This window comes from Sminthopsis crassicaudata, chromosome 1, assembly GCF_048593235.1.
Source record: "Sminthopsis crassicaudata isolate SCR6 chromosome 1, ASM4859323v1, whole genome shotgun sequence".
NCBI lineage: Eukaryota > Metazoa > Chordata > Mammalia > Dasyuromorphia > Dasyuridae > Sminthopsis > Sminthopsis crassicaudata.
The window spans coordinates 197,030,969-197,175,147 of NC_133617.1; the positions used below are offsets into that span (position 1 = coordinate 197,030,969).

Consider the following 144,179-nt stretch of genomic DNA (forward strand, 5'->3'; position numbering starts at 1 on the left):
TGTCAAGTGATTGTCTCTCTGGTGCATTGTTCAGCCTGGAAAGTCAATATAGCCCAGTCACTACTGGAAAAGATTTAGTTATATCTCAGTGACTGAATGGATTACTTTGTCTCTGGGATTGAAAAATTGTTTGATAAGTATTCAAAGTGCTGTCCATCTTAGAAAAATACTTTTTTATATAAAGGTACTTTCTAATTATTCAAGAGATGATCAGTTTTCTAATTGATTTTAAGTCATACTGACCAACAAAAGCCATTGACCAAAGTGTAGAGCCACTGGGGACACACCCAAATTAAAATCTCCACTATGATAGTTTCTTCTAACAATTTATAAAGGAAGGGGTCTGTGTGAGAAAAGCAATTCATCCAAGCTTTTCTTTTCTTTCTTTCTTTTTTGAAAAGCACCTTCGATGTAAACTTAGTTCTCCAGAGGACCAGCCCTTTGGGACCACTAAATAACTTCTACCAACTGTATTTCAGTTTGTTCTAACTTTAGTTGTCAGATTCAACCAGGGGTGATCTTTGAAAAGTTCAGATTTTATTCTGAACCATTACCTCGGATAAGCGCTGCCCATGTTTGTCACACATTTTTTCCCACCCACCCCTTTGTGATCCCACTTTTTATTTTCTCCTTATTTCCATTTTCCTTCAGGTTTCCTTTAATACTCCTCTGAGATCTGACTCAGAGAAATGTTTGATTCTGTTTGTCAGCTTGCCAGTCAAATGATTGGAGGAAGAACAAGAAGGGGATTTTTTTTTTATAATTACTGCACAAAAATAGAAATACTGTATGCTGTGCAAAGACTCTGCTCTTACAAGAAAGCACTAATGCATTAACTACAATTTTTTTCTTAGCTCAATTCCTGCTTATCTTCTGATTTTTAGTACCATATCCTATACTGAAAAATAAACTAAAATAAAGAATCTGAGGTGTGGCTCAACTTCCAAAATTATTCTTATAAAGATTATTCATAGTATTGCACAAGGTAGAACCTCCAAAAATATGGTATTCGTTTGGTATTATCCCATGGCAACATACATGTGATTCCTTTATGGATGATGTACAGCTTGGTTTGAAATTTGGATTTGGGAAAAATGCAACTGCCATTATAACAACTTTTTGGGGATCTTTCCCCAAAGGATTTTAAACATTTTGGTGTCCTAGACCCCTTGGATAATTTGATGAATTCTATGGATCTCTTCTCAGAATAAAATTTTTAAATATCCCAAATAAAATGACAAAAAGGCATCCTATTAAATCATTACATTGAAAATATTATCAAAAAGTTAAATTAAAAAAAAAAAAAAGTTCATACACTCCAGGTTAAGACCTTCTGCATTTCAATACAACTTAAGAAAGCAAAGGTCTGTCCTCTGTTGTCTATATTGAATCAATGTATTCTTTTTATCCCCATGAGCCTATGAAGAATAATCATGTCATTTCAAGTTGTGGAGAATAATGGGAAGCTTGGATCTATGGTCTCAATTTTGTGTGGGAGAGGGCTGTGTTGGTATGAACAGGAGGAATGAGTTTGCAGAAGTCATTGCCTCCATTGTTGGCTGTGGAAGGGGATGCCCAATGAAATCTATAGATCTTTCATCATGGTAAATGTTAGGCTTGCTTCCAACAATGGGACAGATTGAGTTTTGCTGCTTTACTAAGAGCTGATAATATGTGGCCCCAGGGCTACGGGCATTGTCACTCTAATGACTTTTCTTCCACTTCATGTGTTCTGAGAACTCTGGTCTCTTCTGCTTCAAGAGATATACTTTGCCTGGGGGAATTAGGGAAAGAGATGAGGGGAAGAGGAGGCATATAATGGCATGGCCTCTGGCATTTTGTTTATGACTGTATCCTTCCAGGGATCAGTGCCTGCATGGGCCAAAAGCATGGTTTCAAATTCTGCCCTTGAAACATGGATTAAGCAATGTTGCTAATACATATTTGTCCCTGTGGCTGTCAAACATTTCACTGATTCTAGAGTCTGTAGACAGCTTAATAGCTAGGTCTTCTGTCAATGTTACTGCGCAGTGTCTCTTTTGCTTTAAGACGCCGTTTAGATTTATTTGAGCAATAGGTGTAGAATGATACCTAGTTAAGAGCAGCACCTGGTTATGTATATATCATCAGAACTCACTGACACCCAAAGTGACCAAATGAAATGGGCAGAATCTTGTCTCCAACTGGCTGTCAGAATATATATTGGAGTGAGAGCAGTTCTGTTTCAACTACTAGGGTATTCACATTGTACACCTAGAGCCTACAGATAAATAAGTTGTATTTTGGTAAGTAGAAATATATGATCTGCTCAATTTTAGAATGAAGGTTCATTACTACATTTGGATTTAACTTTTTCTTCCCTTTAGCTCAAATGAAAAGTTATAAAGCCCCTCTTTCCACTATTCTAGTGTATTTTATGATATTTGTTTATCTGGCTCTCTCTCAATTCTTTCTTTCTACCTCTACCTTTTTTCTTTTTTGGTCCATTTCTGTCTTTCTCTTTCTGATCTTTTCTCTTTCTGATTTCATTCAACAAATATTAACCTGATTTTTTGGGGAGGACAAGACAATTGGGGTTAAGTGACTTGCCCAGAGTCACACAGCTAGTAGTTGAATTTGATCTCAGATTCTTCTGTCTTCAGGGTTGGTGCTCTATCCACTGTGCTATCTACCTACCCCTCATTCAACAAGTATTAACTTTCTTTATTAGATACTAATCTAACAGGATATTAATCTAGTGGGAGAAAAAAAAACAATAATCCTTTAAAAACTTTCTATTTCTAACATTGACAGATAAATGCAAAATAGTCTGAGGACAGCAAGCAGCTGTAACTCAGGGAAAACAAAACAAAACAAAACAAAAAACTTCCTAGAAGAACAGTCCTTAGCAGTTCCTCTTCTCTTTTTTGTCCAACTCATCCATCCTCTTTTCTCCCTATTCCATGACCATTTTCCTTCTGTCTCTATCCTTCTCCAATCACCTACCACTGTTTGTTCCTTTATTCTCCAGCATTGTAAAAATGTCCTTTTTGATTCTTTAGTTAGATAGAAAAATGGAAGGGAAATGGCTCATTATACTTTGCTTTTCTCTAGTTATTTAGAGACATCATTTGGATTAGATGAATTAAGGAGGATCTACCATCTATTTTTCTATCTATGGTAAAAATAAGAGGGATATAGTTATGCAGACATGGTTATACAAATGTTTTAAAATTTAAGCTTTAGAAAAAAGAATATGAATCCTGACTCATGAACTTTGTACACTTTATTGCCCTCAGCTTAATGTTCTGTGCATAATAGGTATCTAGAAAATATTTGTTAAAAAAATAAATGAATGCAGATTTAGGAAGGAAAAATAACAAACCAACAATCTGAAGAAGTTCATGTTATCATTCATATGTCTCATTTCTTACTAACTCCTTTGTCACACAGCCTCTTTTTTTTTCCTTCTTCAGTTTCTATCATTAAAAATCCTGCCATAATTCTTCTTTGTGTAAAGTATCAGTAAGTATTGGAGCCAGATTCTGGAAAAAATTATGCCAGATCCAAAGAATGAATACTATAAGGAAGTAAACATTTTAATATCTTTCATGATGCTGCTGGTCACTGTCATCAAATGCTTTATTTCCATGGCATTCAAAAGGAAGGAGATGCTGGTGAAAATAGCATGGGCTGAAAGTATCTTTCAAACCTATCTGCTAGGCTAGTCATTCGATTTCCACAGTCCAAGTAGGTTTTTAATGAATCTGAAAGTCTGTCGTCAAATCTGCAGTGTTCTGTTCTGGATTTTCACCTGAGTCTGTGATGTATTCTCAATTGCTTCTCTTCCAAGGAAATTTCAGCTCATGTGATATTTCAAGATGCCCCTAGCTCAGCTGGGAAGCATAAAAAGAAAAATGGAGGAAAAAGTGATTTCAAGCAATTGGAATGTCAGATAAGCTTCAGGTAAGCAGCAAGATCTTTCAGTAACTTATCTGAATTGAGCTTTCCACTTTCAAGTCTGTTTTTAAAATAGTCTTTGTGTTTCCTAATTATGTTTCTGAATTATTTTATTTGTAAGAAGAGAAACAAGAACATTTTTCATAGCATCAGGAAAGCAGGGCAAAAGTCTAGAGTTCATTCCATTTCTACTGTTAAGTGACTCCTTGAGGCTTGCAGAATCTTCAAAGTAATTTATCTAATTTGGATATTAGCTGATGGGAGATAGTTTAAAATTAAGAGCTAAGGGATTTACGAGAATAGAAAGGAATTTGCTCATCTTAAACAAACTTAGAATGGAGACTGAGGTATTTTGTACTGAATGGATGTGAGTTGAGCAGAAAAGTCCTGAGTGACCCTTTTTCCTATCAGCTAGGAATAGTAAATCATTCTAATAACAGGACTGCAAATATGTTAATTAGACATTCGGCTATGAAAACTTTGGGAAGCCTCACAAAAGAGCAACAATAATTCCCTTTCCTTACTCCCTACCCCCAACCCCTAGAAAGAAGTTGTATTTAATATCTCAGAAAAGAAGCAGTGAATTGTAGCATCAGAGGTAGAGTATAGCAGATGGAGAGACAAAGTAAAGTGAAAATGAGGCACTACAAAATATTGAGAGGTTAGCTCCACTAGTGTTATAGCTATGAGGTAAATCCCAAGGGCGTGCTAGAGTCAGCTCCAGCCAACTTTTGAGAGCCATTTGTTCAGTTTTAAAGGTGAACATTTACACCTTGGAAATTGGCAACTGTGACAAATTAGGGCTTGATTTATTTTTTGTTGATTATCTAGGCTTAATAAAGTAATGAAGAAAATGTTAAAAATTATCAAACTTTGTATGTTTGGGTTTTTTTGTTTGTTTTTGAGAGTCAATTTGGAGTTGATCTTTCCTCATCTCGTTGTGTGAATTTTACAGAGAGTTCTACATTCTCTACTATTTTGGAAATCTGTGAGAGGCTGAACCTCTTTGTTTATGGGGACAGAAAATTATTCAATTATTTTATTTCATTGCTATTTACTTTCCCTCTGCCCCAATGGAATAATATTTGATTGAGACTGAAGGTAGCTGAGTGGTCTGTAGGTAGAAAATAAACTGGATAGGACCTCAATTTGGGTTGGCGTCTGCTTATTTTTCTTCCTCTAAGAGGTAATGGAGAAGTAAGTTTGTTGTCAAGAAGACAGATATAGGCTGTGTGATATTAGGAAGTTATTTAATTTCTCATTTTTAATAAGCAATTCTTAAAAACTATGACTTGCAGAATAGGCTCTCCCATAAATTGGTAAAGGGAGTTTCTGCCACCACTATCACCACTATCAACAATAACAATAGCAGCGGCAGCAGCAGCAGCAGCAGCAGCAGCAGCAACACATTTACTAAGTTCTTACAATGGATCAAAAATTGTGCTAAGTAATATTCATTAATGAAATAATAGGTATAGATGAAAGACAAGATTATCCTATGTATCCTACAACATATTTATATTTGTGCCCTATTGAATATTCCAATATATGTTCTTTAGAATAGATATATACTTTGCATAGGCTGCCTACTCTTGCTATTTACAAAATAAGTACTTCATGTTCCGTGAATGGGCAATGGAGAGCTACACTATGTGTGGTTGATTTTAGCAACAATGACCTGCAAGTAAAAAGTCATAAAACATATCTTGGAGGATATTTGATTCAGTTCTAATATTTCTTAAAATATTCCCTTTAGTATATGTAAGATATATGAAATAAAAAAGATGGAAGAGGAGAATGGAACTAAAATCACAGAGTACTAGGAAATAATGTAGTGAGACTCCTCCTCACAAACTTCTCCTAACAGAGTTGGAAAGTATACCAGACTGATTTCTGATAAGATAAATCCAGAAAAAAGTCATTTTGAGTCCTTTGTCCAGTTTAGCACAGACAGGCAGATATTGGAGATGTGGAGGGACAGGAGCATACTGAATTCAGGAAGGACTGTATATCTAGGCAAGAAGAGGTCTTAAACCCCTCTTAGGGCACCCTCACATCCACCCTGGGGTGCTGTGAAGGGGATAATTGTTATCTGGTAGCTTTGTCATCCATTATCCAGTTCTGGGCTGAGGATGTGAAAAGGGGACTGTGCAAGTCAGTATTTTTCCCAGTGAAGGAGTGCCTGGGCTGTGTTTGGAGAAAGGAGGATGTTCATAAATCTAAAAGGCTATAAAATTGAATACTCTTTGACCTAACAATACTACTATTGACTCTATCTGTAGGAGAACAAAGACAAGGGAAAAGGGCCTATTTGTACAAAAATATTTATGGCAGCTCTTTTTTTTTGTGCTGCCAAAGAACTGAAAATCAAGGAGATATACATCAGTTGATCAATGGTTGAACAATTTATGGCATATGATTATGATGTAATACTATTGGATTACAAGAAATAAAGAGCAAAAGGATTTCCGGGGAAGACTTATATGAACTGATGCAAAGTAAAATATGCAGAATCAGAGGAGCATTGTACATAGTGACAGCAACATTGTCAGTATGAACAATTGTGAAAGACTTAATTACTCTGATCAAGACAACAATCTGATTCAGTTCCAAAGGAATCACAATGACAAATGCTATCTACTTCCACAGGAAACTGATGAGCTCTGAAGCTTACTTTTACATTTTTTCTTGGGTTTGTGTGTGTGTGTGTGTGTGTGTGTGTGTGTGTGTGTGTGTGTGTGTGTGTGTTTGCAATGTGGCTAATGGGAAATATGTTTTGTATGACTTCATATGTATAATTGATATTATATTGCTTGAATTCTCATTGACTGGGGGAGGGACAGGAGGGCAAAAGAAAATTTGAAATTCAAAATTTGCAAAAATCAATGTTAAATCTTTTAAACATGTAATTGGGAAATCTTTAATGAAATAAAAATATATATAAAAAAAAGAAAGAAGAAACCAATAGCCGCAGCAGTAGTATGGCTCAGATCTTAGATGTAAAACAAGATCTCCATTAAGCTAGACCAGTTTGCATAGGAATAACCAAGATGAGAATTCCAGAACAAAGAGAAGCCTGTCACTTTGAGCCAACAGAGCTTTCCAGTTGGTTGAAAACAGTCCATTCTTGCTCACATCCTAACCTATAGTTATATAGTGCTCAGACAAGGGTAGGGTGGGGAGTAATCAGATTTTCCCCTAAATTAGACCACTTTGGGAGCACTAAATTCATAAAGGTCCCCATCTTGTTTGTGAGATCCAAGAATAACACAGAACTCAATGCTTCAGAAACTAGTGACAAAACCAATCCTTACAATTCCTCTAGAATGCCATAGAATTGAGAACATCAAATTCTTGGAAAGATGGGCAAACAACAAACAAACAAACAAAAAAAAAAGAATCCCATCATAATGAATAAGGTATGTTCAAGAAGTAAACAAAGAGGAGAAAGATGCTAAAACATGGCCAAGCATTTAGAGAATAACATTGTTTGAGCATAAAGTCAACTACCTTCCTGAAAGAGATAAAGCAAGAGTTTAAAAATGTTTTTATAAATGGAATGAGTATATTTGTGGGGAAAATGGAAAAGAAATGAGACTTATGGGGGAAAAGGAATTAGAAAGTGAATTATTAGCTTGGCACAAGAGAAATAAAAAACATTGCTCAAACAACAAACTCTCTGAAAATTAGAATGGACCAAATAGAAGCCAATGACTCTATGATGCAGTCATTCAAAGTCAAAAGGATGAGCAAAATAGAAGAAAATATAAGAACTCAGCAATATCAACTAACTTAGAAAACAGATTGGGGAGAAAAAATTAGGAATTATAGAACTATTTGAATACTCTGACCCCCATCCCCAAAAGGGCCTAGACATCATATTTTGTGAACTCTTAAAAAAATCTGCTCTGATACCTTAGAACCAAAGAACAAAATGGAAATAGAAAGAATATATCAGTCTTCCTGAAAGAAATCTCAAAATGAAAATTTCCAGCCACATCATAATCAAAATCCAAAGTTTCCAGTCAAAGAAAAAAACTATTGTGATGAGCCAGAAAGATAGAATTTAAATATTAAATATTCACAATCAGGATCACACACAGTTTAGCAGTCACCACTATAATGGGGTAGAAAACTTGGAGGATATTCCGGAAAGCAAAAGATATGGGCTTGCAGCCAAGAAGAGTTTGCACAGCAAAATTGAGTATAATTCTATAAGGGGAAATGATCCTTTAGGAAATAGAAGATTTCCAAGAATTCTTGATGAAAAGACAAGGACTGCAGAGTAACTTTGATGTTCAAACACAGAAATGAAGAGAAACATAAAAACATAACTAAGAATGAATAATGGTAAATGACTAAATAAGAAAAAAAAACTATTGAGATTCAAATATGGAGAAGTGATACTGTCACTTTTGAACAGTAATATCATGATGGGAATCAAATTAAACAATGCCTGGGGAGTGGTTCTGTAATGTCTTGATGATATTAAGAAAAAAAATGGAAAAAAGAAAAGAAGAACACACTGGATGGGAAAGAAAAAAGTAATGTTGGGAAAATTATCTTACATAATCAGGCTTTATAAGTAGACAGTTAGACAAATAAGAATCCTAGTTGAGAAAAAAGACTGAAAAAAATTTTTTTTAGACTTTACCTTTTCCACTTGCAGAATGAAATAGAAACCTAAACCTTTTCTTATTCTCTCAGCTGATCTCTTATTCTACCACAAGACCTTTCTGTTCACGTATAATTTCTAGGTTTACTTGTCAATTCTGGGACAATTGATCTGAAATTTCTAATGAAACCTAGACAAGATTGATAAATATAACATAAAGAATAATCTACAGAGCAACAGATTCCATATTAATATCTTTTTATTTTAGACAAGAAGTTAATCTTAAATCATTTTCTCCTATCTTTACTTTTTCTTACCTGAAGTGCTAGATGCTTCCATCTGCTACTGGAAGCTTTAACTGGGACTACTACATTGACATTACTATTGGTCATCTCTTCCTCTAGAACTAAAATTGAGGATTATTCAATAGGCTTTTGAGACGTGATAGCATTAAAAGCAGTAGCACATTACAATGAATGGATTGTTCAGACAAAGGTGCAAGGAAATGCGGGAGCAAAGATTGGCTTGTTCATATGGTGAGAGAGGATTAATCGATAGACAGTCCCAATTCTCCAATAACATTTTTATAATGTAAGGAGAAAAAAGGAAGACTCTTAAGACATTGGCTGGTCTTCTTGTGCAAATTTATGAGAGCATCCTATAGACCAAACAAATATATGTCACTAAAGAAATCACTTAAAGCAATGAAATTTGGCTACCTTTGGGTATTTGAGTATACATATATGAATCCCATACAATACAATTTGTTTGTACTGAACATGACTTTTTTCGTACTTGCTTTGCTCACAACCTTCATATAATGGTTAGAATGCTCTCTTTCTCTCTGTGCAAGTCATTGGCAAGTTCTAGCTCAAGAACTTCTATGCCATCTTTCTCAAGCAATCCAATGAGTTTTGCTTCTTTTACATACTTAATGATGCTATAAAACTGAAGATTATTAGGCTAATGTATTTTGGTGCTTTTCATCCCTAGTTGCAAAGGCGGAGATACTCACATTATTATTATGTTTCCAAGAAGTGTCTTCAGAGAGGCCATTATCTGGGATCCAAGAAGGCACAATAGCAGCTGAAAAGTACCTGAGATAGGTTGTCCTATTATGGCCAATTATATAACAGTATGCTGGTATCCACTTTGGATATTCCTCGATTTTTTTGTGTGTCTTTCCCAATCATGGCTCAGAGAAATGCTGGCAGCATGTTGGTTCATCTGTGACTAAATAAGCAATCACAGATTGCTGCCAATGACTTTGCCAGTATCTCTGCCATTGGAGAATAACTTTGGTCTGTGGTAACTTAAAATTGTTTTGAGGGGGAACCCTCAAAATTTCATAAAACTTAATTTTAGGTGATGTATAATTGAATACATTTTTGTTTTAATGATTAGTTGCCACAAACAATCAATCCATATCAGAGAACATTTATAGACTGCCCCACCCACTCATCCCATCTTTGTGCCTAGGGATACAAATAAATTCCTGTATTCTATGACAGAGATGATCTAAAAGGTCACTGCCTTTCTAGGAAGATTAAATGGCTTCCATGCCAGAATTTAATGATTCAGTTAGAAAGATGAGTTAGGCACTTTATAAAGGTTTATTCAAATACTAATACCCTGTGAGAACTCCTTAGACCACAAAATAAGCATTTAATAAATTATATTTTGCAAAATTATTTTGAGATCATTTCTAACAATTTTTAAATCTATCTTTTTTATTATAGCTTTTTATTTACAAGATATGTGAATGGGTAATTTTTTAGCATTGTCCCTTGCAAAACCTTCTGTTCCAACTTTTCCCCTCCTTTCCCTGACTCCCTCCCCCAAATGGCAGGTAGACCAATACGCCTTAAATATGTTAAAGTATATGTTAAATGCAATATATGTATACATATTTATACAGTTATCTTGCTACACAAGAAAAATCGGATTTAGAAATAAGGTAAAAATAACCTGAGAAGGAAAACAAAAATGCAGGCGGACAAAAACAGAGGGATTGGAAATGCTATGTTGTGGTCCACACTCATTTCCCAGAGTTCTTTAGCTGGGTGTAGCTGGTTCTCTTCATTATTAAACAATTGGAACTGATTTGGTTCATCTCATTGTTGAAAATGGCCATGTCCATTAGAATTGATCATCATATAGTATTGTTGTTGAAGTATATAATGATCTCCTGGTCCTGCTCATTTCACTCAGCATCAGTTTATGTAAGTCTCTCCAGGCCTCTCTGTATTCATCCTGCTGGTCATTTCTTACAGAACAATAATATTCCATAACATTCATATACCATAATTTACCCAACCATTCTCCAATTGATGGGCATCCATTCATTTTCCAGTTTCTGGCCACTACAAAAAGAGCTGCCACAAACATTTTGGCACATACAGGTCCCTTTCCCTTCTTTAAGATCTCTCTGGGATATAAGCCCAGTAGTAGCACTGCTGGATCAAAGGGCATGCACAGTTTGATAACTTTTTGAGCATAATTCCAGATTGCTCTCCATAATGGTTGAATGCATTCACAATTCAGTTTTTGACTTTCCAATAAATAGTCTGAATTAATGTTTTTCAGCATTGATTGATTTGATCTCTCCTTAATGTTTAAGGGAATTTAAAAGTCTTCTGAAACACTACAATTGGAAAAGGATCAATAAAAACATAGCTTTTATTATAAGAATCTTTGTAGAAATTTTAAAGAAGATAAAGGGACCTGTTTGTGCAAGAATGTTTTTGGCAGCCCTCTTTGTAGTGGCCAGAAACTGGAAACTGAGTGGATGCCCATTAATTGGAGAATGGGTGAATAAACTGTGGTATATGAATATTATGGAATATTATTGTTCTGTAAGAAATGACAAACAGGATGATTTCAGAAAGACCTGGAGAGACTTACATGAACTGATGCTGAGTGAAAAGAACAGAATCATTATATACTTCAACAAGACTATATTATGATCAATTCTGATGGACGTGGCCCTCTTCACAATGAGATGAACCAAATCAGTTCTAATAGAACAGTAATGAATTGAACTAGCTACACCCAACTAACAAACTCTGGGAGATGACTATGTACCACTACATAGAATTCCTAATCCCTCTATCTTGTCCGCCTGCATTTTTGATTTCCTTCACAGGCTAATTGTACACTATTTCAAAGTCCGATTCTTTTTGTGCAGCAAAATAACTGTTTGGACATGTATACACATGTATTTGACTTACACTTTAACATATTTAACATGCATTGGTCAACCTGTCATCTGGGGGGGAAGTAGGGGGAAGGCTGGAACAAAAGGTTTTCCAAATGTCAATGTTGAAAATTACCCATGCATATATCTTGTAAATTAAAAGCTATATAATAAAAAAATGAAATGATTGGACTAATGATTTCTAAGATTTCTTCAATCTCTAAATCTGTGATTGTATAATATTTTAAAAATGGTTTAGACTACCAAAATTGTGATTAAAAATATTAAGAATCTTTTAAGACAAGGTAATGTCTGTGCCTTTTAGTTTGCTTTCCAGATTTGCCATAGTTTTCCTTTCAAAGATCAAGTATCTTTTAATTTCATGACCGCTGTTGCCAACTGCAATGATCTTTGAACCCAGGGATATAAAATCTGACTCTGCTTCCATTTCTTCTCCATTTATTTGCCAGGACGTGATAGGTCCAGTAGTCAAGATCTTAATGCTTTTGATTTTAAACTTTGAGTCCTCTACTACACGCTCCTCTTTCATCCTTATCAAGAGATTTCTTAATTCTTCTTTACTTTCTGCTATCAGAATAGCTAATATTTGTTCTGCCAACTGTAATTCCAACTTTTGATTCATCCAGTCTGGCATTTTGCATGATGTTCTCTGCAAATAAGTTAAATAAATAAGGTATCAATATATAGCATAATCACACTCTATTTCCAATATTAAATCAATTTATTCCATTTTCAGTTCTGTTTTTCTTGATGTACATATAGGTTCCTCAGAATATAAATACTCAGGATCTAGTACTACCAATTCTTTGAGGATTTGCTACATTTTGATGTGATCCACAAAGTCTTAGTATAGTCAATGAAACAGAAGTAGATGTTTTCCTGAAAGCCTTTACTTTCTCCATAATCCAGCAGATGTTTGCAATTTGGTCTTAGTTCCTTTGCCTCTTCAATAATAAGCCTGTTCTGGCAAATCTAGCCCACATATTACTGAAGCTATTTTGCGGAATTTTACGTACAACTTTTGCTGGCTTGTGAAATGAGTACAATTATTAGGTAATGTTAATATTCTATGGCATTGTTCTTCTTTAGGATTGGGACGTAAACTGATTTTTTCCAATCTAGTGACTACTACTGAGTTTTCCAAATGTGCTGACATATTGAGTGCATTACTTTTACAGTATTATACTTTGGGATTTTAAATGACTCAGTTGGAATTCCATCACTTCCACTAGCCTTATTGTTAGAAATGTTTCCTAAGGTCCATTTGACTTTATTCTCCAGGATGTCTGACTTCAGATGTGTTGAGAACTTTTTTGTATAATTCTTCTGGGTATTCTAAATCTCTTCTACTTCTTTTAAATCCCTACCAACTTTTTTTTTTATCACGCCCATTTTTTTTTCATAAAACATTCCCTTGATATCTCTAATTTTCTTGAGAGATCTCTTGTTTCCCCCAATCTGTTGTTTTCTTTTATTTCTTTGCAATGCTTATTTAAGAAAATAATTTTTTTCTGGAATTCTGCCTTCAGCTGGGTATATCTTTCCCTTTTGTTTTCCTTTTCAGCTATTTGTAAAAGCTTACTAGAAAGTCATTTTGTTTCCTTGCTCTTCTTTTCCTTTGGGATGTTTTTTGTTGCTTCCTCCTGTACAATATTATTAATTTCTGTTCATGATGCTTCAGGCATTCTTTTATCAGATATAATCTGAGATTTATTTATCACTTTTACTTCACATTTATAAGGAATATTGTTCAGGTCACACCTATACAATTAGATGTTTTTCCCTATACTTTTTAAATTTAAGTATGATTTTCTTCAATAATAAGAATTAGAATTGTAATCTAAACCAAAGTCAGCTCCAGGCATTGATTCAACTGATTGGGTAAGGCTTTCTCACCTTTGAATGAAAAGTATATAATCAATCTAATTTCTATATTGACTTTTTTGGTGATGTCCATGAGTAGTCTTCTTTTGGGTTGGTGAAGAACTGTGGAAAAAAAGAAACAAAAAAAAAAAAAAAAGAAAAGAAAAACTGTGTTTGATATGACAAAAGTGTTATCTTGACAAAACTCTGTTACTCTCTGCCCTGCTTCATTTAGTACACCAAGACTTAATTTGCCTGTTATTGTAATTGTTTTTTGATTTCCTGTTTTAGCATTCTAAACTCCCATGATGTATGTGACATATTTTGGGGGATGTTAATTCTAACAAATGTAGATCTGCACAGAACTGCTCAACTTTTGCCTCTTCAACATCAGTGTTTGGGGCAAAAACTTGTATTACTATGATATTGAACAGTTTGCCTTTTCAAACACATATCATTTGATCATTTTTGAGATTATATCTCACTACTGCTTTTCTCACCCTTCCATGAGGGTTAATCCATTTCTTGTAAGGGATTCTTGCCTGAAGTAGTATATGTAATAGGGGAATTAAGCAGCACCATGGAGAGAGTGCTCAGTCTAGAGTGTGGAAGACTCATCTTCCTGAGTTCAAATCCATCCTCACACATCTAAACCACAATACCCTGAACAAGTCACTTAATACTGTTGTTTACCTCAGTTTCCTCATCTGTAAAATGAGCTGGAGAAAGAATGCAACCCACTTTAGTTTCTTTGACAGAAATAAAATAAAAACAAACACAAAAATCCAAAACCCAAATTGGGTCATGAAGAGTTGGATAGAATTGAAATGACTGAAGAACAAAAGTATATATAATGATCACCTGAATTAAATTCACCCTTTCCTGTCCATTTAAGCTCAGTGACATCCAAAGTATGAATTGTTTAATCTATTCATCTTCTGCTTGACCACATTCAGTTCATCTTAATTCAAAGATTTTACAGTCCTATACAATATTGATCTTTAAGCATCAACTTTCCTTTTGTCACCAGACATAATGCCCTACACTAGTTTATACTTGATCCTGATGATAATGGGAACTCATGGAGTAAATGAGTGAAGCTGATATCCATAGATGTACACTTTAAAAAATCACGTTGGCAGCTGAATTTTGGACAGATTGAAATGGAGAGAATGTAAATATGAAGAACATTTTGAAAGCAACTAAAACAGTACAGGTGAGAATTGATTAGCTGAACCTACAATGGAGTTTATGTGAGTGAAGAGAAGGTGTTGAGAAGGAAAATGCTTTTGAAGTAGAAAAGATAAGATTTGCTAAGAGATAAGATATATGAGGTGAGTGAGACACTGAGGATGATAGCAAGAATGTTTCAAACCTGGCTTGATGGAGTAATGGTGGTGCTTCAAAAATGTAATGGAAATAAGAGAAAGAAGGAATTTGTGAGGGGAGGTTGCAGGGAGAGAGATATTTTGAGTTCTGTTTTGGATACAATGAGTTTAGAATACTTATGAGACTTCCAGTTGCAGATTTCCAAAACATGCTTGTGATTTGTGAATACCTCAGAGCAGAGATTAGAGTTGGGTAGGATCCAAGACAGAGCATTGTGAGGTTAACAGATTTACTATGAGTGATAAGAAAGAGGAACCAGAAAAGGGACCTTTGAAGAAAGGTTTAGATAGGTAGGGAGAGAATAAGGAGAGATCATTGTTATGAAAACCTAGAGGTGAGAGAGTATCCAGGAGCTGAAGGGGATCAGCAGTAACATGCTGCAGGGAAGTCAAGAAAAATGAGGATTGACAAAAGACCATTCATTAGATTTGCCAGTTAAGAAATCATTGGTAACTTTGGATAAGAAAATTTCAGTTAAATAATTAGATGGAAGCTAGATTGCATAGCAATTTTCTTAATGTCTGTCTTATTCGAAGATAGCCATAATCTCATATCTGATCTTCTATTCAATCTATTGTGATATATTGCTTTGGTTGAAGTATATAAAGAAAAATTTTAAAGACAGGAAACTTGAAAAAGAGGGTATTTTATAGACTCTTATTTTACCTATTAGATTCAAAGCATGGTGCAAGGCACACAAAGATTTAAAAAATGACAGTACAGAATTGCTCCTCAAGGCTCTTGCTATCTAAAAGGGTGGTGGTGGGTATTTGATTGCGCAAAAAAATATTTTGCTAAGTAGAATGTAAGAAACGCAAAGAAGACATCTAGATAAAATAACAGTAATATGAAAAGGAAGAAACTGGTATAGTAAAAAGACTGCTGCATCTAGAATCAAAGCATTTATATAATAAACCTTGATAATTGCCAGTGGTTCTGGGGCCTTGGGATACTACCGATAAAATGAATACTGTTGTAAGGATTTGAGCTATTAAAAAGATTCTCTAGGAAAGGGACCAAATGAAGTTATTTATGGAATAGGGAAAAGCAAAGATCGATGCACTTTCTAAAAATTTTAAAAAAGTAATTATTTTTGTCTTTTCCAAAGTTGCCAAACAACTTTTTTTATATACCTGTGTACTTGGAAATAAAGAAACAATATAATAGATAATTCTAGAGTTCTAAGGTTAAAGGGGCCAAACTCTTGTTTTGAAAATTTATTTGTGACAATTATTCATTTCTATGGGCATTAAAATATATAGAATTTTTAATAGAGTAATCTGGAAGTAAAGGATAAAAATAAGAAAAAGAAACATTCTGCTTAATTCAATATTTGTAAATATGTAGTTAAAGCCAAAAAAGCTGTTTATAGATTTTTGTAGCAAGTTTACTGGTAATTGCCAAAAACTGGAAGCTATCTAAGGCTAAATACTAGTAGAATAGTTAAATAAACTCTAATACATTGATATAATGGAATACTATAATGCAATCAAGAATGATAAAAATGAAAAATGTTTAAAATTTTATAAAATTATACAGAGGCAGAAAAGAAGAAACATAAGAACAGCACACATATTAAGGCCATATAAGAGTAAATTAAATGGGAATGATTAGATAAAGAATATCGATGAAAATTTAAAGACAAAGTAACAGATAACTCGTGTATTTATTTTAAGTGTATGTTTTTATAAATCAAGGTTGATTATATGTACTGATTTTAAAAATTGGATTTGTAATAAGTCATTGGAAAGAAAATGCATTTGAGGGAGTGAGGTAGTATATAAAACCCTGGGCCTGAAGTCAGGAAGCACTGAGCTCAAATTCTAACTTAAATACTTACTAGCTTTTTGACATTGGTCAACTCACTTAATTTCTGTTTGCTTCAGTTTTATATTTGTCCTCAAATATAAAATTGGCTTAATTATAGCATCTATCTTCTTCTTGTGAGGATCAAATGAGATATTTGTAGTACACTTATCACACTGCATGGCACATAGTAGACGCTAACTATATAAATGTTAACTCCTATTATTATTATTTCTATGTTATTTTCTAAATACTTTTTCAAAGTTATTATTTTGTCTTTCCCAAAGTTTCCAAACAAGTCTATTTTGATATACCTGTCCATGCATGCCATTCCTAATTAGTGATGGAGGAAATAGCTGCCTACACAGCCAGATTAGCCAAATCAACCTGGGTGATTAATGAGGTTGTGAATGGTGCAATCATATCTCTTACTTTTTATTTTTAATAGGAGAAATGGAGAGTTTTATTAACTGAAGTCTTTGTCTGTTATGTTGGAACAAGTTAGCTGTGAAAAATTTATTTCTTTGGATATACCCTTCTATTAAATGTAGAACAAGGGAAATTTTTCAAAGTAATTTTTATTGAGATTCAAAAGGAAATCTAATGTCTCTCCATAATTTGTTCTTTTTTATTATTATTATTTAATTGTTTTTATTTACCAGATATATTGCATGGGCAATTTTACAACATTGAGAATTGTCAAATCTTTTCTTCTAATTTTTCCCCTTCTTCCCCTCCCCCCCAGATGGCAGGTTGACCAATACATGTTAAATACTGCAATTTGTTCATTAAATTGTTTGGATTATTTTTCCTAATAAGATGTTTCAGATTTTCTTCTATTTTTCATTATTTTTATTTTATTTTATTATTTCTTAGTGTCTTTTAATGTAATTTGATTCCTCTTACCCAAATCCAGTTTTTAAGAACTTATTTTCTTTTTTAAAATTTAAAACCAATTTCCAATTGGTTAACTTTCTTTTAAAAATTTTCTAATTTTATTTTCCCCTTAATTGTCCTCTATCTCTCTTTTTTGATTTTTGAATTTCCTTTTAACTTCTTCCTTGAACTCTTTCTGGGTTTGTGACCATTTGGTGTTACTCTTTGGGAGAGTAATGACTTTTTTTTCTAGCTTCATTTATATTTGTGGGGAGCCTAGTCTCTAAAAAAAGAGAAGCAATTTCCATGTTGTCTGGCTTATTAGATCATCATATTGGAATTCTGGAGGAATTTCTTAATTCTAAATTAAGTTGGTTCATAGCTAGTGTTTCCCTAAAGAGGATGAACAAAGTCCCTTTTAGGAAGGTACTCAATGTAGTTATTAATTTATTCCACCATAAAAGAAATACTTGAAAAAGAGACTTATAAACATACATTAATAAATACTTAAAACATGAAAGTTATCCATCAGACATTATACAACTAAGGGAAGTTGATAGTTAAAAAAACTAAAACATTAGAAAAAGAGGCAGAAAATTGAGGGAAAATCTTTGCAACAAGTTTTGTTGATAAAGATAAGATAGATAGGGAACTAAGTCAAATTTATAAGAATAAAAACTATTACCTAATTGATAAATTGTTAAAAAGATATGAATAGTCACTTTTCAGATGAAGAAATACAACCAACCAATAATAGTCTTATGGAAAATGCTCTAAATCATTAATAATTAGATAAATGCCTATTAAAACAACTTCAAAACATTATCTCATACCCACAACATTGGAAAAGTTGAAAGAAAAGTGACAAATGCTGGAGAGGTTGTAGGAAAACAGGTGTGTATTGTTTGGAATTGTGAATTAGTCCAGCCATTCTGGAAAGTATTTTGGAACTATGCACAAAAAGCTATTTCATGTACATATCCTTTGGCTCAGCAATACTTTCAGACCCATTCCCTAAAGAGATTAAAGAAAGAGAAAAAACGCCCTAATGTTCAAAAATATTCATAACAGTTCTTTTTCTGGTGACAAAGAATTGAAAATTAAGGAGGTATCTATCAATTGAGGAACCATTGAATAACATGGCATGTGAATAAGATTTATTACTCCCCTATAAGAAATGATCAATTGAATGATTTCAGAGAAATCTATGAAGATTTGAATGAACTAATATAAAGTGAAATGAGGTGAAACAGGAGACTGTACGGACCAGAACAGGCAATTATGGCACAGTGTATAAAGCTTTGGGCTTGGAATCAAAAAGACTGAACTTCATGAGTTCAAATCTAGCTTCAGACACAATTTGTATGAATCTGAGCAAGTCAGTTGACCCTTTTGCCTCAGTTTGCTCATATAGAAAAGGAAACAGCAAACCATTTTTGTATTCTTGCCATGAAAAATCAGGCATAATTGAAAGGACTCCACAAGAACACACCTACACAGCACACGCACACACACACAACACACACACACACAGAGAAGAATAATATGACTAATAAAGCAATACGTTTTTTTTTTTTTATTACACATGTTTGAAATAGGTTTTGCTTTTCTTTCTTTCTCAATGGGGAGAGGAAGGAGTGGAAGGGATATATTTTGGACAAGAGAAATGAAATAGAATTTTTAAAACTGCTAAAACATGAAACACATTGTGACTGCTAAATGGGCATTTTATTTTCTCCTTTGATCTGTCTTGTCTGAGAAATTCATTCAAAGTTCATCTCTTCTGACAAGTCAGGGCAATTATTAGGTTCATTGTCCTGCTAGTGGACATTTCCTCTGAGAAGTTATGCCAATGAGCCCACCAAGTCAGAAAACTGTGCTCAATTCCAGGAGTTCCCTAGCTAACTAAAGCTGGTAGCAAGGTTAAAAAACCGATGTGAAGATCACTGTTTGGTTACTTCTAGTCAAGGAAAGAAAACAAAACACAAGGGTTAGTTAGAATATTGGAGTCTAATCTCAGAATTATCTACACTAGTATATCTTTGCTTTCACATGTGGGTAGTCACCATTGCTACTGGTGGGAGATGGGAGGGGAAAGATCTCTCTCTCCTTTCCTCCAACCGATGTCCTAATGTCCCTAATGTAATGAATATCCCAGAGTTACACACTCAACAGATGATAAGAGAGTGAAAACAGAATTATTCATTTTAGAGTCTATTTAATTGGCAGCTCATCCTGCTCATCATATTTATCACACTCTTATCCAAACTCATGATGTGGAGGAGGGGCAATCACTTGAGGATCACTCAGAGGCTTTTGATTAGCTATGTCTTTTTTATCAAGAGGCTTATTGGAAATGGTCTAGGTCACATGTAGTTCCAGAGGCCCATACTCACCAGAAGTTAGCCATTGTTAATGAAGGAACATAATGAAAATTAAAGAAAAATTTCTGACCTAAATAAGCATTTAGATCAAACAATAGAATTCAATTAAAGTTAAAAAGATATCTTTGAAGGTTTCTCTAGCTGCCTGGTTAAGTGGAATTCGTTGCCCTTTAATTCTTTCCTATCTCCAATTATTTTATTCCAACAAGCAGGAGGGGGAGGGTGATTGATGATGCTTGTCCTTCATTTTTGAAGGGGATCAATGACATCATGGGTAGTGCTTTGACTTGCTCTTGAGATGAATTTAAGTGAGACAGAGTTGTCAGCCCCACTCTCTCTTACAGAATCGTTGAAGTTCAAATGAGAACAATTGGCCATGGCTCAGCAGGCAGCGGATGATCTTGATATCTTCAATGTCTGACCAAACTCTAAGCCCTGCACAGCCTTCTGCTATCTCCGTGGTTTCTCTTTCTGCTAGAAGGATGGGGGAGCTTTCTCATGTTAGGGATAGGTATCTCCCTAACTTACCTATATGTCTGAGGACTGGTGTTTATCCTCAACCTAGTTTAGCTCCTTTTCTGAGAGGGTTTGCTGTGTTGTGGTTATATATGAGAATTGGGTAAAGGTGAACACCAAAGGTGAATAAGTAGCCATGAAAAGGACCCAGCAAACCCTCCTATCAGAGGTATTATCCCTCCCTGAATACCTCATAAACCTGGTGGTGATGATGATGGAGCAGTAGATAGTGTTGGACTTAAGATGAACAGAGTTCAAATCCTTCATCAGACTTATTAGTTATGTAGCATTAGGCAAATCCCTTATTTTCTCTGATTCTCAGTATCCTTTTTTAATCAAATGGGAATAATAGGAACTATATCCCAGAATTATTGTGAAGATCATATATACATATATAAATTGCTTAATATCTATATATAAATTGCTTAGCAAATTTTAAAGTGTGATAAAATGATAATTATTGTTATGATTATGATGATTCTTATCTATCTATTAAATCCCTTTCAAATGCTATCTCTAGAATACATCCCTGTTCTCCTGCTTCCCTGGTAACAACATACAATAATGCACTTTGTTTTATATCTCAGGAATTTGTTATATTTTTATTAATTAAAATTATCTATATAGGACTTTTGCTCTACTGGATTGTAAGGTCCATGCAAGTATCTCCTTTTATGTATCCCTATCACCTACCACAGTGAACACAGTAGGTTTTTAGGAAATGTTTGTTGAAAAAGGCAAATGACAACTATTTTATATACATTAAAGTAGATGCTCCCAGCACCTAAACAACTTTCTGGGAAAAAGCTTTTGCTGTCATGTAGTGAGGCCTGATGGCCCAAGTTCAGTTTCCTAAAGGTCTACTTTTTTTTCCCCCAAGGCATTAGTTTACACTTTGGGAAACTCCCATTTGATGAACAAGGCAAAGTAAAAAAAAAAAAAAAAAAATTAGGATACAGTCACAGAGTCATTAGAATGGGCCAAAAGCTGCTTAGAAGAACTGTATGACTCTGCAAGCCAGTATCTCTCCTCAAAATGAGTGGTGGGGAATTTTAGTGTGAGATCACTGAAGAGGAAATGAGGGAATTTCAAAACAGTTTCATCAGTGTCACTTGCTTAAACCACATTTGAGTCTTACCACATCACAATGCTTTGCAAATGTTAAAATGTCTGATTTACATCCTAGTAATAACCCTGTAGAGATTGCTAGTGACTTGCACAGGATATGAACTTGGTCCAATAAAAGCAAATGTAATCATGTGCAATGTGTCCAGTGCACAGATAGCCACCTTGTAAGAAATCTCTGACAGCTGGAATACAAGCATTTCTGTTTTTTTTTTTTCTTTTAGTTGGGAGGGGTGCCTCCCTCATTTTTTCCTTCTTTCTTTCCATATTTCTCCCTTGTTCTCTCTTCCTGTCCTTTTCCCCTCTCTCTTCTCTTCTTTTATCTATTTCTATCTGTCCATCTGTTCTCATCTCAATCCATTATTTCTCCAGCCATTCTTCCAAACATTTCTCTCTCTTGCTCTTCCCTCCCCTCTCATTTGCCTATCTGTAGATATCATCTTTAGAATGAGGATAATAATAGCATCTACCTTCTAATGTATGCACCCCTTCTCAATCATATATTTATGCAGATTTCATATACTAAGATTAAGCCTTAGGCAAACTTATAAAGTTTACAAAATGTAAATCTATATTCCTTCCACTCTTCCTTTCAATAAACTAATCCTTCTCTCTTTAGAGAAGGCAGTCCTCCAATCCTCCTCCACCCCAACTGTCCTGTTAAATCTTCACTAAGCTTCTCTGCTTCACAAAAGTTTCCCAGTAAGAAAGATAGTATCTCAGTCAAGCTGTTTTTCAAACTGTGACATATGCATGGTAGTTACACTAACTCAAGACAACATATCTCCCAGGACTTCACATCACATTTGTTTTGCAGCTTTCCAGTGCCCTCATTATGTACTAGTATGACATCTAGGATTATAAATTATGGGTTGGAAGGAACCTTAGAGGATATTTACTTAATCAGTACTTTTTACTAATTTTTTTAGATAAACTAAGAGCCAATGATTTGGCCAAAGTCAAACACTTTTATATTAGAATTTTCTTTGTTTATATATTTTATTATTGTGTTAGATTGTAAACACCATGAGAGAAAGGAATATTTCTTGTTTAAACTTCATATCTCCCTCATGACTTGAAAGAATGCTCTGCATACTATAGAAAATAATGTCTTTTTATTGAATCAAATACCTATCCTCTGATGACTAATTATGCAGGACAACACAAAGCCTAGAGCTCACATTTATGCTATTCATCAAAAAATACAGACAAGACAATTCAGTACCTCAATAGGACATATTGAAGGAGAAGGAGTGGGAAAAGAAAGAGTAGTTCCCTCAGAACCACAAGTGTTTCAGGGGGATTTTATCATTTTGGCACAGATACATGAGGCAACAGGAACCTAGCCTCAGTGCTATGATACAGGAAAACTTGAGTGAGTGAGTTGGAAATATAGTGAGGATAAGCAGCAAGGAGTAACCCTGTTTACTACTCTGGATATATCCTTTGCCATATGGATGTTTTGGTGTTATTCTCCTTGATCTTTCTGAAATAAAGAGCCTGATTAAGTTTGGTGCTAACAATTGCTGCCATGGGGTGGCATGTGACAGTTTTGAAGAAAATAATGGTTTTAGCTAATTTGTAGTTTGAGGGAAATCAATACTTTCCTCAAACTACAGATTAGCTAAAATCATTATTTATAATTGCTTGTCCATACAATCTGTATTTGTATGTCCATAGAAAGTCACTTTATATATTTGAGTCTCAGTTTTCTCATCTTTAAAGTGAGGGTGTTGATTAGATTTATCTCTAAATTCCTTTCCACTGAGAGTAATATATATGAGAGTAATATATGTGTGTGTGTGTGTGATATAATATATTATAATAACTTTATACATTTGAGCCTCAGTTTCTTCATCTTTAAAGTGAGGGAGTTGATTGGATTATCTCTAGATTCCTTTCTACTGAGAGCAGTATATAGATCTTGATATATAGATGTAGATAAATAAATCTATGTCTATCTATATACTCACAGCAATTTGGTTGTTGACACTTTTTTTTTTCCCTCCTCTTCTGAACCCACCCAGTTTTCAAGTTTTCATATCACTTGAGTTGAATATGCAAGAGTTGTTTCTCTTTGGTTGGCTAGGAGCCCCAACATTTTTATACTGCTCTCTTTAAACTCTTCCTTTCTACTCTACACTTCATATCCATCTATAGTATCTACCGATATATATTCAACTCTCTGTTTAAGTGAAAATAAAAGGGAATAAATTGACTAAACAAGATAATTCTTGTTAATATACTAGCTTAAAAATCCTACAAAGTCAAATAGAAGTGAATAGTGATTAGTTATTTAGGAAAACTGGAAATTTCAACAACATTGAGATCAGTGAGGAGATACTGTTAATCAGGGGTACCTTTTAGTAGCTGATCATCAGTTTGATTCTGAACATCCCTTGAAGAGACCATTAGCCAAGACCAGCTCTGTTCTGTCAGTATTTTTAAACATCTCCCCATTTTTGTTCTCGGCTCCTCCTGCTTTAGGCATTGGTGATGCACTCTAAGTCTGTACCCATGGAGCTATTCCATCCCGATTACACCAGGTTTTGTTCCCTCTCAGCCTGTGATTTAATGTTCAGCCTGTGATTTAATGCTAATGCCACTAACGTCAAATGGGGCCATCCTCAAAATGAATGAGGGATTCTGAGAGCGGCTCCAAGATTTCCCTGGGTGGTGCCAGGACAAGCCCATTGGCTGCAATGCTGAACGCCTCCCTTTGTGTCACTCGGGAAAGAATGTCTGCTGACACTCTTCCTCCTCCACAAACCCTGAAAAGTCCCGCTTCTCTCCAAAGTATTGTGCAATATTTTAGAGTTCACCATGACTACCAGTCATAAGATTTGGGGAGGAGGGGGAAATATTGTTTATCTATTATCTTGAGACCAATGCTATGCCTTCAATGATTAGATTTTTTTTTTTTCCCCTTGAAAAGTGGACTTCAGATGGAGAAAATAAACATTGGCGAGCAATTGCTTAAGGTGAAATGGTTTCTCATCAGATTTCCTCTAATGTAGATACTATGTGGTGGATTGGGCTTGCCTATATGAATTAAGATTCGGATATGGATGCTAGACATTAACATAAACTCTGATTTAACTAGAGACTCATGTCAGACCAGTGTCGCAGTTGTTCTGACCAGCAGAAATATTTCATTTACATGCTTTTCAAAAGGTAGCAATATCAAATGATCGAAACATGTGCTGTATGTTTCTTACAATCCTGGTATAATATCTAAAAGATTGTGCTATTGGAAATGAATCAGGAGGTGGGAGTGCTGACAAAATGCTTGAATACATGATTCTATATTTACAGGACTGTATCTCATTTTTAATAGAACTTGTCCAGGGAAGTATTCCAAACAAGTTGCAAACGGCTGAGGGAGGGGGTGTTAATATTTCAAGCAGGTCTGTAATTTTACAATTTTAGTTTAAGTCAATTTTGTTACTACCTAGATAAGTCTGTCTATTCCGCCCCCCCCACAGATTCTTCTCTCTCACCTAAACAGAGATACAATTCTTCCTTTTCTTTCTCAGTACTCTCCTGTTTCCATTTAAATGATTTCTCACACCTAAGAGGATTATTAAGAATTTCTCCATAGGAGAGAGTCAAACCTTGGCTACCCACTTGAATTAAGAATTCATGGAAAGGTGAAGATACGTGTGTGTATCTTTCCCAGAACATCTTATCAACTTTAAGATTTTTTAAAAAAATGTTTAGAAAGATTTAAAAATTAGTTTGTGGAGGAATTGGAGTGGTCATAAGAGGGTACGAATTTCTAACTTGCAGATGGTAAATCTTTTCTGTAGTTAAAATAATGATAATAATGATGATAATGATGGTACAAATACTGACATCTTTCACTGGTAGAGAAATGCATAAAAATAAAGATAAACAAGGAAGGGGGAATGGAAACATAGGAGATATCAGGAACAAGGCACTGGAGAACTCCCTGATAAAATGGAGCAATTTACAAAACATTTATGGGTGCTTTTAAGAACTGTGAATTTGTCAAGTGTTATGAACCAGCAAGCAGTAGGCAATAGAGGGAATGTCTTGAGGAAAAAAAGTGCTCTCTAATGCTCACCAAAAATCTCTACAGGAGTTATTCCAATTGCTTTATCCTCCCTTTCCCATTCCTCACTCCCCTTACCCCCAGCAATATGAATGCTCTTTTGGAAGATTTTCCTCTTTTGGAAGGTGCAAAGTCATATAGTGAATTACCCCTGAAAATTCCAAATATTCTTTTCCTGAAAATAGAACAGCTAATAGTCCAGGCCTTCTTTTCTCTGTTCCTACTGTGTTACTATCTGTAGATATGATTTATATTTCCATTTGATCAAGGACTCTCCCAAACAGACAGTTGTCTGAAGAGATATAGATAGTACCATAACTAGTTTCCCAAGAAATTTCTCTGTCTAAAAATAACAAAAGAGTGACTTTTGTCACTTGAGCTACTCTTAATGATTGAAATATGTGCAAATGAGAAAGTATAAATTAATTGAAATAAATTTAGACCTTGGAAGAATGGTCATCTAGTTAACATTAATGACACATGAAATTGATCAGGGATTTATAAAATCCAAGATGTATTTTTCAGATGAAATAATATATGTTAAAGGTATATGAGCCAAAAAAAGCTGTTATAAGAAGGCAATGGCAATGTGCAATAGAAATATACCATCATGACCACAATCTGACCTATTCAGAACCAGAATTTGGTTGTGGATCCAGAGAAAATAAATTCTGGTATGATTTCAAATTATTATTATTTTTTAATGAATAGGTTAATTTTTGAAAGAAAAAATTTCTATGTTTTCAGAGATTTAGAACATATGAACAAATATACTTCAAGGGACTGAATTCAATTAAACATTTATTAAGTATTGACTATGTACAAGACATTCTCTATGTACAAAATCAACAGAAATCTTTGCTCTGTTTGCCTTTTTGACTTCTCTAATGGTTAATTTATGGCAGATTTATTAGTGGAAACAGATTATGTCTCTAGCTTCTGATTCTTACTCTACCTCCCAAAATGATTCTATTATTATTATGCGATCATCATAATACTCACCATTATTATTGTTGAGGGTGTGCCCAGAAAAAACTTGATCAAGATTAACAAGGGTAAAGATGAAGATCTTATTCTATTAATCTATTAAACTCTTTCCTATAATGAGGTATAAACTTCATTGACAGAATGTTCAAGACTTTGTCTTGACATTGATCTGGTATCTTTGATCAAGTATTAGTTCTCCTTGCATATTCTGGATGAATGACTGATTCCTAGATAATTTTAAAGTACCTGGGCTTCAACATCCCTACGGATTAGGCCCTTGATATGGGAAATGGACAGAAACTGAGGGAAAGCATGGTTGAGAGATGAAGGTAGGTCTCGCTTTCCTAATGGTGCAAGTTCCACATCTCTGAGTTCTTCCTGGGAACTACCTAGCCCTAGAAATGGTAGCAAATAGGGTTAATAATAATAGTATTGAAGAGTTTCTGAGTAGTAAAGGAATGCTAGAACCTAGTAAGAATAGAAGCTGAAAAAAGTGATGGGGTGGAACTATAATGTTTAAGAAAAAAACCTGCTTTCTTCGACTAAACATTATGAGTCATGAGGATTGTGTAGGTCTCTGGGTTGAAGGGAAGGGACTTGACTTCACTGACCCAGTTTTTCCTATAGTTAGCAGGTCTTAATTTTAGAATAGCTTTATGTCTAGACTAGAGATACTGTATGGTTTTCTAGGGGAGGCAGGGCTTAACACAGGGATAGATTGCTCAACTCTTTGGTATTTCTAATTTTTCCCCCATTGGCTGAATAAGTTATGGTACATGCACGCAATGGAATATCATTGCTCTATAAAAATGGTAAACAGGCTGATTTTAGAAAAGCTTGAAAAGACTTACATGAACTGATGCTGAATGAAGTGAACAGAACCAACGCTAGCAACAAGATTATATGATCAACTGTGATGAACTTGGATCTTTTCAACAATGAGGTGATTCAAGGCAATTTCAATAGACTTGTGATGGCAAGAGCCATTAGCATCCAGAGAGAGAACCATGGTGACAGAATGTGGATGATAACTTTGTATTTTTACCTTTTTGTTGCTGCTATAGTTTATTTGCTTGGTTTTTTTTTTTCTTTCTTGTGATTTTTCTTTCTTTTTTTTTTTTTGATTTGATTTTTCTTTCACAGCACAATGAATATGGAAATATGTTTAGAAGAACTGAATATGTTTAGTCTGTATTGAATTACTTGCTGTAGAGAAGAGGGAGAAGAAAGTGAGGGGAAAATTTTGGAACATAAGGTTTTGCAAGGGTGAATGTTGAAAACTATCTTTGCATGTATTTGGAAAAATTAAAAGTTATTAAAATAAATAAATAAAATGTTATTGAAGTTTTTAAAAAATATTTTTCCCTTTTTGGGAAAAAAATGCAACAACCCTAGAATAGGTGCCTGGGATAGGTAAAAGCCAGTAGGAGGAGGAAGAAGAATTATCTATACCATTTATGAACTCAGGTGTAAATCTTGTTGTTTTTCTACCGTCTATTATGGTTAAGTAAAACCCATCTCAATGTATCATTAACCTATGCTTACATGACAACTTAGACACTTATAATTTTTATGTAGAGGCCAAGACATGGACTGTACTCAGGAATGACCTTCTCTGAGAGGAGAAACATGTCAAATACATCTTTTGTAAGAGGCCTCTAAGATTGAACTCAGTGTAGACTCAGAACTGTTGTTCTGCATCATGGATTACATTATGAAAGTCTATTTAGTGTTTTCCTATGAAATTGAGTTCCCATGTCTATCCTATTCTGCTTAATGCTCTTGAGATAATTTTCAGTAATTAAAAACATTTTAGACCTTCTGGAGGTAGTTTTATCCTTACAATTTTTAATCTTTCTCTGAAACTGTGTCAAGTCTGAACACAATTTTCTCGATTTTCTTGAATTACAAAATTCAAAAGCAAGTCTTAGTCAAAGTTTTGATAATATTTTACTCTCCTCTTTCTCCTCTTCTTCCTTCTCCTTCTCCTCTTTCTCCTCATTTTCCTTTTCCTTTTCCTTTTGCTCCTCTTTCTCCTCCTCCTCCTCTTCCTCCTCCTCCTTTCCCTTTTCTTCCTCCTCCTTTTCCTTTTCTTCCTCCTCCTCTTTTTCCTTTTCCTCCTCTTTCTTTTTTTTCTTCCTCTTCCCCCCCCTCCTGCTGCTGTTGCTAAGTTACACTCAATCTTATTTGGTCCCTTTGCCTAGATGATTTTCCTGAGCCATGGCTGTTGTGCATTTTACAACTTCTTAGAGCTGCAGATGAGAGCTGAATGTCAAAGATTGATGAGCAGTCCTAAAAAAGCTTCCACAAGCCTTCACACCAGAGGTGCTAGTCCCCTTTGAATACCTGATAGATCCCAACAGTGAGTTGGGGAGAAAGTGTTTACCCCAAGCATGAGAAGGCCTCTTCTCCTTCTGGAGAAAAATATGTAAAAGAAAGATGGAGGCTGATAACTTTTCTCTCTCCACTGTGCTGCCTCCCTTCTTATTCCCTTATTTGAACTTTGTTCCTCCTCAAACTTACTTTTAAAAATACTTATTTAGCTATATATACATTGCTTCCATGTGGCTCTTTCCATCCCAAAGTAGAATTCAGCTTCCTGAAGGCAGGAACTTTTTTGTACAAAGGCAACAACACTGAATTTGGAGTGAGGACAAAAGCTTTGTTTGAATCTTTGCTCTGCCATTGGTAGCTGTGTAACCTTGATCAAGTCACTTTAACTAACTTTCTAGGCCACATTTTCTCGTATTTAAATTGATTGGGTTGGATCCACCTTTTGTCTGGGTTTCCATGACTGTCATATTTATTTTTTTATATTCTTAGCATCAAATAATTCCTTGTATATAATAGATCTTTATGAAATAGCTATTAAAATGAATAGGGTTAAATTATTCCAAAAATGAATACCAGAGGGTGTTGTTGGTATCATATATTGATTTTGTAGGACTTGATTGGGATGACCTTTCAGAGTTTGGTTGTGAAACCCTTGAAAGTAAATGGAAAATAACAACAAAATTATATTGATGACATAAATAAAAGTAATATATTTTAAATACCTAAAATGGTATTAAAAATATTAAGAGGGATTTATAGGAAGAAGTATAATGAATTTATAATAACCAGAAAGAAATGGTTGTATTATATACATTATATTCTATTCTATTGTATTTATTACATAAATATTTTACATTTATGTAAATTCCATATCAGCATTTGGGGGAAAATGTGTGATACTTTATCAGTAATATTATTGAATTCAGTCTCTTATTCTTGGTTCTGTTGGCCACCTTAGATATAGACTAATGAAATAATTATTACATTTGAAAAACTGGAGCCTTATCAAGCTTGGAAAGGAAACCAATGAACACATTTGATGATAATTTAGCTTTTAGCTAACTAAAGCCTTAAAATATTGTGATGAAATATTAACATTGACTTTCCCTTAGAACCATCACTGTGATGAGGGCAAATAGTGACATTATGATAGTATAGTAGAAAAAGTCCATCTGTTGAGAGAATATTTGGGTTCTAATCTTGGCTCTGCCATGATCTTACTTCATGAGCTTTGGGGTAATTATTGCACCATTCCAGGCTTCAGTTTACTCAAGTATATAATGAAAGGGCTAGATTCCATCATCTCTAGAGTCCCTTTCAGTTCTCATTCCTATGATTATCATTCTTTTTATGGGGCTCCTGTGGGTAAAGCAAAAGAATATATCTGTGAAGTTACTTTCAGGAGGAAGAATTTCCCCCTTATTGTTAAACCTCATTCCTTTCCCTTTTATGTCAAGTTAACTGCTTCTGGGTATTGTTATCCATTTTTGGAAAACTGTTCACTGAAAATTACAGATGCACTCGGTCTTTCCCACACCTCTGTGTTTAATCTGAGTTGGTATCTCTGGCTTTCAGTGGGAACCCACCCACTCTAGCATTCACCTGAATACCTGCTTTCACAGAAATTATACAAGGAGATAAATAATTAGTCATGCTAATAACTGCAAAAAGTATTGCAGAGGTGGTTCAGACCCCTAATTGGAAGCCGGAACAGGAGACACGACTCTATAATTAGCACATCACACTATAACTTTAAGTCGGTCATGTTTAGATATCTCCTTGCTTTCACATAGCTGTCTATATCCCTAAGTAAAATGGTAAAGAACACATGACCTGCCAGGGGCTAACAGAATGGCACAGTGTAATATTTTGCAAGTACTATGTATGTGCACATTTCATTAATTAAAAATTAATTATAAAGGCAGGTGACGTTACTTTTAAACAGTCACAATTTACTTAATGACTTGCACATTTTAAAACATATGTTATTTTGGTGTTGACTTTTGTCAGCAGGAAGCTTTAATGCATAAGAGATACCACTGAGCAGTAATTGGTATAATGTACTCATTTGAGCAGGAATTAGGGGAATAGGCTAGGCTGAACTTGTGACTGGCACATAGTAGGGCTTTAAATATTGGTTGATTGGGTTTGCTGAATTTCTCATGGGACTCTGCATATATATGTATATATGTATGTATGTACATATGTATGTGTCTATCTATACACATATATAAATGTATATATACACAAACATACCATCAGGGTTTCCTGGAAATATATGTGATACATATAAATTATTACATATATAAACCACATATATGTGTATGTGTGTATAAATATATATATACATATACATGTATATTTCTATATATGTTTTACATTCTTTGGTCAACTGGTCAAAGGCATGTCTGACAAATCACTTCCAGGTTATTATATCTTAAAAAAAAAATCAACAATCCCCCAAACCATATAATCCTCTAGGAACAGTTGTGTCCTATTCTCCACTATGGAAAGCCATCAAAGTCTTTTTTGACAACTATGACATGAAATACTGGAGACAGTGCAGAAGGATGCAGTCTTGTACCTAATGACCTTGTGCTGATGGGAGAACAGAAACAGCTCATTAGAATGATTTAATGTGGTATTTTGTTAAAACTAAATCAAAATAATCTATGGAATGTGGCTCAGATTCATCTGAACTTGAAACACACAAGACTCTGTGTTATCTCTTTGTTTTCATTTGGAAGCTAAATGGAATTCTAAATTTGAAATACTACAGAACAGGACACTTGCCAATTTTTCTTTTCAAAAAATATTTCTAAATCATGCACAAAATCTTGGGATTGCTGGATAATAGGAAAATATACACACATATACCACAAGATATCTCTATGAACTGTAGAAGAAACAGAATGAACAAGAAAAACTAGAATATATATATATATATATATATATCCTAGAATTGGGAAGGGTTAATATGTGGGGGAGAAGGAAGATTAATTCAGGAGCAGTACTCCAAAAAATAGTTTATGTTCCCCCTAGGATCCAAAATTAGTACCATCTTTAATAACGATAACTCTGTTTACTTTGGGAGCATATTTTCATAAATGTTTCTCTCATCCCCTCCTCCCTTACCTCCATCTTTTTCACTTACAAATTACGAGGAGAGAAACCCATGATCTTTATCCCTTTTGAGATCATCAAAAATTTGCCAAGCCCATATCTGCTTTATGAAGTCCCATATTTTCAGGAAAATAAAAAAAATGCTAAAAACAATTTTCTTTCTTTTTTAAATTATTTACAGGAGTTTTTAGAGGGTCTTGAAACTATCTCTAGAAGAAGACTCTATCCAATTGACTTCTCTTAGCATTTTTCCCAGATCTTATACAAAAAGTTGAAAACAATTTAATCTGTCTATTTTGCCTTGGGGCTCTTTATATTTTGAGGGCAACCCCAAAAGACTGTAGGTCGTTAAGCTGTGAATTTCCCCAGTAGAGATGGAGGCATTTTTCATTTGCTTTCTTATATATATCAAAGTTCTAGGTTTTATTTTTTCTTTTATATAAATAAAAATGTGTTTAATAGGCAGTTTTAGAGAAATTTGGTGGGACACAAAGGATTTTGTGCTAAAGAGGCAGCAGATCTCACATCTACAATTTTTGGGTGCTTGAATTCTTAATTGAGCATTGTTAATATGACTTATTTTTACATTTAATAAGATATTGTAGTGATGATTCAAGCACCTTTTCAACCAGAAGGGAAGGAAGAAAACTTTATATGTATATATATACTTATATACATATATATATGCATATATATGTATGTATATATGTATGTATATATATGTATATATGTATATATATATGTATGTGTATATATGTATGTATATGTATATATATGTATATATGTATGTATATATGTGTGTATATATATATATATATATATATTTTTTTTTTTTTAAATCCCATATTTCATTTGGCATGCCTCACTCCCTCCCCCTACCTTTCTTTGGTGAGTTTAGGGTCTGAGAAAGATCAGAATGCCAAAAGAAGATCTCCTATCCCTCAGGAACTAAGGTTTTTTCATAATTCTGGGCAAAACAATGCAAAGGGCAGAAGGGTAAATGGATTGGTAGAAAACATGATGCAATATATATTTTTTAATAATCCACGTAAATAAAATCAGATTTGTGTCTTTTTTGTGCATAAATAGGTTGGGTGTACCTACACACATGTGAATAGACAAATAGTAAGTAATACATGCCTATTTTGTAAATATGCAGAATACAAAATTTCTGTATAGGTGACCAGAAAAAAAAAATCCATGTGCAGGAATGAGAAATTACTATCTTTGTGCCTTTAAGGAACATTCCAAGGTCATGCTTGTTGATGGATATTCCATTAATGTAGGTCTTGCTGATCACCTAGGGGGGAAGAAAAAGAATGTCTCAAAATTTCAGAAGGGTCACTGGCAATCACTCCCTCTGGGGGTTCAGATTGAATTAGCTATTTCTTCAATGAGCCAACTCCTGCATATTTAGCTTACAATTGTTAAACTGTGGTGGGCAACCTCGATCCCTACTGGAAGTCCTCTTTTAAAAAAGCATTGGCAAGGAGAAGGCTATTTTATTTCTTTGGCTACTGTTGTAAAAATGCAAAATTTTCTCATGACATTTTGCAAGTTCCAAATTATATCTGGTAAATATCATTGAATCATTTACCATCTGGAATCAATTCAATTGTGGAGGTGGGGAAAGCTATTAATTTGAGCCAATTGCTTAACATGCTACAATACAAAGAAAGATATGGAACCCAAGAAAAAAACATATCAACATTAAAACTTTACAATACCCTCTGCCCACCTTCCCCCCCCCATTCCTCAAACTGATGTTTTCTAATTCACGGAGGTTCAATTCAATTCAGCAAGGCTTGATCAAGCAGCAAAATATAGACACTGAATTAAGTGTTGGCTACACAAAGGCAAAAAACTTTTAGGAAGTTTATTTTTCTACTATGAGGAATCAATCTATGGACAGATAAATACAAGATATAAACAAATTAAAAATAATTTCTAGAAAGAAGTTGGAAGAGGGGCTAACAGCAGAAGGAAACGGAAGGGACTCTTTTTATAGGTATCATTTGAGCTGAGCTCTGAAGAGAATATAGATTACTAGACACAGAAGTGAGTAGAGTGAACATACCAGTAATGGGAGATAGTTCTGTGCTAAATCTCAGGAGTAAGAAAGAGAATGCTCTCTACCAACATTAGGTGCCCATTCAATCATCCAATTAATACAATGCATTTGTTTCTTTTGTCCATGGTGTCATTGGGTTAATTGATACATCTATCTTCTTTGTCCAATACTCAAAATGAAAGTGAAATTACTGCATATAAAAGTTCACGCCATACAATATTGAAATTATTCACTTTTTTTGTGTGTTTACAATGAATGAAAAAGTATGGGGAATTATGAGAGAGGAAAATGCTATTGTATATTATTATAACAATGATTTTTGAATAATAATAACCATCATATCAACATTTTTTCTGGTTTCTTCTATGTAATTTCATTTTTCTTAGAAACAATATAGTTCCTATCATATGCCTTCTTGGGTCCTCTAGTTTTAGATGCTCTTAGTTAGGTGATTAAAAAGGATAATTATTATAGTGGTCTCACTAGCTTTTTTCTCCTTTTGTCTTGGTTGATTTATAATTCTAAAAGTCCATGCCATGCAATATTGCCTTTACAGTTTTGCTTTTGTCATTTTGGTAACCTAGAATCCCTTCATTTCTCTTAGCTTAGAATCTTACCTATCTTCTAAGGCTCATATCACCTACCAGCTCTTCCATGAGATTTTTTCTTTGCCCTTCAATCCCCCAGTATTTGCCTTCTCCATGGGACTTGTTTAATGTGGAGTATTTATGTCATTCTTTTGATTTTCATTATACACTTTTTCATTGTTAGTGATCTTAGTACATTTTTTTATGTATTGTCTTCCCAACTAAAAAGAAAGAGCCATGAGGATAAGGTCCATTTCTAATATTTTTTTTTGCATTCTTCACATAGCATATATTGAATACATAATAAGTATTTGCCAAAAGAGTATCTTGTCTTGTTAGTCAATGATTTGTTTCCTAATTAATTTCTCCATTTGCTTTTCCCCTTTTTTTGCCTCTCAACCTCAAAATATTGTTTGTCCTCACCCCCCCAAATGAAAGTTATTTGAGAGAGAGAACAGCTTCATTTTTGTCCTTATTTCCCAAGTACCTCATACAGTGCCTAGCCCAGAGTTAATACTTAATGAGTTCTTGTTGAATAAATGAATGGATGAATGAATAATGTTGGTCCAAATTAAATGAGTGAATGAATAACATACATCTTCTCATCTTCTAACTCTCTGAACTGTCACCTCCCAGAATTATTGTGTTAAGATTTTTTTTAACATTGAATTACATAATTGAAATTGAGCCCTTTGTAGAAAATTCAGCATTACAAAATAGATCAGACCACAGGTACGTCAGCATTCTATTCCCTAGCCTCAGCAGAAACAAAACAGAATAGCATTATGAAGAAGAGGGAATGGAAGACAGAGGGCATCATACGATGAAAGTTGTCATATTTCTATCTTCTCTTGGAGGCACTGTAGTCATGAAAAGCTTGTTAAGAGAAAACCAATTGATGTGACACATGACTATGATGAACATGGAATAGGAAATAAATAGATTTTTCTTTTTCTTTTAAGAGATGAAAATGAAAGAATAATATTAAAAGTTATATTTTAGAGCTAATGAGCTAAAATTTGAAAAAGTATGAAAAGCTAAGTAGAAAAATAGACTAGAATAAAATATTTGAATATATTAGTGGAGATGATTTCATCAGAAGTATTTTTGAAAAGATAATGGAAAGAAGACTTAATACAACCAGTTTTTTTTTTAACCATCCCTAACTTAGAATGTTCTTTCTAATATATGAGTCTATTGGGATTCTCTGCGAGACCTCCAGATTCAGTATACAGTCCTTCTGAGTGACTGTTCTTGTAGACATAATATTTGTCTATTCAATAATATAAGAGTAACAGTTAGGTAAGGGGCTTGATAGAATATTAAAAGCAACAAATGGCTTTCCTGTTTGAACAAAAGTTCACATTAAGAACATTCTAGTTCTTTAATGGTACAGTAGAAAGGATATCTTATTTGTAGTTAGAAGAAATGGGTTTAAATCGTAGCTCTGATATATTTTTGTCTGAACTTAACAAGTCATTTAAAATTCCTTCATCTCAGTTTCCTTATGTATAATGAAAGGGCTGGCCTAGATGATTTTTAAGATATTGTGGTCTAATTTTATGATTTGATAATTCTATTGGCAGAACCCTTTCTGCTCTAGTTTCTGGTTTTGCCTTAGTTTCCATTATCTCTACTTAAAATTCAACTGAAGAAGCTGAAGGCAACAAGACTATTGAAACTATTGTAATAATCTAGAAGTGTGCTTATAATAACCTAGATTAGGATAAGAAAGGGTAGTTAAAATTAAAATGAATAGATAGAGGAAAGTAATGTAATTAAGACATATCAAGAGGTTTGATGACTAACTGGCTGAAGCTGGGGGAGGGGAGCAAGAAAGGAGAAATGACTGTCCATCTACACCTCTCTTAAGACTTCTATGTTAGGAAGTAAAGGATTTTTCCTCTATCTTGTATAAAATTGTGTTTGTCAAAACACTAAGATTCAAATATGAGCAAATTTTACTGACAAATAAATTCCTGGGATGCTATCATTAAAAGGAGAAATTCTGAAGTATGGTTTGAGGATAGAAGAATCTAAATTGCCATTGCTTTTGAATGCAACTGAACTTTCCTTGTTGATTAAAAAGTCTTTTAAATGGAATGACATCTTACAGAAAGTACTTGCTTCAGTAATCTGTAATTTTCCAAGTTTTATTGTCAACACCTTGGATAATCTTTTGGATTTATTTATCCAATTATTCAATATTCATCTAAAACATTTTTACTCAGCCAATAATATGGTTCTAATGTGCTTAGAATCCAACTGATAAGACACACAATATGAATTTAATGTGTACAAAGCATAGATATACAATCTTTCTTTAGTGATTTTTTTTACCTGAACTTGAGACTATTAACTTTTTTTTGTTTGTTTGTTTTCTGGGAGAAGATGACACAAATATTTGATGCTCCTCTTTTCTTCATCTTCATTTTCAAGTAGAAATGAACTAATGATAGTCAATATACAACTTTCCTAACTACATTATCTCTTTTAAAATCCCATTTCTAAATTGCAAGTCAGACAACTTCTGTAACTGCACCTGCTTGTATGTTTTCTGTAACTGAACTCTTTAAATGAAGACTATGGAGAACATTCCCTTCTCCCCAAATGCCAGTTAGGCATGGAATCCACCCGGATCTTAAATAAATTGAATGTTCACAGACTTCCCTGACATTTTTTCTTTCTGACTTGATGTGACTTTACTCTAGGAAAAAACAAATATGGCAGTGCTATCGTTTTCTTCAGATCCTGATACTTTTATTTACGTAGTGACTAGTGGGAGGTTGTTTGCAAACATAATGGTTTGACATGAAATTTGCACATTCTCATTGATGAGAGGATGTTTTTTAAGTGAGAAAATTTCCCCTGGAGGCATACTTCTGCTTACTTTAAATTCTATAATTGAAAATTGGTGCTTTAAAAACCTTAAAAATGAAGAATATCTTACTGCCTAGTTTTTTTTTATCTATGGAAATATTAGTCAGCAAAAGTCAAATACACTAGCTTTACCACAAGAAGATGAGTACATTGGCCTTGTGAAATGAGCTTTTTGCCCAACTAATTCTTCATCCCCATTGTGTTCCCATCATAAAATGTTCCTTTCTGCTCATAACTAATTACTTACCAGACTTTTCAGAGTTTAAAATCTTGTCTATGATCATAATTCTTAAGCCTTTGGCTAATTTTTCCTTTCCAGTTAATATCTTACCCAAAGAAGAACTATTTCTTAAATCTGTCTTTGGTTGACTAGCTACATGAAGCCAAATAAAGCCTGAGTTATGAATACTGAATTACTTTATGTTGTTACATAATAGAAGCTCTATGCTTTTATTTTTTATTTGGTTAGATATTTGGGTTGGTAAATTTACATTTAAAAATTGTATTTTTGCCTTACTCAAGACTACCAGATAGTTTAATTTTTATTGAAGATTCAGTTTCACTGGTTCAATGAATTAAAATAGCAAATTTTTTATAGACACCAGAAAGATTCTAGACATAAGAACTCAAGAAATTCTTGGTGAATCTGAAATATCAGGAATTTATCTCAAAGGTAAGAAGATTACTATGTTTCAAAATTTAAAGTTCATCTTGAATAACTATTTTTTTTCATAAATTACCACCCCCAAATTAGTTTAAATTACATGAACTACAAAATGAAATGAATTGAATTTTTATTAAATTCATGGTTAACAAGGAATGATTTACAAATATATATTTCAAAAGTTTCCTACAAGATACTCTTCAAATCACTTCAAATATCATAATGCTACTTTTGAATTCATATCACAATGTATCTGAAAGAACATGATTATGCTTAATCATGATTTTGTATAAACAAAATATAGATATAATTATCCACATTAACATAATGTTTAAAGGGTAGAATAATAGATTCAATAAACTGCATTAAAATTTTCAAAGAAGGTAGATTATGCAGTGGATAAAGTAGTGTACCTGAAGGCAGGAAGACTCATGTTCATGAGTTCAAATCTGTCCTCCAACACTTATTAGATCTATAATTCTGGGCAAGTCTCTTAACCCTGTGTTTGTTACAGCAAATCAAATTTATAAATATTCAGAGATATCTCAAATGAAGAATAGAAATATTTATTTTTAGAATCTTGCAAGAAGTGAACATCTCCAGATTAGCCTCCAAACCAGTCTAGAGAGGTTAATTTCCACAAAGATTGAAATGAGTTATATAGTCATGACCACAAGAATAATGCTTGGAAGTAATATGAACTTGTTAAATTTTGACCTGAATTTTATGATGGTTAGTTTTACTGCTTACAACTGTTTACTTTATTTAATTTCCCAGATAAACTAAATCTCAATCTACCTTAGTTAAAGATTTTATAAGAAACCATATAATCCCCTCACAAAGAGATTTGTTTAGAGGTAAACCTAGCCTCTTTGGTTATCCTAGTTTAATGTAATCCATTAAACTAGGATAACCAAAGAGGCTAGGTTTACCTCAGGCTTAGTTAGCTTCTTCTAAGAAGTTAAATAAAGGTCCAGGAGATCAGATATTTCTATTAGAGGAGCAGGTTTTTTTCTCCTTCCCAGAGCCTTAATGATTAATAGAATCTTGAAATTGGGTCTGGAATTATCAAGTGAGAGGTTTAAGTTTGGGGGTTCTCTTCAAATGATTATTCTTGGGAAGTCTTCAGTTTCCTGTTACACTCACCTATTGCCTCAGTTCCTCATTTGTAAAATGAGCTGGAGCGGAAAATGGCAAACCTTTTCAGTATCTTTGCCAAGAATACCCCAAATGGGGTCACAAAGAATTGTACATAACTAAAAAACAACTGAACAATAAAAGATTACTTATAAAGTACTTTCTTCTCAACATTGTGATGAGAGAGGTAGAGGGGTCATATTAATTAATCAGTAAAAATAATATTAATTAAAAAGTTTTTGTGCAAATAAAAAATGTAGTTAAATTCAGAACGAAAACAGAAAATTTTGGGGGAGACATGTATAGAGAGTTTATCAGATAAAGATCTAATGTCTAAAATGAATAAAAAACTCTGTCAAATCTGCAAATGGCCAATCTCTTCACTTCTTCACTTGATCTATCTTCCATTTATCTATCTACCTATCTATCTGCTTACTAACATCACAAATGAAGAATAGATTTATAGTATCATTCTCCCATCTATTAAAACTGAGCCTCCCTATTAATTTGGAATTTTTTTGACAAAAAATAATCACCTGACATATTAATTTCTCATTGGCTAGACTGGTGCTTTGTGGGATAATAATTTATCCTTCCTAGTCTTGACTTCAACCAAAATAATAGCCTAGGGAAGTGGGTTGCAGCAAGTCAGTTAACTGGATTACAGAGAAACTTTTTTGTTGCTTAATCCTTTAAATAGTGGGGGGGGGGAACACTGATGATTCTCAGATTTTGCATAATTCTTGGGACCTTTTTGGGTGCTAAAGAGTAAGCTTTAGCAAGGAAGAAGATGATAGGATATGACCTCATTAGATCCAAAGTAGTGGACAGGGTTTAAGACACAAATCTTTTGAGAGCTAAATCTTTTATCTTAGTTCCCTATCTGGAGGGCAAAGGAACAGAAGGATTTTTGTGAGCCACACTGTTGGTTCTTTTTTGGTGGCTGCATGAGCAGCCTGACTGGGACTAGAACAAACATCAATTAGTAATCCATTTCTATCCTCTTCACAGGAATGTGTGGTTACTTTTAATTATATTCACAATTTATAGAAGTCATTTTGATGGATCTGTATGTTTGTACTGAGGTAGAAATTTCCCTGAATGCCCATGTGTTTGCTAGACCTCATTAAATCTCTCTCTCTTCCTTTCTCTAGAACAAAATTGTCTGTTTATTCAGTAGGGTTCAGCCTGCCAAGCATCCTATTGATCATTGCCGAAAAGATCCCTAGTTAAAGAGAGCACTGGCCTCTAACAGACTTGGTTGAGAGATTCAGGCAGTTCTCACATAACAGCTTTCACAAAGAATGCAGGCATAGTGTTGTTGTTAGCATCCCCTTGTTTCCCTCTCCCATCAGTCAATCACCAAATTTTGGGCATTTTATTCCCAAGATGTCGTACACTTCTACTCCTTTCTTTTCTGTGTGTACTTTTAGGTCCTTATAACATCTCACCTGGAAGTTTGCACTAGCATCAGAACTGTTAGATTGCTCTCCTCCAATTCATCCATTCCATTCAACCTTGACACTTTAATCTTTTCTGATGCATATATCTCATCTCATTCTTCTCCTGCTCAAAAGTTTTTCATGGCCTCTCATTGCCAACTAAATAATTTCTGAATCCATTAACTTGGCATTCCAAAGCCTTCAATTATCTGACTGACTTGCTTTTCCAAAATTTTCTCAACTTAATTCTTTTTCATGAATTCCATGTCTCAGCCAAATCAGAGCACTAAACTATTCCTTCTAATTTCCCCCATCTCTACTATTAGAGCTCTCTAAATCAAGACTAGAGCAACACATTGGAAGTATTTTGTGGGAGTTTCATGTTTCAGGTAGTAGTTGGATTCTGTGATCCTAGGTCCCTTGCAATTTCCAAAAATTTATGAAATCCCAATTGAAACACTACCCTTCCTTTCAAGTTCAAATTAAATATGCTTTTTCTTATTAAACCGTTCTTTGTTATTCAGCTAAGAGAAAACCCTCTGTCCCACTGATAGAGCAAAAACATTTAAATTGCTGGTTATTCCGACAATTAACTTATAAACTCCTTGTGGGATGCATAGTATAATAGAAAGAGAACTAGAAAACTGGAATTAGAGATAAAAGGGCCTGTGTTCTAGTTCTGTTTCTCATATTTACCATCTGTGTGACCTTAAATCACTCAGTAAACATCTGGGCTCAAGTTTTCTCATCTTTAAAATGAAAGAGATAAAGTAGATCAGAGGTGTCAAACATGGGATCTCCCAGTAGTGTCTAACTCATAATATTCATGAGTCTAGCCCAATCCACATTAAAATGTAATTGGGAAATATTTAATAAAATAAAAATGTGATAAAACATAGATAACATGACAGTAAGGTTCTTACTAAGTGCTAATGAGATAATGAGATGATAGGTTCTTACTAAGTGCTAAGTCAGTACTTAACAATTCTCTAGTCCACACCTTTTGGTTCTGGCTTTTAAGGGGAGTTTTACCTCTTTGAACTTCTGGGGAGGAGCCTGCATGTTTAAAAGGAGCAAGTAGAAGTAATTTTTCCCACAAACCCTTGTGTTCTCACATGCCCATTCTCTGGGAGGATAAAAGAAGACTCCATTGAGCAAGGAGAAGTCTACTCTGCTTCAGAGTTGGGGCGGCACTCTGGAGGAAGAAGGGTCGAGTCTGGGATTGAGTTGAGACAGCAGCTCTCCTCCCAGAGAACGATTGGCAGTTTCTGGAGACAACAGAACATTACACATGACAATTTAAAATTAAGTCAATATGTGGCTCATAGGAATCCTCAGTTAAGGATTAGTAATTCCCATTTATATTTGATTCTGATACTACCACATTAAAAGCTTCTGTGATCTACCAACCTACCACAAACTCACCCATAACAGATCGTAACTCATTATTTGAGGGAGTGCATGAATTCTATAATTTTCATAGTTTAAAAAATTATCCCATGGATGTTATTAATTGAAATTAGGAATCAAAAGCTTCTATTAGGGATATTCTTTTTTGATGGACCTTGATCAATGCTTCTTGAAATTCCATAGTTTCTGCATTCTATTTCAAGCCTGGAAAAGCAGCGACCAAATTAGTCTATGATCTCTGAGTGTGGTCTAGGATATTTCAAAGTTTTTCTTTGATATTTTATGGTGAAATATTATTAATTAATGTTGATTTTTGGAAAATTTTCCAGTCTAGTTTTTGATGTCTTTATAATTGCATACTCTGTTATTTTTCCTTATTCCTTTTAAACATATATGCTATCTTCATTTAGAAGAGCATTCTTAACATTTTATCATATGTATTATTTGGTCAGGATTTGGAATTTTATTTAATAAAGAGCTCTCCTAGTATGGAAATTCCTTCCACTGTGGAAGATAAACATTTTTGTTTTTTGCAATTTATAGTATTAGATATGTTTATTAAACCAAGTGATTAATTGATTTGTTCACAGTAACATAGCTTATACATACACACAAATATATAATGTATGTTTTATATTCTTCACTTAAGATTGTAGATGTATGTGTATATGTGTATATATATATACATATAAATATATATGTATACATAAAATTTCAGACATATATGTGTGTATGTATATATACATGAAATCTTAGATGAGGAAAATGGACCCAGATCATTCTGATTCTGAAGCCAGTCCTCAATACATTAGACCATAGTTCCTTGCCCTTATTACTTCTTAGTATAATTTTTAATAAATATAAAGATGTAAATTCATTACTATTGTTCTGTAAGAAAAGATAAGCAGGATGATTTAAGAGATGCCTGGAGAGATTTACATGAACTGATGCTAAATGAAATGAAGAGAACTAGAGATCAATGTACATGCCAATGACAAGGTTATAGGAAGATCAATTCTGATGAATATGGCTCTTTTCAACAATGAGATGATTCCGACCAGTTCCAATGGTCTTGTGATAAAGAAAACCATCTACATCCAAAGAGAGAACTGTGGAAACTGAGTGTAGTTCACAGCATAGCATTTTCACTCTTTTTGTTGTTGTTTGCTTGCATTTTATTTTCTTTCTCATTTTTTCTGGTTTGATTTGATTTTTCTTTTGCAGCAAGCTAATTGTATAAATATGTATGCATATGCATATATTAGATTTAACATATGTTTATACCATGTTTAACATATATTGTACTTCTTGCTATCTGGGGGACAGGGTGGGAAAAGGGGGGGAATTGAAACACAAGGTTCTTCAAGGGTTAATGTTGAAAAATTATCCATGCATATGTTTTGAAAAATAAAAGTTTTAATAAAGAAAAAATCAAAAAAGGGCATTATAAGAGCAAGCTGGGTTGATTGAAAATAGCAATAAAGAGAGACTGCTTGATTAAAAAAAAAAAAGATGTAAATTCATACTACATTCCTTTCTCCACTGATGTTTTCTGGTGACATGAAGATGGCTTTAGGAACTCAAAGGTAATAACAGAGCACAATTATAAGCTTGTTTTGGCCAAAGTAAAGAAATCTGTTCAAGTATAGCGCCATTTATCAACTGTGTGAATGTGAGGACCAACACAACTTTTCTTTTCAGAAGGTCTGTCAAAAATTAATTGGGGATAGAGGAGTTGAAATCTTTTTTTTTTTTTTTTTGAGAGGGAATTCCTCTCAATAATGAAATTGCAGACTTTTAGTTATTTATTTTGATTTTAAAAAAGGGAAAAAATTCTGGAATAGAATATCGTGTTAATTTACAAACCAACAAAAACATGACTAATAAATAAACTTTCACTAGGATTTTTAACCCAGTTACAAAAGCTATGTTTCAGGATGAAGATTGGCTGTAGAATGCCCACTAGATATCTAATTCTCAACTAAACTGTTCTCTATCACACTCTTCTTACTGAGAAAAGGAAATGGGCTTAGTACACTGGGGTATATTTGTATCTGTTTTGATTTGTTGTTAATATTATTATTGCTTTGTTGGTATATATGATTTTATTGATGTAAATAAATTCTAGTTTGCAAATAGCTTTCATCAGTGCAGATTGGCTGCTAATTTGTGACATAGTTTTAGAGAATTGCCTAAGGAACTAAAGGACCAATGACTTATCTTTAGTTTCTAGTGTGTGTAGAGACAGTATTAGAACTGTTCTTCCTGAGTTCAAGGTTCACCTTTCTATTCAGTGGGTCTTGGTGACTAGTTAAGAGTGTAATTTGGAATGAATATCCATTCATTTCATGACTACACAAAACATAGAAATGAAACTAGCCAGTATCTCTGCTGAATTTGGATAATTCTATACATTTTAGAAAAAAAAATAGAATCCCAAATCTCTTTAACAAGTATGGGGTTGAGTTGTATAACTTAAATGATATAAGAAAGGTCTTGTACATTGTGTCAATACATATGTTCATTAGAAACTAAGACCTTTCTTCAAACATGACCATCTCTCTGAGTAAGGAAGGCAAAACTTCTTTATTGATAGACCTTCTCTATTCCCCATGTTCTGCTAACAAAATTGGACTTTTATCATACTCTAACTGAGAAAAAATTCATAACATATAATTCTATCAAGAGACATGAAAGGTGACAGAGAACTTACTTGTGAATACAGTGTTTGCTGTATCAACATTTCACACATAGAAATCATTATAATTAGAGAATTAGAATAGTTCTGAGACTTCTGTGGGGGGAAGGAATGAAAACACATTTAAAGTCTGTAATATACAGACAATGAAGAGGAATGAGATTGAAAAAGATTTTGTAGTTCAACAGTACATCTGTACAGAATTTATACCAGAAAAACTATTCAAATGTGTTTATTTTTTCTTTTCATCTCTGTAGATGACATATCACATTTCTGTGTCCTGGACAGTTCTCTAAGATTGCACATTGCAAAGAAAGTGTTTACCTGAATTGGCAGAGATTTCAATGATGGGAGTTCTCAATATCATTGAGAAATGGGCTCTTTAGAAAAGAATCTAGAGGCATCCTTACTCAAGAGGAGGCCATGTAGTACAGTGGAAAGAGTATAAATTTTGAGATTTTTGTGATCTACTGGTTCACTACCGGTAGAATTTTGGTCAAATCACTTAAACTTTGTTTCAGTTTCTTCATCTGTGAAATTAGATGATTTGGTTAGATGGTCTCTGAGGTATTTCAGCTCTAGATAGGTTCTATGATCCTGAATCTTTTGGGTTATGTGGCCAACAAGATAGATTTCCTCCTTTACTCACAACTTCTAAAATCTCTTCAAAATAGGAATTATTTGCAACAGACAAAATAATTTTAGTGTCTCCATGACCTAATAAACTTCCAGTTTATCCATATAATGTTTTCTACCTTTGAATCCTGAGACTCTTTGTTCTATTCCTTGGCAAATATCAACCTTGGTCGACTCTGCTTCACTATCCTACATTGAGTTACTAAATATATGTTCTTGAGTTACTATATAAATATATGAGTTATATAAATATATGTATTATATATAAATATATAAATAAGTTATATATAAATATAATATTAATATATAAATAAGTTATATAAATATATGTATTATATATAAATATATAAATATATGAGTTATATAAATATATGAGTTCTTGAGTTACTAAATATATGTGGGACAAATATTCAAGTGTGTACATTGATTATAGTATAATTTATTTTATTTAATCTCACTTATACAAAATAATTATATCAACACATATGCTTTACTGTCTATTTTTCTTCCAGAAATGCCTAATTCAAGTATTTTATTTTCTCTTCAAGGCCTTTTAAAGCACAACTTTAACCTCTCAGGAGAGAACTTTATCGAGAAAATTCTTTATTGAGAAAATTGAAATCATATTCTGTGTCCTTTCTGCCCTTATCATATGCCTCAAACATTCTTTCTATTATCCCCTATTCTCATTTTTCCTCCAGCTTTGAGGAAGATGGGGTCCTCCTCCTTTGTAAAGTCAACAATTTATCCCCTTTCATCCCATTCCATCCTATTTCTCTTTATCCCCTCCAAATAAATAATTGTTTAACCACTATTTCTCTCTTTATTTAGCTCTCAATGGATTTTTCCCATTTGCCTACAAACATTTTCTTATATTAAAATCAATCATCAAAGCAATAACTTTCACTTGGTCCTAACATCTCCCTCAAGCTAACATTCTGGTTGGTTTTGAAAGTCTTGAAAAAACTCCTGCTCTAAAAAACCTTACATTTTTCTGAGGGATGAGCTATGTCTCCAGATGAGTAAAAGGGAGAAAAGGTAGTAAGAACAGATGAAGAAGTATAGGACCCCATGTAGGAGCTTTGAAGGAAGTAAGAGATTCTATGAGGAAAAAGTGAGGAAATTTTCCACACATGATTGAGTACCTGTGGAAATGCTGTTAGCGTGACATAGACATGGAAAGGCAGGTGAAAATCAGATGGTGGCAGACTTTATGATAAGTGGAAAATTTCATATTTTATCCTAGAGGCAATAGAATAGAGATGTTTGATGACACGAATAACATGATCTGATCTGTATTTTAAAAATATCAATTTGCCTAAGGCCATTGAGTAAGTTAGTAGCACAATGGGACTTTTATTCTGTTTTTATGTCTTTGTTCACCCTCCTGTATAACATTTGTAGCTCTATAAATGTTGAAAATATAACCTTTTCATTTTCTTTTCCCTCAAATTTAAGGCCCTTATTTTTGGTCCAGTTTAATATATTTGGATTTTTCATCTAATCAGAAACATGCTGTTATCTAGTGTAATCATCTCCTTGATTTCTTGTTGCCTAGCTGTTTCATGAGTAATCCATCTATCACAAATAATGAATTACTGAAATTACCCTACCTGGCACTACAAGTGATACAAATAAATGAAAAAGAGAAGTATAGGCAAAAAGATGTGTGGAAAGAGGAAGGAAGAAAAAAGAAAAGAAAAAATAGTAAAGGGAAAAAAAGAATGAAAAGAAAACACAATTGGTTTAAAGAAGAACAGTTTTGTAGAAGATACAGTTTAAAGAACAGTTTTGTAGAAGATATCCATTAACTATCCTTGGAATTAAAAGACCTGAATTTAAATCTTATCTCTGCTGTTTACTTGATGAATAATCTTGGAGAAGTAACTAATCCTTTTTGATGTCAAGCTTCCTATCAGTAAAATCACTGACATAATGTCCACCTTAGTTATCTCACAAGGAGGTTGGTGGTTCTGAATACTAAATAAAACAATTATTATTGATATGAACAATATTTTATATATATATATGCATATATATATATATATTAGTGTGTATGCATGTGCATATACAAATAAACATCATTAGATATGATTTTATCCATGTAGGAATCTTCCCTAAGAGGAATGTCCTCCATCAAAATATTTTACATATTAAAATTCTTTACATATTAAAGAGTTGTCTAGTAACACTTAGAATTTAAGGAGGAGGGGGCAGCTAGGTGGCGCAGTGGATAGAGCACCAACCCTGAATTCAGGAGGACATGAGTTCAAATCTGATCTCAGACACTTAACACTTCCTAGCTGTGTGACCCTGTGCAAGTCACTTAACTCTAATTGCCTCAGCAAGAAAAGAAAAGAAGTTAAGAAGGAGGGAAAGTTCTGGAGAGCCAAGATGACAGAGTGAAGTGAGGAAGCTGGCTTCTTTTCCCAATTTCTTTCAAAAACTACATGAAACCAAGCCTCTGAATAGAGTCTAACAGAATAAAAACCCTCTCTAGGTCAAGACAGATTGAAAGGACTTAAGAAAGGTCAGTCTCACTGGACTGAAAGTTCAGATGATATCCAGGAAAGCCAGTGAGAGGGTCTTAATCACAGCAGATCACCTGAGACTCAGACCTGGCTCAGTAGCATAGCAGATCAGTATGGCAGCCTCCAGAATAGAAGGCAAATCACCAGTTTGGGAAACCAGGTTACTTCCTGGAGAGAACAGGTAGGGCTACTCGAGTACTTACTGTGGGAAGACACCAAACTGGAGGGGACCCTGTGCTCAGTAGAGTATAGAAATTTATTTTACCTTATAAGGTAGGAAGTAGGAAGAGAAAGGGGAAAGAAAATGGAGGGGCTGAATAGAAGAGAGGGCAGAAACACTAGAAAAAAGGAGAGGAAAAAGAAGTGATGATAGAGGGGAGGGCAGATTGATGGCAGGGTAGTTAGAAACAGGACATTAGTAAGGAGGGGCAGAGTGAAAAGAGAGAACAAAAGTATATACACGGTAGAAAACAGGAGAGCAGAAAACACAGAACTAGAAATCAAACTGAGAATGTGAACAGGATAAAATGATAAAATCTTGCATAAAACAGAAGCAAATAACAGAGTGGATTAAAAAGCAGAATACCACAATATGTTATTTACAAAAAACACATTTGAAACAGATATATACAGAGTAAAAGTAAAAGGCTGGAGAAGAATTTATTGTGCTTTAGCTGAAGCAAAAAAAAAAAAATCTGATCTCAGATAAAGCAAAAGTTAAAATGGATTTAATTAAAAGAGATAGGGAAAGAAATTATATCTTGTGAAAGGATAACATAGACAATGAATGAATGAATTTAGCAATGCTAAATGTATATACACCAAATGGTTCAGCATACAAATCCTTAGAGAAGTTAAGCCAGTTATAGGAAGAAATAGAGAGCAAAACTATATTACTGGGGGATCTGAACCTTCTCCTCTCAGAATTAGGTAAACTTAACCACAAAATAAACAAGAAAGAAACTAGAGAAGTTAATCGAATTTTAGAAAACTTAGATATGATAGATCTCTGGAGAAAACTGAATAGGGATAGAAAGGAATATACCTTTTTTTTTCCCTCAGCAGTACATGGCACCTCCACAAAAAAAATTAACTGTGTATTAGAGCATAAAAATCTTACTATCAAATGCAGAAAGGCAAAAATAATAAATGCTTCCTTTTCAAACATCACTAGGCAATGAGAATTATATTATTATTTTTCTTTTTTTTTTATTAATTTTATAATTATAACATTTTTTGACAGTACATATGTATAGGTATTTTTTTTTTACAACATTATCCCTTGTACTCCTTCTGTTCTGAATTTTTCCCCTCCTTCCCTCCACCCCCTCCCCTAGATGGCATTCCCATACATATTAAATATGTTATAGTATATCCTAGGTACAATATATATGTGCAGAACCGAATTTTGTTGTAGTTGCTGTTATTGTTGTTGCAAAGGAAGAATTGGATTCGTAAGGTAAAAATAACTTGGGGAGAAAAACAAACACCAAAAATGCTAACAGTTTACACTCATTTCTCAGTGTACCTTCTCTAGGTGTAGCTGATTCTGTCCATCATTGATCAATTGGAATTGGATTAGCTCTTTTCTATGTTGACGATATCCACTTCCATCAGAATATATCCTCATATAGTATAGTTGTTGAAGTGTATAATGATCTTCTAGTTCTGCTCATTTCACTCAGCATCAGTAGATGTCTCTCCAAGCCTCTCTGTATTCCTCCTGTTGGTCATTTCTTAAAGAACAATAATATTCAATAACACTCATATACCATAATTTACCCAACCATTCTCCAATTGATGGACATCCATTCATCTTCCAGTTTCTAGCCACTATAAAAAGGGCTGCCACAAACATTTTGGCACATACAGGTCCCTTTCCCTTCTTTAATATTTCCTTGGGATATAAGCCCAGTAGTAGTATGGCTGGGTCAAAGGGTATGCACATTTTGATAACTTTTTGGGCATAATTCCAGATTGCTCTCCAGAATGGTTGGATTCTTTCACAACTCCACCAACAATGCATCAGTGTCCCAGTTTTCCCACAGCCCCTCCAACATTCATAATTATTTGTTCCTGTCATCTTAGCCAATCTGACAGGTGTGTAGTGGTATCTCAGAGTTGTTTTAATTTGCATTTCTCTGATCAATAGTGATTTGGAACACTCTTTCATATGAGTGGAAATAGTTTCAATTTCATCATCTGAAAATTGTTCATCTCCTTTGACCATTTATCAATTGGACAATGGCTTGATTACTTATAAATTAGAGTCAATTTTCTGTATATTTTGGAGATGAGGCCTTTATCAGAACCTTTAACTATAAAAATGTTTTCCCAATTTGTTACTTCCCTTCTAATCTTGTTTGCATTAGTTTTGTTTGTACAAAAGCTTCTTAATTTGATGTAATCAAAATTTTCTATTTTGTGATCAATAATGATCTCTAGTGCTCCTTTGGTCACAAATTCCTTCCTCCTCCATAAGTCTGAGAGGAAAACTATCATATGTTCTTCTAATTTATTTATGATCTTGTTCTGTATGTCTAAATCATGGACCCATTTTGATCTTATCTTATTATGTGGTATTAAATGTGGGTCCATGCCTAGTTTCTGCAATATTAATTTCCAGTTTTCCCAGCAGTTTTTGTCAAATAATGAATACTTATCCCCAAAATTGGGATGTTTGGGTATGTCAAACACTAGATTGCTATTTTTATTCACTATCTTGTCCTGTGAACCTAACCTTTTCCACTGATCAACTAGTCTATTTCTTAGCCAATACCAAATGGTTTTTGGTGACTGCTGCTTTATGATATAGTTCTAGATCAGTTACAGCTAGGCCACCTTCATTTGATTTTTTATTTTCCATTACTTCCCTTGAAATTCTTGAGCTTTTGTTCTTCCATATGAATTTTGTTGTTATTTTTTCTAGGTCATTAAAATAGTTTCTTGGGAGTCTGATTGGTATAGCACTAAATAAATAGATTAGTTTAGGGAGTATTGTCATCTTGATTATATTCGCTCGGCCTATCCAAGAGCACTGAATGTCTTTCCAATTATTTAAATCTGACTTTATTTTTGTGGCAAGTGTTTTGTAATTTTGCTCATATAATTCCTGACTTTCCTTTGGTAGATATATTCCCAAATATTTTATACTATCAACAGTTATTTTGAATGGAATTTCTCTTTGTATCTCTTGCTGTTGGATTGTGTTGGTAATGTATAAAAATGCTGAGGATTTGTGTGGATTTATTTTGTATCCTGCAACTTTGCTAAAATTCTGAATTATTTCTAATAGCTTTTTTAGCAGAGTCTTTGGGGTTCTCTAAATATACCATCATGTCATCTGAAAGTTTGATTTCCTCATTACCTACTCTAATTCCTTGAATCTCTTTCTCGGCTCTTATTGCCGAGGCTAGCATTTCTAGTACAATATTGAATAGTGGGCAACCTTGTTTCACTCCTGATCTTAGGGAAAGGTTCCAGTTTATAGCCATTACATATGATGTTTACTGATGGTAAATATATGCTCCTTATTATTTTAAGGAATAGTCCATTTATTCCTATACTCTCAAGTGTTTTTAGTAGGAATGGATGTTGGATTTTATCAAATGCTTTTTCTGCATCTATTGAGATGATCATATGGTTTTTGTTAATTTGGTTATTGATATCATCGATTATGCTAATGAGAATTATATTAAATAAAAGACCAGAGAAAGATAGACTAAAATATAATTGGGAATTAAATAATCTAATTCTAAAGAATGATGGGTTAAGCAAGAAATCATAGAAATAATCAATAATTTTCATCCAAAAGAATGACAAAAATGAGATGGTATACAAAAACTTATGAGATGAAGCCAAAGCACTTCTTAGGAGAAATTTTATATCTTTAGATGGTTATATGAATAAAATAGGGAAAGAAAAGACCCATTAATTGGGCATGCAATTAAAAGAGCTAGAAAAAGAACAAATTAAAAATCCTCAATTAAATACCAAATTAGAAATTCTGAAAATCAAAGGAGAGATTAACAAAGTTGAAACTGAGAAAACCATTGAATTAATTAGAAAACTAAGAGTTAGTTCAATTAAAAAAACTAAAAAATTAGATAAATCTTTTGTTAATTTTTTTAAAAGGTAAAGAAAAAACAAATGATCTACATCAAAAATAGAAAAGGTTGAACATCACCAATAAAAAAGAAATTAAACAATAATTAGGAGCTATTTTACCCAGATTTATGCCAAGAAATCTGACAATCTAACTAAAATGGATGAATATTTTAAAAATATATAAACTTTTCAGATTAATATAAAAGGAAATGAATTACTTAAGTAATCCCATTTTAGGAAAATAAATTGAACAAGCCATCAATGAACTCCCTAAGAAAAAAAAATCTCCAGAGCCAGATGGATTTACAAGTGAATTATACCAAAATTTAAAGAACAATTTATTCCAATACATGTAAAGTATTTGGAAAAATAGGTAAAGAAGTCCTGCCAAATTCTTTTCATGGCACAAATATGGTACTGATAGCTAAGCCAATAAGAGCCAAAACAGAGAAAGAAATTACAGACAAATCTCTCTCATGAATATTGATGAAAACATTTAAAATGAAATATTAACAAAGAGACTGCAGCAACTGATCAGCAGGATAATGCAGTATGACCAAATGGGATTTATACTAGAAAAGCAGGACTGGTTTAATATAAGAAAAAATTTTGGCATAACTGACTATACCAGAAATCATATCATAATCTTAATAGATGCAGAATTTTTTTTACAAAATACAACACTTATTCTTATTAAAAACACTAGAGAGCATAGTAATAAAGGGATTTTTTTTAATGATAAGCAGCATCTATCAAAAACTGTCAGTAAATATTTTTTTTTACAATGGAGAGAAGGTAGTTGTGTTCCTCTAAGATCATGGGTGAACAAGGGATGTTAATTATCACCAGTACTCAATATTATACTAGAAATGTTGGCATTAGCAATAAGAAAAGAAAAAAAGAAATTGAAGAAATTAGAATATGCAATGAGGAGATAAAACTATCAATCTTTGCAGATAATATGATGTTAGAGAATCCTATAGAATCATCCCAAAAACAACTTGAAAAAATTAAGTACTTTAGCAAAGTTGGAAGATATAAAATAAACCCACAGAAGTCATCAGTGTTTCTATATGTTACTAACAAAGACTGAAAGCTAGAGATAAAAAGAGGTGTCTACCTGCAAAGACAAACTTAACAACTTCATGAACACTATTACAAAACACTTTTCAAATTTAAACAATTGGCAAAATAGTAATTGCTCAAGAATAGGCTGAGCTAACATAATAGAAATGACAATTCTACCTAAATTGGCCCACATACCAATTGAACTGTCAAAATTTTTTAAAAGAGTTAGAAAAAATAATAACAAAATTCATCTGGAAGAACAAAAGCTCAAGAATATTAAAGGAATTAATGAAAAAAACCACAAAATTTGGTGGCTTAGCATTACCAGACGTAAATTCTATTATAAAGCAATAGTCATCAAAATCATATGATACTGGAGAAGAACTAGAGAACATTATGAAAGGCAACGTGGACAATTTGGATTATATGAAATGAAAAAGTTTTTGCACAAACAAAACCAATACAACCAAGATTAGAAGGAAAGCACAAAGCTCAGGAAAAAAAAATTAAAACCAGTGTTTCTCATAAAAGTCTCATTTCTAAAACATATAAAGAATTGTGTCAAATTTACAAGAATACAAGTCATTTGCTAATTGATAAATGGTCAAATAATATGAATAATATGAATTTTCAGATGAATAAATTAAAGTCATATATAGTCATATGAAAATATGCTCTAAATCATTATTGATTAGAGAATTGCAATTAAAACAACTCTGAGGTAAGACTTTATATCTCTCAGGAAAGATTGTCTAAGATGTCAGGACAAGATAATGATAAATGTTGAAGGAGATGTGGGAAAACAGGGACACCAATGCACTGTGGTGAAGTTGTGAACTGATCCAACTATTCTGGAGAGCATTTTGGAACTATGTCCAAAGGGCTATCAAATTGTCCATACTCTTTGAACTATTATTGCCATTAATGGGGCTGTATCCCAATGAATCATAAAGGAGGGAAAAGGCCCTATATGAGCAAAAATTTTGTAGCAGCCATTTTTATGGTGGCAAAGAAATGAAAAATGGATATATTTCCATCAATTGGTGAATGACTGAATAAGTTGTTATATATGAAAGTAATGGAATATTTTTTAATTCTATAAAAAATGATGAGCAGGCTGATTTTAAAGAACTGATGCTGAGCAAAATCAACAGAACTAGGCAAACATTATACATAGTCCCAGCAAGATTATGGGATGACCAACTATGACAGACTTGGTTCTTCTTAGCAGTACCAATAAATTTTGCATGGAAAATGCCATTCATCTGCAGAGAGAGAATTATGGAGACTGAATGTCAATACATGTTCATTTTTTTCTTTCTTTTCCTTCTGTTTTATTTTTATTTCATGGTTTTTCCTTTTGTTCTATTTTTTTCTCCCAATATAATTCATAAAATATGTAAAAATTATATTTATAACCCCAAAAATAATTAATTAACTTTTAAAAAAGAAATTAAGGAAGCTGTTGGAGTTGCACATAATCCATACATTCCAATAGTGCCACTTGAACTCATCCTTACTGACTGTGAGAATATTTTCCTATCTTATTCCTTCTTCTCTTCTTTTCCACTTTCTCTTTCCTCCTCCTCTTTCTCCTCTTTCTCCTCTCTCCTTTTCCTTCTCTCTCCTACCTTCCCTCCTATTCCTTCTCTTTCTTCTGCTTTTTCTCCTCCAGTTCCTTCTCCTTTTCTCCCTCTCCCTATCGTCCTCCTCCTCCCTCTCTCTTTCTCTCCCCCCTCTTTCTTTCTCTCTCTCCCTCTCTCTCTGTCTCTCCCTCTTTCTGTCTTTGTCTCTCTCTGTCTGTCTCTCTCTGTCTGTCTCTCTCTCTTTCTCTCCCCCCTCTTTCTTTCTCTCTCTCCCTCTCTCTCTGTCTCTCCCTCTCTCTGTCTCTCTGTCTGTCTCTCTCTCTGTCTCTCTTTTTCTCTCTCCCCCTCCACTACCTTCTTCTCTCCCTGACTTAGTATCTATCTCTATCTCTGTTTGTTTTTCTCCCTGTAAACACTTGTGTATGTATATCCATGTACACACAGACACACAAGCAGACACTCACACAGACACATACATATATCTTTGGGTTTTCAGAATATTAAAACTATTTGCAATAAATGAAATTTTATTTTTATTATATATCTTTAATTCTTCTTTTTCTTCTCCCCCAATATAATGTTTTGATTAAACTAGTGAAGTAGATTTCATCATCTTCTAATTTCTAAAGTCCTTGAGATGTTAAAGAAAATACCTCATATAAAATGCATGGGCAAGCAGAATAGGTTTACATAATGTTAATATAGACAAATGGCACGTGCAACATTATATCTAGTTGCAATTTAATTAGATTAATTAGATCAATAGAATTAGTAGTGCTATATTATCTTATCTAGACTAAGGATGGCAAAAAAAAATACTGCTTAAAAATGGTTTACAACCCTAAAACATTATAGCACATATAGTGTCAGTACCATCACACATCAATATCACCACGAACACACCATTAAAAGGGAGAGTTTATAGGACACTCAAGAGACGCATAAAATGCTACCCTTACAGGGGAAAAATTTTGATAATGCAGACTACAAAATTATTCCAACTGTCTAAAAAGAGCTTACTTGAAAATAATTCCAAATTTAGTGTGGTCATGATTACATAGCAAATGAATTTAACAAACAGGTTCCGGAGGTAACATAATGGATAAAACAGAATGCATATACCTTATGCCTTGCCTAAAAATCCTGCAGAAATTTCAAACACTCTATAAATCATAGATGGTGACTGAATTCTTGGGCCATCCACTTGAACACACACCAGATGGCACGTTCCATAAAAGCATCCTGTAACATTAAGAAATTGTGTCTAGAGTGAGGGCTGATTCCTTGAAAAAAACTGACAGCAAGAATACCTTGAATCCTCAAAGATCAGGAGGTCAATAGGAATAGAGAAGAAACTATTCCATGATAAACTCTTAATTTTCACTTAGGGAATTTTCCATTCTGCTGATACTGTCACTAATTTAATTTTGATAGACTCTTTTTTGGCTTTGCTGTCAGACCAACATGGATATAAGGCCATAGATTGAGTAGAATTGCAAATAATAGATCAAATTTGATATTTCTTTATTTGGTAATCCTTAAGACCTATTACACCTCATGAGAGCTGCCTTTTGGTTTTTACAAGTTCATGATATATTTATATATGCATGTACATATATATATATGTTTGCATGAATCCATGTAGTAATCCCCCACTATGATACAATATGAAATTGAGAATTAATGAAAACTATTGAAAAAGAAACTTACTTTTTTGCCTTTTGCTCAAAGAATATTTTTTATGAATTTTTATTTTTTAAGTGTGACCAACTAGGCCCAAATTTTAAAAAGACAAGCAAAACATATGCATTTTATTTTCATAGATCAAATCATAGGTATCTATTACATATTTATTGAAGTGAATTGCTTTGAAAATTGGCCATGATTTGTCATGTAGGAAGGGTAAGGGAAACTTAAAAACAGCTAATATGCCCTTTTGGCAACCTAGTAATATTAAGAAAGAGCAATATATAATGTTGGGTGGACTCTGAAAAACTTATAGGAAGAAATGGACTTAAATTAGGATAGGTCAACATGGACAGGTTAGGATAGATATTGAAGACAATATGTTTATTGTTAAAATTTCAGATCTATTAGAGTATGTGAGCAGCTATTTAAGACCACCTCCTGTTTCTTTTCTTTGCTTTTCCCTTGAACTCCTTACTCATTTCCCAGAGACTTGCAAACAGTATTTCCAAATACAAGCAGCAGACATATGCTTTGACGAATACTGACACCTGTTTCAAAGAGAATGCAAAGACTTGGTGTTCTTCTGTATTTTGTCTTCATCTTTTCATCATGCCGTATAAATTAGAATATTTTGCTAAGTGTTAGCTTCTGCAGTTTAATTATACTAAATATACTGTGGCTGATAGTGTTTACATACTGCGAACTATTTAACATTTTATATATAGCAAGAAAGATGTGCCTAAATCTGTTTGCATAGTTTGCATTGGTATATCTCTAAAATAGTCTTGAATAATTATCATTGCTATAGTTATGCTATGCTTTTCAAAATTATAATTAATTAAAATGTCTCATTTCATTGTGCTTCCAATTGTTGCACTAGATCCAATTTGAATTTTAACTGCAGATGCAATTGTCCATCATTGTTTCCCTGAGATTCAGTTTGAGCCTACCACTAACTAGTAATAGTTGTTTCTTTTCTTTTTTTTTTTTTAAACCCCAGAGTGTGGCAGAGGAAATCAAAGAAGGTGGAGGATTTGTATTTTCTTTTCATTATAGTGCTCCTAAAATGGTTGTTATTAAGCTTTAAGTATTCAATTGGCAACTTTATCTCATGTTACTCAGAAATGGTAATAAACATTGTATTTTGTGGCAGCTTTTAGTTGGCGAGTCCAAGACTGAACAGCAGGATTGGCTAACTCAAATGAATCCTCCACCAAATGGCTTCCTTCTCATGAATTCATCTATCTAACTCATTGATATGACAGTAATTTTATTCATATTTGATACTGGCTTTTTTTCCTTGGTGTGTTTTCTTCCTTCAGAAAAGTCACATTAATCCTTTGGTGTGAGGGAAAGACTGGCTATAGGACAGAAAGATCAGAAAAGATTGTTATTGATTATGTAAAAGTTTTAGAAGAGGGGAACTCAACAACCTGCAGTGAGAATGATGGGTTCTCTTGTAGAAGATCTTTTGACTCTAGGGAAGTGGACAATACTTTGGAAATCACTTGCAGTTTCTTTCTAAACCAGAAGTTCAATATAAGAATCTTGACAATAGATAGATGGACAGATAGATTTGTTGGCACAGATGGACAAATAAATAGATAGATCAAAAATTTTGTTCTGCATTTACTAACTTTCTAAGAACTCTACTAAATGGTGGGAGTAGAAATACAAGGACAGTTTTACCTTCAAGGAGATGACATTCTAATGAAAGAAAAAAAAATGTTATCTGGAAAGGGAAGGGAGGGGGATAGAAGTTGCTCTGTAAGGTGGTCATATCATGACAGTCTAAATAAGGGTAAAATAAAGCCAAAGTTGGCTTATCATGGCTCATCAAAATCCAAAGAAGTATCAAGAATGGAGTTCATTTTGGGGGTTTGCAAAATAGGTCAAATTAATTATATTAAAGATTGAATTGAAATAGCATAGTGTGAAGATAGTCAAAGATAGCTGTTTTTTAAACATATTACAGAAAACATAAGAACTAACCAAAAAAAAGCATCTAAATGAAACTCTGATAATGATACTCAGAGCATAGTGTTGAGGCAAAATCAAATTAAAGTGCTTTTTCTTACTCCTGTGCTGCTTGCTTGAATACATTCCTGTCTAATTCATTCATATTATGTTTATTTCAATTTTTTTTATTTCATGTTGGCTCTTCTGTGATGGAAATGGGATTTATTTCAGGAAGAAAGAAATGCTTCTAGAAAAGGGAGAAGGTGGGGGAAATAACCTCTTGATAGAAGGCATATTTATATCAGTTATGTTTTAGATATTGGCTGATGTAAAGGAGTATGAAAGACACCATGCTATACTCCTATCCATTTTATTTAAAATCTAAAAGAAATAGTAATAATAACTCATTTTTATAACACTTTAAAGTTTACACATTTTAAAAATAATACTCTATAAAGGAAATAATACAAGTATTATAATCTCCATTTTCTAATTGAGGAAACTAAGGTTTGGAGGAATTAGTAACTTGCCTAGAATCAATATTGAAGTCAGATGACTTAACTCCAAACTTTTCAGAACACAGTTGTGTCTCTCAGGACATTGTTGCCTTTCAGAAAGGGAAGAAATGGCAACACTTAGAGAAGAAGCAATAAATCAGACTAAGGAACTCAATGCCAGAATCCATGGATCAATCACCTATTACAGCAAGGTTGAGATTAATGAGAGAAATTTGATTTAGCATGGATTATCAAGTGACATCAAGTTACACTTAATGTGAGCCAAAATTCTACTAATGTTACATGTGAGAGTTAGTCAACAGTTTTAAAACAATCCTACATCATTAGTCTGCATTTGACCATCATCTTGTGCTTATATACCATGCTGCTAAGTATCATATTACCAACAATTGTGCTACTATTTTATAAATGGTGCTTAAGGAAATGGATAAAAGGAAAAATAATTCACATGGAATCATGGTCAACACACAAAAAAAGAAGAATCCTATTATTACATTAGAACAAAATTTTGATAAAATTTAATGTTATAAATAATAGTTATAATAACTTTAAAATAATAAATCTATAGGTGTAACAAAATATGCAGGTAAAATTTTTAAAAAAGAAAAGATATGGACAAAATTTTCTGAGTTTATGGTTATGAAGATTTGAAGAAAAAGAAGAAAATCTATTGTGCTAAAATAATTTAGATGACATATCTATCATATAATCATTATAAGGTTTATCTGTAGTTATAAGCTATAATTTTAATTCTTTAAAACTTACTTTCTATATGTACTTTATTACTTTGTAATTAGTTTGAATCAGAACTGCAATTTTCTTACCTTTTGTTCTAATACATAAATAAATATGAAAATTGTTTTTAAACATTTTCATTATATAATTTTATTGGGCTGGTACCAATTATTTCAAATAGTGTAAACTTGAAAAGTGACACCATCTAACAGAATTCATTATTCACACTAATTGGAACCTAACTGTGTATTTTTATAAGGAAATTAGCAAGGGTACCATTGAAATTTGAGCTTTATAAATCAACATTTCTTTCCATTATGCTTCATTAAATTGGTTAAAAATATAGTTGCCAAGTTCTAAGTAGCTTGATTTACTAATGTGTCATGAAAGGCATTATACGTAGGTATTCTGGGTATGCCAAAGTCATAGTAGTATTTTATATTACTATATACAAACAAGAAAATATACGGTTTTTTCTTCCTAAAACCTTAAAGTATCTTTAAAGTGCAAAGTATTCTTTATTTGTTAGATCATGGACTTTAGAAGTAGAAGATTTTAGATATTATTTAGCCTGACAACTTCATTTTGTATGAAAGGAAACTCATCAAAGGGGTAGAGAAACTTTCTCAACATTATATAAGAATTATTTGTGTCAGAATCAAGAGACAAACTCAGGACTTCTGATCTAAAACTTAAATGTATCAATTCAACTCAATAAATATTTATTAATTACATTGAAAATTTGATGCATCTGTAATTTCTAATGGTACATTCATTCATCTTCATCATCTATGAATCTTGATCATGTCCTCCCCAAAATCTTTCATATAAGGTCTACTTAATGGCTTAACTTAATCATTTTTCTAGGTCTCTTGATATTACATGGTAAATAATAGAGCCCCACACTTATGCTATGTGAACAACCTACTTCCCTTTCTGGTAACATATATTTCCAGTAATTATCTTTATAATACGCACAATTTTTCAGTGGAAAGAGTAAATGAATTAAAAACGTTTATTAAACTCCATTGGGAAATGCTGTATCATACTCATATTTATTATGTTCCTCTTCATTGCCCTTTGGTTACCCTTAACATTATTTCTAGATGACTCTGTATTCTTTGGTTCTTAGACATGCAGAATTAATGGAAGGATATAGTATTAAAAATAAGGGCCTTTGTTTCAGGGAAAAGTTCATATTTTTTCTAAATCATTCTTGCCAAAGAGACCAAACAATTATAGGTTTGAAATAGTTTCTAGGGATTCTGGTTTCATTGTAGCAATTATCTTAGGTTATGGTATCTTAGGTAATGGTGATAGCTTTTGATTTATTCTTCCATTTTTTCCCATTTTTTTCATCAAGAACTTCTTTAGATAGTTTAATTTGAAAACTGCCAAACTAAACCTTCAGCTATATATCTTCTCATATTTCCAAGTTTTCTAACTTGGCATGAATTTTATTTTTTAAAAGAAATTTAATTGTTAATAAGATTCATGGTTAAATAATTTAGAAAACATTTTTGAAGAATAATTTTAAATGCTAAATTGATAATGCTAGTTGTCCCAGGTCTAGTTAAATAAAACAAAAAACAAAACATCAGAAAGATACTGATTAAAGCATAAATAAGAAGAAACATTGGATTATTTTTTCTTTGCCCTAATATTCATGACCAGAAATATTTCATTGTTCTGTACATTTGTTTCCATGTGGGTTTTAACAGGCATATCATTTGTAGAAATGTGTTTCTGGAGGCTTATCTCATCATCATCATCATCATCATCATCAATACAAAAAAATCAAAAAGATTTTATACATTCAATATATATATTTAGAAAAAATGATATCTACAGAAAATTTGAAAATACACATAGTTCATTAATTAACTGGTATTATTAAACTGTGAGAATGTTTGATGCGTATGATTATTTATGCTAATGCAAAAGCTCTATCATACACTTGATCACTGATCAAGTGCATATAGTGTTGCAAGGCTTTCCTCTCCCCTTTAAATTGAAAAAAAGAAATGGCAATAATTTGAATTTCTATCATTTCAACACAAATCTTACATATAATAAGTAGTGTCTGATTCTTACATTATAGACTGAATTTCATTCAAGTTGTGGTTGATGTATAATGAAAAACTGAGAATGAATTTAAAAGAGAAAATACACGATGGATATGTATTCAAGTATGTGAACACACCCATGAACCTGCAAGATCAGTGTATAAAATCATTGAAGGTATTTGTTGAGAGTGCTATGGTTCATGATAATGAAGTTGATGTAACTATTGTTCATATTACTTGTGAATTTGTCTGAGCCAAATGGTTAGGATTATCTCATCAAATCATAACAATCAGAATATCCGTTTTAGGACATAATATACTGTATTTGGTTCTAGATTATTCCGGCCTTGCCATATGATTTCTTTCTGTCATATGTGGATATGAGGATATATGTGTGCATGGGTCTGCACTGGTTAAGAGCTGGGATAGCAGTCATTCTTTCTAATAAACCTTTGATCTGTTGAAAGGTAACTACAAAGCTTATAGCCTAGGTACCAGGGCAAAGTGAGTTTCAATATGTGTGTGTGTAAGAAAAGATTGGTCCCAGGGGCTGCCTTGCTGAGCTTGTAACAGCTAATTGGGCCTGTTAGGGTCAGCAATTAGCTCTGAGCTATTCAGAACTTCTGACAGTACTACCTTTATCTGTAAACCAGTTCTTCATTGAACAATAATGCAGCAGACAATCAAGGAGCTCACCTAGCAGAGTACAAAAGCAAGCTGAGCCTCTCAGGGTAGATGGAGACTTTTTTGGGCTGTGGAATTATTATGTCATTCCTACCCGTCAAACGAAGGTACATCCTGAGTCTTCACCAGAAAGATATGTAACCATTACTCAGTGACTGAAAGAAACATTCTTTTCTTTAGACTCATTAACTACTAGAGATACCAAGTATTTCCTATTGGAAATAAGTCCCAAGGGGCTGGGAGAGGAAGAAAAGCCCTGCTATTTTTCTTTCCTATTGATGTGAAATATATAAGGAGGAATGCTGCTTTTTGATTATTAATTATACTTACTAGAAACCTTTGTAAAGAAATTTAGAAAAGTGAATTTGTCCTAGATCTGGTAACATCTGGTCCCATGATAAGCCAGAGGCAAATCACCCAGCTTTGTCATTTTCCCTTTTTGCTCCCAACATGATTTTCATCTTCTACATTTGGGGCTCCAGGAAGAAAGTCAAAACACTTGTGTTCCTGTGGAATAACCTTACTCAGGCTTTTCTGAATGAAGATGATACAGTGTACTTCATATAACTTAGGGTCAATAGATCAATCTGTGCTAATAGGGCTAAACCCCGTCACTCTATGGTATTTGTAATGTTTGGCAAATACTGGTCCCTGGGGTCAACCTATTTGATAGAGAGGCCCATATCACCCATGAAGGAACAAAGTGGGGCCCCCCAAGAGGATTTTATGTCTAGTTCTGCCCAGTGACTCTCATGTCAAAATTACTTCATCCTTCCAAGAGAAGCATTGAATCACATCGTGGAAGGAAAAGCACCCCCGACAGGTCTGCGAATGACAGGTCTATAATTTCAGCATTATTTTAATACAATGTGGAAGTGCCTTATATATTTAAGCAGCTTCATTTTATATCTGCTTTTTAGGATAATTGATTCGTACTTGTCTCTGCTAGCTTTCAGTAATTTGCTTTCTTTTCTTTTTTCCCTCATCTCTTTGCCATCACCTCCCCTTTATTTTGCCCCCCTCACTTGATTTATAAATACTCCCATCATGCTTTCTGTTTTCTGAAGCTTTTATTTTGCAAGGAAGCCTTGTCTTGCAAGGGAGGGTCAGATTGATGAGATTCTGCTGGGCTTTGTAAGTAGAGCTGATTCTACTGAGTTGAATGCATGATAGGGAAACCACGGTTAATTGAGTTAACTGAGATATCCACATTGCTGAGATAGGCCACGAATCAGACCTAGATCATATACACATACATATAAATGTATATATACATTATTTGCTTTTATATATATATATATATATATATATATATATATATATATATATATATATATATATATATATATATACATATTTATGCATTATTTACTTTGACAGGTTGGTAGAGAATTGTTATATATAATACTGTGGGAGAAGGAAGGGACATGTTTAATCATTGGAATCCCTTTAAAAAAAATCTCAGAAAGTGTTTGATTCAACTTTTTCATTAGTAGACAGTCGGTGGCTCCAAATCCTACTAAAAAAGTTTATATTCTCCCATTTTTGCCATTGTATTTCTGTCCTGCTAAGCTGACAGCTGAAATCTTGCCCTACACATCCCAAATCGGATGTCAGCCACAAGCTAGCCTGGCCATCAGTAAAAGAAAAAAGAGGAGTCTAACCTGGGGGAAAATGAAATGTTTTACAACTGAGCCCAACCCTGCTGAAGCTGGGTGCTGCATTTCAACAGCCTGGGAGTCCTGGCAGATCTCAGGAGAGTCAGCCCAGCTCCTCATGACATATCCAGAACTTGTGCCTCGTCGGTTCAGTTCCAGATTGCAACCGTGACTTTCATAGCTGACATGTTCTCAGGCGTGCACTAGGAATAAGGGGCTGCTTTTTCTGAGACTGAATCTAGGATGACACCATAAAAGTGGGGTGGCCATGTACTGGGGTCCACTCAGAGTCACTTCTAAAACCCGGAGCAGTTGTGAAGCCTGATGCAAATTGACAGGCACACTGACTTCCCTCCCACCCTGCGTGTTTCCAGTTCCTTTATTAGCTTTGCCTCAGCAGGCTCTATGGGAAGCTCTCCAAAGACATGCTGTCCTATTTCTTATAGAGCCACGTTGACACACTTTTCCAGTGTCATTTCTTAAGGGCAGGGAGGTGAAAGAAAGGGAGTGAGTTAGATAAAGACAGTCAAAGGAAGAAAAGTATTTTGGAAGTTACACAACTTTTTTTGAGTGAAAGGAAGTGTCCTGAAATTTGTCTGAAAAAATAATACTATTTCAGGAATTAAGTTTTAAGAAAATAATATAAAACAATGCCTTGGGAGAAATTGACATATGAAAAAGAATTCTCTTATCCCTTGATTCCTTCACTTTCATCTTTCTTTCATTAAAGACAAACAGTGAGGACAAGATTTAAGAGCTACTAATGATTCCCAAATTTAGATCCATTTTGAGTCATATTCATTGGTTAAAGAGAAATTTGGAGGTGGGAAACTGACTTTTTATCTAGAGAAAATGATTAGAGGAATGTTTGTACTTCCTAGCAGTCAAATTAAAATTAAACAGTAAATATGAAGAAAAGCAGAGGATGGCTTGGGGGAAGAAGTTAAAGAGAAATGTCATATACTTTGAAACTTTCATATAAGAATGGGTAGTAGTTGGGAAGGTATACTAGGACTGTATCATGAAAATGTCCACATAGAACACTGATTCAGTGAAATAAGAAATATCACACTGGATTGACATTGTGGAGAGAAATGAAAATATTGATTTTCTAAACTGCAAGTTTGACCTCATAAAGTTCCAAGAAGTTAGACTTCTGTTCTCCGTATTCTACTAAAGACAAGTATGGATGCCTATCTACAAAATTATTAGAACAAAACTCAAGTAAGAAAAATACTAAAAATTCAGTAATTTTATAACAAAGTTAATGAAGGAATTTTTCTTAAATTGCTAATTTTCTGGGGACATTTATTTCTCTTTGATGATTCAAACCTTTTCCAGAATGCATCACTCTATTCTTAAGTATTACAATCTATGATTCCCTATTTTGTTTTAAAATGCTTTTATTTTAATATATATACAGGAATAAAAGTGAGTTAAAATTATTTTGAAAATTTTGCCAAATCTTTTTATTGCATTGAAGTTTTTGAGTTTTTAATAACATCAGGATTAGGAATCATGGGTATTTTTTCAACTCTTTTGTATGTTTACATGATAGTATTATCTAAAGAATTGATAGATATCAACAAAAGAAAAAAATCCTCATGCCTTTTATACTCAATCTAGAAAGTAATTTGCTTATTCCAAACATCACAAGTAGAAATATATATGTATCTATCCATTTCCAAATCTAATTCGTTATAAGACTTTAAAAAAACTTTTTTTTATCATCAATATAGTCTTAGATTCTAGGTACATAGGTAATTATTAGAAATGCAGAGATGCCTTAAATGCAACTTGTTAGGAGAAAGCTACTTTTATCTACATTTTTGAATATTCTGATTTATCACAATAAAAAATATGAAAGTGTGCTATTTAAACATAACTTTAAATTTCTTGGTCTTTGTTTAACTTCTCAAGGGATTTTTATGTGCATTATTCTGGTTCCTGTAATGCTGCTAAGGCAATTTAACCGTTTCTTTCTCTGACTTATCTTTCTTCCCCTTGTTTCTTGACCATCTGGAATTCTGATTTAATATTCTTTCCTAAAAAAATGATCTTACATATTTTTGGCTTCAACTTTTACCTTAGTATTTGGTAGCTTTTACACATTCTCATTTTAATCTTCTGTTCTTTTCAGTATCTCCAAATGCCTAATGGACATTCCACAGGATCAAAGAATCACAGATCCACAGTTGTAAGTAAGAGACTTCAAGGATCATCTGGCTGAAGGATCTCATTTTGCATTCTAGGACTGTTAATATCTTGTCCAAGGTAACACAAGGATTATCAGAAATGTTATGTTCCCTAATTCCCCTAATTTCAGAGACAGTACTCTTTTTATTGTACTACAATCTCAAAAACAGAAAATAGGAAAGGTATAAAGGACTCCAGGTGCACAAAATCTAAAAAACAAATACAAGACCCCAAATATTCTTAATTCCAGAAAGATAGTATGAAATGCTTAGCTATTCTTCAGGCTAAAAATAACAATACTCAATAACTTTCACTTTAATTAAGTTCCTTTTAAAATATTTTTCCTTTCCAACTTCTAAACCTCCAACAATAATATCCTTGTTGTCTCTTAGAAACTCAGAAACTATTTCATGGCAGGTAGGTAGCACAGTAAAAAGAACACAAGCTTTGGAGTCAAAAGGACTTGAATTAAAATCTTACCTCAAACAGTTGGCACTTACTAAATGTCAAATTACTCAGCTCTGATCACTTCACAAAAAAGAAAAGAAATTTTTTTTTCATGCTTCAATTCCTTGACTGACTGGAGTCGTTGTCATTCCCTTGATTAAAAATTAATCACCAAATCTTATTGGGTTTTTAATCAAAGTATTTTTAATCAAATATTTCTCATATGTAGCTTTTCTTCTCCATTCCTATTGACATTACTCTATTTCCAGCCTTTGTTGAAGAAGTTATTACACCTATATTATTGAAAAAGCCTCCTCTAAACTCCCTGAAACAGAATGACAGAATCTTAGAATCAGAAGGAATTTTAATGGGCATTTATTCCAAATCAAACTAGAACATGAATCTTATCTTTAGCATCCATGGCAAACAGTCATCTTAGATAGCATTCACTATTAGGAATATTTTTCTTTTATAGAGTCAAAAAATGTTTCACTCTGGGGTACCATTTCATGCCTCTCAGATTGGCTAAGATGATAGGAAAAGATAATGATAAATGTTAAAGAGAATGTGGGAAAATTAGAATATTAATGCATTTTTGGTGGAGTTGTGAATTGATCCAAGCATTCTGGAGAGCACTTTGGATGCTCAAAGGGCTATCGAATTGTGGATACTCTTTGATCCAGCAGTATACATACTATATCTGGTATCCCAAAGACATCATAAAAAAGGGAAAAGGCCTATATATGCAGAAATGTTTGTAGCAATCCTTTTTGTAGCAGCAAGGAACTAGAAATTGAGTGGATGTCCTTCAGTTGGGGAATGGCTGAATAAGTTATGAAATATGAATATAATGGGATATTATTGTTCTATAAGAAATGACAAGCAGGCTGATTCAAGAAAAGCCTACAAAGCCTTGCATGAACTGATGCTAAGTGAAGTGAGTTAAACCAAGAGAACAATTGTGCACAGGTACAATATGATAATGTGATGGTCAACTGTGAGGTTTCCAACAATGAGGTGATACAAGGCAATTCCATTAAACTTGTGATGGAAAGAGTTATTCCCATTAAGAGGGAAAAATATGGAGACTAAATGTGAATCAAAGCATAGCATTTTTACTTTTTAAATGCTATTTGTTTTTCTCTTGTTTTTTTCTTCTTTCACCTTTTGATTTTATTTTTCTTGTGCAGCATGATGAATATGGAAATACGTTTAGAAGAATTGCACGTTTGACCTATATTGGATTGCTTGTTCTTTATGGGAGAAGATAGAGGAGAATGAGGGAGGAAATTTTGGAACATGAAGTTTTGCAAAGGTGAATGTTGAAAATGATCTTTGCATGTATTTGAAAAATAAAAAAGCTATTTTTAAAGAGCCATTTCTTCTTTGTCTATTCATCACTCCTAATGCAGTCCTTTGGGGATAAGTCCAAGTGCCAACTCTCTTTCAAATGTTAGCCATTCAGATACACTAAAGAATTCCCCCTTGTGTCTTCTAACAGAATTTTCTAATTCTCTAAACTAATCTACAGATAGTATGAACTCAAGGACCTTCACCATCTTAATTCTTTCTCTTCAGAAATACTCTGGCTTAACACTACTCTTCCTAAAAATGTTTACCAATTTTACTTCTGTCTCATCAAATTTTATTTATCCTTCAAGATTTTGGTCAAGTGTAACTTCTTCCCTAGTAAATCCAGACCTCATCATTCTCTCTCACTTTCTTTTCTTTCTTCTTTTTTTCAGGTGACTTGAACTCTATCAGGAAAGGTCAAACTTTATAAGTATATAACATTTCCATTATTTGTGATGCCTGTGTGTGATCTGCCTTCTGTGTTAATGATCTATGATACCTAGATCTGTGAGCTTGCCTTGCAGTATATGTTTTAGTAGTATTTTTTTAAACCACTAACCTTTTTAACAGGTGGTTTATACATGCAAATAGAACCCACAAAACTACAAAAACTCTTTTTTAAAGATAGGAAACATTTCCTTCACTAAATCACAGGGTTGGTCATAATCCCTCCATAGAAATTGTCTACTTTTAATTTTTTTGGTACACATCTTCTCTTTTATATTTAGATAAGAATTAAGTTTCATGGAACACAAAATTTAGATTATGATGGTAAATGGGAGTCTCTCAAAATGTTAATATTTCAAAGAAATTTCTAAATTTTCCCATGCCTTTGATTAAATCTACTCTTTCATTTACAATATGACAGAATGTTTACTTTTACTAAGTATAGATTCATAGATTTATGAAGTCCAAGAGTTTTTTATCTAAATTCTTTTATAACCCAAATTCCCTAACTCCTTTTCTATTTCATCAAAATTTTCACATTACTATTTCCTTACTATTTATTCTATCATTATTTCTAACACTATTAGACACCAGTATTCTTTTCTCCCTGTTCAATGAAAAACTAAGAGATTCCTTTAATCTTTTATTACTAGCTAAGATTTGCTCCCATTAACTAATATGAACTAATTTAAGTCACAGCATTTCACTCTTCCTTTGTCCTCTTTTCTACAATAACCCAGCCCCCTACATTTTTTAGTTGTCAAGTTGCCATTCCCAATCTAGTTCACTAGAAAGTATTATTGAACAGACTTACTACAAGTATGAAGTGTAAAAATGTATTTCCCCACACCCCATATTAAGCCTTACAGAAGGACATTAATATGCCCCAATTCTCTATATCTGTTGAATTTTTCAGCGACTCAATCCCAAAACCATTTTTATATTTGGTCACAAAAGAGCTGAGCAAGGATAATTGACATTAACGATTTTCAGCTCATATTTATTTGCACTATTGTTTCATTCTGACACTGGTTTTCCTTTTCCATTTCTATTTTTTCTTGCTTTCTCTTCCCAGTTCCACAAAGAACTGACTCTCTTTGTTTCATGGAATTCTGCAACTTGGTAGCTAATCATATCCCAGAGCACTGATACAGGATGTCCTGTGGTGTTTGGAATTTACATTAGTTGTTTAGCCTCCCACTTTTTGTTAGGGATCATTTCACTGTGGATATCATACTCTGGAAAACACGTGATTACATAGGCGCACATATTCACAAACAGATCTTTCCAGTTAAATATTCATGATACTGAATGTTATCATAGGATTTTATATACAAAGAAATGACCAACATTGTCATTCAAGGCCTGTATTACCTTATGCAGAGAATACTAAATAGCATATTATCACATCTTTTGTGTGACAGATGAGCTTTTTGCTGAAGAAACTAATAACAATAAATTAATATATAGTGGGTTTGGGGGAGAAAATCAGAACAAAGGAGCTTTGAAAGAGGAGATAAATGTTATTGTACATTTTGATTTGGCTTCCCTTGGATTCCACTTGAATACTGTATTTTAAAACATGTTCATATGATTGTTCATTTCTAACAGAATAACACTGACCCAAGGGAAGATATTCAGTGACAATTGTGTTAGTTAAATCAAATGGAAAGAGGATTTTGTTAGGAAACAAATTTATGTTTCTACTTTTCTGGATTGTGCTTCTAAAAACTCAGAATGTTCATATTCTATCACATTGTGATCTTTTCAAACAATACACAACCTTTGAATTCAACCTTTTCCCTTCATTTCAACCCAGATAGGTACCTTTGCCTTGTAAGAATTAAATGTACTATGGCATATGCCAACGCAGGTATGGATAGGATACGATCTAGTGTGTGGCCATCACAGAGCAACTTGCCTAAAGGAAATGGATGATTTGAAGTAAAGGGATCAGATTGCATCAGACCTTATTTTTATTTCTGTGATGTGACCCACAAAAACTACAGAATCTAAAATGTAGTGCATTCCATTTCTATTTAAATCCTTTCCATTAAAATGGTGTTTTCTGGTACTATAGAGTCTGTAACAAATTTAATTGAAATTTTGAGTCATCTAATAAAGCTATATTAACATGAATTGTACTTAGCCAAAGGATCATACCTAGGCTTTAGGTAGAGTAGAGATTAATACAGAATGATTTATTAATGTGAAATAGGATCTATATTTGATTTGCTCGTAGAAAAACCACTACATTTTGAGCTAAATGACCTGAGTTCAAATTCTGGCTGTTACCACAACCTACATGATTAGGTAGTCATTTGAGTGGCAAGGAAGTCATTTGAATTTCTTAAATTCAACTTCTTCATTTATAAAACAAGAGAATTTTGTTCCTTATTTATTCCTTTTCCTCCTTCTAGCTCCAAATTCTATGATACATGAATGCCCTTTATTTTGAAAATGTAACAGTGAAAGCAAAAAAAAGTGAATGCCCTCAAAAATATTCAGGAAAGGCTTAGGAAAAAAATTAGAAAAAAAAAAGCTTTAAAAACAATCATTAACTCTTTCCTAAATATTAATGAATGAACCAAGCTGATTTAGTTTGAAATTAACAAGGTTTCAAATGATCAGGAAAACATTTTGGTAAATATGTATAATTGTTATGGAAATATCAAGCTATGTTATAGCATGATAAAATAATTTTCCTTTAAAACCTTGAAATGGTTTAGTCAGAGAATTTGTAGAGAGTGTGTTATTGTGAAGTTTAAGCAACCTCTTGCTCTAGGAGATTATCATTCAATCAATAAACAAGCATTCATATGTGGTCTACTATGTGCCAGATGTGTTTGGTACTGGGCATACAAAAAAACAAAATGAAATAGTTGCTGAACTTAAGGAACTTATATTTCATTTTTATTATAAGTGGAGGAATTTTTCAGAGGGATTCACTAGATTAGTAATTTTTAGCATGGTTCAGCAAACATTGAGTGCCTAAAGAAAAGATATAACTTTATCCTCTTTAAACAGTTTAGACTTTAACTGAAAGTTTAACCAGCTGTGTTTCCATTTTCTTACAACTTTGCTTTCTAGGATAGATTTCCCTATTCCCATCTCTACCCACTTTGTGGTTAAAATGGACAGCTGAACCCAATATATGGAGAAATATTGTCAATCAATCACTTTAAATTCACTGTCTCTTACAGTTCCTATTGTTATCAAGTCTCAAGCTTAAGATGAAGACATAGGCAATGTTGGTTTTGCCTCTCCCAACTTTTGTGAACCCTTTTAAAGGAAGCATGAACCACTTGAAATTTATATTATTGTAAAGACTGTATCTATAATGAAAACATGAATAACAGATGTTGGAATACACATATTCACTTCTTAAGAGACTGTCAAGATTTATGAGAGTTGGCACATGTTGAACTATATGTCTTAACATGAAATCTGTTAGCCTGTTTATTTCTCTGTTCAAGGCTCTGAGATTTGGTTTGTGTGGTTAGTACCCACTGCTAGCATGGCCCACAATCTCCCAAATCTGAATAAGTGGCCAAAAAGATTATCATCATGTGACTGACGAGAAAATGGATCTCTAACACAAGACCCAAACTTGAAACTTTCTGAGGTCAGCCAGTACCTGCCAAAACTGGTATTCCAGGGGCAGCTAGATGACACAGTGAATAGAGGATTGACTTTGGAGTCAGGAGAACCTGAGTTCACATTTGGTCTCAGACACTTAATACTTCCTAGCTGTGTGACCTTGAGCAGGTCACTTAATCCCAATTATCTTGCAAAAATAAAATAAAATTATAAGACTGGTGCTCCACTGGAATAACCTTTGAAAACCAAATCACCTCTATGGCCCAAAGAAGCATCAGGGTAGATTTTATTGGTGATTTGTATAATTAGTGATAATTAATCTTTTGGTATAAATCTTCTTCTCAAATGTAAAGTAAGATTCAGTAAATAATGCACAAAATAAATGCTATAAAAGTAATAAGGTATATGTATGTCATCATATGTATATATATATATCTAAACACAATAGGTTTCCTATAATAATGTATAAAAGAAAGAATAGTGCTTTAGTTACTGAAGATTTAGATTCAGATTCCATTCCATTATTTCTTAGCTTGGTAACCTTTGATAAACTATTAACTTCTCTGAAAGTTAGTTTCTTCTTTTGCAAAATAAGAATTGGGCCATATAATTTCTGAAGAGTTGGTAGTTCTTAAACCTTTTTGTATTTCTGTTATCCATTGATAATATTAGAAAGGACTGAGAATAGGAAGTGGACTTCTGCACTGGTCCAAGGAACTCCAGAGTGAGGAAACTGTCTACCAACATAAGTTAGAATTTTCTTTGCAACTTTTAGTTTTGGAGAGTTGCCTGGAGCTCTAAGAGGTGAAATGATTTGGCCAAGCTGTCACACACCAAGAGGGATCAGAGACAGCTCTTCCCAGCTCTGAAGCTGGCTCTCTAACCAGTATGTATATTGCCCCACATTTTGGAAGGGAATTTCAATATACTTACTTATATTGCTGATTAGGTTGTCCTAGAACAGTTAGAGAAACTTTATAAGCTTCCTAAGGGACCATTAGTGTTTCATCTTAATCTAAGAGTCATTTAAAATACATTTTCCCAAGGCCCTTGAACAAAATAGGAAGCACCTTTTCAATACCCCCAAAATAAAAGTCTTTTATGTAATTGGAGATATTAAAGTGGTAATTCTGAAAAAAATTTTGAAACTCCATTTATTCAGTTTTTCTGTTGTTGTTTTTCTAATCCTTTTAATTTAATTTTCATTATTCTTAATGGAACTACCTATTAACCTATTCCTAATCCTTACCTTTCTTGATGTCTATAAAGCATTTGATATCAGAGAACCTTTCTTACAGATATTCTCTTCTTTTTGTATTTTTCTGACATTAATTTCTCTTGTTTCTTCTATTTGTCAGACCACAACTTCTTAGCCTTTCCTAGATCTTCATTCATTACCTTTGGGTGGCCCTTTTCATTTTCCCCCTAAATTTTCTCACTTGATGATCTCATCATCTCTCGCCTTTATTCAGATGTTTACCAGCTCAATTTAACTAGCCATAATAGTCTTTTCCCAGAAATCCATGCTCCTCATCTTCAAGATATCTAAACCAGAAGTCAAGTATTGTTGCACTAAGTCCTCATGTGACTCAGCTACTGATATTAATTTTGGTATTAGATTACTAAAACTAGTTTTTACTAACTACTTACTGAGAGGGCTTTTGATTATACTCTTTATCTTTCAAAATACATAGTCTGTTCAGTCTTGATCCTAGATACTCATTTGTCTTTGATTGGAAAAGAATAAACTCAAAAATCGCAAAAAAACCCCAGAAGTCCTTTAAATTAATGGTCACGTGGAAGCCAAGTGGGAGATAGGGTTTGCTGAATCTCTCTTAGAGAGCTCTTCTCACTTAAAAGCCTCCAGAGAAGAAATCTTGAAGAGTAGAGAATGACCCATTAGTAGATTCACAGAGTCCTGGCTCAATAGCCATTTCTAAAGAATACCACATGGCATGCCATTAGAAAACAATCAAGATTCTCTGAAATGAAGGAGGTATCCTAATCACGATGTTCTAGAACTACATCGACTCCAAACATACCTGTGCTTGCTTGTAATGCTGACTAAGAATATCTATAAAGACTATAATATCTATAATATCTATAAAGACAAGGAATCTTACCTTTGTATATATGCAGTATGTTCCTTAATTATGTAAGCTCCCTGGGAACAAGAGTTTGCTTTTTCCTCAATATCCTTAATTGGGAAAATGGAGAACATAACATTTATAATATGTTATCTTCCTTGAAGCATATTATAAGTGAAGTACCATGAAATTATGAACTGTTGCTATTACTCTTCTTTCCAAATATGAAAACAGCAATCAATAACCATAAAGCCAAGTCCCTTTGATAATCTCTCTTGAAGTTGATATTTAGAACATTACTAACATAATTAGACCTTCTGTGAATATCTTCAGGTTCCCCACCTTTCTCCTTTATTGAAAAGTGTAACTTTTCTCTTTCAACCTTAATTCCATTTCCATCAGTTAAGGTGCAAAGGGAAACAAAAAGTGAAATGATTGTTATGAATAGATCAAAAAGATGTTATGTGTCTAAGCAGTCAGTGTGGCTTTAGACAGGCTATTAATTTGGGTTCTAATTCAATGCTATTCCTGAATTTGGATACTCGACCTGGAGTTGCTGTTTTTTTTTTTTCAAATGCTTTTTAAAAAATACTTTGATTTCAATGTTGTCTATAGTATATTTAAAAACAAACAAAGAGCAAAACAAAAGAAAGAAAGAAAGAAAGAAAGAAAGAAAGAAAGAAAGAAAGAAAGAAAGAAAGAAAGAAAGAAACAAGCAGAATAACTCCCAGCCATCTTCATTAAATGGAAATTTTTGGAAGTGAAATGGTTAATTATAGGGAGTTACAAATGTTTTTTACAGAGTAAGAAGTTGAGGTTAAGATGAACTTCCAGAGTAAAGAAGTTTCATGACATTGTAGAGCAGTGATATGAAATGCAAAAAGAAATGAACACTAAGCCATAAATAATCCATAATATTTATTCTATTATCTATTGACTTAGAAAGCCACATATTAAGATGATCAATGTTCTGTTGTATTTTATCTTATTTTGTTAAGTATGTTCCAATTACATTTTAGTCTAGGTGTTGCCATAATCAGGAGTATTAGTGCTATTTTTGATACCATTGTTGTAGAGAAAGTCCAAGAGACTCAGAAGTGCAGCTTAGAGCAGAATAAACACATGGCTAGACTGGATATATTCCTGAAAATGGAAGCTCTGGGAGGAAGAATAATTGAACTATAGTGTTTTACTTATTGAAATACTTGCAATATTAGGTATGGGGATAGATACTATTATTTGCTATTATTATCTATATTTTATATCTGTGGAAGTTGAGGCAGGCAGAGTTTAAGTAACTTGCTCTATGTCACATAGCTAGTATAAATTAGGTATTTCTGAATCCATATCTGTTACTTTATCAATTACATCAGATAATTACCATATTTTCTCAAAATAACATTACATTTCTTCTTGTAGAATAATCCCAAATCTTTATATTTTTCCCTTTTTTACCTCACTCCTATTTGGGATAATACCTCAAATAATCTTAACCCATTGGCTCGTTAAACTCTGTTGGGTAGGCAATGAAAGCAATACCTTTCAGAGGTGAATGAGATGAGATTAGAGTTATAAAAGTGTATTACCCAGTTAATTAAAGAGCAAGTTAGTATTAGAGCAAGAATGGTAATCCAAGTCTTTTGGCTTCAAATACAGTATTTTGTTTTTGTTTTTCTTTCTCCATTATATCAGACCATCTTACACTTAATTTTAGCCAAATGAGATCACTTCATTTTTAACTCCAAGTGTATAGTCCTTTGAAACTTTAGGTTGATAGAAAGTTATAGGATCCTAAGAGGAACTCTAAATTAGAACTTACTATTTTATAACTGTTTTATATACTTATAGGCCTGAAATCACATAAAAAAATTCTTGGACAAAAAGGAGTTGCGAGTGGAAAAAGTTTAAGCCTGTTGTTCACCAATGAAATTAGAGGGTGATTCATATTTCCACTCTGACAGTTATTTTTCCTGGTAATATTGGTCCTTTCTGTTTCAGAGGTGATCAAATCTCTGATCTTTGTTTTTCATCTGATCAGGTTTCTGGATTTTAAGAAGGGAAGGAGACATGGAATAGTGGATTAGTTCTCTAAGCAATCTGGGTAACATACATATGCAATTCTTCAGGTTGTGGTCTCTTACAGAATATTTTCCTCATTTTCTCTTAATAGGAAAATTCTTGTGATTGTTCTCAAACAAAACAGGACCATTGATATAAGATCCTACGATACCTAGATCCTAGTGTGACTTCCCTGCCCAAAAGGCGAGTTTATTATGCCTGTCTTTGAAGCTAGAAGGGATATAGACTTCTCCATGCTCTTCAGAGTTCTCTTGGTACTCTATCTTTTCTAGAAATAACAGGCAGACTTTCTAGGAGGTTAGCTAGTAATAATAATAATAATAATAATAATAATAATAATAATAATAATAATAATAATAATAATAAAGCTAGATATGAGATTTCTTGATGGAATCTCAGTTTCAGAAAGTAATTCATGTTTGGATATTTCATTCCAATTTGCAGGATTTAGAATGTACAACATGCCTCCTTCCCATTTTTCTTTATGAGAAGATCAAAACAGTCCTGGTACTGCAAAGATTTAAAAGGGAGGGAGAGAAAGGGAAGAGGAAAGAGTAATTCCTGTTTTTAAATTTATACATCAGAGCGACTAGGTGGTACAGTGTTGAGTCTGAAGTCAAAGAATAGGGAATGGGAAAAATGTGAATTATTATTTCCTTTCCTAGAGTTTCTCAGATGATGGCAATAATTGGAAGTTCTTCTGGCTCTTTTTTAAAAGGAAAGTTTTCAACTAAAGGATTGCTAAGGCCACTTCTAGATTTAAAAATGCTATAATCTGATGTGACCCTATTAATTGTTTTCTACTTGTTTGGATCCAATAGTAAAGCAGGTATTTTTATTTTATTTTTTTGTTTTTAATATGTAAACCATGCAAATGAGTATGGATTATATGTAAAGCATACATCTTTATTAATAATTTACATCAAGTCCACTGTAATTCTGTAAAGAAAAATTACTTTGAAAAGCATTAGAACTCTCTTCAAATCATGACTTCATAAGACTGATAAAACTTACTTTCAGGGGTATAAGGGAGTCATCTCTTATTGTTTTGAGAGTTTATTTTTAATTTTCAGTGTGAGCATTTAAAATTTGGAAATAGGCAAACACTATAAATCAGGACTTGATTTATAGTTCTGTTGATTTTCTAGACTTGAGAAAGTAATGGAGAAAATGTTAATGCAGATTAAACCTAATGTGTCAAATGTGTCTCTGTGTGTGTGTGTGCAAGTGTACATTTCACATAATATTGGTATATACATATACATATATCCATATACATTTGTGTATGTGTTTGCATATATATATATATATATATATATACATATATATGTATATATGTGTGTGTGTGTGTGTGTGTGTGTGTGTGTGTGTGTGTGTGTTACAAAAGAGGGCTTCCATTTGGGGTCAGAGTAGTGGGATATGGGTTAATAAATAGTGCTAGAAATGAAAAAAGTCAGTAACAGTAAAACATTTTATAAATATACAAATGACGAAAAAAGAACAGAAGGGACATAAGGAAATAGAACTCTTGTTACTACCTTGTTAAATTATGCTTTCTTTCTTTCTTTTTTTTTTTTAAAGAAATCAAATGCATAAAAGTTTATTTTCTTATATATTCCTATTCCAGTTGGCACAATGGACAGGATATTGGATTTGGATTCAGGTGAATTCAAATCTAGCCTCAGACAATTGCCATCTGTATGGCTCTGGGCAAATTGCTTAACATCTGTCTGCCTCAGTTTCCTCAGCTGTAAAATGAGGATTACAACAACATCTACTTCACTGGATAGTTGTGAGGGTTAAAGGAGATAATATTTCCCAAGTATTTTAATCACAGAGTCTGATACATTGTAAGTGCTTAATAAATAAATGCTTATTCCTTCCCTTTATTTATATTTATTGAGATGTTTGATGATGATTAAATTCATTATAAAATTAAATGAAAATTAACTAACCATTTAAAATTCACGATCAGATAAAATTATATTAACATATATTTTTCAAGTCAGTTTATGACTAGAACTGTTGTTTCTATTATTCTTGAATAAATAGTTTTATTGTCATTTATAGGGAGCTTTTTCTTTTTCTACTGATATTGGTGTTTCTCTTTTGCTATTGAATTTACTTCAGCTTTCCTTTAGATTCTAATATTAGTTATATACTGAATGGGTTTAATGCAATACAGGTAGGGGAAATAAAATATAGAAGAGAAAAATTCTGAGTTTTTTTGGGTAGGGATAATATCTAGAATTATATAATCTCTCAAATATGGCCAATTTCTTCTTTGAAGCAAATCAAATGTGTTCCTTTCATATTATTGTCTGAGTCTTGAATTATTCTGAGTTATATAATTATGCAAGAGATGACCACAATGAGATGTTGTCCTATTGCATAGAATTAACTGAAGAAGAGGTAAACCTTTGCCAAGTGCCCCTTAAAAGTATTTCAGACCAACAGGGCATTTTAGGGCAGGTAGAGAGAAGGTAGGAAACTATTCAAAAAGGTGGATAACAATATTGAAATGGTGAGTGAGAGAACCCTCAGAGAGCTTGTTTAGTTTGAAAAATCCTTATTGATCTCCACCAGCTTTTGCACTATATTAGGGTCTGGACACCAAACTAACTTTCTCTTTGTCCAATTATAGGAAAAGATAGAGGGAATGAGTACACATTTAGCACTTCAATACCATCAGCTATGCTACGAATTTCAGACTTATTACTGAAGTCATCACAGTTGCTGCATTCCCACTGAGTAGCTGAAAGTGTTTTACAAACATGAGTTAATTAATTCTAATGCCTTGCATTTATTTATGCATTGCCTTTCTTTGACTAACTCAACATTCCTTTAAAGGAATTTTCATTTACCCTCTATGGCTCTTGTATTAAGTAATAAAATACAGTATCAGACAAATTTTTAAAATTGGAAAAAACAACAAGTGTCTTGCTAATTTAATATCCAGTAATAAGTTTCTTTTCTTGATTTTTAACCCACTACGGATACTCTCATATTATTTACATCTCATTACTCCTTGACAACAATTCAAGCCAGAATAGAAGATAGGAATAAAATCGAATTCTTTCAATTTAATGATTTGCTCTTCAAAGGGCCATTTAAGTTTGCTTGAGCTAGTATTTGCAGACCCAGGTTAAATTCTGCAATTCTTCTACTTATTAACTGTGTGAACTTTGGCAAAAAAATTTAACTTCTCTGTGTCCCCTTTAAAAAAAAAACCTGGACCTTTGATTTTATAGCTTAGAGATTTCTGGTATGGAAGCTCTTTCCACTGATTGTTGTTTAGTTGTATCTGATTCTTCATGACCCTATTTGTGTTTTTGTTTGTTTTGTTATTGTTGTTGTTTGTTTGTTTTGGCAGAGATGCTGGAGTGCTTTGGCATTTCCTTTTCCAGCTCATTATAAGGAAACAGAGGCAAGCAGGGTTAAGTGACTTGCTTAAGGTTATGTGGCTATTAAGTGTATTAGGCTAAATTTAAACTCAGCTCTTCCTAATTCGAAATGCATTGCTCTATCAATTGCACCATCTAGTTTAGATTAGTACCTAATTTGCAAGAATGATTAGTTAAAATAAGAAGCTACCAAGTGTTGGAATAAAGTAAACTGAATGTTCATTACTCCTTCTGTTCTCCTACCCATCTCTTAAGGGTATATTTCATTCCATTTAGCCCAGACATGATTTGTGTTACTTGCCTCAGGTGCAGAATTTTCTAATCATGACTTTATTGGTATGGGAAGCCTTCAAGCAATCAATAGAACTAGGTAGAAAATATGGGTTCATCATTCTAATACTCACTTATATATACTATGCATTTGGTCTCTCATTTATGATTAACATGACATAAGGATAAAGAGCCAGAACTGAAAGCTCGAAGACCTTGATTCGATTCCAGGCTCTGACACATACAGGGCAAGTCACTTAAATCCTCAGTGTCTCAGGCAACTAAGAAATTGCAGAGAAGGTGCCAACATACATTTGTTAGAGCTTCCTCCTCAGGGAGTTCCTTCTATTAATGAAATCAAAGGTTTGGATTTTATCCCTATTGTTTCTTAAGAGGGAAAGGAGAAAAATTGATGGTCAAATTAATTTCTTAAACATTTTTTGCGTTATTTACCTTTAAATATTTTGGTAGAATGGAAGCTCTTTGAGAACAGGAACTATTCTTTAGTTTGTCTTGTATGCTCCTTGAATTACCAAGTTCAGTGCTTTGATCATGAATTCTAAATAACATACTTTTTAAATTGAATTATTTTTAAAAAATCTTTGATTTTTTGGAGTGTGGATACTTTTTTCTTAATGTTTTATTTTTTTAAATTATGTGTAAAGTTAATTTTCAACATTATTTCCCCCCACTTAATAGTATTTTTGCCAATTATATGTAAAGATAGTTTGCAATATTCATTTTTGTAAGATCTTGAGTTCCAAATTTTTTCTTCCTCTCTCCCTTCCTTCCTCTCTTCTCAAGATAGCAAGCCATCTGATAGAGGCTCTACATGTACCATCATTTTAACATATTACTAAATTAATCAGGCTGTGAAAGAAAATCAGAATAAAAGAGAAAAACCATAAAAAAGAAAAAAGGAAAAAAAAAGTGAAACTAGTATGCTTCAATCTGCATAGTTCTTTCTCTGTATGTAGATGGCCTTTTTTTCTCACAAGTCTATTAGAATTATCTTGGATCACTGTGCTGCTGAGAAGAGCTAAATCTATAATAGTTGATTATCACACAGTGTTGCTAGTGTTGCATACAATGTTCTCTTGGCTTTATTTGAAGTGCGGATACTTTTGATCAAAGCAGACTGACTTTTCTAAGTTTCACAAATTACCTTGGCTGAAATAATTCAGCACATGTTGACCACCTTTCTGATAATGACTTTTATTAAATGAGTTGACATAGCTCATCTTCACTCCTACATTTCAAACCTTTCCAGCTTGGTAAGCATGACCAGAACTTGGCTTTTCTTGTAGCAGTCAAGAGCCAGCAATAACTCCACACCAAAATGAAACTACATTCATTCTGATATTCAATTAAAAAAATCTCCTATGGTTGTAGATATCATGTGTCACTGTGTCAGAACTCTAGCAATCACTCATTTGATTGTCCCAGATCTTAAGTTAGGCCTTTCCAGTTTTATTGAACACTTCCAGTTTTTTTCCCCATAGAAAAACTCTGGCAAATGGATGTGCCCACATGAGAAACATAATTCGGGCAACAGCTTTTCGATAAGTTAACTTGCTGCAGATCAGATGTCTGAAAGAACTGAGTAATATCACCTATGGGTCTTTTATTGAAGTGATATTTTCCTGTACTTCTACTCCCTCCTTCCCATTTATGATTCAGATTTGGCTAAAAAGTATGAGCTTGACCAATTTGAAGATGTGGAAGCCACTAAATTACTTTTCCTTACTTCTCATTTCTCAGTCAGTAACAATTTAATTGTAATTGGATTTCATAACCAAGAAACATATAAACATATATTCTGAAGACAGAATTCTAGCTGCCCATATTCTCTTTCACGTGAAACCCAGGCTGTAATGTGAACAGTTTTTTACTCTCTTATGGAAGAAATAACTAAAGAAACCAATAGACAGACTAGCTTAATTTGAGGGAGAATGTTGCAAAAGGAGAAATGGGAACACACTTGTGATTAATAATGCTCATTACTGACTCAGATTTCTGACTGGTACAAATATCAAATTTTCTTCCATATAAGAAATAAGAGAAAAATAAGAAGGAAAAGTAGGGAAAGAATAGAGTCAGGTACATGTCTAAAGTTGGCTAAAACTTTGTTATTTAGGTAACTCTAGGTGCTTTCCACTGGACTTAGAAAACACGCTGGAGAGCAGACATACAGTAACTGAATTGTTTCAACTTACCCAAATAGCATTGAAATGGACTTAATTGTTGAACTGAAGGAAAGACCATGTGTCTCCAGAGACTATTAGTGTCATTTAAAAGGCTAAATGTATCATAAAACCTGTCTTTAACAGAATAAAATTGTACAGACCAACACAATTTTAGCTAATGTTTTCCACATTTCTTGTATGAAAAAAGAAAGTGGCTGTAAAGTAAACTTCTATAGGATCATTGCATTATTAGGGATACCTCAAATCTATAGATCATTAAGCATCTTTTTAAAAACTAAAAGTGCTTTGTAGCAGGATATTTGCATGATAGTTTGCAGGAGTTTTCAATTCCAAAAGATAAATATGCCCTATTAGGATTTCGTTGCAATATGCTCTTGAAATGAACCTGAAACCTAACTCCACACATGCAATCAAATGGTGCCAGTCAAAATTGAACAGTCAAATTTGCAGCTGGTTTCATTGACACTTTCTTTTTTGTTCTTGTGGGGGTATACTTCCCTAAGATATTTTTCTTTGTTACCTATATTGTACCTACTGAATGTGTGCTGAACTTCCTTTTGAATCAAGTAAATAATTGTATGCTCTTCCTAAACAGGAAAAAAAAAGTAGAGAGAAAGGTTTAAGCATTGCTTTTATTCTATCAAATAGACAAAGGGATATTTCTTTCTTCTAAAGAAGTTCAGAGTATAATGATGAAAAATCAAGAACAGAGACAAATAGTGGATCAAACCTCAATTGAAAGAACAAATCTTTCTATTTATCTGTCTCATCTTTTCACCAGGGTTGTATATCAACTATCAAGAAAGCTATTTCAAATAACTTTTGCTAACATAATTGTTATTTTATAAGTTTAGTTGCTATGGTAATGCATGATGTAATCCTCTATTACCATCACAATCAGTTACTTTTTTCATACCTAGCCAGGATTTTTTTTTCCTTCTCAGGTCTTTATGATTCAGGAAGGGAGAAATATGTAATATACATACCTATATGTATATACATATACATATGCATTACATACACATATATTGTTTCATTCTTCTGGAAAGACTCAGAATCAGGATATAATTACCCATATGTTGGGGCTGTGGTGCTTTTCCTGGAGCTGAAAAGTTTTCAATTTTTCTTGCAACTGCTGCTATTGTCAAGCTTCCCTCATTAAACCGCATGTGAAGGGAAACAACTGTGATTTCTTCATTGTTAGTGATTAAGATGAACTTGGATCATTTCTAGAAGGCAGGGACATTGTGGGGACTTAGTGGGAACTGAATGATGAGTCTGTAGCTACATGTGCTTGAGTAAGCAACCTTCTCCTAAGACATATATATTTATTTCTTTTTTTTTCTCTCTTTTTTGAATTTAGATATGGAAAAGGTTTGGTTAATTGAAATTAATGACTGATGACTTGACCAACGCTACATTGATGTTTAAAATAATGAAATTTCTGCCCAAATATTGCATTTTGGGAAATGCCATTGAACTTTGCCATTCTCCTTATATCAGGGAACAAGGGTAACACTTTATTTCCCCATGTCTTCCTGAGAGATACACCGCACATTATTTTACTTGCTCCTCAGTCCCATGCAATTTGGCTTTTTGTCCCCCCAGATTTTCTTAAATTATTCATTCCAGGCTCACCAGTTATTTCTTAACTGTCAACTGGACTCTTCTAAGTTCTCATTTCCTTGACTGTTTCTGGAACATTTCAAACTGGTGATCACTCCCTTCTTTCTGTCCCATTACTTTCTACTGATTCTCCTTCTTTTGACCATACTTTCTTAATCTTTCACTAGTTCAACTTCCTACTACTTCCTTTTTAAGTGTGAGGCTCCATCTTTGTGTCTTTGTACTTTTTTCTATAAGTGAGCCAAATATATCACAGTTGGAAAGAAATTATGAGTCAACTATACAAACTATATTTATTGACATGCTTCAAAAGTAGTCATCATGATTTTGCTTGAAGACCTCCAATGAGGGATCCTATGATGGATGTCCCAAACAGTCCATTCTATCTTTGAACATTTCTAACTATCAGGAAGTGTTCTTTTTTCTTGAAATCAAGAAACTAAAACAACCAGCCATCGATCCTCATTCTTCCCTTTGGGAACAAAAATAATATTTCCATTTCTTCTTCTACATGATAGTTCTTTAAATGTTTTAAAACAAGCAAAATATCCCCATTGCAGATCATTTCTCTAAGTTCATTATCCAATCCAGTTAGACAGCATAATGAACAAAGGGTAGGAACTGGAATCAGAAAGGCTGAAGTTAACATTCAGACCACTTAAAAGTTTAGAAAAAGCACTTAATTACTCTGTCAGCCTCAGTTTCTTCATCTATAAAATGGGCATAATAATAGCCCTAGCCCTAAGGTTGTATTGAAAATGAAATTATTTGTAAATGAATATTATTTGTAATGGCAAACTTTAATATACTATATAAAAGCCAGCTATTATTATTATCCAATCCTTTTGTAGTATAATCTCAAGGTCCTTCTCCATCACAGTTATACTTCTCTGTACACTTTCAATTTTGTCAATATCATTCCTAAACTGTCACTCAGAATTCAGTAAGATATTCCAAATATAGCTTAATAAAGGCAAAATACAGAAAGGCTCTGTCACTTTCTAATTCTTATAATGAATTTCTGGTTGCTGGCACATTGCTGATACACACTAGGCTTGCAATTCATCAAAACACTCCAATATTTTTCTTTCTTTCTTTCTTTCTTTCTTTCTTTCTTTCTTTCTTTCTTTCTTTCTTTCTTTCTTTCTTTCTTTCTTTCTTTCTTTCTTTCTTTCTTTCTTTCTTTCTTTCTTTCTTTCTTTCTTTCTTTCTTTCTTTCTTTCTTTCTTTCTTTCTTTCTTTCTTTCTTTCTTTCTTCCTTCCTTCCTTTCTTCCTTCCTTCCTTTCTTCCTTTCTTTCTTTCTTCCTTCCTTTCTTTCTTCCTTCCTTCCTTTCTTTCTTTCTTTCTTTCTTTCTTTCTTTCTTTCTTTCTTTCTTTCTTTCTTTCTTTCTTTCTTTCTTTCTTTCTTTCTTTCTTTCTTTCTTTCTTTCTTTCTTTCTTTCTTTCTTTCTTTCTTTCTTTCTTTCTTTCTTTTTTCTTTTTTTTTTTGAGGCTGGGGTTAAGTGACTTGCCCAGGGTCACACAGCTAGGAAGTGTTAAGTGTCTGAGATCAGATTTGAACTTGGGTCCTCCTGAATTCAGGGCTGGTGCTCTATCCACTGCAACACCTAGTTGCCCACTCCAATATTTTTCTTATAAACTTTATTTCAGCCATGATTTCTCACTCCTATATATGTGAATTTTTTTGTGTGTTTTAAAACCCAAATGGAAGACTTTCTATTTATTTATATGGAAATTCATCTTGTAGATTGAACTCTATGCTCCAGTCTCTCAAGATTTTTTTGGTACTTTTTCTGTCATCCAGTCAGATAACCCTCCATGCTTTGTCAAAAAAGGCTAATAGATTTGCTATCTATACCTTTATTTTAGACATTGATAAAACTTTAAAAAATCAAGGGGCAAACAAAGAGCCCTTGATCATTTCAGTGGAGACCACATGCTAAATTGACTTTGTTTTTATTCTAAACTTAAGAACTAAAACAAATATTTCTATAACATAGTAGAATAGAAACAAAGATATGATTGCACTTTCATTCCCTACCCTAGAGATGGCTATTATTAGAAATATATATGTATACATGTATGTATGCGTGAAAACATAGACATACATTTCTATCAATTCTTTTTCTGGATGCAGATAGCATCTGTCTTCATAGTTTCTTTATAGTTAATTTGGGTATTTATAATAGCTAAAATTACTTAGTCTCTAAAAAGATGTTCTTAAAAATTATATTACTATTACTGCTTACAAGGCTCTTTTGGTTCTGCTCATTTTATTCTTTGTTATTTTGCACAAGTCTATTCACATTTCTCTAAACTCATTTAGCCCTTCATTTCTTAGAGCCCAGTAGTATTCTATTACAAACATATACCACAACTGTTCAGCCATTTCCCAACTGATAGGAATTCCTGCAATTTTCAATTATATGCCACCATAAAGAAAGCTGCTATAAATATTTTGGAATATGTAGGTTCTTTTCCCTTTTCCCCAATTATCCTGGGAAACAGATCAAATAGTTATATTGCTGGGTCAAGGGGTATAGGCATAATTCCAGATTTTTTTTTTCAAAATGGTTGGATCATTTAACAGTTTAACCAACACTGAATTACAGCCCTAGTTTTTTCATTTCCCCTCCAACATTTGTTGCTTTCCTCTTAGATCATTTTAGACACTCTGACAGGTACAAAAGAATATTTGAAGGTTGTTTTGATTTAAATTTCTCTAATCAACAATGATTTGGAACATTTTTCCTATGGCTATAAGTTGTTTTGATTTTTTCACCAGAAAACTGCCTATTCATATATCCTTTGACCATCTATCAATTTAAAAATGACTTGTGTTCTTATAAATTTGACAAAGTTCTTTATATATTTGAGATCTCAAAATTGTCTATAAATTGTCCCCCTGTATTTTCTGTTTTCTTTCAGATCTTGGCTATATTTGTTTTATTTGTATAAAACTTTTTTAGTTAGTGTAATCAACATTATGCAATTCATACCTCACCTTGCTCTCTATCTCTTGTTTATTCATGAACTATTCACCTCCCTATAAATTTTAAAGGTATTAGATTTCATATTCTTAAAAATTTGGGGTAGCATCTCTCTTTGTAACTTTGTAAGTCAGATATCCATTTTGCCCTTATCTCAGTAAATGTTGTATTGATCTATGTGCATTTTCTGCCAGACAGCTTTTCAACTTTCCCAAGAATTTTTACCCAATAACAAATTCCTATCTCAAGAAGTTAAGTCTTTATATTTGTCAAATGCAAGTTGACTTTCAGCCATTACTAGCAAGTCTTTGAGTTTAGCCCTTCATTCAGCCTGTGTCCTATCTAATTTTGTTGCTTTCCAGTCTAGATCATTCTATCTTTAACACAAGAATATAATTACTTTATTGAATGCTTTACTAAAATCTAGTCAAACTAATTCTATAGCTCTATCAACTTAAACTTAAAAAAGGAAATACAATGAGTCTGTTATAATTTGCCCTTTGATCATACTGTCTCTTTTTAATTCATTCCTTTCTTTTCAAGATGTTCTTCAAAATTTTTCTTCATGATGTATCCTAGAGATTTTTTTCTTCTAAGATTCAAAGTTATATTACTGACTAATAATATAAGCTTGTTCTTGGTTTGATTCTGAAAATTGGATTTCCTCTTTTTCATGATCTTTCAAATATCAACAATTATATTTTCCATATATGAAGATATATTTCATCTAGGACAATTGACTTGAATTTATCAAAAATAAATTTGTGTTTTTTTTCCATTTAATTGTGTATTATCATCATAGCAACCTTTTTTTGTCATTGCTAGTACAAAATTCACTTTCTTTGGTGGAGATAGCAAAAACAAAATACAATTCTCCCTCATACATACATATTTTGTATGTATATTATTATTTCTATATTATACCACCAAATTTGAAGATCTCACATGTGGAAGAACCCATTACTTCCAAAGGTATAACGTTTACTTTTAAATAATTCTAATTATTTAGAAATTTTCCCTTATATCATTTAAATCGGTCTTTTTACAACTTCTGTTACTACCATTTGTAACTGAGTAGGACAATATATAACCCTTCTTTCACATGTTCAAACTTTTATCAAGTCCACCAAATTTCACCTCAACATCATACTTGTTTTCTCTGATTTCTTCAAATAAACCCAAGATGAGTCAGTCAATAAACATTTTTAAAATATCAGTTGTGTTCCAGGTACTATGCCAAATTCTGGGTATACAAAAAAAGCCAATGTCCGTGCTTTCAAAGAGTTTGCAGTGTGAAGGAAGAGACTTGAATTAAAGGGGTTTTGCAAAGTCTTGTTGGAGAGTATGAGATTTTAGTTGAAACTTGAAGAGAACCAGAGGGCAAGTAAAAGAAATATAGAGCCAAAGAATTCCAACTCCAGAGGACAGCTAGTAAAAATGTCTATAGTTAAAAGATGGAGTGTCTTATACAAGGTGGTTAGGAGCAGGTGTTTTTTTTTTTTTTTTCTATCAACTGCCTAGACAGAACTATCTATGTTTCTAAATGTACCTGACTAAGCATATTCTCTTTTTGGTATGGTGAAGAACTTCATTCACTTAGAAAGAGTGACACTACAGATTAAAGAGAGGAAAGAACTGAGGAATACCTTTCCCTCCCTCTAAGCCATGAACCCAGGAGGAAAAAAAAATAGGGTTTTAGTCATTTCATTTGTCTTCTTCAGTTCAAGGTTAAGGGAATGCAATCCTTCATCTAAGAGCTCTAGCTCTTTGAATTCACAATTTCAGAGTGGATGTTGAATTCAGGGTCTTGGGATGCAATCTCAGGAAGGGCTTGTTACTTGAAACTAGAAATAATGTTATGTATAAACTGAGTTAACTGTGAACAGAATCACCCATCCATCTCCCACCAGCAACTGAAGTGGTAAATGAAGGGATAACGTGCTGAAATGTAGGGAAGATGTTTCTATATTTGACCTTAAATATGTCTTTCAAATATATATTATTCTGTAAAAAAGGAATTGTTAAGTGGTTAAATGAAGTTGAAGTGTGTGGATTCCTAAAACTGGAGGAACAAAATTTGAAGGGATTCTAACCAATGATAGATAATGAGAGACCCTTTCCCTACCATAATCCCTAAGAGTTGGGGAGAGCCTTAAGGGAAAAATGAAATGTAACTGTCCTCTGGCCTTGGCCTAGGACCTCAGATAATGGGACCAGAAGAAACTCTATCTATCTATCTATCTATCTATCTATCTATCTATCTATCTATCTATCTATCTATCTATCTAAAATATCTATATTATTATCAGAATAAAGGGAAAATATTCTGAGAGAGGCTCAACATGTTGGGGAGTTCAGGAAAGATAAAAAGAAGGAGAAAATTGAATAGATTTTTGAAGAAAATCAGAGAAACCAAAAGGTATAGGATAAAGGGAAGGACATTCAAGGAACACAGTTAAGGTATGACATCCAGGGAAAAAGCATAAAGAATAATGACAGTATTGTTTCTGAGGAAATGTGTGTGTATATGAGAGAGGGAGAAAGACAAAGAGACAGAAAGACAGAGAGACAGAGAAAAAGAGAGAGAGAGAGAGAGAGAGAGAGAGAGAGAGAGAGAGAGAGAGAGAGAGAGAGAGAGAGAGAGATGCATACGTATATGCATATATGCATGTGTGCCTGTGTGCATGAGAGAGACAGAGACAGAAAGAGACAGAGAGAGACAGAGAGAAAGAAAGAGAGCTTTGATTTTTCTTAGTATAGGCTATGTATATAATTTTTATTTAGTCAAGTAAAAGATACTAGAATGATTTTTTGAAATTCAGTTCACAGAGCCTTAGTGGTAAACTTAAAAGATGTTTTGATAAAAGATGAAAGAAAACACTGAAAATAATACACAAGGGAATCATCTTTTAAAATGAAATAATTGTCACTATGAACACATAACTCAACAATGGCCAGACAAAATAACTTCCATTGTCAATGAACCGATTTTAAGACATTTCAGGACTAATTTTGCAAAGAATTACATTTCCAATATGCAGCTGCCCAACATTATTTTCTTTAGCCATCATCTCTGTCATATATTTCAGACAAATGATATGTGATAATGCCTTTATTTTTCATTGTTTTAAATAAAAAAGCAATCAGATACGTCTAATTTGAGATTAGATATTTTGATTCAGAATTAAGATAGCTGGCACCATTATTTTGAAACATACATTATGTATATATGTCAAATATCATGTGAACTTTTTAGAACAGACAGGAAGGAGTTTTCTCTTGGTAGTATTGTGTGTGGATAATAAGAATGTCTTTGTCTCTGTCTCATCTCTGTCACATACACACACACACAAACACACACACACACACAAGAACAAAGAATCCATCAACAAACTGACCCAGATGCTGCAGATAAAATTTCTTGATATAATTCTTTGGCAAACTAGATCATAGCTCAAATCTTATTTAATATTAGCAATATATAAACTCACAAGAAAAAAAAATATCCAATTGTACAGTCTTAAGCTTAACATTCCAAGATGATCCAGTATTCCCCAAATTATCAGTTGTTGCTTTGATTATTTTTATTTTTTTAATCTAGAAGGAAAACTTTTATTTGGCAAGTGTTTTAATTGAAGTCAATCATTTTTCTTAAGATCCCCTTAGGAGACCCTTTTATCTAGGCAATATTTATTGCTTTTACTTCCTTCTCTTATTCTTCATGATTCTCCTCCTCCTCCTCCTCCTCCTCCTCCTCCTCCTCCTCCTCCTCCTCCTCCTCCTCCTCCTCCTCCTCCTCCTCCTCCTCCTCCTCCTCCTCCTCCTCCTCCTCCTCCTCCTCCTCCTCCTCCTCCTCCTCCTCCTCCTCCTCCTCCTCCTCCTCCTCCTCCTCCTCCTTCTTCTTCTTCTTCTTCTTCTTCTTCTTCTTCTTCTTCTTCTTCTTCTTCTTCTTCTTCTTCTTCTTCTTCTTCTTCTTCTTCTTCTTCTTCTTCTTCTTCTTCTTCTTCTTCTTCTTCTTCTTCTTCTTCTCCTGCTCCTCCTCCTTCATTCTCATCAGCATCCTCATCCTAGTTCTCATACTCCTCTTCCTGAATTTTCTCTAATACAAGGGCTGTTGTTCAACAGTGATTAACAATTTCTTTTCTCATTTAGATTTTTCTTTTCATCAAAATCTTTCTCTTTTGAAGGACTTTTAGGCAATATTTTCAAACAATTTAGCTGTGCTTAAGAGTTGCTGTTATCTTTTTAGCAAGGTGTGTTCTCTAGTTTGATTCAAAAGAATGGGTTTTATAAACAATACTTTCATTCAGACAAACCCTGCCATAGAATTACCCACAACAGCCTGGCAGTGTTGATAGAGATTACTCACTCCAAAATATTTTCATATTACAGGGAAGTTTTACAAGCTTGTTGAGTCAAATTTGCCCCATTCTACAAAGAAATGAATTATAATGGCTTGATTTTATTTGTTGGTCTAGTTCATATGGTTTTCTGTAGTTTTGGTGGCAAATAAAGAAATTATGAAATGTGAAATACAGAGCAAATGTGGTGACAAAGTAGTGGTGAGAATTTTCCTGGTGATAAACGTATATAACTATATTGTAGCTTTAAACATCAAATGAACATTTGCTTCTCTAGAATTCTGGTTATTTTCTCCAGGCCCATAACACCAATATTCTTCACTCTATTGTTTGTAGCAGCCATCTTGTACTATAAAACTAAAATTCATTTCATATCATGAGCCTCAGAATTTCATGATATCCAAAACTGGACTTTCCCAAAATGAATTTCTTTGGTATTCTTTTTTCCATACCTGGTCCATCTGCATTTTTTCCCAAGCAAGTTTAATCACGTTCTTTATTGTGTTGTGCTTCTAACTCTTCAAGCTCTATTTACATCACTTTTGTGTCTTTGTTGGTGTTAGCAATAGCTCCCCAATTAAAATCACCTGCCAATTTCATTGAAGTATTGCTGACTTCTCTCTCTAGATCATTAATAAAGGTCTTAAATAAAACTAACCTCATGTTGAACTTATGTCACCTCACTAGCCACCTTCATGTACTTGGGCAAATTGCCATTGATCATTTCCCTTTGTTTACAGTCTTCCAGCCATGTTTCAATCCCTTATGTTTGAACATGTTTTAATTTTTTGGACAAGGAAAAATTCCCAAGGTACTAAAGGCAACTGCTCTAACAGAAAAATCTTGTGATTGGGAGAAGCACAAGGAGATATCTTAATGTCTGTTGGTGGGGGAAAAGAGTTAGGTCATTAGATTTAATTAGATAAAGTCCTGGTGTACATGGGCTTGAGACCCCCACACAGAGGATAACTGAAGGAGCTTACTTTTGTATTAGTGCTCGGCAGAAATCTAGTAATTGCCAGTCAAAGGCAGTTGAGTGAGATAGTGCCATATGCCAAGAAAAAGCAGGAAGCCTGCAATAAATAAATTAAACCTCACTCAGGAGTCCTAAGTGGCTGAGCCACCAGCACAACAAGCAGGAAGTTTGCCGCAGCAGTTTGCCACCCAAGATGGTCATAAGAGCTATCATCAAGGGCAAGGGTATACTAAGGATCTCACTGCCTGCAAATATTGGGGATAAGGATGTTTTTCACTGACCTGAAGAAAATGAACGATATCTTTTTGCTGCTGAAATTAAGTTATATATGGACAAAATACAGAAAAAGAATAAAAGAGGGCTAGAAGATGGGAGTGATCCTTAAAAGAATATGAGAGAATGAAGTACTTTTTAAAAGAATGTAAAAGTGTCTAAAAGAGAAAAGGAATATATGGTAGAGGAAAATCCGAACATGAATAAGGAGATCAAAGGATAGAAGATTGCAACACAAAGGAAGAAGAAAAGAAGGACTATTGAATCTATGGAGCTAAGGAATAGGTATAATTTTTTATTTCTATAAGGGAAATACGTGTCTTCAGAAGAAAATAGTTTTTTGGTTTTTTTAAGTTCCAAGGAATTGTGATGTAGCAATATAGCTACCATCAGGGAAATAGTCATCTGTGTTTAGTTAGAAGAAGAGATTCCTTGCTGGCATAAATAATGAAGAGGTATGTTATCATCCCTGAGCTCATCTCAAGGTTATGACAGATAGCTTCCTGGCACTTGAAAAAAACTTTTGACTACTATTCATTGATGTCAATCCATCTGTGAAAAAATGATAAAGCTGAAAAAAAGTCTATAAAGTTTGGTAAGGGATTATAAAGTATTAGCCAAAAAATTAAGAATTTTAGGAGAATAAAATCATGTTTTATAATTATTGTTATCAATTGAAAGTTGGGTCTTTGAACAGAATCAGATATGAGAAGAGAATATCTGATCAAGAAGATGGTCTGAAGATAGGATCTAGATTTACACATTTTTTAAAATTCAGGAATGTTGGGCACTTGCCTTGTGTTGCAACTAAAACTTGCCTTGAGTACCCCTAAAAAAGGTATGGCTACAGATTTCAGTTAAACAAAAAGTGATTTCAACTATTTAGCTTAAATACTCAAGAGTTTGTCTTAACTATTCACACAGAAAAAACCTAGTGGATGAAGCATGGTCAATTCTAGACTATGATAGATATGCGGTTAGATAAACAACCTATGAAATAGCATATATCCCTCAGTGTATAATATATATTTTGGACAAACAATGAAAATGGACTGCTTGAGCTCAAAATTAAACATGAAATGCAAATTGTTTTTGAGAAATGAGAAATATTTTTTTAATTTAAGCATCTTTCTGGAACAAAACTCCACTTTTTAAAATAGCAATATTTTCTATTGGTTTTGCATTGTGTCCCTACCATGGGCCATTCAAATCTTGAAAAACTGAAAAATGAATATTACCTAGAAAATAATGCAAAAGTATATCCTAGATGGGTGCAGTCTAAACAAAGTATCGTATCAAACAAGGTATTATATAGAATCAAACAAGATATTATATAGAAGAATCAGACTAAAGATGCTATATAAGAAACAAAAGAACAAAAGAAAGGGTGCTTTTCTCATGCAGTGAGAACAGCTAAGGGAATCACTCTTATTCTCACTATTTAAAGATAATTCAAAGAAGGCCTCCAATACATTCAATGTTACCAAATTATGGGATTATCTGGATAAAAATGCATAAGATGGCAGATTTGAATGGGCTAGTTTCTAAATCAGTAAAAGGAAAAGTTTACTGACCCATGTGAATGCATGAATTCCATGAATTTCAAGATTTATAATGGAAATCTAAAATATTTAAGTTGTTCATTAAAGAGCTAAGTGAATAAATTTTGTTTTCCCATTTGATTGTGGTCTTTTTCAATAGAGTTTGTGGATGTTTCATAAGGAAACTCCTAATTTTAGACAGAATTATAGACCCTAAATTTGCAGAAGACTAAATAGGACTTCCTTGAATATGGCTTGACTATTGAGAGTTTCATGTTCATTTTATTATTTATTTCACATCTTTTACTAACTAAAAAGCTCCACATTAGTTTAATTGGAGAATCTCAATCTTAATTTCTGTCTCTCATATTGTCTTATCATCTATCATTTGACAGACCTCCCCTTTGCCACTATAATAATGACTTAGCAGAAATCTGTACACTTAAAGAAATATGGCCTTTGGGGGAATTGAAATTATATATAAATTTACTTTCCAGTTTTTTCTTTTGTGAATTGTCATTTTTATTCTCTTATTACTTACTAATTTTCCCTTATTCCAAAAATATTAAGGAATATATTGATATTCCCCTCACTACTTTTTTTCCCCTTTTTCATAGATGCTTCTACCCATTTGCTCATATTCTGGTCCTTTTCTTTCTAGCATTTCATGTTTCATCTCTAATGGTTTTGCAGTTCCTCCCACCCCCTCTCAGACCACCTAAATCATGTTTTATTTCTGTCTAGGAAGGCCTTATGGTAATTAAATAATGGTGTTTCTTCTAATGTTTCTAGGAACACTTTATTATTTTGTAGTGAGGCTATTGGATGCTATGAATTGAAATGGACTGGGCTATCGTTTATTTTCACTGTTTTTTTTTGTCAGGTAATGTCTGAAGGACAAACTTGGACTTAGTCTATGTTTTCAAATGTAACACATTGAGAAAAAGTTAAGGTTGTTTGCTTCTCTCTAAATAAAATCCTCATGTGTCATATTAGAATATTTAGTTTTCTTTTCACCCTTAGTAGCATTAGTAGGAGTCCTGACTACTAACATACATATAAATGAGAAATAAAACTGCCAAGTACTTTGACATTTTAGTCATTCATAGCATCTGATTCTATTATAATTTTCCGCCCAAAGATATAGTAATGGTGGTAAGAATAAGATACAAATTCCTTTTTTGCTAATTCTTTGTCTTGTTATTTATTAAAATAACTCAAAGTTCTGCCATTTTGTTTTAAAACATCTACTTATAAAAATCCTAGTTTTTCCTATTGACAGAAAATTTACACATATTTTTGTGTTTTTAGTTTTGTTAGTATTTCATAATTACTTTTTAAAGAATAATAACAAAGTTTAGAAACCATTGTAATGGCTGTGGAACTTCATTCTTATCTGAAGCAAAAGACCTATTTTAGGAAATCTGAGAGCTGTACAGCCTGTTTTTTTCAGGCTGGACTTTGAGTAATATTAATATAATCATATACTTTTGAATTTACCTGTGCTCAGAAAGGCTTAGGATTCATTAAAAAAAAAAAACAAAGTTGATATTAATACATTCTCTGCTTTTCTTAACATTTGAGCCTTGCTCTTTCATCCTTGACAGAATGCTTTTATCTGTTTCATAGTAGAAATTCCTGAGTAGAAGAATTGCATCAAAATATTCTGTAACACGTTTCACTTTATTATTTAAATTATATTCAAATGAAAAATTAATTCTGGAATGTTCACTACATTTTTACATCATAAAATTATTATCCCTGCTAGCTCTAATTTTAAGTGAAGCATTAATAATAATAACACTTAGCATTTGCATAGCACTTTGTACTTCCAGAGTCCTCAATGATTATTAATTAGTTAATCCACCCAACAGCTCTGTGAGGTAGGTCAAGATTGACCTCTCTTTTTCCAAATGAAGAAATTGAGACACAGAGGTTAAGTGGCTTCCCCAAGGTCTAACTCTTTCAAGATATATTTGAATTCAGGATTCCATTTCTATTCTATGTTGAGAATACAGAGCTAAGGTACAAAATATTAATGGATTGAAATATTATAGATAAGTCTTGTATATGTGAAAATACCTGCACTTTTCAATGATTTTTTCCCAAATTAAATGTATAAAACCTTCGTCTTGTTTTGACTTTTTTAGAATTTTTAATGTAGATCTTTAATGTGGAAGATCAGTACTTTGTGAAGATGTCTCCTATAAAATTATAGTAATTTTAAAACAATTATAAAATTAAACAAGGTCCCTTATAGAAAGGTCAATTTGAAGAAAAGTTATACCAGCTTCTTTTTTTAATAATTGAGTTAACTGAAAATTGGACTAGTTTGCCAGAAGCATTTCTAGTTAGTTTTATGGGAGTCTCTTGTGGAGATCACTTCACGGTAAAGAACACGTTTAAGTAAGAAGAGAAATTCAGTGGTTTTCTTCTACATCCCATGTGAGCTATTCTTTAATCCAATAGGGCCTCAAACTAGCCCTGCACACTCACTGAGCACACATTTTTGGAGATGGTAGTTTATCTAGTGGGAATAAGTGCCCTGCTCATTGATGGTGCATTAGCAGGATGCTGTCTCCTGTGCTTTGCAAAACTGCTTCAACCTGTGTTTTCTTGTGTTAATGCCTAGTCTCATGTCAATAAAGCCCAAGACTCAATTTTTCATTATCCAATTTTTCATAAAGGATGTTCGACTGAGTCGTTATTCACCGACTCCCCTTCTATGTTTCTTGAGGCTCTTTTTGGAATGTGATAGATGGTTTGCCTCAACTAAATGTCTTTCCACTTATCAGCTGGAAATCATCATTTTTTGAAAAGTGTAAATGATAGTTTTATCTTTATCTCCTCCAGGGTCTTGTCCCAGAGTCCTTCAATACGAAAGTCGGCAAGAATTTAGTACAAGAAAGGATGCTACAATGTTTGACCTTACCTAACTTGGCCGTTTGATAAAGGCTCTTTGCTATGAAGAGCAAACCAAAATCTATGACTGTTATTTTAAAAAATAACAGCAGGTGCTTGCTCTAAAACAACCACTAGCATCATATAGAAACATTGAAACAAAAATAAAGCAAAGTATCTTAAGGTTTTCTCATGTCCCTAAGACACAAGATGAGAGCTGTAACAGATCTGAAAATCCCCAAGGATCTATTTTTTTTTAATTCCAGGGTTTCATATTCTTATTTGATTACCTCTGTTTGTAGAATTAGTAAAGACAGTAAGATAATGCTAATACTCATCAAGGTACCATAGGAAAGTATCATCATAAGGAGGTCATTTTATTTTAAAGATGATGGCATTTTTCTTCAATTCAAACCTATATAATAAGGAATTTTTACATATTTAAGTATAGTACAAAAATATATTAGAAAGAATGATTGTCTCAGTTTTAACAAGTTTTCTATAAGAGATGTTGAATAATAGAACCTCAAAGTTGAATAGACTTCTGAGGCTATCTGCTTTGTCATTTTAAATGATAATATCTTAATTTAGGGGAAGGGACATGAAAAGGTGTGTGTATCTTTTTTTGACTTAGAAGGTTCAGAATATTTGTATCAAGGACTTTCTCTGTACACATATATTTATATATCTACATAAATGTACATATACATACACACATGTATATTACATTTCTATCTGTTGCAAAAATTTCTTGATGTGGATGTCTTGTAGGGGAGCAAGAATAGACCTCTCTAGAAGATTTTTACTAATATACTTCTCCAAGAGAGACTTTTATTCTTGCCAGAAGAGAAGCAAGAGACTGGGATAAGAGGCTTGCCCCTTTATATTCCTAGGATAGAGGGAGTACCAAGTTAGAAATGTACCTGTCTGCTTCTTTAAATATTGTTAGTCTAAGGACTACAATTATAATTTTTAACATGGAAAAGAGGGTCCGCATTTTATATGCAAAGTTTAACTTCCCTGCCACAAAATGCTGAAAAAAAAAACATATAACAAGAGGAAAGACATTTTATACAAATCAATAGTAAAACAGAAATCTGAAAAATTATACATATGAGCATATGTACTAGACAATATAAATTGAATAAGCTTTCCATTTGGGAGTGAGAGTCTTGGATTTGTTGAATCCTATATCTTACTTAAAGGAAAAATTCCCCACATGCCTTGGATAGCAAGCTATGGAAGATAAGAAAGAGACTGCCAGTCCTCTTTTATTGACATTTTTCCAGTCTTTCTCTCCCTTTAGTGATATAAAGAGAGATTTATATGGAAAAGCTTCTCTTTTGAAGTGAAGACCTTCAGATTTTTCTTGTCTTATACTCATCAACTTTGCCCCTTCCCTCATGGTCAGGAAACCATCATCTCCATCAAAGAGAAGAAAGTTCCAAAAAAAGTTCCAAAAAAATGGAGTTAGGGGCTCAGCTTATATTCATTTATTTACTTGAGTCTTACTCTTTGTGAGTAGGGATTATACTTGTATATCCATATTTAATAAAGTGCCTGGAATATAGTCAGTGCCTATTAATTGTTCATTGGTTGCCTCATAGAAATATCAAAGTCAAATTTTTAAAACAGAACAAAATTCATCATTTTCCCCCAATACTACCCCATTCCTAAGATTTCTCTATATCTATTGAGATCATCATCATCCTTGTTGCCACAAGTTTTTCCCTAATCCCATTCATTTTCCACAAAACTACCAATATGATTTTCCCTAAGTATATCTAAGATCTAACATGTTAGCCCCCTACCCAATAAACTTTAGTGACTTCCTATTGCCTTTAGAATAAAATATAATTTACTATATTTGCCTTTAAAGTTCTTCAGAATGACCCAACCTACTTTTCCAGGCTCAAAATGTATGAACAAGACAATATCAACTGAAGTGTTAATGATTAGGAAAAACACCATTTTTACTGATAATATTAATTTTTTCTTCCAAAACTATACCAAAATCATCTTCATATGAAATCCATATATGAGATTTGAGACTGGAAAATATACATTGCCAAAAATAGTTGAATCTATGATTTAATGAAATTGTAATATTCAAGCTTCCCCCATGACAAAAGCTACAAGAAGGCCTTACCCTTTCTTTGCAGTGCTATGGGACTGTGGTCTAGAAATCACATAAAATTTCATACTTTTTTCAACAAACTGATTAATTTTTTATCTTTAAAAATATTTGTTATAAATGCTATTATCTCTTGAAATAAGAGAAAGAAGGGATACATTGGGAATGCAGGTTATATAAAATCTAAAGATATAAACATTTTATTAAAAAACTTTTCTTTCTAGATGTACTTTATTTAATTTTGAATGAAATTATTGGAATGATAGGACAGAAAATGTCACAGATATAGTTTACTTAGATTCTAGCAAAGTATTTTCCAATCCCTGTGTTATTTTTGTAAAAAATGAAGGAGAAAGAGAACTAGTCAATAGCATAGTTGGGTGAAATCAGAACTGGTTGAATGACTAGACTTCAAAAGAATGATCATTTATGATTTGAGGTCAGAGGTATCCCATGTCTCAGGAACCTGTGCTTTGCCCTTTGTTGTTTTACATGTTTGATCACTTTGGACTATCATTGAAGATATACCCAGAAAGGAAAAGGATGGCAAAAATCTGGGAGTAATAATGAACAGCATATGATTATAAGGATTCAAAAAGTTCTTGATAGTCTAGAACATCATGGGGTCTATGAACATAATTTTTTTAAAAAGTAAAATTAATTTCATTTGAATTCTATATATTTAAAATATTCAAACACATTTTGAAAAGGAGTCCACAAGCTTTCACCCAGACTGACGAAAGTGGCTAGGACCCACAATAAAGGTCTGATTTTAAAAGAACTATAAATGTTTAACCTACAAAGAAACAAAACAAAACAAAACTATGGAGTATGGGGCTGATAATAGTTATCTTCAAGTGTCAGAAGTTCTGTCTTGCAGAATTAGAATTAGTTTTGTTATGTTTGTCCAAAAAAGCAGAACAAAGACCTGTGATGATATGTTGCAAAGAAGAAAATTTAGTCATGATCTAAGTAAACATTGCCTACTATTGGGAGAATTCACAGGAGACAATATCCAAGAAAAAGGAGCAGAGATCTATGTACAAAGCATGGAATGTGGATAATAAAAGAAAGCAATTAGACTTCATAAGTCCTACTGGGGTTTAGTGATATAGTTTAGGTCAATAAGATGGCTATTGAAAACTATGTTGGGCTCATAGATTTACGGTTTAAGTTACCTTAGAGACAAACTAGAGATTTTTATTTTATAGGTGAGGAAGGTGAAGTCCAGAGAAATTATGACTTGCCTAAGATCCCATAGGTGATATTTGATTTGAACTAGTTTTCAATATGAATTAGTTTTCCTAACTTTGAATACAGTTCCTTCCTCAAGATTATATAAAGCAAGTAAAGGTATAGGTTTGTTTATTAGGAAGCTATCATTAACACAAAGTAAAATGGAGACACATAGAGTGAGAAAAGGCAGACTATCATATATTTCCATTGATATCCTATGGTTCCAGCAGTTGTTTAAGGATATTACCAAGAAAATGCATAATTATAAAACTATTGCACAAGAAAGAGGCATGGAGTACTCCATTGATAGCTTCAACATTCAGAAAGATCTGAATGACTTGAATGAATCCTTCTCAAAATATGAAAAGCAACTAAACAGTATGAGAAGGCATTGTAATCTGCACAAATAAAGAGAATGTATAATATACATGATGATCAAAGATCTTTTGAACTACTAAAGTATACTTATTTGAAGAAATCTATATGTTATAGTGGTACAACTTTTAGAGAACATTAAAATAAGATGTAATAGAGGGAAGCAATACTGTGCTGGCATTTTATAATAGAAGAGTTGAAAAAATGATTTGTACAAATACAGAATGGAGAAGATATGGTTAAACAAAGACTCATATGAAAAGGATCTGTGGATTTTAGTAGCTCATAAGCCGTTAGTTAATAATATATGTTAGAAAAAAATTTTCAAAAGTTTTGATTTTTATTAGAAGAGACATGACATCCAGAGCATGATAAGTGATTTTATTTACTATTCTCTGTCTTGGAAAGATTTCACATTTTAGGAAAAAAATGGATATATGGAGAGAAAGGCAATCTATGCAGTAGATAGAGCATAAGATCTGGAGTCAGTGAAACATAAGTTCAAATTCTACTCAGATATCTATTAGGTATGTGGTCCTGGGAAGGTCACTTAAAGTCTGTTTGCCTCAGTTTCTTTATTTGTAAAATGAGAATAATAGCAACTACCCTCTAGGGTTGTAAAGAACAAATAAAAGTATTTGAAAAAAATATGAAGCTTAAAATCCTATATAAATGATTGTTGTTATAATGATGATGATTATGAAGAAATGGATTGGGACAATTGGGTAAAGTTTAACTGGGAAAAAAGATCTGAAATTGTGTTACATGACTGTCTTTAAAAATATAAATTAATGTTTTCTAAGAGGGAGACTAGAGTTCTTTTCCTTGACCCCAGAAGGTAGAAGTTGAAAGAAGGAGGAGGCTGGTTTTTGTACTGTTTTAGTTAAACTACTTCAAAGTGGAATATTACTCTAAGCAGATGTGTATTCTCAGATCACTAGAGCTTTTAAAATGGAGATTTGATGGTCACTTTTTGTATATGTAAAATGGATATTCTTTTTAACTCTAGATAGATTACATGATCACTCAAAATCCTTCCAATGTTAATATTTTGTATCCGTGATTTTTTGTTAAATGTTGGGAGTAGTCTAAGAGCCAGAGAAAGGATATGACCATAATATTCAATTGTAACTAATTTTGTTTTTGAGAATTTTGTCTATTGTTTTCTTTGCCAAAAAATAAAGTATTATTCTGCTGATGTTGTATTGACTGTGAGTCATGGAATATCATAGTTTCTGAAGAATTAAAAATCTGAGGGTCAACCAAAGGACAATGGCATGATACATGAATATAAATGGGCTGCAAAACATCACTAGTGAAGAAGTTATATAGATTTTTAAAATATATAAATAATAAATCTCCTGCTTTGTCTAATCCACTTTTAAATTCATTTTTCACCCAAATGCTAAATTTATATTCCTAGTCTAAAATTGATAAGCACAGGAGTGTCTAAGGTATTGCCCTGCTCAAGAAGTCTCAGTGGTTCCCTCTTGCCTCTAGTACACAATCTGGTTTTAACTTATTTTTCAAGGCTAGTTGGATATTACTTGGCTTCACAATTCTACATTACTTCCTAATGGATTTGCCTGCTGTTCTAAATCATTTTCCACATTCATATCCTTGGACAGATGTAGGAATATCCTCCTTATCACCTCTATTGCTTAAATAAAAACCTAGCTTCCTTCATAGTTCAATTCAAGTGCTATCTCCTATCCTGATCCTGTTATAGCCTTTCCTGCTATAACTGTCTAGAAATTACTTTGTATGCATATGTATATACACACACTTGTGTATATATGTATATAGTATTTTATTACATATTATGATCTAATTGTAAGCTCCCTGAGGGCAAAAAACCTTTTTCTTTTTCTTTCTTTTTTTTTTTTGGTCTTCAAATTCCTAATGTTTATAAATTGTATATAATACATATGTATATATGTAAATTATAGTTACTCAATAAACTTTGTTAACATTTAAGTGGTACAATGGGTAGATTACTCAGCTGTAATTAGGCAGATGAGTTCAAATCCAGCTTCAGATGCTTATTAGATAGGTAGAGGTGACTTTGGTCAAATAATTTAGCCTCTTTGACTCAGTTTTCTCAACTGTAAGATGGAGATATTAGCAATTATCTCTGAGACTTTTTATGAAAATCTGATTTGATATTTATAAGGAACATAAGTACCTCACATGAATGCTAGCTTTTTTGTTTGTACTAATGAGTAGCCAGAAAGGTGCATAATATCCATTTAAAGCAGGTATACTTAAATTTTTTGTATGCCACTTGGAACCAGTAGGCAGTCTGGTGAAGCCCTAGATTTCTTCTTAGAATGGTAATTTTAGATGAATAAAATAAAATGCATAATATTACAAAGGAAATCAATTATATAGATATAGTTACATATACAAATATAGAGTTTTAGTTACATATATAAACATATCCATATAGTACACATGTTATGATACATTTATATGTAACATATATCCATATAACTACATATATAATACATATAAGAATATACATATATATGAATAACTATATATTACATGTAGCACTATTACATATTACATGTGTAAATGTATATTATATATATGTATATTTTTAAACAAGTTCACAGTCACACTCCCTAGGTTATGAACACTTGAGAGAGCAAATAATAATAGGCTAATATCTCAAGTGCTACATTAGTATCTGACAATGTCAAAAAATTTGGATAATATTCACCAGTACATATATTTTTGAGAGATGATTTATAGGAGAATACAGTGAGTGTAGGGAGAGAGATTAGGATCTGAAATGTTAAGTTCATAGATGCATCTAAACATCAAAATAATCTTGTTATTCCAAAATACGAAACTATTAAGAGAATTATCCTGTATAACTTTCTTGGGTATATTGTTCAAATTCATATTCTTGAACAGATTCTCTCCTCACAAATTTGTTCTTTATTCACTAAATATAGGACTGATTGTCTTCAGTTAAAATTAACTCTAAGATTGTTGTAATCCTAAGTTAACTCTACTGTTTCTGATCATGAGCAGTTGATAGATATGGGCAAAAGGAAAAAAAAAAAGAAATCATGGGGAATGTAGGTTAAAAATTCTGATGATGAAGGAAAAGGAAGTTATTTCATTCTAATTTTATAACTAGCCCAATGACTAGATGACTAAAATGATCCACCACTGTCTTCAACACTTTTACTTTATATTATTGAGCTATATGGGTAGAATATCCATACCTTTATATATAGCTTTAGAAACATTATATATATATATATATACACACACACACACACACACACACACACACACACACACACACACACACACAAATGTATAGCTTTACAGATAGCTTTAGAAATAGAAAAGATGTCCAACCTTTTTTCCTTCACAGATTAGGAAATGGATTTGGAGAGGATGAATAGTCTATTCCAGATCACTTAAATAATAACAAAGCCAGAATTTGAACTCAGGAGCTGACTGCAAATCTATGCTCTTTTCCCTATATTACATTGTTTAATTGTTCTGCACTTTCTCAATAATTATTTAAATCAAACAAACCGTATCATTAGAGTAGTCTGTCAATACCATTTTGCACAAAGTAAGAAAAAATGAGAGACATTACTTCTGCAATAGATTTCTGAAACCCATTCTAATTGAGGCAGTTTTTGTATTTTTCTCCCACCCTATTGCATTATCTATCTAGTATGTCCCCAATAGGGTTTTCCTCATTTTACCTTATTTCTCTCTCTCTCTCTCTCTCTCTCTCTCTCTCTCTCTCTCTCTCTCTCTCTCTCTCTCTCTCTCTCTCTCTCTCTGTGTCTCACACACACACACACACGTCCTTTTTAAATGATAGGATAACAAATTTTCAATTTTATCAAAACAATGACTGCTAGCTGATTATAGAATTTGAAGCCTCAGAGTATGTTATAATAAGGAGATGATACTTTGTGAGATGGTATAACAAATAGAGTATTGGACATGGAATTAAGAGTTTAGTAAATATGATGTTTAGAGTGGTTTAGTAGATATCAGCTAGTTTTGTAGTAAAGAAGACCTGGGGTAAATGTCTTTCTGTGTTACAATTGTGTGAACCTGGGTAAATTATTTAAACTTAAAATACCCCAAGCAACCACCTAGCATCATAACTTGAAGAATAGCTGTTGATCAGTACTGGTATAGAATAGTTTCCACATAGAGAAGCAACATTGCTGAAAGTGCAAGTCCTGAAAAACAACAAAATTATCAGTATCAGCATCCAAACTTTTCTAAACATGTAGAACGTATATGGTGCTAAAAGCCCGGAAATCTAATTATATCTTCTATAATATTTCTGTGTATCTCAACCTGTATTCCTGAAATAGAAAAGTTTAGGTCTATAATAGGAATTTGTATAATCTTAAAATATTTCTTTTCTACAGAAATTTCAACTGAAACAGGATAGATAAAAATGGATAAAGCATTTCAGAAAATAGGACATGTAACATTGACACCTTTTTATCTTGGTAGGAACCACTTTTGTCAAAAAGCACTTTTTTCTGCTCAAGGCTTATGTTATTATTGATAGGAAACTCTGGTTACATGTGTGCTCTATTCAGTAAGGAAAGAAGTGGGAAGGTCACGTGTGTGGGGGGGAGAGATCACCCCCACATCCCCTTGATGTTGGCCTTCCTGAATATTAGGGAAATGAGATCTCAAGCCTCAAGGTGAAAGCTGAATTCATATTCCCTCAAGGTAAATGATAGTGATTTGGCCTTTGTCTTTAAACCTTGAGGATATCGTATTCCTTCTCCATGTGAATGTTCTGGACAGTCCTTTTTTAAAGCCATTTGGCTTAACACGACTTAAATCTTAGAAAATATGTCAATGAATTTCAGCACCTGGGCACGCAATTAATCTTCATATATCTCTGGTAATACAAACACACCTGTGGGATGTTTTCCATTGAATACATGAAAAGAAAACTCGTAATAAATCTCCGACTGATAGCTTTATCATGACTGACAGTGCTGCTGGAGGCTTCTTCTTTATGAGTATAATTTGGGAGTATATAAAGCAGGAGATTGATTTCTACAGAGCCCTGGCTTTTCTTTAGTATTTATCCCAGGCTTCATAGATCGCCTTTCCTTTCCCATAAAAAAAAAAAAGAAAAAGAAAAAGAAAATCCAAAGTATAGATATGGTTATTTTACTAAATTTATCAAACACAATGCAAGTCAGTATACATGTGCATATACAAATTTATGCATATACACTCATAGGCATACTGTAATTTATAATTAGTTAGATAGTTGAATACTTTTCAAGATGGGAGTGTTGAATTTCTTGGGAGATTCTGGAAAAACTAATTTATCTTTCATCTGAAAGTAATATCTATCAAGGCTTCCTTTAAGAAAGATGTTCTTAAAGTATTTTTATAAGGATATAGTCTTTTCCAGCACACAATGGATTTTTGCCTATAGTGCAAAAAAAATGCCTAAGATTTTGAGAGGACATTTTTTCTTAGAGATGAGTATATAGTTTATAATATCATTAGTATCTAAAATAGATGGAGAAGTGACTTGATAACAATATGATATAGTGGATTGAGTCCTGAGTTTGAAGTAAGGGAGATTTGAGTTCAAATTCTACCTCTATTTAATGACTGTATAGCCTTTTGCAACTCTCTTAACCACTATGTATCTCAGCAATTCCTTAGGATTTATTTGCCTACATAGAGTGAATTCCTACACTAGGTATTTTGAAAGACCACTCAGTTTTTCTTTTTAATTTAGCAAATTCAAATGCCAGGTCTTGATTGACAAAGCAATGAAGAAAATGCCAGTAAGACTTTTCTGAATTTGTAGAAATTTATCTAATAATAGGTCAAAAAATGCTATTTTGGTATTTTAGCAAAGGAAAGAAGGAAGGAAGAAAGGAAGGAATGAGGGAAGTTAGGAAAGAAGGAATGAGAGAAGGAAAGAAGAAATAAGGAAACAAAGAAGAAAGGAAAGCAGAAGGGAAAGATTAAAAAAAGAAAAGAAGGGAAGGAAAGAAAAAGGAAGAAGAGGGGAAGAGGAAAAGGAAGAAGAGAGAGAAATAGGAAGAATGGAGTGATAAAAGGAGAGGGGGGGAAAAGGAAAGAAAGATAATACCTTATCATATTCTTTGAACAGTTATATATGTACTTGAAACAAAAATGGGTATGCATTAACTTTTTGCCAAACTTAACAAAAAATATTTTTTATTGTTTGAAAAAGATGTAAGGATAGATGATACAATATTCTTTCACAAATATTCCCAAATTATAGGGTAAAAGCAAGGTAATGGGAACTTTGTTTGGCTCTAATAGCTCCAAAATCTCAGGGTTTGACAATTTAGAAAGCTTGTACTTTAATAAAACTTAAACTTATGGCATTAGGGTTATCTATGCATTCGAACTAAGGACTGCATGGGACCTTTGCTTAAACCTGTTTAATTATGATCTGTTAAATAATTTTCTTAGTTATTTTAAAGGGCTAGAATCAATAAAAAGAAAGAATATACAATATAATATAGTTTCATTGTCCCCCTCCAAAAAAAACAATATCAACTTTTTATTTGTTTTAGTGTTCTTCACTTTTATTTTAAAAAAAATATCATAAGTACTATCATTTTATTATTTCCCCTTTAAAAACAAGTAAATTAAACTTTGTTTCAATAGAGAAAAGGAAAACTTCTTTTGTTATTAGAATAATCTATTTATAGAAGATATAAAAATGAAACTTTGTAATCATATTGTGTATAAGTGATTTAGGGCAAGGCTAAAGGTTGTCTCTGTGTTATGAAAACAATTAAAAGCTTATTCCCATCTAAAATATATTTATGTGAACTGACATGGAGATTATTGTTTTGAATATCAAAAAGGAGAATGACTTGAGATTAAAAAAAAAAAAAAAGAATCAAATCACCTTCTTCTCAGACCCTTCTAAAGTAGGGGGAAAATGAATCTTGAATCTTTATTGATGTAGAAATACTTATTTTGCTTCAATTTAAAATAATGCCTCATTGTTATAAGAGAGAACATAAGCTTTCTCCTATTTCTTTTGTCATGGGATACAGTACCTAACTTGTATTTATTAGAAAAGAAATTCACTTTGGGAAAGGAATATTACTCAGCAGCATATTTGAAGGTAATATAACTCCATATGTGCTCAATTAAACAAATAGGTGTTTGTTCTTTTGACCATAACTAACTGGATTGCCAAAAATACTTTTGAAATAACTTATTTTTAGAGGGAAAAAAGGAAATATCAGTTTATAGAGAAACTACTGATGCTAGAAAATGCCTAAACAATATAGTATGCCTTGGTTTACCTGTGCAGCAAATTTGTAAGACTGGGATAGCTAGGGCTTTTTTTCATGGGTATTAATAGCAATCAAGATGTAACAATTAACAGGAATAATCAATAGGAAACTCCCAGATGTTATTCATTTCCTCCCCAACTGATAACACCCTCAATGATCTCTTCCTAGCCTGATCCTTTCATAGCAACTGTCATACTCTTTTCTGGGGTTTTTGATTTCCTCTTCCACTCTATTGAATTCATCTAATAAGATTGATTTATCAGTGCTTTTCATTCTACATGCCCCAGTCATCTTTTGCAGAGCTCTCTTTGTGCTACTTGTAACCTATGAGACAGTTTTTCCCTTTAGATATGTCTCAGTATTCCCAGGTTTTCAATGCTGATATTACTAATATTTTATATAGTAACTAAATGAGAAATTTTGTACTACAATATTAGTCTTACACAATGGAAATGTAGAATACCTAATGTTATATATTTATTTATTGCAGTTTTCTGTCTATACCCTTTTATCATTTGAAATAATGGAATGAAGAATTAATATTTTTAATAATTTCAGTTACTAATTTGCCTTGATAAATAATTAACTATCTCTTCCTAAGATATGAGAATAAACTACTTCCCCTCCAAATACCCTGCTTATGATGTCTACAATTCAGTTTTCAAGGAGCTTCTGGGTCAGCTTTGATTTATGTGGGAAAGTATGCAAGGATGTCGAACTTATGCATAACAGAGATCTGGACAGTCAGAGCCAGTGTGTTATCTCATCTTTACTTTGACAGCTGGGGTGCCCAGATACTACTTATAATTAATTACATGAGAAAGACCTATTCAAATGGTAAATCATGCAGCAGGAGGATAGTGCTTTACATCCTATGAAAGCACAATACACACAGTGGGTGCTTAATAAATGTTTCCTGAGTGAACCACATAGATTAATAACCTGTTTTTTCTCCAGAAATACAGATTAATAGAATTTTAAAACTGCAAAAGGGCTTAGAAAGCTAGTCTAGGCACATGTTTTACTAGGATAACTGAGACTTATAGTGGTGAATCAGCTTGTTCAAGGGTGGATATAATTTTAGCTCAAGGCTGATCTGGGCTTTGAACTCCTGGACTCTTATTTATCAGAACATACCATAAGTTTATGCTATTGTACACCTGTAGCTGCTAATTTAATGATATAGCTAGGAATAAAACAAAAGACACTGATAGGAAAGGGGCCTGATCAAATTAGATAAAACATCTTGGCCATTCCCTCTGGACAGCTTAGTGGCACAGAGTGCTGGTCTTGGAGTCAAGAAGACTCATCTTCCTGAATTCAAATCTGGCTTCACACACTTATTAGCTGTGTGATCCTGGCTAAGTCGTTTAACCCTGCTTGCCTCAGTTTCCTCAACTGAAAAAATTAGCTGGAGAAGGAAATGGTAAAATACTTCAATATTTCTGCCAAGAAAACTCCAAATGGATCAGAGTGAGTCAAACAGAGCTAAAAATGATGAACAATAACAACTCCTGATAATTAAAATAACTAAGTCAAAAATAGATATAAATAACAACTTTGTCAGTGGTTTCTAATAGGACATGTTTTCACTCTTGCCATAAGGTTCCATGAAATAAGGCAATAATTACCTATCTACCATTGAAATGGTGCTGTGGTAAATGAGGATTGTAGATTAAGGTAAGCACTGAAGTTTAAATGTAAGAAAGAAGAGATTAGAAAAACAAAGTATGAAATGCTGGAGTAGTTTGCCTTTCTAGCTGGTCTTTAATGTCTGGTCACTGGGGAGAAAACACTGCAGTGCACTTAACCAAACATTAAAAAAAACATATTAACTTATTAATAATAATAAATAATATTAATAAGCAGTTATATAGCTCTCTATATCTTTGAAGCACTTTAAGAACATTAGCTAATCAATTTCAATGGCTTTTTTTCACTGATACTAATCTTAGCTTTGAAAACAGATACCACTTTGTGAATTGCAAGCTGGTAACAAATGTGCTTTCTCAGTAGATGAAATAGACCTGCTATTGCCCACAATAGGCCATGTGCTCTGTTGTGCAGCCCAAAACTCTTCAAAATTGCCAAAGTCTCTTTCTCATCTATTTCTTTTGGGTGGAGAGAGCTGAGACCCACCTTTTCCCAATGGTTCTGATTATTCTATTTTCCCTGCACTGATAACTGACTATGCAAAAGATAACTGCTGCATATTTCGTTATTCTCCATTCTGCTTAATGTTGCAGGGGAAACTAAATGAGATTGCAGCATACTCAGGCTACACATCCATGGCATATAAACAGAAATGCTGCCTGGGCAGTCCCTGCATTGCACGGCAATACCTAAAGGAGGTGGCCATTTTTTCACTGGAAAGCTGTCCCGTTAGGCAGGTCACAAAAGCAAATGAAACTGTTAGGGAATACTAGAGAACCCTAGCTTTAAACTGACACTATGATCATGGAGTTTTAGCAGATAAAAGGACATTTCAAATCAAGTTACTTCTTTTATTAAAGCTTTTTATTTTCAAAACATATGCATGCATAAGTTTTCAACATTGACCTTGCAAAACCTTGTGTTCCAAAATTTCTCCCCTTTCCCCTCATTCCCTCCCCTAGATGGCAAATAACCCAATATATACAAAACATGTAATTCTTCTATACATATTTCTACAATTATCTTGCTGCACACACAAAAAAATCAGATTAAAAAGGAAAAAAATTGAGAGACTACAAAATGCAAGCAAATAATAAGAAAAAGAGTAAAAATGCTACATTGTGATCCACACTCAGTTCCCACAGTCCTCTCTTTGGGTGTAGATGGCTTTTTTCATCACAAGATCTTTGGAACTGTCTTCAATCATCTCATTGTTGAAAAAAGCCACATCCATCAGAATTGACCATCATGTAATCTTGTTGTTGTCAGTTAACTTCTTTAGCCCCATCTTGCTAGCATAGAGGATTTCTGTTCATCTTTGTTGACAAGAAAACCTCAGAGATATCTTCTACTCCTGAGATTCTATGAGGGTATATTATCATTTCCTTTATGTGTCATCCATCAGATTTGGCAAAAAGGAGTGGAAGGAACCTTGAAGATTATCCAACCCTATACCTGATACATACATTTTCTAAAATATTTTTGATGGCTTGTTATTTTTGTTACCTACTTGAACAGTTTTCACTAGCTTAAAAGGCAGTTTGTTCTATTTCCTGAGTGGTATAATTATAATTAAAATAATAGTTACTATTTATATAGCACCTATTATGTGACAGGCACTGTGTTAAACATTTTACAATTAATATATTATTTGATCATAAGAACTGTCCTAGGTGCTATTATAATCATTTTACAGTTGAGGAAACCGAGGCAAATAAATTTTAACTGACTTGCTCAGAATCACAGAGATATTAAGAATCTGAGGTCACATATGAACTCAAGTTTTCTTGATTCAAACCCAGAATTCAGTCCATTCCATTACCTTGGAACTTCTTTCATATATTAAGCTGAAATCTATTTTCTAATAAATTACACCTATTAGTCTTAGTCTTATCCTCTAGATTCATACAGAAAAGTCTGCTTTTTCTTTCACAAGATAGCCCTTCATTAATTTTTAGGAGATCTACTATGTCTCCTCCATATTAAACATAATCAGCTTGTTCCTTCGACAAATTTGAGAGGTTTGAGTCTACTCTGTATTCATTTGAACCTAACATTCTAAAAAACCTCATTTAAAAAAAAAAAGTCCTTCCAGTTTAAAGATCTAGTCACAGAATCATTGTCAATAGTCTTCCCTGAAGCTTTAAATGGGTCTCTTGTGCACTCCTGAATGTCAATCAGAAAAAGTGGCACCCTCTATCTATAGAAACCACCCTGGAAGTGAATGGGCATTAAGTACTTTACTGCACATCTACATTTAAGGCAATACTACTTAAGGCTAATCACACACTAACTACATATCCCAATGACAAAGCTGCATCTCCACTTCGTCTGTATTGATCTCCCATCAGTCATTTGTAAGTGACCGTGCTAGACATGGCCCTTGGGCATTTTTCCAATACAAAAGCCACTTAACATTAAAATTGCAGGATCTCTTTTGGCTTTTTTACAAGCCTTTATCAAACCCATTTAAAAACCTACCTTTAATCATGAACTATACAGATTTCTTCACCTTGGACCTTTGACCTCTCATCAAGACAACAGGAATAACTGTACTTTATAACTCTGATGGAGTTTTAGCAAAATAGATTGAGTGGGTAAGGTGGAGTTACAAATATGCAAAAATTGGAAATAGGGCTTTCCTCATCAATACAAGAGTATGGCTGTTTTTAATCTGTATAAGCACATGTTATCTAATTGAGATTTTAATAACTGTAAGAAAAATACTAGAGGAGATTAAACAAATGCAAACCTCAAATTTAGGAGGCTTGGTGACTTTCAACTCTGTTTTCATAATTTACCATTAGGAGGGGAGGAGATTTTGCAGTGCATTTAACAGACATCTGTTGAGATACCCATGTCCATTTTAGGCAGCAGGCCAAATAACTACTCAAGGAAGAAGCTCTTCCCAAGTCCCACCCTCAGTCACTTTATTTTTTTTTTTTTGGACTATCTGTTTTGATTTGTGTCTCATAAATATATCAGTTAGTGAGACACTGAGAATTTCCTTGGAAGAAAAGACACATCTCATGATGGAAATAGTCTAGCATATAACTAAAGGTCAAAAGCACTGTGACTGATTGTTTCAGAATAAAGTCCAAGTCCCTAAAAAAGATGGGAGTTGACAGCAAGAGTAAGAGAATACAAGTCACATCTTGGGGCCATTTGTTTGAATGTCTTCTGCTGTTGATTCTGGCTAGCAGTTACCCTTGCCATATTACAAGGTGCTATCCTCTAGTGTAAATTCTCTTTTGAAGAAAGATTAAAAGATTTCTTTACAAGACAAGTTATTTGGAGATGAGATACCCACTTTGAGGAGATCTCTTTCAAAATAGTTGGAACCTTTTCCCAGGGACCTACCCAATAGTAAATTGCATATTTTTGAAGTAGGGACCAAAATTCTATCCGTGTGTTTCATTTACACCCCTTTAATCTACTTTGACTTAAATCATGCACATGAAATTGATAGGCTTAAAATATTCAGAGAGAATGTTACCCCTTTTCTCATAGTTTAATAAAGCTTTTTCAAGAAAGGAGGAAACATTGGGATTTCCAAGAAACATGGAATACATGATCTTTTACCCTTTTGAAATCTTGTTTCTTTAAATAAACAGATGCAAATTCAATGATTTTAGGAAGCAAAGAAAAAGGAATACAAATGAAAACATCAAAGCATTTAAACACTAACCAATACACAAAGAAGAATTGTGCCTTCTCTTTCTATTTTTTAAATACACTACATTTCCCATTGACTATCCACTTATGGAGATCTCCACAAATGTACAGTAGTATTTTTTCACTTTCATTGTAAATACCATCAGCCAAAATGACTGTTTAGTTCACCAATTGGCATGTTACAATATCATAATATCTAGTCACTTTGGACTCTTCCCATATTTCATCCTTCCAGCTTTTATTTTCATATTTCACAAATGTGTCTGTCCCTGCAGAATTGTAGCTGGGCATGCTGATGTCACTTTAACTTATATGCATGCATCAGTGATTATCTTATAACATTCCTCATATTATTGCATGTTCTTCAAAGACAGAAATTGAATCCTTGATCTCTTTAGCAATGACCCACAGCACCTAAAGCAATGTTCTGTTTTTTGTGCATGTTCAATGGAGATTAACTTATTCTGGGTAATGTCATCTCCTTTATACAGAGGAAAAATGATAAGTATATTTCTAGGTATTTTATTTCATTGTGTGGGTTTGGAGCTGTTAGTATTTTCCAGTATTTTTTGGAGAAATTTTGAAAAAGAATACTAAGATCATACTTATGTGGCAAAATGCTGACATTATATGTGCTTTTTTCTTGAGTTGATCTAGGAGTGAGGGATATAGGATGATAATTAGCATTTATAAAGTGTTTAAAGATTTATAAAGTATTTTACATGTATCATCAGGTATGATCTCTACAACAATCATTTGAGTTAGGTGTTATTTTTATCTCCATTTTAGAGATAAAGACCTGAGTCTCAGAGAGAATGAATTGCCCCAAATTAAATAAAATTAAAGAGAAGAATTAAATCCAGATTTTATGACTGGAGACCTGATACTTTTTTTCTGCTATACAATTCTGCTATCCTTTTTGCTAATATAATTGCTGTTAACTGTGATGTTTGCATTTTGATAAGATTATTTCATATAAAAATTAATAATTATTAATCTGAGTCTTTTAAATCATTCTGTCCAGGACAACAGATATTCTCAATTAATAGTGACTTTATCCAGTGAACCAGGCTTTAAATTCTTTGAATTCATTCACTAGCAATTAACTGATTAACAACAGATGCTTCCAAAATCATGTTATATGTTAAAAATGTCCAATTTATCTTTCTACTTTTTATTTTTGGAGTGCATATATTCAAAGATTGATTAAGATATTATTGAAAGCCTGTGGAACACTAAACATTCTGACTTTATATAGACTACTGAAAAAAGAGAAAACATAAACTGATGCTGTAAAATGTATTTTCACACAACCAGCTTTTGTCTCCACATTGTTAAAAGAGACCCTTTCCAGAGAAATGACACTTTCAATTAACTTTAAGAATTCAAAGGCCTTCAATGGAAGTATATATATATATATATATATATATATATATATATATATATATATATATATATATTTGAACAAACAAAATGTATGTTTGTGGACTCAACAGAGTTAAGTTATATAATAATTACTTTGAAGAAATACAAAATAAGGAAACTATCAACATACTTACTTTGTTGATTTTTGCTTTTTTTCCTCTCCAAGTCTGAAAACTTATATCTCATTCTGACCTAACTCTCTACTTTGAGGTAGGAGTCATGTATTATTGGTCCTCTGAAGTTATTTTGTGAATCATGCATTAAAGTCTTTTCTTTCACATTATTCTACATGCTATATTTCTCTTAAATCATTTCTGTTACATTATTACCATAGGATCATTAATTTATACCTGGAAGAATCATTAAAGTTCACCAAATCCAATTCTTTCATTTTACAGATGAGGAAACTGAGGTATATACATAAGTGACAATTCTTTGCCTCAGTTGTTTACCTAGTCTTAATCACTGATTGGGTATGGTCTCAGTAAAACTGTTGAAGACCTTAATGTAAAAAAAAAAATAAAATAAAATAAAGCCAAAGTCTCCCATTGCATAAAGAGCCAATCTCCAGTCATGCTGATCTACATCTGGACCATCTACATTGGACCCTGATGACTCGAGAAAAAAAAAGTGAGCCAGGTGACCTTGCACAGCTCTCCCTCACTTATATCCAATTCAATTATACATTATCTTGGCATTACTTCTCTGATATCATGGTCCTCTTTGAAAATAAAGTATGAACAAGTGTCAGAGAATAAAAGAAAATAAGCTCAGGGTCAAACAAGTATTTGAGGTAAGACTGGAACTCAGTTCTTCCCAATTCTAAGTCTCTCTCCATTACTATATAATCTATATTCCCCATATAAATTGTCCTTATTTTTGCCAATGAGAAGAAATCCAATGAAAGCCTAGATAAAATACTTAGAATATTCACCATATGCTCAGCTTGATTTCAGCTTGATCAATCCTATTACTAACTAAAAGTGATGGAAGTTTTGTTCTTTACTTTTGTTTCAGTGTGTGTGTGTGTGTGTGTGTGTGTGTGTGTGTGTATGTATGTATGTATGTATTCTTTGTTTCCTATTGGTGGTGACAAAAATCCTTTTAACTGGCTGTATGTGTATATAAAAGACATGACTAGAGGAAATATATGGTGGCAAGAAAGACAAAAAATGTTCTATGACTTGAGAATAAGCTAGTAGCTACTGCTGCCACTGACTGCCATATTGCCTCACCAAGGCTATCATCCAGCCTTCAACTCATCTCCTGGAGCCTCTATTATTGTTGTATCTGTTCTTTCTTAGAGGGATAAGTATCACAGGGAATAAATAAATCAGATTATGATGTTATAAACTTCAGAAGCTCAGAAATATGATAAAGGACTCAACAGAAATATCCATCAGTAGAATTTGAGCCATGGAAGTACCAGGTCTCAGAAGCCAATGATGTGACCTAGTCTAACAGTGAATTGATCAAGTGGCTAAGCTTATCTGTCAACCAAAGAATAATTCCTATGCTGAATCCAAAAGTGATCTTCAAGGTTGGGCATAGAGAGGGTGAAGAAATGTTTTATAGCAAATGCTTTAGATTTGAGCCCACTTTTTTAAAGTACTAAGTGGGTGGGTATTCAGAATGTGACATTCACTGATCAGTGGACACCCATTTTCCTTCTAGCTCTTTCATGATTCAACCCCAAGGACTCCTGATAAAGCATAATATCTGCCTCCAGAGAAAGAACTGACATTGACTGAAGCATGCTATTTTTTAAAACTTTCTTTCATTCTTTTATTCTATTCAAAACTTATTGTATGATGACTAATGTGGAAATGTTTTACATGGATAACATATATTAGATTGCTTACTATTTCAAGGGAGGGGAGAAGAAGAGGAAAAAGGGAGGGACATAATTTAGAACTCAAAAATTTAAAATATATATTTTAAGAATTATTTTAATATGCAATTGGGGTAAAAACGAAATATTATTTTAAAAAATCCAGAACAACTTGTGGCTAAAATGTTGGGTCACTTATTTAGTCAGAATTTGTTATAAATGAAATATAAAGGTGGTTTAAACCTAATTTTTACCAAATTTTTTTCTAGTTTTCCTAACACATGTGTACAAATGGGGAGTTTTTTTTCTGTAATAGTTTATATACTTGGATTTTATTAAACATAAGATAAAAGCTTTAACTAGGGGATTCAGCTTAAGTAAATCCTAATCACTTCTCAAATAAAGACATGTATGTCAATGTTAAGTTGAGGGAGAAAATATACACATATCTTCATGAAAGCAGGGGAAAATAGAAGTTGGGATTTGTAGATGTACTATGTCAGAGAAGATGATGGATTGGGAAAAAACTTGATCAGGCAATAAAAAGGAATTCCATGAAAGAATGTCAGTGAATTTCAACAGAAAGCTTATGGAAGAAAAGAAAATGGAACTATAGAGTCCAAAAAACCCTAGTTAAAAACAAAGTTTTAAGTTGTGAATTGGGTGTACTTATAAACTCTTTATTCCTAATCAGAATACATCATCAATTTCAAGGCTTCAATTTCTTCTGTAAATGAGGGATTTAACTTCTAAAGTTCTTTCCATCTCTAATTCTTAATATCTTATTAGATAATAAGGAGAATCAAAGTTCTGATATTTCTCTCAGAATGGAGTATTAACAATCATTTCACCTAAAGGTGTGAGAGGGAAAGATGTTTGCCAATTCCAACCAACACATTCTAATCCCAGGTAAAATGTCAGTTTAAGTGAATTTCAGTAGTGGCTCATTCTCCCTTTCCTATTGTATCACTCTCTTGAGTGCCTTCCTAGGAAGCTGAGAATGAGAAGAGTATACATAACATTTAATTCTTACCAGCTAACTTCATGGTTTAATAGCTAAATCTATGGTCAACCAGTTTCTAGCTTCCTCCAAACTCAGAAATCCCTGCTTTCACCTTAGCAAGACTATTTCTGTAATTTCATTTTAAATTATCTCCTTGAGACCAATTACATTGTCAGTTGATCCCCATAGGTTTTTTCTTATATATGTCTTTATCTTCAGTATGTCCCCACAGGTAACACTACAAATTAGTTTGAATTCCACAGGTAATTAACTTATCACTCCATTGTTACAATGTGTATAATACCAAAGAGTATTCTCTGTGTCATAGAATATCATGATTAGAAAGTATATCATGTTACATAATCCTAGTTATACTTGTATAGGTATCCCTTCTAAAATAAAAATGAATAGATGAATGAAAACAATTATTAAGTACATAGTATTTGCCAAATCCTGTAATGACTGCTGGAGATATAAATACAAAGGTGAAATGACCCTTGCCTCAAGGAGTTTATATTTTAACATGATGAGATAACACATAGAAGGGAGTGATTAATAGGGTTATTTGGGAGTGGAAAGCTACCTGGATTATGAATGTTTCTGGGGACACAGCTATGACTCCCGACTTAGAAAGTAAGGTAATGAGTAAGGGAGAGGGAAAGACAGTTCGGTTCCAGTATAGTATCATGATGGAGTAAAGTGAATTGTGTCTGGATCTGGGCTTAAAAAAGATGAATAAAGCAATCTGCTGTCAGATAAATAGGTTCTTAGGGCAACAGTTCTAAGTATGCAAAGGTCAAATCCTCCAGGCCTTGGTTTCTGGTTTGAGCACAGAGATGACTAAGGAAGAGATAGTTGAGAAGTGAAAACCATTCAGGTAGAGTGATCATCCTCCTTCTGCATGAAGACTTAAATGATAGAGATTTCACTTTTCCCTCAAGGAACCAATTCCAGTTTTGGACAGCTTTAATTGTTATCAAAATTTTCCTTAAATGGAATTCAAATTCACCTCTCTATAATTATACCAATTGTACTTTCATCTAAGGCCCTGCAAAAGAAGGCCAATTCATAGTCTTCAGGAAAACCTTTCAGATATTTAAAGATAGTTATCATTCCCACCCTCAATAAACAATCCCCCATTTTTTCCAAAATTTAATGGCCCTGGTTCCTTCAACCAGTCTTCCTATGGATTTGTTTTTCCCCCAACATTCTGGAGCTCCAATGCTCTTCCTAGTTTCCACCTTTGCAAATTTGGATTTAAACATATTTATAAGAATTTATTTTTAGTAAGATCTCTTCTGCTACCATATTCATCCTTCTCATAGGTGAAATAGACGATTTAAAAACTGTGTGGAATTCAATGTTAAATAAATCATATGTATCATTTTGTAATCATTATGTAATCCTCATATCCTATTATATATACAATAGCAAAAAAAAAAAAAGTGTGTATCTAAAAAGGAGTACCTAAGGACCAAGGTAAGCCATTCTGAATTAGCCTATCCTCTGTTAAAGTCAATAGTAATCTGAAAGGTGGTATGATACAATTGAATAATCACTGGGCTCAGAATCAGAAATCTTGGGTTCCAAAATGGCTCTGACATATGCTAGCTATGGTCCTATGGGCAAATGGTTAATATGCTAATGATATGGGCATATAAATGTGGCCTTCTGAAGACAATGTTCCTTTCCATGTGATTTCACTCATTAATGAATTCCTCATGACTAGATTATTATAATGGACTCCTAAATTACCTCCCTGCCTCTAACCTTTCCCTCTTCCAATTCATCCTAAATTGTTTAATTATCTACTGAACAATTTTGCTTTTATCAATCTCTTGCTGAAAAACCTTTCAATGGCTTTCCATTGCCTATAGAATAGAGTCCAAGAAAGCTTCTTATTGTGAGAATAAGGTTCTACCAAAGAAAGCTACCCTCCTTTTCAGTTTACGCCCTTCATTTTAGAAAATCTAAGATTTTTGTCATTTGCCATGCAAAACATGGGGTCTATATCAAATAACATATGATCATACATCATCATAATACATGAGTTTTTATTATCATGCATAGATTTAGGGCCAGAATGTAATTTAGAGATTCTCTAGTCCAGGGGTTCTTAAATATTTTATGAGTATCATACATAGTTTTGGCACTCTAATGAAAACTATGAACCTTTTCTCAGAACCTTATTTTTAAAATGCATAAAATTGAATACAAAGGATTACAAAAGAAATCAATTATATTCAGTTAATCATCTATCTATCCATTTATCGATCTAAACAATTTCATACAGACTTTAAATTCAAAATTCCCAATTAAATTCAATCTCACAATGAATTGATATTTCTTTTACCTAAAATACTGTCATCCCCACCATTTCCTCTCTCACTGTTCAAGCCCTACCCTACTTTTGATGTTCTTCAAATGTTATATTTTCTGTGGAATTTTCATGGATTACTACAGCTGTGAGTGACCAGTCCTTGAATATGAACTAAATGTGGATATATAAACTTGTGTGTATATATTCTTAGTGAGCAATCATTTGTTCATATGTCTTTTTTCCTTTAATAGAGAATAACCTTTTTGAGAACAGGGACTTTATCCTTGTTTTGTTTCCAGTGTCAAAGCTTGGTGTACTATAGCTGGCAAATGATTAATAAAATTATTAAATGAATGATTTCTAAGAAGAATTTTTTTTTGCTGGTGGAGGAGATATTTGGGGCTGATGGTCCCTGTGGTATCTATGGAATCATGCATCATGAGTACTGATTGCTCCCCCTTTTCTTAAGACCAGTTCAAATGGTTAAGGAATCTTTTAGTTTGTCTCAGTGATACTAAATTGTGTGAAGTATAGGTTTTACCCTCTCCTGTTGTAGGATAAATATCCATTTCAGTGTCTTTTATTTTCTTTTTTTAAAAGTTCCTCAACAAAAGAAAAAGTGAATCTTCTTCATTTCCCAGAACTGGTTACAACTTGCCTAAAGAGAATGTTTTGATTTTGGTTATTTTGCTTAGCTGCATTACATTAACATTCCCAAATACAGACTTTTTAATGTGCTAATCTTGGGGAGGCAAAAAAAATCAACATTCAAATCGTAATTATTTAGAAAGTAAATTGATCAATTTGTCCTAAGCTCCATGAAGATGAACTGAGGTCAATCCACTTTGCCTATTAAGATTTTGAAGATATCTGGTTGGATTACTTTCACAGTAAAAGCCTGTTTTCCACTGGGGTTTAGTAAGGATTAAAAAAAAAAAAAAGCTTAAGCTCTACTGTTAACCTTAGGAAAAACAAACTTTTAATACAATTGCATTTTGTTGAATCTCAACAAACTGTCCATGTAAATAACCTCCATGTTATTAGTATTTTTAGTAGCGTGATGTTCCTTTTGATGAAAGGAAAACTATTGCTAACTAAACATATTTAAAGTGAGCCAATTTGACACCCCAAGGAAAGAAAGGAAGGAAGGAAAGGGGAGACAGACAGACAGAAAGACAGACACAGAGACAAAGAAAGATAGACAGATAAAGAGAGATAGAAAGAAAAAAAAAGAAAGGAAGAAAGGAACGAAGAAAGCAAAGAAAGAGAAAGTAAGAAAGATGATTATTCTCAGGATATTTTGTTTGAGAAGCAAGTTATTCTATCATACGCTTTACGTAAAAGCAATAAGAACATGAATATTAAGCAAATATTTTTAAAGTGCCCTATGTGAAAGGTACTGGTAAATATTAACCAGTACAAAGTTTATAAAGTGCTTTGCAAAGCACATTACATGTAATACTTCACTTTATCCTCACAACAATCCTATGAAGTTAATACTATTATTTTCTCTGTTTCACAGCTGAGGAAACTTAGGAGAAGTTAAATGATCTGTGCAGGGTCATGTAGCTCTTAAGTTTCTGAAACAGTATTTGAACCTGACTCTTTTTATCACTCTAGCCACTGTACCATCTAGCTGCATTGCTACCAAAGGAACCACAAATTTTTAAAAAGGACAAAGTAATTATCTACAAGAAATTTAAATTCTATTTGAGAGGTTTTGAGTGCCCTAGTAACTGGGAGGCAGTATGCTACATTGTGGGAAAAACCACTGATTTTGGAATCCTCAGAAGAGGACCTGAGTTCAAATTCCAGTTCTGTCACTGACTACCTGTCTCTTTCAACAGGTTTGTTAACAGTACTTCTTCTCAGATTTATCTTCTCTTAAATAACTAGTTTGTACAAAATGACAGTAAAGGTACCTTCCAGCTCCAGATCAATGACCCTATAATGCAAATAAGAGCCTGCTCATATTCATATAAGACACCATACAGGGTATCCTAATAGATTTAAAGAAGAAAACATTAACCTGGGGTTGACAGTCTTGAATGATAAGAAAATTCTCAGCAGAGGGAGAGAGAAGATTGAGGAAGAGGTAGAACTTCTGTGGAGGATGAGGGTCGATGTGAAGAAAGACACAAACTACAGAGAGTAGGATGAGTTTGAAGGAGACAATGCAGATTCTTTTGGCGAGTGTAAAGAGTATTTTAAAATGGGCACTATGAAATATACTGGAAATATAATTTGGACTGAAATTGTGAAAAATCTTGGATACTCAGCTAAGGAGTTTGCGCTTTATTCAGTAGGTGATCAAGAGTGACTGGAATCATTTGAAGAAGGAATCATATGGTCAGACCTGTGCAGCAAAATGAAAATTGGATTGGAGAAAGGGTTAATTAGAAGCAGGGAAACCAAAGTGAAGCATAATAAAACAGACCAGGTGAAAGGTGATTAGAGACTAAACTAAGCTGGTGGCAATGGAATTAGAAAGGAGATTACTGAGAGGGACATTCAACTATCACAAAAAATACTCACAGAAATGGGGAAAGAGTTTAGATTTTCATTTCCTTGACTATCCTATGGCATGGGGACTATACTTAGAGACCCGGTGTCCTCTTACAATAAATTAAGACAGATCAAAGGAGAAAACTTCTGAGCTGAGTTTGACACAGGACAGTCCCCTGATAGTTTAGGTTCAAATATTACAACAAAATGAGACACTCTTAGGTCATCTAACAGTTAGTAGTAGGAGAAATATTTTGAATAAGAATGAGCGTGGAGGACACCTGGAGTTGATTCAGCTGAGCAAAGTTTCCTTTTCTAGTTACCTATTATGACCCAGAAGCCAAGCATCAGAGGGCTTCTGGAACTCTTTGTGCCTACTTTGTACTTAAGTAATGATGAAGTGATTTAGCAGACTTAGACTTTAAACACGTGAAACAACCAAATCTTAAGAAATATCTCTTTTTAAAATTTATTTATTATTTATTTCATTTTTATTTTTCTTTATTAAAGCTTTTTATTTTTCAAAACACATGCATGGACACTTTTTTAACATTAGCCCTTACAAAACCTTGTGTTCCAATTTTCCCTCCTTTCTCCCACACCTTCCCCTAGATATTAAGTAGTTCAATATATGTGAAACATGGTAGAAATATATGTTAAATCCTATATGTCATACATATTTATAAAGTTATTTTGCTGCACAATAAAAATCAAATCAAACCAGTAGAAAACAAGAAGAAGAAGGAGAAGAAGGAGGAGGAGGAGGAGAAGAAAATGCAAGCAAGCAACAACAAAAAGAGTGAGAATGCTATGTTGTGTTCCACATTCTGTACCATGATTCTCTCTCTTAGTGTAGCTGGTTCTCTTCATCACTAAACAATTAGAACTGATTTGAATCAAAGGGTATGCACAGTTTGATAACTTTTTGGGCATAATTCCAGATTGTTCTCCAGAACGGTTGGATTATTTCACAACTCCACCAACAATGTATCAGTGTCCCTGTTTTCCCACATCCCCTCCAACATTCATCATTATTTGTTCCTGTCATCTTAGCCAATTTGACAGGTGTGTAGTGGTATCTCAGAGTTGTCTTAATTTGCATTTCTTTGATCAATAGTGATTTGGAACACTTTCATATGAGTGGAAATAGTTTCAATTTCATCATCTGAAAATTTTCTGTTTATATCCTTTGATCATTTATCAATTGGACAATGGCTTGATTTCTTATAAATTAGAGTCAATTCTCTGTATATTTTGGAAATGAGCCCTTTATCAGAACCTTTAACTGTAAAAATATTTCCCAATTTGTTACTTCCCTTCTAATCTTGTTTGCATTAGTTTTGTTTGTACAAAAGCCTTTTAATTTGATGTAATCAAAAATTTTCTATTTTGTGATCAATAATGATCTCTAGTTCTCCTCTGGTCACAAATTCCTTCCTTCTCCACAAGTCTGAGAGGTAAACTATCCTATGTTCTTCTAATTTATTTATGATCTCTGTGCATACTCTTTGATCCAGCAGTGCTACTACTGGGCTTATATCCCAAGGAAATACTAAAGAAGGGAAAGGGACCTGTATGTGCCAAAATGTTTGTGGCAGCCCTTTTTGCAGTGGCTAAAAACTGGAAAATGAATGGATACCCATCAATTGGAGAATGGTTGGATAAATTATGGTATATGAATGTTATGGAATATTATTGTTCTGTAAGAAATGACCAACAGGATGAATACAGAGAGGCTTGGAGAGACTTACATGAACTGATGCTGAGTGAAATGAGCAGAAGCAGGAGATCATTATACACTTCAACAATGATACTGTATGAGGATGTATTCTGATAGAAGTGGATATCTTCAACATAGAGAAGAGCTAATCCAATTCCGATTGATCGATGATGGACAGAATCAGCTACACCCAGAAAAGGAATACTGGGAAATGAGTGTAAACTGTTAGAAATTTTTGTTTTTCTCCCAAGGTTATTTTTACCTTCCGAATCCAATTCTTCCTTTGCAACAACAACAACAACAACAAAATTTGGTTCTGCTCATGTATATTGTACCTAGTGTATACTATAACATATTTAATATGTATGGGAATGACTGCCATCTAGGGGAGGGAGTGGAGGGAAGGAGGGGAAAAATTCAGAACAGAAGGGAGTACAAGGGATAATGTTGTGAAAAATTACCTATGCATATGTACTGTCAAAAATGTTATAATTATAAAATTAATTTAAAAAATTAAAAAAAGAACTGGTTTGAATCAACTCATTGTTGAAAAGAGCCACGTCCATCAGAAGTGATCATCATATGATCTTCTTGTTGCCATGTATCATGATCTTGCTCACTTCACTTTGCATCAGTTCATGTAGGTCTCTCCAAGCCTCTTTGAAATCAACCTGCTGATCATTTCTACAGAACAATTATATTATATAATTATAACATGCATGTATCATAATATATTCGGCCATTCTCCAACTCATGGGCATCCATTCAGGTTCCAGTTTCTAGCCCCTACAAAATGGGCTGCCACAAATATTTTTGCACATGTGGGTCCCTTTCCCTCCTTTAAGATTTGAGGAATATCTTAATAAATACTGGCATACTTCTGAGATATTGTGGATTTAGTTCTAGACTATTGCAATAAAGCAATTATCTCAGTAAAACAAGTTATATGAACTTTTTGGTTCCCAGTGCATGCAAAAATAATGTTTATTCTATACTGTGTTATCATGTATTATTGTCTAATAAACAATGTACATATCTTAATTTAAAAAAATACTTATTATCGTCTGTTTTCTCAGAGAGTCATAATCTTTTTGCTAGTGGAGGATCTTGCCTAGATATTGATAGCTATTAACTAATCAGGATGGTGTTTCCTGAAGGCTGAGGTGGCTGTGGCAGTTTCTTAAAATAAGGAAACAGTGAAATTTGTCACACTGATTGACACTTCTTTTCATTTGAACACTTAGAGCCCATTGTAGAATTATTAATTGGCCAAATTTCAACATCATTCTGTTTCTGGGAATAGGGAAGCCCAAGGAGAGGGAGAAAAACTGTAATATTACTTTGTTGGAGCAGTCAGGACACACACATGTATGGATTAAGTTTGCCATTTTATATGAGAATTACAATAGTAGCATCAAAGATCAATGATCACCTGTCACCATATCAGATATAATGATGAAAAAGTTTGATATATTATAAGAATTACAAAAATGGAGACACAATGTGAGCATATGTTATTGGAAAAAGATACCAATAGACCTGCTCAATGCAGGGTTGCTGCAAACTTCAATTTGTAAAAAATTCCATATCTGCCAAGTGCAATAAAGCAAAGCACATTATAATGAGGTATACTTAGAGATTTAAAGGAAAACTTAATCTACATTATACACTGAAACAACAAGAATATGAGGATCAATCCTGATGGACATAATTCTCTTCAACAATGAGATGATTTGTTCAGTGATGAAGAGAGCCAATTAAACTGAGAAATTAATTAATCAAATAAATACCTTACTTTTTATTAATTTTTAACTTTTATTAACTACTATGTGCAAAGCTTTTCCTGCACTAAAGAGATTCATGTTCTTACTCCTGTACTCAGGTAAGGAGTAAAGGTGGCAAAAGTGAGACCAGAAAACTGTCCTTGGAAAGTTGAGGAAGAATAGAATACTTGTTCTGGAGCTAATTAGAAGACTAATTTAGATATAGTGTTTAAGTATAGGTTTTAAGAGTGAAGTTCAAGAGTTGATTATTCCTCAGCCAAGGCTTACAACATTCCATCAGGTAGCTATAAGTTGAAGTTAAGTAATTTGAAGCAAAGAAGTTGAATGAAAAAATGATTCGAAGAGACCAGGTTTCAGGGTGGAATGGGGGTGGAGCTGAAATAATATTGGGAGAAGAATATGATAAATGAAGCAGGAATATCAGCAGGGAATTCCTGCTGGACAACTAATTTGGGGTTGACTGTTGCTTACTGACTAATGGGTTGAATCAGATATGTTTTTAAAGTGGGCAGGCCTTCGAGCTTAGTATTTATAGGGATATCTAGAGATTGATGTCAATAGTTGTCAGGTAGGTTAATGATTTAGATTAGTGGGAATATTGAAGAGCAATAGAACAGGAATGTAGGTATCAGCTTGGATTATAGTCATGAGGAAGTACTAAGCCTGAAAAGTGACTATAACACTGAGATATAGTTGATAGGGCTGAATTTGGAATGGAAGAATCAGGATGTAGGCAATATAGAAAGTGTAAACCAGAGTATTGGATAATAAGAAAAATTGCTCCCAATAGGGCTTGTTAGAGTGATGGAAATCTATTGCCAAATTCAGCATTTTGGCTAAGTGACTAGGCACTTTCTTCAGCTCCATTCTCCTGGGATCAGCTCATCCATTTCTTAGGGAAAAAAAAGCAAACAAAAAAAATCATGTTGGAGCCAGTTTTCTTGTTCAGTGATTTCAGTTCTCTGAGAGTTTCTCTGTGACTATTATGGTGGCAGTGTGTTATTTTCTTAGCAGGTTGGGAACTTAGACAATGGATTCATGAAAATTGATTCTTAAGTTTTCAAGATTTTTTGTTATCTAATCTCACTGGTTAAGATTTTGCTGGCTTTTGATTCGAATCCAGACATTATCTACTCCCCCTTTCAGAAATAATTATAGATTTAAAATTTAAAGGAACTTTAGGGACTAGTCTAATATTCTCATTTTATACATGAAGAAAAGAATAGTAATAATTTAGTGACTTGTTCAGGGTCACAGAGGCAGCAAGTTGAGGGGCAACTTTTGAATCTATGTCCTGTAACTTCATATTTAATACTTTTTTTTCACTGGATCAGGTTCTGGCAGGGAGATTGTTGTATGAGCTTGTTGGATGTTGAAAATAGAAAAAGAACTAATAAAGTAACTTGCAGATCAACCCTTCATAACCACCAACCCACCACATACCAAATATCTTTGAAGTCCATGTACTCTCCAATGTTCACAATAAGACATTCCATTTCCTGAATCCAGGCATTTTCTTTGACTGTCTCCCATGCCTGCAATGACCTCCTTCTTTATCTCTGCCTCCTGGCTTTCTGTAAGTCCCAAACAAAACCCCCTCTCTACTGGGGAAGCCTTTTAATTCTAGTGATTTCCTCTTTTAATTATATCTATTTATCTTGTATGTATCTTATTTATATTTGCTTGTTTTCTACTTTTTAAAATTGTGAATTCAAGGATTGTCTTTTGCCTCTTTTATATATCCCCAGCATTTAACACAATGCCCAACACATAGTAAACACTTAATAAATGTTTATTGACTGACTAGGCAGTTAGTTCACAGTACCTGTCCTCATACCTTGTCTTCTCAACAACAGATTGATCTGTCTCCATGATGGCAGAAAGTCAAAGAGGACCATACATAAAATATCAAATGACAGTTAGAAAGCATGATTTACAAAACATAGGGTCAATTTGTAGACGGTGGACTAGGTTCCAAATCTTTGCTGTACTTTCTATCATTTTTCAGTTGTGTGCCCTTAAGTAAATCAATTACCATTTTTGGCTTTTAGTTTCTTAATTTTCTAAAGCAAAAGTTCTTAACATTTTTTTTCTCTCCTGGATTCATTTTGATAGTCTGGTGAGACTTTTGTACTTCTTCTCAGAACAATGTTTTTAAAGACAAGGAAAATGTAGGATAGAAAGGAAACCAAAGGTTAGTGACAATAAAAGTGCATTTCCTCCCCACCTCTCATTCAAGATCATGGAACTCTTGAAATATATCCATGGTTAGAGATTTAGTATCTTCAGTGAAATGCAACCCAACTCCTCTTGAGATAAACTTTTGTACTTTTGGTCATCTCTACTTATTGGGACATTTATTCTTTTTTAAATTTTTTTTAAATTTTCAGTCATTTCAGCCACGTCTGACTCTTCCTGACCCTATTTGGGGTTTTCTTGGAAAAGATACTGGTTTGATATTTTCTTCTCTAGCTCATTTTACAAAATACTGGAGCGGTTTAAGACACTGAGGCAAACAGAGTTAAGTGACGTGTCTATTCTAGTAAATATCTAAGACTGGATTTGAACTCAGAAAAATGAGTCTTCCTGACTAATCCCAGCTCTTAATCCATTGTGCCATACAGCTGCCTTTCCTTTTTTACATCTAGCCTAAATTCATGTTTCTGTAATATAGCTATTCATTCCTCTTAGGTATTCTTTCTTTCAGTCAAGCCCAAGATGCCTAATTCCTCTTTTCATTTTTTTTTCATAGGAATAAGATTGTGGATGATGATGTCTTTAGGAGTTCTATGACCCTCCAAACTTCTTCAGCAGGTCCAAGTTCCCTTCTCACCTTAGCTGAAGGATTTGTCCTTTGGCCTTTTCTTCTAAATGGTGTTTTTCCTCTAGGAACTTCCATTTTGAGGAAGTGCCCAAGCCAGTCATATCCACTCCTTCACTTTTCTCCCAGCTTTATCCTTTTCTTTCCAGACTTCTCCACTCTACCCCTATGTGGATAGCACAGTGTTTGATATAAAGTGAGAGCTTAAATGCTTGATGATCTGACTATAGTTGCTTCAGAATCATAATTCACTCTTTGCTTTGCTTTTAAACCAATAGCATCAGGACTCTGATAAAGGAGATAAAAAACTAGAATAAGGCCCCACTTTTATTTCTTTTCTAAAACTTACCCTAGGACTGCTGTCTTCAGCCTAGTCTTTCCTGAATGAAAATTTGTGATGAGTATCAAAGATCTGTTCAACTTGGTACCTCTGGATATATGTTGGTTATCCTTATCTTGAAAAGGGAGGGTTCTTCATAATTCTGAATGTGATCAGATGTAGGATTCAATAGGTATGCAATGTTTAATGAGGGAGCTAGGTAGCATGGTGGTAGAGAGAGTTACTTTTATAAGTCAGGAAGACCTGAGTTATATCTAAACAGAAGCAGAAGCAAATGTTCATGTCAATTGAGCCTAATCTCAGATTAGTCAAGCTCTCAAAAAAAAAGATTCAATAGTAGGTATGGCATTCTATGCCCAGTCTTGAATTATAGTCCAAAATGATCTAGTATATTCTGCCACAGTATCTTTTTTACTTATGTTGGTTGTTGGTCATCTCAGCCCTAAATAGAATAAGAAATGTTTTCTCAACATACATAAATAATGCCTCAGTCTTGCCCAAGTGAAGGCAATATGATGGCGACCATGTTGGCTCTGGCCCCAGGATAAGGAGTAGAGGTTTTGTTTTTCTAGAAATGAAGGCTAGATGATTCACCATATTGAGTGTGTAAACTCTCGTTTACAGTCAGCCTTTTATTCCATGCAAAGTTGAAAATTACATTCCTCTTTTCCACTCAACTGAAAGTAGATTTTCAGAGATGTGCTCTAATTGTTATTGATACTTTGAGGTATCTAGCCCCTTCTAGGGGCCTACAGAGGATCAAATGACTTGGTTATTGCCTGAAGAAGCACAAACATAGGGGAAAGAGTAGGAAATAACACCCAAAGTAGCCAATATTTTCTAGTAACAGGACTGTGGGAAAATTCTTAGATGTGAAAATAGTGGAATTCAAAACAGAATACATGTCATGGTAAAGCTGAATCTGGGCTAGATTGGGAAACAGAAATATGATCATAGATTTAGGGCTGGGGGGAACTTCAGGGGCCATCTGGTACAAATCTCCCATTTTAAAGATGAGGAGCTGGCTCCAGAGAAATTGACTGTCTAGTGTCACATAGGGATTAAGTGACAGAACTAAGTTTTGAAGCAGTATTTTCCTTCCATCCAGCATTTGTTTCCCTATAACTTGATGTATCTCCAAAGGATTTGAAAAGTTGGAGGCCTGAACAGAGGTTTCACTCCAGGGAATTCTGCCTAGAAATCAGGAATGGGGGAGTCAGGGAATGACTTTCTTTTGGACACAATTTTCATCTTGAAGTATTACTCTTTTTAACATCCACTGGCCTATGAATATGACTACATATGTGATGGATCTCTTACCCTGCCATGTCATTTCCCATGCTGTAGGAATAGACAACCTCTTGTATTTGGTTTATAGGGTGAAGAAGTTGAAAAGCAGACCAGTGAATATGACACTGAGCTTTGAGGCTCTCCAATTCCAAGCTGAAGTAGTCCATGTAGTTCATGTCATGTCCAAATTAGAAGTGCTGACACAGGTCAAATGTGGACTTGTTGGTTAATAGCTTTTATTTCCAGGTGATGTTTTTCAATTCTGCAAAGAGTCATAAGAAAAATGAGTATTGGTCAGGCTGGGATTGTTCAGTCATTTTCAGTGCTTTTTGACATCACTTGAGGTTTTTTTGGCAAAGATATTGGAATGGTTTGTCATTTTTTCCAGCTCATTTTACAGATGAAGAAACTGAAGAGAATAAGATTAAGTGAGTTTTGCCTAAGTTAACAAAGCAAATATATATCTTAGACCATATTTGACTTTGGGAAGATGAGTCTTCATAATTCCAAGACTAGCACTCTATCCATCAGGCTGCCTCATTGTCCAGACTGGATTAATGCATAGAGCACCAGCCCTGAAGTCAGGAGGACCTAAGTTCAAATCTGGCCTCAGACACTTAACCCTTCCTAGCTATGTGACCTTCTCCAACACGCTCCCATTTATAGATGAGGAACTATGGCAAATAGGTGGTAAGTATTTATTATATTTGTATGTAAAGAGCATGAGCTCTGGAGTCAGAGGAATGGATTCAATTTTGATTTTGATATAAACAACCTATGTAGGCAAGTAACAGCCTCCTTGGATCTCATTTATTTTCATATATCAATTGCAGTGTTTGGACTATCTGACTTTTAAATTTCTCTCTATTTTTAAATCTATGACACTATTATTTCTTCTTTTCCAAGAGATAATAAATGCTTAATAAGCTTTTTTTTAAATAAATGCATGCTATGTATTAGGCTAAGCATGGGGGAATAGAAGTACAAAAAATGAAAAAAAATATTTTTATTGCATTCTATCAGGAAACATAACATACATGTATATAGGAATATACACAATAAATATTCAAGCTAAATAAAAGGTAATAGAGAGCATAGCCATAGTTAAATGCCTCAAGGTTAACGTAGTACACTAGAAGAAAAAAAAACTAATCCTGAATTCAGAAGATCTAGTTTCAAATCCTTCATCTGACATTTCCTATATGATAATTGACAACATATGTAACACCATTGCATCTCAGTTTTCTCACTTAAAAAATGAAAGAGTTTTATTATTTGGTTCTTTGGAGTCCCTTTCACAGTTTTATATCTAGGAACTTGAAGGATGTAAATCATTTCCACCAATGCGGATTGGCAATATTTCTGTAAATTTTAGTCTTATGAATATTGCCTGAAGGCATTTAGAAGTTACAGGCCTTGTCCAAAGTATATAGAAAAGTCAGGGCTTGGAGCTAGTCTTACTAACTCCAAGAATGGCCCTCTATTCTTTATACTACGACTGCCCCAGAAGAAAACTATATTTATTAAATAAATACATTTATTAAACAAATTAAATTCATTAAATTAATGTACTAATATCTAAATCATTAAGGCAAATATATCAAAAACGTGAAGAAAGAGTAATAGCAATTGTAGGAGAACTTCATATTCCTCTTTCAGAGGAGAAAAATAAATAAGAAGGAAAATGCATATCTAAATAGCTTATTGTAAAAAGAGATTTAAGAAACAAACAAACAAAAAAAAACATTTCTTTTTAGTGCCATTAAATTATGTGCTACAGATCATTACATGGCATTACTACTGATTATATCTCATTATGTTTTAGAACATAAATAAAACATGAAGAAAAAGAAACATTACTCATTCATTATAATGTGTGAAATTACCACATTCTTTATAATTCTTTTATAATGAAAACATAATTAATAAAAGAACACAAAGACATACATATAAAGAAAAGTGAGTCACATCCTAAATGAGTGTGTAAAGGTTCAAATGATAGAAAAATAGTGTCCCTTCTGGTTCTCTAATTTCATTCATATTGGTAGGATAGTCCAAAAGGTAGCTGGCTACTTCCTCCATGATACTAGGAATCCTCATGAGGGAATAGGTTCTAAACACTGTTAATCACAAATCCCACTTATGTGGTTCTCATAGCCATGGTAATCAATTAGTATTTAGAAAAAGCATTTATTAAGAGAATATAATAAGTACATTTTATTTAAAAAATAAGGAACAAACGTATTCCCCCCAGATTATGGCCTTGTTTTCCTACAAATACAATGCTCAAGTAGAGAATGATTTCTAATGTAGAGTACAATAGGAGTAAGATGTGTAAAGGAAATATGTAGACAAAAAAGAAACACAAATTCTGGATACTGAAAGTCATTTCTTGTGTTCTAGTTAAATATTCTTATCTTGGACAAGTTTCATGTTTCTTGAAGATTACTTTCTATATGGTTATCTTTCTGCAGTTATATTTGCCTGTATGTGTTTTTTTATTTGTCTTTCTCCTCCTGATGTCCTTAATTTGTCCTCACTGTTCTGTGCTTGATGTATTTTTTCCTAGTAATTTAGTCTCTCCAACAATGTGGTCTCTCAGAGAAAGGGTAAAAAGAGAGAACATTTTCTCCACTTTCCCCAAGAATGAATCCCACTCAGAAGTTTATATCCAACTCTGAGATTAGAAACTCAGTTGAACTTGTTTTACTATAACACTAGGCTTAGTCGATTTGACTAAACAAATTGCTGAAATTTCTGTTGCTAATTAAAACTTCCAGGGGAGTGGTTAGATAATTTTAATAGATAATTAAACTTCCCATCTTGACCCAATTAAAGAACAGTGTACACCTGATAACCACCAGGTATAGATAATTGTATTCATGTTCAAAACAATAACAACAACTAATAATAATTATTGATGATTGGTTGTAGTATCCACGGTACCTTCTTCATTATAATGTTCCCCTAAATTAAACATTATCTGTTTCTAGAAAATCAATTGAAGTGCTTTAAGCAAAATCTGTAATCTAGCCCCACTCCCAAACTTGGAAACTCTATTTTTTCAAACATTGTTTTTTTGTTTGTTTGTTTGTTGGTTGGTTTTCAAGTATTTCCCCAACTTCCTTATACCAAAGATCTCAGAGAAGTTTATGACTAAAGTTCATAAACAAATCCATAAATTAATAGCCTGTTCTGAGCCTCTCAATGTAGTGGCTTGTCTAAGTCTGTGCTCTCTGAGCAATACTCCATATAATAGAACTTTCCTTTCCTCTCCATTCAGTTACTATTCTAACAATCAAAGGCATAAAATGAATTTGTCTTCTGTTTTATATTTGCACTTCATAAAAAGCATTTTATTAATTTTTGAAAGCCATCAGGTCATGTGAATATTGCTAATATAATATGTTGTATTGAACTTTTTCCTTAAGATACACTTCAACAATAACAAGAAACAAATAGCCATTTTTTCTAATATAAAACAATCTTAGTCTGCTTCAGTTTCTAAATTTTATATATTCCAGAGAGGCAAGGGTTTTAACATCAGAGGGTGTTGTGGGTCAGCATTGTCTGGGGAAACGTTTATACTACAATATTCTGTGACAGGAACATACTAGTCATATTACTTTTCTTGATTTCTGAATATGAAAATAAGATCATTTGCAATAGAAGTTTTAAAAAGAGAGCATGCTCTTTTATTTTATACTCAATTCAGTATACATTTAGTAGGTTCTGATTGGATATAAGGCGATGGAAAAGAGCTGAAGGTGAAAATACAGGATTCTTACCCACAAGGAGATTATAATCTTCTAAGGAACACAATATACAAATTTTATAACTAGATAATTAGAGCATTTATAATTAGGATTGTTCTGTTTGTGTATCAGAGGTTAGAGGAGGGAAGGAAAGGACTCATATAGAAAGTAATACATGAATTTAGAATCTTGAAGAACAATAGGAATTATGTGTCATTGGGATTAGAATAGGGATTCTATGTGTGGGAAGTAACCTGTGCAAGAGAAAAGTGGTATGTTATAGAATGCTGAAATTAGGGAAATATATTATACAATAAAAATTCAAGAAGGGGAGAAATATGAAATAAATGTGAAATGGTAGACTGGAGCCTGTGTATGATCACTATTCTTTGTGTAGCTATCTCTCTTTCACCAGACATCTCATAGAGATTCTTGTCTAACTTGATGCCAGAAGAGAAAATCCCTAAGGAATGGGAATCCCTATTTAATATAATCATAGAAGCTCAGAAACTAAGTAAAAGACTTTTTGTAACTACATTGTATGTATTCCCTGAGTCATCATGGCTAATAAGAGTCAGGTGGAATATTTTTACTCATGCTGGGGAGAGGAGAAAGGAGGAAAGAAAAATAAAAAGAAAGAACAAAGAAGAAGAAGAAAGAACAAATAAAACAACTAAAACTTTGCGTATAGTTACTTTTTATGTTTTAAGCATTTTTTTAAATATAAATTTTTTTTCTATCCCTCGGAATTCCCCTCCTACTATGGAAAAAAGGCAAAGCGAAGAAAAATCAAAATATGCTTTCTATAGACCTCTCCAATCATGTATCATGATTTTTAATTTTATGCTTTAAAAAATGTCTTTATCTTTGATAAGAATATATGTAGTTACATATATGCAATTATAGGAATATATGCCTGATGGACACTCTGCCATTATGGATAACCTCTGACAAATCATTCCACTTCTTTTTATCCTTTTTCTTAGGCTAAGTCATAAACATTAAAAAGAAAACCCAATAAGTTTTTTTATATGGTTCTGGAGTGTTGAAAAAATTAATGAAATGATGCCCATGCAACCAAAAGTCCTCAGCGACTCATGCTATGAAAATGTAACATTTTTATTATTAGGTAAGGGTTTACAAACATAATACATACAAACTGAATATATAAATATTTGTATACACATGTGCCCATGCCTTTATGAGCGTTCATAAAACTCAAATAGCATTCATTGATTTTTATCTTATTGTAAGAGAAAAGAGCAATAAAATGCATCCTGTATGTGGAAACACTTAAAAACACCCATTTTACCAATATAAACAAAAGTTTAACTGGCTGTGGTCACTTGAGATCATATTAAATAATTGCATGGTAATGGTGTTTTGCCCACTCAAGGAAGATTTGACCTGTGTAAAAATATTTTATCTTTTTCATCTCATTAAAATTTAAAAACAACAGGTTTAGAACATATCTAGAATGAATGAACAAAGTGAATTAAAAGTTATTTCTGAAGCACTATGTTTTGAGCACTAAGCACTTCAAATAGAAAAATGAAATAGCCCCTCTCAAGGAGCTCACATTCTGATAGATAGAAAGAGAGAAGATAATATATATATATATATATAAGAAAATTTAGCTACAATAACAGATGGCAAGACCTAGAGTTCCTTAGCAAGAGAATGAATAACAGATTCCTAGAATTCTGTAAGGTTTAGTAGCAGGACAGATTATAAGGTCAGGTGATCCTTTATATTACAGAAGTATTTTAGTTGGCGTCTCTTTGTTCTTCCAAATAGGATGGTCATAGACTATTGCTTCAGGAGATCATGACTAATTGTAAAGGGAGAATGGGGCCTCTAATCAAAGTAAAGAAGGATACATTTTTATGGCTGTTTGCATGGACAGAATCATAATCCAGGTGGAAAGAAGAAAGGGATATTGGCTAAAATAAGGGGAGATTTCAGTGGGATCTGGACATAGAGAGATCTGGGGTGGTTGAACATAAAGGAATGTTATTCCAGGGCATAGAGAGTAAGAAAAAAAGTAAAGGGATTAAATATTTGCTACAAATTAAAATTCAAAGTCATCCGTTTTCAAATTGACGAATGTAGGGATGATTTCTCTTGTTGGTTTGGTGCCTTATTTGTTTCTAGCTCTCATTTTCTATTTCTGTTCTTTTATCACCATCATTATTGTCCCTTGTTGTACAATATAAAGCTTAATCTGTTTTTACAGAATCCGGAAAAAGCAGAGTTATAATGGACTTCAATAGTCATCTATTTGAGCCTACATGACAAGGAATTTCCAATAGCCTATAGGTAATGAGAGGAGGAACTGGCCTAAAGATGTCTTAGGTTTAACCTTTTTTATGAATTTTATAGAGAATGTGCAAATATTTTTCAATCTACTTCCAATACAACCTTATGTGTGAAGCTTGGTTAGTCTACCAACCAATCATTAGTCATTGGGATGTTAATATTGTCTAGTGACTAGGACTCTTCTGGTAGGCTACAGAGCTGGAGGATAGTTGCTTCAGAGTTACTGGGTTGAAATTAGGTTCACATATAAACGTTCAATATTTTCCTCCTTAATTTAAGAGAGTACCAGTCAGGCCTTTTGAGTTTATCCTTCTTAGATAGTGAATAAACAAGAACCAATATGGGAAAACTGATGGCTACCTTATCTCTTATCTGGTCATTGTGTGCCCTTTAAGTCAAAATTCCTGTTTCTTTTGTGTTATTTTTTTTCCTGATCTTAGTCAAATGAGTATTTTGAGAACACAGTGTCCAAGCAACTAGTAAGATTGGGAAATTGAAGCAAAAAAAAAAAAAAAAAAGTACAATTTACAGCCAGGGCCAGTAGCAACAATATCAAACCAGCTTAGTAGCTAAGGAACCTATTTAAATGCAGATCAGCCCAAACTGAGTCATTAACATAAGGATATATCACAGTTTCTGATCTTTGGAGTCCTTTTCTCCCTTCATAGAGTTTCTATGAAGTTGGCTTTCAGGTGATATCAGTGATGGATGAGTTGTTCCCTTTGCTTATCTGGGCTAAATCTTCATAGAGCTCAGTGTCTTAGCTTTGTGCTTATCCCCTTTAAATTTCATCTTATTATACTTGGCCCAACTTAGTAGCCTGTGAAGATCGTTTTGATGTAGATGTAAATCACATAGATAGTATTGTAAGTAGCAGAGCCAAGATTTGAAATTATGCCCTCTGATCCATATCTGGAAATTTTCTAGTTCCAGGTGAGTGATCTGGTCACTGCTTTTTGAAGAAAGATAGAACCAAACATTAGAACTATGGTGTAATGAAATGGATTGTCATTTATCCATATAATGTTTTCCTATGAATCTCACAATTAGAATTGATAGTTACAAAAACTGATAGATAGTAACTTACAGATCATCTAGTATAATCCTATTTAACAAAGTGAAACTGGAGATTAAGTTGAATTTGAGATGCTTATGGAACATCTTAGTGATTGTTTCTACTAGGCAGATGGAAATAGATGTTTGAAGCTCAGACGAGAGAGGTCAAGACAAAAAAAAATCTACAGAGTTTTTAGGTTCTTGTGAAGCATATTGCAAATAACTTAGTTTATTTAAGGATATTTTCTTATATACTGAAAGGGATAAGTTTAGTAGTATAGTCTGAATTGTGGGAAGGTTAATGACTTTAGGTAGAAATAATGCTAGGCAGTCAGGATTCTCATTTTATAGCTTACCCCCCAAAAAAAATTTCTATTTTCTCCAATAATTCTTAAACAATCAAAAAAAATTGGATTATTAAAAAAAACCACAACCTACTTGGGCTTAATTTGCCTTGATTATGGCTGATTCTTGTTGCTCTTATTTAATAGTGATTTATTTAGATTTTTTCCAGGGGACTCAAGTATCAAATATTCAATGAATTATACTGAAACTAGATATTGCTAATGTATTTTAAACAGTTGTGAAATTACCTACATTGGCTTATTCCATCTTTGAAATTTGCTGATCCTGCATTTAAATGCTAATCAAGGCTTCTGGGTTATTATTTATATCTTTTAATCTTATATCTGCACATGAATTATTTTCCATGAAACCTTATGTAACATTCTAAGTTGACAAGTGTATTTGTACCAGTGGCAAAGGGAACTAACGGCACAGGTGGCTGGCACTTAGCATTAAAACCTAAGGCATTAGGAATATGTATTTGGCACAGTCACAGACATATCAAGCCCACAGCAGGTTGCATAAGAAATTTTTTTTTCCTAAATGTAGCCATATACACATAGCTCATTAAAGTGGCATGCGGTATGTGGGTGCTGTCAGTAAATTTGTCAGTTATACAAACAAAATGAAATTCTGTAGATTGCAGCATGAAACCCCCATATCTTCACCCCTCTTGCCTGAAACAAGCATTAGGGAAAGACACTTTCATGGTCTGAGCCATGTAGAAACTATGTGCAAATAAGGATAAAAATAGAAAGGAAATGAAAAAAAAAAAGTGAATGTTTCTCAGAGGAACATGTCAGATTAATTCTCTAACCTAAATTATAAATGTTAGTTGGTTGTAAACCATTGAGGAAGGATTTCTTCAGTTTTATGTAAGTGGTTAGAGAACTCATCTCTGATCTGCCATTTTTGCAGAAGCATGAAAGACTTTAATTTCTACTATTTGGACCAGAGGGTTTACTGATGTCTTTTGCTGCAATGATAGGAAGAATTGTTCCAATAGAAATTCTAGCAAGTGAAGGAATCAAATGTTACATTCAATGAAAAATTCCAAGGGTATTTCATGTCTTTAGGAATTTTACTACAAAAGACCCCTTTCCTTAAGTTGGAAAAAATAGAAAAAATATGATTGTATTTATATTGTGGGATTCTACATTGATTTTCATTTTCATTAAAAGTAAAAGCAGACTTTTGTATTTCTGTAAGGAACAGGTTTGTGTATCACTCATGTTTGTATGAAATGAGTCACTAAGCTGAGCTGAAGTGGCTTTATTCAAATTATGTTTAGCTCTTGTATTGAGATTTTGATATATTTGCTTTTCCATTCATACAGAATGTTTTTTTCTATATTCACCTTTTCTTCTACCTGTGATTTAGTACCCTATAAAGATTCAATAATGATACACAATCCGAAAATAAATTCATCTAAAAATCAATTGGAAAAGTCTATTATTGTATATATTACACACTAAATAGACAATGTTCCCTTTTACATTAATTTAGGGAGATTACTCACTGAAGAGAAAATCCTTAGCATCAACATAAGAAGCTAGTATGGGCAATTCTCTAATTAAATTGATGAACTTAGAGTATATGAGACACTGTTCAGGAATTTGAAAATATCTTCTTATGGAGGATATTTACATACTTTGGCTCCTCATGGATAAAGGGTTGGAATCTTAATAATTTGGGATAAATTTATTGACTCAGATATTGTGGGTAGCCACAATGTATTTGTAATAAGCCTGTTAAAAAGATGTTTTTCTGGATTATCTCTATATTTTTCTTTTTGATGAGCATAAATCTGAGGCTTAAGAATAGAATTTCATTCCTGGGTGGTACCATAATTGGCACAGATCTCCCAGAGACCATATCATCATTTTTATCCCAGCCCCACAAAGGGTAGGTAATTAGACCATGAGATGGCCACAGCTTTGGCAGTTTGGGGTTATTGGCTGCTGAGTTCTTGGGATCTAATTGCCTAGACCCAGTCCTGTAAAGATACATGGCAGTACCACCTGATCACAACCATGTGTCCCCAAGAAATAGGAATTAAGAGGTTTAAAAGTCACAATGGGATGATGAAAACAGCTCAGTGTTTGGAATGAGAAGACCCAAATTTTCATTCCAACTCTGCCCTTGCAACCTGTGATATTGGAAGTCTTTTCAATATAGTCTTCAATTTGCCCCATCTATAAAATAAAGACTAGATGTTTTAAATAGTTCTTTCATCTCTAAATCTTTAATTCTTAATATTAGACATTCTTTAACTAATATATTATAGAGGTAAAAGAGGAGATTTGGGTGATTCTAGCCTTAGGGATCTTTTGCTAGTAACCTTAAATTTAAAAGTTTTAAAAACTTGGGTTCTCAGAGGGTTACTGGGCAATATGATCCTCAGGATTATTATGCTAGTGGCCCATGTTTGAGAAATCTGGAACTCAGTTTTTGAGAGAGAGAGAGACAATTACAATCTTTTAGGGGACATTGAAGAATATTGTACACAGAACCCCCAAAGTTAGAGGAACTGAAGGGAATTGAAATCATGATATGGAGGAGCTAAAACTCTGGACTTTCTCCTTTGTTGGTATTGAATAATTATTCAAAAAGTACATGTTCAATGAGAAGCACATTGGCTTTTTATCAACTTGAAATCTGTTCAACATTGAGAAGGAGATTCCAAGTATTAAAATGCTATCATAAGACTAGATGTTTATATGTATCTTAGTTGAAAATATGTCATTTGAATGGTGAGATTTTTCTCTAAATGTAAACCACAGATAGGTGGTAAGAATGTGCCTTTAATAAGTCTTGACAAAAGATGGGACTCTTGAGAAAAGGAGAATTATATTGATAGGTGTGTGTGTCTGATAAAAGCCTTTGTGTACTTCATATCCATATGTTATCTTGAAGCATTTATGGGATATGGAGACTTTTTTATCCACATATATTCAGATCTAGACAAGAGCTATATTCTGAGATTTCCAAAATTAATTCATGTATTGGTGTCAAAATGGGCCAAAGAATTATGATCAGAAGTGAATACTCAAGATTTGAACCCATTCTGCATTATCCTAGAGAAGATAGAGTACCAAGGCATAGGTAATAACATAGGGAACACCATCCCATTCATTTCTGAAAGTGTCTCTACACTCCTATCATATGGTGATGTTGCCCCAGTGACAAAGGTGAAAAAAAATCAGTTAAACCAAACTAATTAACACTATGATGATTTTAAATAATAGTAAGTAATATTTCCTGCTCTTATATCTTTATAACAAAGGAAGACACATTTCCTGGCTCTTTTTTTCTGGGATAAAACTTGTTTATAATAATTAATATTCAGCTTTATGGAAGTAATGTGGTATAGTGGATAGAATGATGGCCCTGGAGTCAGGAGTCATTTCCCTGAATTCAGTTCTAATTTCAGATACTTTCTAACCAAGTGACAAGTCACTTAACCCTGTTTGCTTCAGTTCCTCATCTGTAAAATAAGCTGAAAAAGCTCATGGAAAAGGAAATGAAAAAATCCTGGAGTATTTTTGCTAAGAAAACCCGGAGGGTTCACAAGGAGTTGGACATGACTGAATAAAAATGTTCATAATAGTTGTTTCAATTTGTGTCCAACTCTTCATGTCTCCTGCAGACCAAATTGTCAATGGAGTTTTCTTCCCAAAGAAACTGGAGGTTTTGTCATTTCTTTCTCCAGCAGATTAAGGAAGAAATTAAATTATTTGCTCAAAGTCACAGATATTAAATTTCTTGAACTCAGGTCTTGTTGACTTTAGGCCCAAAGCCCTGTGTTTACTTAGGTGATTCTTGCATTAATAGAGCTATCAGTAAACACTACCCCCCCCAACACTCCAACTGCTCCAATTGTCAGATGCCTCTCAGAGTCTTTGTTCATTATTTTAGGATTAAATGTTTTGCAGTAATAATTTTTGGATCTATTTTAAATTTTGACCACAATTTCCTTTGAGCTTTAGTGTCTCAGTTCTGTTCTTTGTGATCTTGAATGATTATAAAAAGAAGACAACAATAGCACCTATATCAAAAGGTTGTTTTGAGGATGAAATGAAACAATATTTGCAAAAATTCTTAGAATGTTGCCTGGCACATAATAGGAATTATAAAAACATTTATTCCCTTCCCTTCCCTTACTAGCTCTGTGATCCCTAGACATGCCATTAAAATACAAAGTTCCATTTTTTTTCATACATTTTTCTTCTGTAAAATGAGGCAGTTGGACTCCATGATGTCTATTATTCTTTCTATTTCTGACATCCTATAATAATACAATCTTGAAAAGAAATAGCTCCAAATAGGCAGAATATGTAACCAAAAACTTGTATGGTAAGAACTGCAAATCATGAAATAGGAGTCATTAAGAAATACAAAAAATTCTGTCCCTTTTGGTGGAAACTGGTTATTGAGTGACAAGGAGCTTTATTTTGATGAACAACTATGGTGTGTCAACTACACCCACTTTTGCATATTAAAGAACATATCCTGCTGAGAGCTGAGAATAGGACAATTATTACATTGAATAAATCAATTATTGGGAAACACTTTTTTTTTTCCTTTTGAATTATCTAAAATCTCTTACATGTTTCCAGTTTCTCATTGATAAATTTATTTTGCTATTGGACTATGAGGATGAATTCTTATGGAATGATGGAACTGTGGTTAAAAACAGAAAAACAAAAAACAAAATAATAAAGCCTGTGTAGTTTTTAATTATGATTTCAATTTATGCTTTCCTCAGAAGCATTTTTATAAAATAATTTTTATTTTACCATAGACTTTAATAGTCTCTATGTTGCACACATGGGGGGGGAGAGAACAAGTTAATAAGGACTATTTTCCTCAAAAGAGCATTATTTTTCTCTAGTTTTCCTTTGAAAACTGGACAAATGTCAAGTCTCTGTTGATTCTCTTCATCATTCAAATCTATAACATATGATTTTAGCAAAAACTTTCTTCATGTTCAATTTTTCTCTGAAAATAAGTGTTTCTTTATCTAACTTCAACTCTGCAGCCATCATTCTCTCATCAACAATTTGAATGAACCAGATATTTGACCTTTTCAACATTTTCATTGATATGGTTGGACAACTATTTCATACATTGTCCTAGACAAGTTACTTACCTTTTAAAAACATTTTGTGATAGTCAAAACTCTTACTCTTGGCATAATTTCATTGGAGATATAGCATGGTATAATAAAAAAGGCCCTGGAGATGGATTCTTAAGACTAGATTAGCAGTCTAAAAAAGTCTATGTCATAACTAACCAAGTGAATGAAGACAAATCACTTCAACTTTCCTGAATTTAATTTTTTATCTTAGGTAGGGCTTTTCTTTTTGGCACAGTGTCAGTTTTTTTTTTTTAAATTATCTTTATTTATTTTTTTCCATTGCTGGAAGAGAAACACAATAAAGTAAGAATATAGGCCAGGTTCCTAAATGATAGTATTAGTGTCCTTGCCAAACAACTGAAAGGCTTAGAATTTCTAACCCCAAGTCAGATGATTGTCTGGGACAATAGAGTACTATTCCATTATCTGGCTCCCCCAAAATAGAAAATATGTGCCTAGGTAATTCTATTTATTCATTTATTTGTTTATTTATTTTGTTTTAATTTTTCTTGCCTCTGTGTACTATCTTATATGCTTATCTGTTTTTAAAGTACTGTTAGTCTGCTCTTAAAAAGGTGAGAGACATTCTAACCATTGCATGATATTGTGTCACATTCATGCTGTATCAATTCCAAGATGTCCAAAAGGTCATCCTGAAGACACTACTAAATTATTTGTATTCCTCAGTGATCATAAAAGTAATAGTTTTGCTATTAAAACAAAACAAAGAAGATGTCATACTCAGTAAAGAATAACTTCAATAAGAATAGTATAATAACATTAGGGCAAGACATCAATGGTTCTTCATGTCTGTGTGCACTGAAGTATTGGTTTCCCTTCTGCAAGTGTTCTTTGACCAGAAGCAATTCTTATGATTGTGGCAATTTTAGGTAATGAAGAAACAAACCTAAAATTCCTTGAAGATGATATGATGGTATAGTTAGAAAATCCTAAAGAGGTGGAAAGAGAGAACAAAAGTATGTACAGGTG

At 33.2% G+C, this 144,179-nt stretch overlaps 1 long non-coding RNA gene across 1 annotated transcript; it reads left to right on the forward strand.

The window, feature by feature from the left end:
• Positions 1–3,785: 3,785 nt before the first annotated feature.
• On the forward strand, positions 3,786–68,306 carry LOC141553555 (uncharacterized). The gene is made up of 3 exons (XR_012485523.1): positions 3,786–3,945; positions 66,516–66,649; positions 68,209–68,306. It is a non-coding gene; the product is annotated as an uncharacterized LOC141553555 (long non-coding RNA).
• The last annotated feature ends 75,873 nt before the right edge of the window (positions 68,307–144,179 follow it).